Source organism: Barbatula barbatula, assembly GCF_947034865.1.
Source record: "Barbatula barbatula genome assembly, chromosome: 18".
Classification (NCBI taxonomy): Eukaryota; Metazoa; Chordata; class Actinopteri; order Cypriniformes; family Nemacheilidae; genus Barbatula; species Barbatula barbatula.
Window position 1 is genome coordinate 15082397 of NC_136781.1, and position 144179 is coordinate 15226575.

General features: G+C 40.8%; 6 protein-coding genes across 10 annotated transcripts; 1 reads left to right on the forward strand and 5 right to left on the reverse strand.

The window, feature by feature from the left end:
* Positions 1–21904: 21904 nt before the first annotated feature.
* ppargc1b (peroxisome proliferator-activated receptor gamma, coactivator 1 beta) lies at positions 21905–60689 on the forward strand. Its single transcript, XM_079479147.1, has 12 exons — positions 21905–22042; positions 49673–49858; positions 50010–50204; positions 53860–53982; positions 54969–55878; positions 56895–56940; positions 57276–57340; positions 57963–58473; positions 58569–58644; positions 58732–58850; positions 58944–59074; positions 60117–60689. Exons 1-12 carry the CDS (start codon positions 21962–21964, stop codon positions 60206–60208), a joined length of 2535 nt encoding a protein of 844 aa, XP_079335273.1. The 5' UTR covers positions 21905–21961; the 3' UTR covers positions 60209–60689.
* Positions 60690–63400: 2711 nt separating this feature from the next.
* pde6a (phosphodiesterase 6A, cGMP-specific, rod, alpha) lies at positions 63401–76924 on the reverse strand. 2 transcript variants are annotated; one of them, XM_079479145.1, is made up of 22 exons: positions 76366–76924; positions 73403–73555; positions 73139–73228; positions 72926–73066; positions 72422–72496; positions 72238–72302; positions 71874–71940; positions 71668–71715; positions 71349–71498; positions 70855–70998; positions 70670–70735; positions 70441–70587; positions 69821–69928; positions 69219–69328; positions 68931–69018; positions 68719–68819; positions 68292–68399; positions 68067–68130; positions 67519–67593; positions 67143–67226; positions 66251–66419; positions 63401–65790 (listed from the first exon to the last, which is right to left on the reverse strand). In XM_079479145.1, exons 1-22 carry the CDS (start codon positions 76840–76842, stop codon positions 65744–65746), a joined length of 2577 nt encoding a protein of 858 aa, XP_079335271.1. In that variant the 5' UTR covers positions 76843–76924; the 3' UTR covers positions 63401–65743. The 2 variants fall into 2 exon arrangements, with proteins under 2 accessions (XP_079335271.1, XP_079335272.1); XM_079479146.1 differs by having other exon boundaries at positions 65375–65781.
* Positions 76925–77084: 160 nt separating this feature from the next.
* On the reverse strand, positions 77085–80362 carry tmem216 (transmembrane protein 216). 2 transcript variants are annotated; one of them, XM_079479148.1, is made up of 5 exons: positions 80096–80317; positions 79767–79860; positions 79596–79688; positions 79193–79394; positions 77085–77763 (listed from the first exon to the last, which is right to left on the reverse strand). In XM_079479148.1, exons 1-5 carry the CDS (start codon positions 80159–80161, stop codon positions 77751–77753), a joined length of 468 nt encoding a protein of 155 aa, XP_079335274.1. In that variant the 5' UTR covers positions 80162–80317; the 3' UTR covers positions 77085–77750. The 2 variants fall into 2 exon arrangements, with proteins under 2 accessions (XP_079335274.1, XP_079335275.1); XM_079479149.1 differs by having other exon boundaries at positions 77093–77763; positions 80306–80362.
* Positions 80363–80364: 2 nt separating this feature from the next.
* Positions 80365–94792, reverse strand: matr3l1.1 (matrin 3-like 1.1). 2 transcript variants are annotated; one of them, XM_079479150.1, is made up of 22 exons: positions 94677–94792; positions 92255–93928; positions 90904–90965; positions 90567–90605; positions 90437–90486; positions 90099–90199; positions 89906–90016; positions 89683–89814; positions 86412–86528; positions 85984–86108; positions 84605–85877; positions 84364–84439; positions 84230–84264; positions 84010–84141; positions 82587–82726; positions 82240–82516; positions 82024–82155; positions 81815–81945; positions 81557–81638; positions 81367–81454; positions 80766–80887; positions 80365–80689 (listed from the first exon to the last, which is right to left on the reverse strand). In XM_079479150.1, the coding sequence occupies exons 2-22, from the start codon at positions 93866–93868 to the stop codon at positions 80660–80662; spliced, it is 4869 nt and encodes a 1622-aa protein (XP_079335276.1). In that variant the 5' UTR covers positions 93869–93928; positions 94677–94792; the 3' UTR covers positions 80365–80659. The 2 variants fall into 2 exon arrangements, with proteins under 2 accessions (XP_079335276.1, XP_079335277.1); XM_079479151.1 differs by lacking the exon at positions 94677–94792 and having other exon boundaries at positions 92255–93997.
* Positions 94793–97783: 2991 nt separating this feature from the next.
* Positions 97784–108644, reverse strand: matr3l1.2 (matrin 3-like 1.2). Of its 2 annotated transcripts, none has more exons than XM_079479153.1 (21): positions 108485–108644; positions 105922–106844; positions 105497–105558; positions 105168–105206; positions 104975–105078; positions 104835–104893; positions 104550–104666; positions 104282–104407; positions 103024–103185; positions 102821–102945; positions 102134–102677; positions 100351–100471; positions 100155–100174; positions 99848–99970; positions 99607–99735; positions 99392–99514; positions 99168–99298; positions 98773–99070; positions 98512–98665; positions 98154–98269; positions 97784–98072 (listed from the first exon to the last, which is right to left on the reverse strand). In XM_079479153.1, exons 2-21 carry the CDS (start codon positions 106687–106689, stop codon positions 98019–98021), a joined length of 3375 nt encoding a protein of 1124 aa, XP_079335279.1. In that variant the 5' UTR covers positions 106690–106844; positions 108485–108644; the 3' UTR covers positions 97784–98018. The 2 variants fall into 2 exon arrangements, with proteins under 2 accessions (XP_079335279.1, XP_079335278.1); XM_079479152.1 differs by having other exon boundaries at positions 102821–102948; positions 108485–108600.
* Positions 108645–109654: 1010 nt separating this feature from the next.
* LOC306907912 (protein NLRC3-like) lies at positions 109655–117632 on the reverse strand. The gene is made up of 7 exons (XM_079480422.1): positions 117488–117632; positions 114485–114604; positions 112492–114333; positions 111972–112142; positions 111700–111873; positions 111542–111588; positions 109655–111470 (listed from the first exon to the last, which is right to left on the reverse strand). The coding sequence occupies exons 2-7, from the start codon at positions 114580–114582 to the stop codon at positions 110923–110925; spliced, it is 2880 nt and encodes a 959-aa protein (XP_079336548.1). The 5' UTR covers positions 114583–114604; positions 117488–117632; the 3' UTR covers positions 109655–110922.
* Positions 117633–144179: the final 26547 nt, after the last annotated feature.

Here is a 144179-nt window from a genome sequence, read left to right on the forward strand (position 1 = left end):
TAGAATTCTCTTAGGGGACGTTTTCATGCTATATCGCATGAATGATGGGCTGTTATTGCCGCCTGGAGCTGTGGTTACGGCCTATAAGTCTGACCACTAGGGGGGCGGTTCATAGTGTTGCAGCTGCCATTGCACCAAAACAAATAAACATCCTTCTTTTCATGCGTCTCATCTGTATTAATCTGCCTGCAAATCAGAACAAGCTGCAAATGCTTTTCCGTAGCGGCTGTAATGAAAGGCTCCCCACACTAGCTGAGGCAAGCACGTCATAGGTGAAGGTTAGGATGTCCTCCACCTCCAGCCTCTGGAAAATGGAGATTTAAATTAGGCAGTCATTTTCTCAAAGGCTCCACGATATTAAACGGCAAAAAGGAAGAGGCAAAGAAATGAAAAATCTTGACTTGATATCCGTGAGCAGAACTCCGAGATGATTCCCTTCCCGGAAACACAGTATCAACGCTGCCCAGCAACTTCAGAAAAGTCATTTTATCAGCGTGAAATGACATCAAGTGACACTCGGCTTCGCTTCATTGTTATTGCTGTCAATATAGAAACAGAGGCACGAGGGGCACGCCGGTGTGAGGAAGTTCTGAATAGTTTTCATAAACTGAGAAGGGGTCATTGCAGTGCCCACAGCACCCTGACCTTTGTTCCTCGGTGGCCTGCTGCAGATTATGGCTGGCAAGGAAACTCGCTTAATCCTCCCTCACTTATGATCTGCGCAGTGCTGCGGATGCATGCAGAGGACCAGGTCTGCTTTGTCAGAGGTGAAGCATCCAATAAGAGTTTTAGGCGTATATTATAAGTATACGTACGTTATAGCTCATAAATATGCATTTACGTTGGCATCGTACTATACTACACTTTACTATGCTTATTATTTTTTTACACCAATTCAACACTAATTGTAAACAAATCGGTACTATTTTTAATTCTATACAAATCGGTTATTGAACTATAATGGTTATTTTGCAGATATGGGTGTACGACTGCAAAATAACAATACATGTATTTCAGAAACTGCACACTATTTAATATGCAAAATAAACATGCAGGGTCACGTGGCAATTTACATCATATTTATCGTATTATACATGAAGCAACGTGCCCGTATGACGTGGCCAAAGATATACAGCTATTGTGCATTTAAAACAACGGCTATTTTGAAGCAGCAATGGCGTAATGTCTAAATTTAACATAAGCGTCATTTAACATAGACTGCTGTGTGGGACGTCTGAAAGCCCGCTTCACATCACTCATCACATAAGCAGATGTGAAGTGGGCTTTCAGAAGCCTTGAATAGATTACATTTCTTGAACTCCTGTTGTTTGGGCCTTAAAGTAACAGATGGCAGTTCTCACCAGAACATCCTGCTGAAACTTTGTTTCTGATATTTTCCTAAAGATGCTTTGGCATTTGTATTAATGCTTTCACTATCGATCGTGACACCTTATCTGTTGAGAATTGTTTGAGAATGTGACAGAACTTTCTCACACAAAATCTAAACTTCCATTAAACTATATGAAGTGTGTAAGGTGGAGCTATGTTGATACGCTGATGCAATAAATGAATTTGTGCTGGGTTCCAAAAACCTTTCCTGGACGAAGCGTGACGGTCCTTACTGAGCAGAAGTTGCCAAATGTAAGGAATCATTTATATGACCTTCTGCTCAGAACCAGACTTTTATTTTGTCATTTTGAACACAGCACTAGTATTCATTCTAGACGATTGGGCGCACAGGCCTGGCCCGAAGTTAACTTCCGGTCTGTGAAAATTTCTTTTATATTTAATTCATATTAATTTTCATTTTTTTTATTCTTTTATCCAGCTACTATAATGATTTGTAGATTTTGTATATTAAAATAGTCTTGATTCAAAACAACACATTTTTTATCCTAACTTAAACGATGAAATAAATTATACTGTTAACATATATGAATACCTGGCAACCTGAATAATAGCACATCCGTTTGATCGGCACACATTTGAAGGTCTAACACCCCCTTGAGTACTGATACTGGTAAATGCCACGCTAATGTAAGAACACATCAACAATGAATAGGACCGTGTGCTTGAAATGTACTGACCAAGCATTGGGGTCTGTGTACTCGTGAACATTATGTTTCTGGTCTTGTTCGTGTCATAAATCATGTATGTTATAAAGAGCAGACCTAAAGACGTGACAAATGTTTAGATGCTCAGCTTCAGCCATACACTCCAGTTTTAGCAGAGACGCACTGGTGAGGAAGTGATGTTTTTTTCTGTTGTGCTCATCAGACCTGAGCTCTTAATCCCAGGAGATGGAGCTGCCCATCCCCAGGAGCTGAATAATGGATGCCCACTTCAGCGGTCCCACGAGCCACAGCTCATCACAGGCAGGGCAGGACTGTCTTTCCTCGCTTCTCGCCTCCATCGTCACAGGTCACAGCAAGGGAAAACTCTGCCGGTGCTACGAGGCACAGCAGTTATATGAATCCACCGCTGTCCTGCGGTTCTAATCGAATGCTTGATCTGTGAAACGCGCAGATGTCACGGTCGGATTAAAAATAGGAGCTATGATCAAAAATAGCTTTGAGTCAATGCCTTTGGCTTGTCATTCGGGAGGAATATCCAAACATCTTTAAAGATACAAGATATTTCCATATTTCCAAAGCTCCCTCCATCCTCTAATCTCATCAGCGAGCAGCCAGATGTTTATCCCGCCTAATTCATCCTCCCATCTGATGCTCGCTATAATCCCACGGAGCATATCCCGCCGTGACATCACACCGCGTCTCACGTCATGTGCCACTGTATGTGCAAGGAGAAAGCAAGGATGATTTTCATTTTGTCTCATGTGGCTCGTATCGTTGTTATGACAGCACAGCCTCCAGCGAGGGACCATTAGCTTGGTCGCCTGTAATTCCTAGAAGGGCCAGTTAATGTGTACATGTCTCATTTTTGGCCTCTCGGTCCTGCACGCCCTGGGGCTGGATTCACAAAACATTCCCACAAATTCTGCTTAGCTGGCATATTTTTGTCTTAAATTTTAATTTAAGAAAACATTTCGCACAGTTGAATATATAAGACTTATTTTCTTAAGAGTGATTTACAAAGCACCATATTCTTATGAATATTTCCTTAGAAAATATTTGAAAACTTCTTAAGAAGCAACATTCTTATGAACGTCCTATTATTTATCTTAAGAACAGTTTCATATTTTGTCTATAGAACATTTTTGTGATTCGGCCCCTGTTTATGCCCTCTTTGCCCTTCATGCTAAAGTCAACCAGGGAACTACGTGGTTAATCCAAAGCAAACTATTAACACAACAGTGAACGCTGTTATCTGGATAAAGGTGAACTCTGTAGCTGCCAGCAGAATCTGTAAATGATTATCTAGCGGATAAGACTGACCTCAGGATATTATGATCACATGCATAGAAAGTTTGCTATTCTCAATGTTAATTTACGCAGCCGCTTTGATGGAGCATTAATGTGAAACCGAGTGTCAGTTTTCTCTAGCAACCAAACTTTCTTAACCGAAACTCCAGCATTACTATTCAGCAGTGGCGTCTGGAGGGTTGATTTGTACAATATTTGCGATTAACGCCCCTGCAGGTTAGATTGTACCACCAACACATGTGGAGTATGGTACAAAATTCCCAAAACAATTCAGTTTTAATATAAATATTCGGCAAAATATTTTGACAAAATACAGTACATCAGCTGTGTTGTTGTACAGAGTCTCCTTAAATGCTTCGAAAAAGCCAAGCTACATCCTGAATAATGTTCGTGCAATTTTCCGACATCACTTTTGGGAGGGCAAAGACATCAATTTAAACCACGCTGGCATACATCAAGGCAAGAGTCAACCATATGATACAATTTATAAAACATAATAGTAATAAAGGTGGATTTTAATCAAAAGGTTAAACTTTGTTCTCAGGAGGACAAGAGTAGTTTAGTATTTAAGGCAAGCAGTCATATTGGACTTAGATTATTATTTATTTATTTATTATTGAGGATCATTTGTGCAACTGTATATATTTCACCAAAAATGACTCCTAATGCTATAAGGTGAACTGCCGAATACCCACTGGACAAAACTAATTTTGTTAATATAACTGTTTCAAAAACTTGATGCAATTATTTTTTGTAAATATACATCAACAACTGTGTGCAAAAAAAAGAAGGAAATTCAGAGGGCAATTCTGGCATTTGGAATGGTTGTTTTATTGTTTTTTTAGGGTCGGACATTTTTGCATTAATGTGACATACTCCAATGTGTAGTCAAGCATTAAATCCATCTAATACCCCAGGATTGATCACATGACACCACAGCTATGGGTAACCCATAGTTCCACTGGAATTCATGTATGGGGGACCTATAAACATTCACGCTTAGGTGCCCCATTTACGGCAATTCTCCCTACATCATTTTAACGATAAGCTGAAAATCCTTCCAAACACACAGCCAAACCCTTTTAATACAATGAATCTGTAGGAAACGCCCAATAATAAAGGATGTCTTCATGGTTTTGATAGCAATATACTACCCCACCCACATGCTGACACTTTACTCCTGTTTACATTTCAATTTTTCATTCCTTAAATGCACTATAGCACAGACACATCATGCGTCTTAATATTGTAATGCTTGATTTATTTAGATGTCAGTTTTGATTTGTAAAGGGTTTTATAATTCTGATAGACTGTTTATGAGCAGGTTGAACATGCTGCAGGTGTGAATGTACACTCCTCCTGATGGCTATTTCAGCTGACTGAATTGATGTGGTGACCTCTACGTGCGGGACCAGAACTGTGCTACTCAATAAAACATCAACATGTACTTATGAGAAATGCAGTATCGTTGAGGTAAATCAGGTAGTGTTGAGATTGGGGTTCGTGGATTTTATATATCGGTTTAAAAAAGGCCCCAAGCTTCTCTCTCTGTTAGTCATCAGCGGTTTGGCTGATCTTGGTCTCCTTGTGCTTTAGTGATTCAGTGTAGCCGTACCACCCACACACCACAAAAATACGCATTCCATACATGTATAATCACACGACAGAGGAGAGAGATTTGTCACTCCTTTATTTGTATTCTTTCTACACACTGCTGCATACCACGTTTTCCTTGATTTTCCAGTTTTGTAAGATTTGGAAATGAGTCACTGTGTCATTTAGGAGAAAGCAACGTATTGTCTGTGTGTATATATGCTGCAATGTGTGTACGTGTTGTACAGCTTCACAGTTTGTTCTCGGATTTGTTCACATCTTTGCGCCTATATTCATATTTTTATCAGGAAATTATGTTCTCCTTAAAGGTCCATTGTATGAAATTTAGTTGCATCTAGTGGTGAGATTGCGAATTGCGATCAATGGTTCCCTCCACCCCTTCCTTTTGAAGCACTGCCGCAGCTGACACAGAACTAAGATGTCATCACATTTAACTTTTTTGCCGAATGAGATAACGTATTTATGAAATGTGCTCTGTAGAGCAGTTTGTTAGTGGGTGCTACTGTACTCAAATGTGAGTGTGGACGTAAAAGTGGCATTTAAATGGGAGTGTTTTTTTGGTTTTACCCGCCGCATTAAAAACTGCCGACCAATGAGATTGAGCCTTTTGTTCATGTGTCTGGACCTGCTGAAGTTACAGTAAAACACGACTTGGTGGCATTCAAGCACGAAACGGTATTGCCGAGCGGTCTTGGGTCCTGGTGTTCTCGCTCTACGTCATCAATGACCGTCAAAGTCCGGTTCCAAGACGAAAGAACACAAGAACAGAGAACGCATGAAAGTAACCGGATGTGTTCTCGATATCAAGGATGCATCATATGCAGCCTTGCTCACCTACGGAATCAACTGGAAGTCCCAGAAGTCACTGCTCCACGTCCATCCAAGTTCGTTCTTCCGAGTCTGCCTCGTAAGACCAGTCTCCTCAAAAACACAAGTCCTTGCGTTCTTGGAATTGAGAACGACCATTGATACTAACCATGAAGAGGAAGTGAGCAAGAATAATTCTTGTTCCGTGTGAGAAGAATAAAGTTGTGCAGCAGCACCTTGTGTACCGGGGGGGTTCTGTTTTTCATTAAGCACCGTCTATGTCAGGGAGTGAATTTGCACGTTCACTCGGCATCGCCAGTGAACTTCTCGAAAAATTCTGGCAACGAGGGCGCGATTATCGACCCTCTGTGTACAAGTCTTAAGGTAATAAAATCATGATGTTTCATTATTTAAGGTGTTTATAAACCTAGTTATTTATATAATATTGCATATCTGTCAACAGATCCTCCCAAAAATTACACATTGGACCTTTAAAGTTCATTTCCATTGCTTCAGTGATTCTTGCAGCATGGTTGTACTTTAAATCAGGCTTCTGGTAAAGTTAGTGTATGTATAACTGCTCAAGCCACCAAAATTGCCCTCTGGTAAGTGTTCCCTCCTGATTTACAGGTGTGTGCCCTGCACTGTCTCTTGTGAGAAGCCTACAGCCAGGTGTTAGGTGACTGTGGTTGCCTGAGTTACACTGTGCCCCTTGCTGAGCAAGCTGGAAAATCAGAGAGCTAATGCAGGGACACTGTGTTCTGACTGCAACTGTTCCACAGGGAGAGCCGAGGAAAAGATGAAGATGCTTTCGCTCTCTTTTTTCTCTCTCTCTCTCTCTCTCTCTCTCTCTCTCTCTGTTACAGTCTTCTAAAATATATCTTTCACCCACAGCATGTCTGGCTCATCATCACTCCTGCTGTTTGGCTGTCTAGTCCAAGTATTAAATCCAGCAGGTTGAAATCTTAGAGGAGTGTTAACAACGGACTACCTTTGAGATTCTTTCTAGCAGCAGTGAGCCTAAAGTAGATGATTTTTCACATATGATCTCAATGGCAACATACCAAATATAATTTTTCCTCTGCATATGACACAAATTTGTTGTTTTTAAGCAAAATCACAGTGAATATGATCATTTTAATCCTGAAGGCAGCCTTCTTGTTTACATTTTTTATACTATATTACATCACGAAAATAGGCTCAGACGGTCGTTGGACTGAGCCGCACAGAAGTAGTGTTTCTGAATTGTTATTTTCGCGGTTGCTCAAAAGTTACAGCTTTTCAAAGTTGACCCAATGTATTGGAGGCTGTAACTCGGCCAATGTTTTATTCATTGATACGACACTGGTTACATGTCAAGTCAAAGTCAAGACAATTTTCATTGTTACAAAGCAGCTGTACAAGAAAACATTGACTATAAGCAAAACATAAGGTTATGCAAGTCAACTATTGTAGAGTCGCCACATCCCTTGTCTAGCTCTATCATCACAGCTTTTGTCAGGTCTGGGCAAGGACATTCTCCTGACCTTCCTTCACCTGAGCTCAGCGCGGAGAAACTGCTTTCTAATTTGAATAGTGCAGTACAATTCTAGATGATGTTGCTCCATTGCAGACTAAACATCATAAATCAACCCCTGAGCCATGGTTGAATAACAACACTCGGACAGTGAGACAGGACTGTTGAAGGGCCAGGAAGAAATGGAAAAAGGAGAAACTTCAGAGGTTCAGCCCTACATTGGTTTCAATCCTACTTGATAAATAGGAGATTCTCTGTTAATATTGCTAAATTTCTATCTTCTTCTGTACCTTTGAACTGTGGCATTCCTCAAGGTTCTACACTTGCCCCCATGTTATTTTCTCTATACATGCTCCCTCTGGGTACTATCTTTGACAAGTATGGTTTAAATTATCATTGTTATGCAGATGACTCACAAATATATATTGTTTTTACTTGTATAACCTTATATGTTTTGCTTGGTCAATATGTTGCTTGTACAGCTGCTTTGTTAACAATGAAAATTGTAAAACGCTCTATACAAATAAAGTTGATTTGACCTTTACTGTCTTTTATTTACAAATGTTGAAAGAATAATCCATGGTTTTATCATCACAAGGCTTGATTCTCTAGGTAACTCTCTCTATTTTGGGTTAGATATTAGTTAATCAATAAATCGCTTTGAAATGTTTCAGAATGCTGCTGCCCGAGGAGTTTGTAGACGGGAGCAAATCACCCCTATTCTTCAGTCACTTCACTGGCTACCTGTGCGTTATGATGTAGATTTAAAAGTCCTTTTATTCGTTTTTTAAGACGCTAAATGGTTTAGCACCCTAACATCCTTTTTGATCTGACAGTCCATCAACCTGCAAGAGCTCTTCTATGTCCGCCAATCTAAAGCTTCTAGTCACTCCTAGATCTAGGCTCAAGACTCGGGGAGACCGAGCATTCTCCATAGCTGCTCCAAGACTTTGGAACATTCTGCCTACGGAAATTAGAAAGGCCCCTACCTTGACTATTTTTAAATCCAGGTTAAAAACGTTTTTGTTTGATTTGCCTACAATACATTGTCTGGATGTTCTGTAATTTTATCTGTGACTTTGTTGTTGTGTTATTTTGTTAAGGGTTTTATTTTTTACAGCACATTGGTCGGTGGTCATGTTTAATTGTGCTTTACAAATAAATTGAAATAGAAAATTGATTTAGGTAATATAGTTTTTGAATATACTGTATTGGATGCTTTATTTTCACCTCAATGGGGCCTTGATTGTAAAAAATAAGCAAATAAATGTTTATGCATAGATTGAAAACAGAAGAACGAAATTCTTCGAATTAAAAAAAATATTAAAATATGATTCTGTAATAATGAACGTGCCTGGATTAGAAAGGTCACATGTTATGAGTCACATTTCAAATGTCATTGAGCAAAGGCACTCATGCTGTGTGAGTGAGCCAGTGTAGTTTTGATGTATTCCTTTCCTTTACGTTCTTCTGTGTATGCTCTCAGCACCACTAACATACACACATGTGTGTGCACAGTAAACATTCATCCAGCAGAGCAGCACCGTGTGTTCCCATCTAATACATCAGAGCCCTACTGAATCATTTAAGGCCTGAATCTCATCCACTGAAACCAAAGCCAAACCATAACACTCACTGAATCTCCTCCCCAAACGCCACTCACTCGCTCGCTCGCCCACCACTCTTTCTCTCTCTCTGAGTTTTGCGGTACAGTGATATAAGCAGGTTATTTGGAGAGCTGCGGAAGGGGGGCTGAGATTCACCTTTAAGAGTTGTATTTCCGTCATACCAGAGCGGGCACACGGATCCATTCCTCCTTTGTGACAGGCGGCTATTTCCAGACCAGATCACATGACATGACAATAGTCTGTTTAATAACAGCCAGACTGGAGCCGAACTTCATGCAATTGGATGTGTTAAAACTTTAAACAGAACCTGAAGCGTGAAATGTGTAGCTTGCCAAACGCCTGCTGCCTGTCTCGCACTGTTCTGGTTGTGTTAAATGCACTCTGTTTTCCACCTTTTGCATGCATGTGACCGTCCCCGCCTGGCCTGACTTCAGAGAGGTGCATGTGTTACATTAATGCACCGAGCTGCTCGCATTACCGGCGGTGTAGTGCTTCACCAGCTAATCTAATGGAGCAGCGTCTGTCGCTTACACCTGCTGCGTGCATGTGTGTACAGCTCCATGTGTTTTTCATGATCTCTCTTTGTTGTCTGTTCTTCTCGGTTCACAGAGAAACAGTTAACCGCCAGGCTTGCCTCATAGAGAGTGATTGACAGAATAAATAAACCTCCCGCATGCACCACGTGAGCTGAACAGATCATATCATAGTGTTGATCAGCATTTGAACCCGAGGGTCACCGTTGAGTCGCCCTCTGTATCCTCGCACCAGGATGAGAGGCCTTTAAAGACTGTGTATCAACCCAACACAAGCACAGCTGCTAACACCAGTACGGGTTGTTACACCTGCAAAGGGATAAAGATCATACAAGGTCTGTTTTCCACATCATCCATGTGTATATTTTAAACAAACAGCGTTGGATTTAACCTTTGCACGCCGTTATGATAACAAGTGAGAGTGGTGGTGGGCAGTTCAAGGGAAGGCGTGGCTTTGGATGGATAACGCTACGCTCTTGTTGTGAATTCCACCGCTCCATCTGTCCAAATATCCAGGAAAGTTTGCAGCTATGGTCACGTGGTTGATAGGAAATGTGCAGCTGTGATAAAATGAGTGAAAAATACCTCAAATCTTTCTTCTGCAGAACGAAGACATTTGGAGAAAACTGGTAACCATTCACCATTGGCCCCCATTGACTTCTATATGGATACAAAGCATCGTTTCGCAAAACATATTTTGTGTTCAACAAGAGTCAGGTTTTGAATGACGTGAGAGAATAAATGATGATAGATTTGGACCTTGTGTGAACTATACCTTTAACAGCCACATAGCAACCGATCCCCCCTCTCCTCCAACAGCTCCCCATGACATCTTACTGTCACATCATCGAGAAAAAACAGCGTTTTGAAATCCACCTGATTCACTTCAGTGAAAACGCATGAACAGTCGACTGAACGGCCTTGAAACGGCCTTGGTGTGTAATTAGATGGAAGCTTATCACCCCCTCCCTGCATGACCAAGCACAACCATTGATCTGTGGGCTGCTCCTCCATTGACATAAATTTGTGTCTTTCTCAGGACTTTTCCCTGAGGAGAAACGCAAGAGCCACTTCTCGTAAGCAAAGGGTTGTTCCACGTCGAGATCTCGATTCCTGCCACCAGAGAAACAGAACTGCCGCATGTGACTCAGGAAGCGGGCGGCACTCAGATGTAAATGGCACTTGGAGGTCACCCTGGCCGAGCAGCTGACTCTTCGTTATGGAGCGACACCCCTGGAATGTTGGGCCGTTCATGTGGAACTAACCTTCCACTTGTGGCAGTTGTCCTTGAGTTATGAGAGCGTGTTGAGCTAGGGTTGCTGACAGAGGCCCTTTTTCTGGTGCTGGAAGAAGGAGCCGACTAACCTTTGACCCGCCTCAGATTAGTAATGGACCAAAAGGCACCGACAGAACACAAGAGCTTTCTTGAACCTCAATTTGACATTTTCTGAACTGACAGAATTTGACAGATGTGATTAGCTGCTAGCATAAAAAATGCAAGTTCGCTTACGTTGATAACCAATTTCTCATTTGTATGTGAGCTTAGTTACAAACTATAAATGTTTTCTGTCTTTATCTGCTCGGGTGTCTATCAGCTGAAAAAGTTGTAAAAGCAGACAAACGTAAAGGTTTTCTTGGGAACCATGGTATATTTTCATGTGCTCTACTTCCTTCTGCACACAATAACCTGCACGCGCTGTACAAGTTTGCTTTTTGTAGTAATGTATGCAGTGTTTCCTCAACGGCTTACTAATCACCAGATTGATTTAGTTGGAACAGATAAGATAATTCATGCAAACATTACAAGTCACAGAGGTTAAACAGTGCCGAGAACTTGGCAGTCTTGAGGAACAAAAAACTTGGCCAAACTAACCAGGTCCTTGGATCCCCTGAGAAGTGTAATTCACAAATGACAACGCCATGCCAGTTACTCCAATATTAATTTAAATAACACAAGAAGAGGGACAAGGAGAGAATCAATCACATATCATCCGTTGGTATAGGACGTACGGTAAAAACTCTGTTCCAAAACTTGTCTCCCTACAGAATGCCAAGATGGTGGATAGCTTATTTTTTTTGCCCTGTGCAAGATGCTAAATTCATGTGACCAAATTCATTGAATTGAGATCAGTTACGGAAATACAGGTTTTAGAAACTATTGTAAATATGCCAAAAAGTATTAATTATAAAAGTATGTGCCTATGTTATCAATGGTGTAAAAATATACACATTTATACTATACTATTGTCATTTTATATGATATATATTAATAATAAAAATGTATTATCAACAGTTTGTTTTCTAAATTTCAGCTATCACACCATAGGAAAGATATTTGTCAAATACCACTGAAACGAACATGTTTTTCATGTTATTAAACACCTGACTTGTACCTTTGCAGTCTATTTCTCTAATTCGACTTTTATTTACCGTATTTAAAAAAAATAAACAATATATAGTTGTTATAGTAACATTAATACCATCAGAACTGTGTAGTGCATTCTGTGTATTCAGAGGAAATCTAAATAACGTTGACTATACAAAAATATCATCCAGTAATAGGGTTTATAGCAGTGCCGGGCCTTCCCTGTGCTTCCCTTGTTGGACGCTATCTAACATAGTCTAAGAATGTAACCAAAGTAAAAATATAAGTTGCATCAAACTGAATGAGAAATAACAAAGTGAAGACAGAACAGACAGCTGACATTTTGCTGTGTTTCAATATTCATTTCAGTTTCCCTTTGTCCTTGCAAAGCCTTGCAGATCTGGGACACCACAAACCATAAAAAAGTGAATATTTTGCAAACAGCCTGTTCGTGTCCTTACTGCCACACATGCTCTTTACCCTTTGCCTTCTTTCAAAAGGTATTTTATGCTTATTTTATCATTTCTAAGAAAGCGTAGTACGTCGAAATTTGACTGATAAGTATTCAATCATTCTGAAGATAAACTATCCGGCCCATCCTTTCTCAAAGGTTGTAAACCACAATGACTAGAGGTGAAGTAAACTGTGTGCTTCATGCACTGTAAATCTCAAAGCGCAGTAAAGTCTCAGACATTAAAACGTACAATTTTGACAATGGCATATATATCAGATTTTACTGTAACTGTGCCTGTGGCTGTGTCTAATTACCTGCTTTATATCAAATCTGCAGATATCGTGTTTTTATCGGACAAAAGGAACAAATGCACCACAGAAGAACGTTCCTGTCTTCTTTATTAATCTGCTGAAGAATACTGAGAGGAAGATGAATTCATCTACTTAAGTATCAGACAGCCATGTCTCCTCGCAGGGTAAAATCTTGCCTGAACTAGCTGAACTTCCTCCTCCACAGATGAATCACTGTTCACATCCTTCTCTGTTGTCAGATCTGCCGGCCTCATACTTCCCTCAGAAGGGAAATTCTCACTTCCCCTGTATTCCATACTTTTATGAAATACTCAGACCAGAAAGGCAGTTTTGCATTTTCGAGGCCTGTGCAAGCTTGGTTTTTACAGATTGTGAGGGCTTGGGGATTTCTTGGTGCATGGGTCATGTGCTTTATAATCTTTCTGTAATTGCAAAATCTGTCATCATAGCAGCAGATCATAAGTTATACTGCACACTATAAAAAACATAATTTTACACAATTTCCACAGGATTTTACTGTTTTAAAAACGGAAAAGACAGTAATTTAACAGGAACAAACTGTTATTTTACGATATATGTCTGTCTCTCCAGCTGATAGAAAATGTTCCTTCTTTAACAGATTTTTTTTACAGTGGGGGCAAAGCTGTGTTTTAATGGGAATGTGCAGAATAGTTTACCATACGGATATATTTATCCACCTCATTGAATCATTGATCCATAAACAATATACAAACTATAATCTTCTGTATTTACTTTTGTACATACAATTAAAATTCCTTTAAATTGGTCTATTATATTTATTTACTATTGCTATTCATTTTGGCTTTTCTGAGACTGTAAATTACATTTTTGTTACGTTACGTTATGTTATATTATTGTGGCGAGCAGGGCGGGACGAGAGATGCAAGACCGATGCACGCGCAGCTAACGCTAGTTATCACTCCAGTTATCATCGGCCTCGCGCCGTTCCCTCGCGGCTCTCGTCCCGCCATGCTCGCCACAGTTATGTTATGTTAAAAATAAGACTGCTTTTCTTGTCCAAGCCACCAATAAATAAATCATTTCATAAATTCATCAAAAGGCATCATGGGGTTGTCTTTTCCATGAAGGAAACATTCAACACTACCTTGAATTTGGCAAAAAAAATGTATATGAAGTTGTTTATCTTTTGATTTGAAAGAGCTTTGGTGTGATGTCTTAAAACAATGCTTCTATAAACAGCTCATTTGATCTTGGGACAGAGAAGTTTATCCAAATCAATGCATTTTTCTCTCAGTCTTATTAGGATCAGTCTTTTTCGTCATCCTAACTCCCACGATCCCCTCCTCTCTTATCCAATCTCATTATTCCACTGGCCAGGCCTCCAACCTCTTTGGCCAACTGGAGGAGAGTAAGATTTAGGGTCAGTGGATGTACCTTAACAGATGAGCAAGTGCACATTAATTATGTCGTGATGGCCGATGTCCTCTGGGCAGCATGAACTGATGGTTGAATCCACATCCCACCTCCTCCCCCTCACCCTGTGGAGCTGTGCTTAAATTAAGCAGACTCGGTAAGCTGGTGTCCTGGTCCACCTCCAACAACAGCTGTTTCAGAGAGAGACGGACAGTGAAAATGAAAGGCATTGACATTGCTTGGAGACGTCTTTCACCATATGGAGAACAGAAAATAGTGACCCACAATCGCAGCAATTTTGAAATGAAAAAATACACAGTTTTGTTACATTTGCTTCTGTGGAAATAAAAAGATATTTGAAGAATGTGGCAATATTTTATTCATTTCCTTACCTTTTTCTATAATATTATTCCAAAGCTGCTTAAGGCTAAATAAAACTTAATGCATAAAAGGGACCAGGAGCTCGAGGAGCAAAGACATTTATTCAAATTGTGATAATGTATCACGTCCTCACTATAGCTGGGTGCTGTCCATCAGTTTCACATGACGCTGTAAATAAGCACAGGACCACGTAAAAGCAGCTTCGCGAAATAGTCTTGGCTACCGGATCTGCGTTACGCCCGGACTGGACAAGGATGAGTTTGTGAATATTACAGAGATATGAATAGCTCTTTTTTTATGTTTTTATCAAATCTTATGTTGAAAGTCCAAATAAATGTGAACAATAAAAAATATGTAGGCTAAATATATACATTAGAATGTAAAAATAAAATATGCTATATTAATACTGGACGTAAGCTAAAAAGTTTGTTCATATTTACATAGTTTTGAGCAGAAATATATTTCTTTAGTTATACTCTCCGCCCACCTGGAAAATCACTTGGCCCACCTTTCATCTCATATCTAGAGCCGGTCCTACAGTAAACTCGTCCAAACTGTCAAATAACTTATATTCCCTATTAGGACGAATACTAGTATGAATGCAAAGTAATGTCGTTTATTTTTTCCTTTCAGCACACACAGCATGTTATGGTTTAACCTGTTATGCATGATATGATGTGTGTGGGAGGTGGACACTATACCCACTAAAGCTATTTGGGATTCTTATTTTGATTCTTATAAGTGTTTCCGTGCGCTGGAGGTTAAAAGCTTCGGCAGAGCTGATGCTTGGTTGAAACACTCAACAGCGTGTGGGCATGTGAACGGGATGCCTGAAAGCCATCTCATCCTGCTGCAGGATGAACGGCTTTGTTTTGGTTTTCAAGGATTATCCCAAAGCCAGTCACATGGCATGAATGGAAGACTAAATGAGACATGAAGTTGTAAATCACTTTCCAATAAACTCACCTAATGGCCTGATTCAAGTGCCAAACCTTCCTGTTTTATCATCGCAGCGAAAGAGGGAGTCGTGGCAATCCACAATTTACGCAATGAGAAAAAATGATCAGCGAAGCCTCTTACACAACAGAGTTATGAAAGAATCCATGATTTCCATCCTGATTCTGAGTACAATTCTAAGTCACCTTACAACCGAAAAGCTTCATGGTTGCAAATGTATTGTTGACCTTTTCCAGAGATGCTGCCGTCTGCATTTATATTTAGCTCCTATTTCCTGCTTGGTGAGCACAAGGTGGAGTAAAGTGAGTTAGAGCTGTTGTATAATCCCTGTATGACTAACCACCACCGCAACAAGCATCTTTCTTCGACTGCTTTTAAACACCATTCACCATCAGACAAATGGCATGGAGTGATTCAATTACCCACGGGTCCGGCACCAAGGGAGTGCGGTTCGGTGATAAGACGTAAGAGTTATCAGCGTCACTCGGCATGGTGTGGTAAAGGGGACGAGATGAGGAGAGGCTAGGGGTCAGTTTCTTGCATCAATCTGAAGTCATTCTGTCTGGCTCAAAGCAGTCGAGCATCGAGGTATAATCACTGAATTTTGTGAGGAATTCATTTACATAGTCCATTTGTGCTAAATGGGTTTGAAAGAGCCGGTCTGGCGGTGGATATGAGAAGATTGTGAGTGATGCGATCGCACTGCTCAGCAGGGAGTTTGGGAAATAGGTGAGAATGGCACGTGCAAAGAGAAACTGCTTAATGAATGTCTTGTGAATGTCACAACATGCTCATGAGTCATGATATCTCCAGATATGCCCATGAGCCTTCAAAAATGGCGTGAATGTAAAAAAATACAATTTCTTTCCCTTTTCTGTTTCGCCACCTTTTTTTCTCTTCCTAAGGTCTGGTGAACTCATATAATGTCCTTCAAAAAGCACATTATCACGTCTCAGTGGTTTATAGAGCGTACCCCACGTGTGCTTCAGTATGGACTGCCATGCAGCTCTTGTTGGGTGTGTGTATTTGTTAGTATGTTTATCCAAGAATGTGCAATTCAAGGTCCTCAATGAACGTGATCAATGTTTACGACTCTGATTGTTATGCGTTTTTCCAATAATTCTTCCAGTCTTTATCACTGAGTGTGACTGAGTTTGTGATACAGTGCTGTCGGAATTAGGGCCATTCGTCGCTCTAGGTGCCCTCGGCCATAAATCAACACGTCTCTGGGGAGGCGCAGTAACACAGCGCTGGGATGTATAGAGCGAGAATGGAGGAACACTAGGTTGCACGCTGCTTCCAATACTAATCTGGCCTACTTTGGGTGGACGGCATCTGGCTGTGCACTCAGCCTTTCAGCAGGTGGGCTATCAGCACACAGACTATAGCTCAACCTCTCCCATGCCCTGATAACACAAGATCCTCTACAAAACAAAGACCCAGCTGGGACCCAAATCAACGCTGTCTGGTGGGACTATTTCAAAACGAACGCTTCGGTGCAGTGAAGACGGTATTTGGTTGAGGGTCGAACCGGAACGACACCTGAACCAGGAAACACGTACAGTGATGTAAAGCTTATTAACATGCATTTCATGTGCGGGTAGTATCTGTACATTTTTAGCTGCGTGGCATTACATCTTGCATTGCAATGCATCTTCAGGGTGATTGAATAAGTCCCATTAAACTTACAGTACGTGAGCTAAATGGAAAACGACACTTGCATATTACACTAGGGGTTGCATTTATCAAACATTTTTTATCATTTACAGGATCCTTGAATTAGTTTCACCATTGACAGACATTAAATAAGGTATTGGGTCTGTAGTGTTTCATAGCAAATGATCCTAATATTATAAAAATAGAATAAAAAGTGCTTACAATGTGGCTTTAACTAAGGGATGATGTCTTTTATTACCCGGAATATAAATATTGCTGTGATCCGATCATAATGCATTCTTGTGCCATTCAATCATCAAAAACTCTTGTTAGGTCTAAAGGGGACCTCAGTTGTTTTGGATTAAAGCTTTGGGAGGAATCCTATTCCAGTAGCTTATATCCTTGGACAGCTAGGTCCTGTCTGGTACATATCATGCTCATTCAGTATAAAATGATAAGGTGGACCCAAGGGATGGCTTGGGTAGCGTGTGGTTAGCCCAACTGGCATCTTCTTTTGGCCTTTTGAAAGCATGATTCTGCCAGATCCTGATACACCATGATGGGCATCTTCTGCCGCTTTCTACCCTCCAGCTGTCCAACACTGTGACAGTCACACGTCAACAACTCTCAAAAGGCCAGCAGGCTTCACGAGATCAGCATCTCATGTCATTACAAAACAAAGTCAGATGTCAAAACATCACACACAGGAACTGTCTCCTTTTTTCCTATACGGCGAACCTGAAGATGGTGAGTGTAAACAGAGAACACAGAGGAAGCAGCTGTAAAGATAACTTGGTCACTACAAGTTTACTAAATGCATAATTTATACACACATTAGAATAGCACACAGAAGATGAGAACGTCAAACCGAGCTGCTGGGTTTGCGTGGATGGGTGTGTCTTTGACGGTTTTTTGTCGTTTTAGGGATGGAATGCCACACATGCAGCAGTGTACACACACGCTGGGATGACTCAAGCTCAGACACTCTCAAAGCACTGCACACGGCCCGCAGGTCACTCACCCAATAATGCCAGACAGAACACACGGCCATCCTTTGTCCAGAGCTGCCCCTTGTTTTGATATGGATTCGAATCATAAGAAATTCCAGAGAGTTCAGGTCAAAGATTAAAGTGATGGACGGACGAAAGAATTCGGGCTGATTTGAGCTTCTCGCTCAGAACTACGGTTTTTGTTTTCAGCTGCTTCCAGATGATTTAGGTGATTTTTTCAATCAATCGTTTGTTTGAAAAAACATATCATGTTTTAGAAAAGTTTGTTTGTGATTATGTGTGTTGGCTCAAGATCAATAAACCCAGATACTGCATCTTTTCAGTCAATATTTCAGAAGGATTTCTCGGCTTTGCAAAAATGTGTGTGCATACATATACACATACATGCATTCAAACATACATATACACATATACAGGTGTGTGTGTATATATAAATACACAAGCATGCGTGTAATGTTTATTTATATTTATTCAAATTATTTTACGTAAATGATTTATTTCAATATATAATTTAAACGTATCTTAATATTTGTTATATGTGCGGGTACATTTACACACACTCGTATATTATTCAAACACAAAAATATATATTTGTGTAATAGTTTTCCCAATTAATCGATTTGACAGCACTAATATAAGTATATTAATAATTTTGTTGTTAGGCAAAAGACTACACATTAGAAAAGTGTCTGTATTGTTATCCACACATCTACAGACAACTAGGTAGCATTTACTATATGTAACATTTATTATATGTACAGTATATGTAAACTAGATATCTAAGAATCATGATTAATGTACCCAATGTGTTGTCACATTCACCTTTGGTTACTTTTGTAAGATTGGGCACTTTCTTCCTTTTAACTTTCACTTGTGTAATCATCCTTGTCTTTTTATCTAACCAGCACGGCTTGTGTAAGCACTCTCACACACAGGTGGCGTCAATGGAAAAGAGAGTCATGTGATGGGCCGGCACGTGTTTGCTCTGGGAAGCCGATCTCTTACCTCAGCCTGGATTATCAACTCCCTCTACTATGCACAGAGACTGGAGGAGCGCCAACCAATCACAGCACGCTCTGCCTCGCATGCTTCACATATCTGTAGTGTCCCGGGTGTTTCCTCCAATCACGGCTCGGCTTTGTTTGAACTACAGTCGTGTAGTTCAGATTGCTGGTGACCGGTGGACCACATTGTGCCTTGCGAGTTCGACTTTACCCCTTCACCATACAATGAAGTCACATATTTCTGAAGTTAAATGGTCAGATAGTTTTGACGCTGGATCAGCTTGCTTGTTTGGGAGCTTAAACATTGATCGAGGTCTTTTAAAGGAAATGTTTAACAGAAAAAAATCTCAAATAAGACATTATTAAAATGATTAGGCATGTATAATTAGGCCATTATATACTGTACATACTGTAATAAATGTCGTCCATTCTTACACAAGTGTGCACTTTCACATGAGCTGTTTTGTTGTTGTTGGCAAACATTTATATTTGAACATACTGTATGTGGAACGCAGACACAGATGAATGAATGATTGATTTACTTAATAGATCTACAGAATAAATGACTCTATTGACAAGACTGAATAAACACTGCATTGTTTGTAGCCTACTCTCTCACACTGTGATGGTGCTTGAAGTCACAACATCATTCAGCAGGATGTCTGCTGTGACATGACTGACCAGCTGATGAACATCACACACACACACACACACACACACACACACACACACACACACACACACACACACACAAACAAACACACAAGCGTGTGTGTGCACAATGAGCTTCAGCACTTGTTAAATGGAAAACAAATATGCATACGCTACAACAGCTTCAAAAATGAAGAGACTTTCATGCTGTCAGCATGCTTTAGCTTTTAGAGGTTTACTTTTACTCAAAAACTCCCTGCAATGCAGTTTTTCTTTGTTGCATTCATGCAAACATTAATGATATGGTGCCTGAGGAGAGGTCAAGGCTAACATTAAGATGCAGTTAAACTGCAAGTACAAAACACTAAATAATGAAATCCTGATTTTCTGAAACATTAAATGAAGCGTGGGTCACTTCACCAACTTTTACAACTTGACAGAATCCTGTGGTTCTGTACGACAGTCTTCGTGACTTTGTTGTATCAGCTCTCAGAGCTGGTCTTGATGTTGTTTTTTAATGTCACGGGTTGAAACCCTCAAATAAATTTAATAGGTACTATTCCTGCAGCTGGGGACCCAGGAAAAACACTAAATGTACATGTTTTTTCCTCCTGACACCAATTTGCACTCTGTACTTCTGAAAATTGTGTCAAATAAAACGGTGCCCTGTTGATGTTTTCATGGGCTCAACGCATGCACCATGCTATCTCATTACAAAGTGTGAATAACGTGTGAAATGTATTTAGTGTTTGCCTTGGACAACTGGAGCTGAAGGCATGATGTTGTTGATCTCCATTCATCGGGGCATAACCAATGAAATGATATGACTGATGAAATGGACTCTTCTCTTGACTGATAACTCCAACACAGAAGAAACTTCTCAATGACAGCTGTCAGAGACACCAACCATACGCTAAAGTCTGTCAGATTACTCCAGCCGTGACCTTTCACACTATTGTGGAAGGTGAGAATGTAGGCTTAAAGATAAGCAGTCTGACAGACCCTTATAGAACCTGCCCCGAATGTCTCTTATCAGGTTTGTTATCATTCCTTTTTTTGTTGTTCTAAAAAACAACACAATCAATGTTTTGTTTGTGTCATGATAAGGTGATCACGCACCGGTCTTGTTTACATAAAAGGGCGATTGGCAGATGGATGTGAAGTTTCATTCACAAACCACACTGGATATTTGCTCTGCTGTTTTTAACATCTACGTCCAGTGTGTTTTAGCGAGGGTTATCATCAACTCACGCTCTGACCTCAAACATCATGCGTCTGGTCGATAGCTGGCTTGTCACAAAACAGTTCAATAAACTGATGAAGTCACAGGGTCATTTCTGATTTGATTGAGGAGTTGTAATATCATAGTCCTTCAAGGGAACTGCTGGTTTACATGCAAATCCGAAATCACATTTTGCTTCATAATATCTACGATACGATGCTTTGATGTTTCCCTTGCTCTTCGTTCTTGAGCAAGAAAGATTTGATAAACCTTGGGAGATGTGGATGTGATCTCAATTAATGTGTATCATGTGCCGATAAAGTACAGATAGTAAAATGTCCTAATATTGGAAGATTTATCGCAAGCATAAAATAAATATGATAATATCAAACATAAGTAACCATAACCACGTCGAAGGCCGAAAATTACGTTTATTTTGATAGCTCAGCATGCTAACCTGCGGAAAAAACAATAGACATTTTAATGGTTTTTATACCATTCTGAACCATTCCCTGTTTACCAATAAACATGAACAAAAGACCTTTATGTAGTATGCTTGGGGTCTTATTTCAGTAGGATTTAATGGCGTTCCATTGGTTCCAATCCACAATACAACCCACCAGCCATTGCCAGCAAAGACCCCAAAGACCACTATGCCTACCATTAATAAAACCAATACAATTGCCATTAAATCCACTTGAAGTTCAATTGAATTCTTTTTTATACGTGCATATGCATAAAGGTGTATATTGCGCAGCCTCCATTTTAACCATATAGGTGGCATGGACTGTATACGGAACAAGCATCACAGCCATGTTAATGAGTCACAGACGCTGTCATGTAGGTAACAAACAGGTTCAGTTGAGCTTAACATCAGTATATCCTGCACCTGTAGCTCTAATACCAGTCTTGTCCTCTCTGCGCCTTCAAATAATTAAACTTCCAGCGATATTATTTAACGTCACAATTGCATCGAGGTTCACACTGCCCTCGGTCGGTTAGAGATCCTCACTGCATGCGGGTGCGAGCAGTATAGCAGCGCTCTCTGGACCTCCTCGTCTCATTCTCTAGAAGATGGCGGACTGCGCTTCACTGTTAGATGAGGAGCTCTCTTCATTCGTCTTCAATTACTTGACTGAAAACTCCGGGAGCCAGGTGAGCCGCGCTCGGATTCCGTCGGTGCGGAACCGTGGCGCTTTTACCCCGACTTGATTTTTGCATGTTATGGTCTGTGGTGCGATATAATTCCATCGTTTTATCGACGCTGTCAGAGGTCTCAGCCGGCTTCTGGAGTCCCTGACGTCTGCGCTTCACGTGGAGTTAACAGGAAATAATGCATAAGTGCAGAAAGTCTTTTGCAGACGGATGTTCTTACTATTAAATCTGCTTTTAAACCCTGGAGATAAGAGGTCGGTTAATGCCTAACGCAAGTGTGTAAGAATGACTTAAATGCGTTCATTAGTTCATTACCTAAATTTGCCGAATGTGTGTGTGTGTGTGCGTGTGCGTGACACGTGGGTTCTCTGGTGAACTTGACTTTTTAGATAACTTGTGCATACTGATTTCTTCTGCATTTTGATGCGGAAGCTAGAAACGAATAACAATTATATCACGTATAATCACACGAATTGATCACATGGACGCTATTTGCGCTTATAAGTAAGTTCAGCTTGAAGTGTGCCTTGGTTCTTATTTTTTATATATAGTTTGCCGTGCATTGCCGCCCTTCTCACGTCGCTTGAGTTGAACAGTATAAAAGCTGTTAAAACAGCTATGTGCGCATAGATCGTGGTGTTAAGTTGAGCGACTATTATTTATGAAGGTCTGCGGTGTGTGTGGAGACCTGGACGTGTTTGCGTAACGTCAATCGAAGGACTTCGCTTTCGTAAGCGTGTGCGTGACTGCACGTTACAAAACAAAAATAGTTGATGCCTTACACAAGTCGAGTCAAGCGGCCGATATAAGTGCTATAATAGACGCCTTGAACGTTCAACTTCGGTATTTGCGATACACGTGAAACTTCTTAGAAAAACGTAGGGATGCTTTAGGGTGTCAGTTAAATGAGATATTCGGACGCGGGCGGGATGGAGAATGGGGACAGTGATGCGGCATTCGGGAAGAGTCTACGCGCATCGCGGGACGATGTTGAATGGTGATTTGAACACGTTACAGTAACGTTCGTGTGGCGCACACAAAGCCTACTGTACGGTGTGTCAACCGCGTCAGTGCCAAAACACGACGAGTCGTTCTTGGAAAGCTTAAAAACGTGCAAATGCCGTTTGACCGATGTCTTTGTATAAGCGCCGTCGGGTTATGGGGTCGAGCGCGCTGTGTCTGGCCAACGTAATAGTACTCCGTCCTCGTGACCGGAGTTACAGAACGCATACTGCAGTCATGTGCTCGCCGCCGTAAGACGTAGTACAATGAGCGGGAGGCGGAACCTGTGACGTGCGACGCGCGTCCGCGACGGGCGTGCATGTGACTGACTGACTGACTGACTGCCGCTGCGCAAAGTGGAGCAGTTCAGATCACGACTAATAATTCTCCATCCACCCCAGAGAGACTTCTTGCTTTTATGAGTTATGGATACTGAAAGTAGTGACTTAAAAGCGTGATACGCGTCGGTTACTGTACGAATAAGAGGCGTGTTTGTGTTTTTCTGCTACGTTGAATACTGTGTTTGGTTGCGTAGCCTGAGCCGATAACATTGTTTATTTGAAATTGATAAATAAATCAATCAAAAAACGTAGTTTTGAATAGTCTAACATCACGGTGCCCCTTTACCCCCCAACATCATTCTTATTTGTTGACATCTGCCTATTCCTTGAATGAAATCTGTTCATGTTCGACATGATATTGCACCAGTTCTCTGCGGTTGTCATGATGTGCATTGCTGCAGTGCTATGTGTTCAGCTTCCATGATACGGGCTGAGTCACCCAAGTTGACAGAGTCGGACTAATGTATTTACACCATGAAATGAGTCTTCCTCCCTCGGCCTCCCCTCATTTCCACTCATAATTTGATGCTTATTTGGAATCCTAAATTCACGGCTTTGACACGGTCTTCACAGAGAGTTCAGACAATTGACTCTGTGTCTGCTTGTTTACCGAAGGATTTTCTCTCTCATTTGCTTTATCGCTGTGAAGTTGAAACGCGAAATCAAATCAGTGTCAGCGAAGCGATGCTTGAGATGTTCCGATAGGAATTTGCTGGTCGGAACGCGGCTATCACGTTGGAAGAAATTGCACATTTTGGGGTCCATTCATTCGAAATCCACCGAGGGCGAGAGTATGAGATGCCGTAAAACATCAGCGAAATATGATTTGATTCGTTTTCAGAGAAAAGCTTTGCCAATAAATGTGGCTTCTAGATAGGCAGTTTATATTTTGTTGTCTTTCTCCAATTACTTTACAGTATGTAGTGCTGTTTCTTTTCTTGCTCGGGGCACGCTTGTGTTTATTACAAGGGCTGTTTCCTCTTCTGAAGCCCCAGAGGTGCATCATCTTGATCTCTTTGGGGGAATATGCTTTGTAACAGATCAATGTTTACTTCAACCAAAATGGATAGCCGGTGGAAAGATGGGCCTTGATAATTGTAATTTACCCATCATCACAACTGGAATCACAAGTTAAAAAAAACTATCATTGACGTGTGGAGTAATGGGGCCAAGGGTCAGATGTATGGAAAATTCTGTAAGAGAATTTCAGTAACAAGAGTCGTACATCTGTTGTAACATAAACTCTTCATCCATCGATCTATAATTGTTTCAGTGATGCATATGATTCTGCGTCTGTTCCTCATAGTTTTTTTATCATCACCTTGACTATGTTTTGGCTGGTGCTCTTTAAACAAGCAGTAAACCTTCGGCTGGTGTGCTGGAAAAGTTCTTTATAGCATCATCATTTTGCTGTTGTTTAATGTAATGATATTACTGTAAGTCTTTTTGACCCTGGCTAATAAAAACCTCTGTAGTCTGTGCCGTAAAGCTATATCTTAATCTTCAAATCTCACAGGCTCACATTACACAGGTTGGCAGGTTTGTGTTGTCTGAATTGAAGTTAGTCATTGTTATATATGCCTATTGACTAGTTTAATAGGGCAAACGAACCAGCATTTGCATCGGTCATCATTTGCAAAACCAGGCATTGTATATTTGCAAACTAAACAAATTTGCAGGTGTGTTATTCCAATATCAAATCATCCTCCACCTGCATTTGTGTAAAAATAAAAGCACGGAAGGCTTTTCAAGATGGATCCAGCCTCTAGGATGGCCACCAAGTGCATTATGGCATTTACAAAGCATGCAGTTTATTTTACATCAAACGTAATCTACTGTGAGACGTGTGATGCTCTGTTACATTTATTTATCATTGCTAACTTTATAATTAATTTATTTAGTTTTGATCAATAGTTACATGTGAAATTATAGATTATGTAACAATTGAAAGTCTCATACAGTATACTGGCTTGTTGTTCTTGTAAAACCTGAAATTGAATCCTTTGTTTAAGCTATTGCATCCAACATAACTATGAAATCTGATGATGAGAAATTGCCACGTTTTGAATGAGGAATTGAGCGTACTAGACCTGCCATAGCAACGTGACATCAGGGGAGGGCAAGCTCAGACTGGCAGAGACGCACAGTGGGTAAAAAGGAACATGTTGGCTAAAGCATCGTGAAAAAACATAAGACATGGGAGTAAACAGGTACTCGTCTTAATAAATACAGAAATCTAGAGGTTTAGCAAACAGCATGTACATTTGCAATAATATACGTATATCCTCGTTCATTTCGTTTCCTGTTTGTTCATTTGACTTTCCCAATGAAAGTATGATAATAAATGAGGGCTGATACTCATATGCACCTCACGACACCGTCACACAAAGGAATCAGCAGGATTGTGGAAACCCAAGAGACTAGCAGTTTATCTTTGGATCTGTGATTTACACTTTGAATTGTAGATTCATACAGGGACACATTTTTCAGAAGGGCGGTTTTAGTGGTGAATTCTTAAACTTTTACATTGGGCTTACGCTTTTCGTCTTGAATAAGATCTTCGTAAAATCTTCATATTCTAATTGACGGTTTTCGGTCATTTAAGTTCAGACGTTTTGTGCAGTGTCATGCTCTGCAACAACTATAAACAGACTTGTAAAAGCGAATGTCAACAGAATCCTGTCCGACGGGACTGTATGAAAGATCTAGAACCTCCCCCGGGCTATATGAATAAACATTGACATTACAGAACATTTCAAAACGATTTGAAATATAGCTAGCTGTAAAAAATGAAATCTCCAAGGCACCTGTGTTAAAAAGTTTAAAAAGCCTTTAATTCATCTGGCTAGATAACAAAAATAAGGAAGGTGTAGATCAACGCGTTTCGACTCACACAGCCATCTTCAGGATAGCTGTTAGGGCTGGGCAAAAAAGAAATCGAGTAATCGTTATTTAAAATGCGTTCGATTCTCAAAAGCTTTCAAAATTCTTTCATATTTCCGCAACCACTGAACATTCACTAACGTTAATGTTGTTGCAACTACTATCCACTAGATGTCACTTTGCTTTTTACAACGGGGCTGATGTTACAACAGGGAGCGTATTGTTCATTTTTTGTAGGGCTATGCAATTAATCGACAATTTATCCATTTATCAAGGATCTTCTCTTTTCTTGTAGTATAAATCCACAGCGCACACCTTTCCTTTACAGCGGTTCAGCAGTGACATTTCTTTTCAGTTAAATTCAGAGTTTAAAAGCCAAGTTTCTTTTATTTTCTATATTTTTTTTTAAAGGTTAATGAGTAATCGTGTTAAATATTCGGGATCTCAATATTGGCCAAAATAATCGCGATTTTGATAATCGAGAGGCCCTTATTTATTGCTTAATTAACATGGCGGATGCGGATTTAACATCACCTTCACAATATAAAAGGCAGCGGTTCATATGATTGCAGTCTTTCTTCAAAGCTAATTTTGTGAAATTTTGTTAGTTATACTGTATCTTAAATGTAAAAATTCCTGATTTTGTTGGATCAAGGCTCTATTTCAATATACCCAAGTGTGTAAAGTTTAATTTACAGGTTTGTTGCTCTTCATTTCATCTTTAAATTCAACATTGTAATCTGTAGTTTGCTGATCTTTTTTAGAAATGTATATAGGATTGTAATAAATGTATAATCATTGACTCGAATCGAGAGCTTGTGAATCGAATGGGAAACATCAGAATAGATACCCAGGCCTAATAGCTGTATTGTGAAAAATCTATTAATCTGGCCGAAGAGAGTAAGAGGTGACAAAGGGGAAACAAAGTCTGAGATTATTTCCTCGCATGACAGCGTTGAGATAACACAGTGTTCCTCCACAGAATGTTCTGGCTCAGGACAATAACTAAACCAGAAGAGGTTGTCCGTTCTCTACCTGTTCCTCCAGTAATTCGACATGCACCTGAATCCATCTCCTGACAAACTGTAGTTTCAGCATCTCTGTTGATGGTGTTTGGAAAAATACAGCATTACTAAATAAAAAAACCTTGATTTTCACCTGCATCTCCCTTAATCTCAACACAAACAAATACACACACATTTACTGCGACCTATTTAACAGCAAACCTACGCGTTGGCAAGCTTAACCATCTTGTGACTGTTACTCTGGATATTGTCAGTCTTGGGCAGTTTCAGCTGGATGCAGTAATAGTTGGCTCTGACTCTAGGACTCCATCGCCTTCACATTTTATTCACCTTTCCTCTCCATTCTTGCTCTATGCCACGTTGAATTGAACATGAACCGCCACAGTAATTGGTCTCGGCTCTTCCAATGTTTTGAAATCTAAAATACCTGAACCCACAGCATTCTGGTTTGTTTTGAAAGTGTCAGTTGTGTGTACAAAGACTAGGAAGTTTTGAAACACTAGCATTCCTTTTACTAGCGAAGACTTGCAAATGATAGGTTTGAAGACACACCCAAATAGGTGTTATATGTGATGAAATCTGGGAACGTGACCTTACAGCATCTATAACACATATTGAACAGTATGTACAACAATATTTAAAGCCCCCCCTCCCACTCACAAAAACTCATGATTTCAACTCGATAAAATCTTTCAGGGCTTTTTAAAATGTATTTAAAAAAATTAATTTCCATGCTTATTTTGAAATGATAAGTCATCTCGACCGTTGGGATCAACACTGATCTATACAATTGCTATTAACAACGTTAATATAATAAACGTAATGTTTAAAGAAACAAGCAAAAATACATAAGGAGAAAATAGAAAAACATTCTGAAAATGAAAAGAACGAACGAAATGTTGAAAATCATGTTATGTATTTGCTGCTAGCGTTTAGTAGGGATGTTACGATTGACTCACGATCAGGATTCTGATCTCACGATGCGATTTTGTTCACGATTGTTTTTACAGGCAAAAACCTTTTTTGAGGCAAATTAAAAATGAACAACTGCCCTTATTATTTCTCCAATGTTGCACATTGACATATTAAAATATATTATGTATTTCGAGATAAATATGTACATTTAAGAAATGTTGTAGGTGTAATGTACAAATGTTTTATTCCTGCCATGTCAAAGGTACACACATTTAAAACACAAGATTACTGTTATTTTCTGAGCAATGGCTCACTGTCTATCTGTAGGTTTGACAGTCTTTCTCGAACGTTGAGCTAAACTGTTCAAGACAAGCTCTGGATACAGTTGTTGTTCGCTGCCACAGGGCGAAATTTCAGCAATCGCTAGAGAAAATTCTGGCGTCAGTTTTATTCCATGTCAAACGCTTGAATTCTGCCCACTATACAGGATTCTTTTTTCTCACCCATTAGACGTTTCATGTACTCGCGCAGTACTCTCTGTGCTTTTCAGCATCTCCCCTGATGCGCCGCAGCTGTGTGTGACCCTATTTCTGGTCTCTCTGCCTGGACGAAAGCAGAAGTAATCTCAATAGGTTGCATTAGCATTTTCATTGCATTCATTTGAATATTTGCCTTTCCTGTCTGATACCACAGCGCCAGACTTGTGAGGAGATGGTTGGAGACCTCACGTTTAGAGAATTTGTGTCTACGACATATCAAACTCTTGTCACACAACTATACGGCCTGCAGGTATGAATCATGTTTTTGGATTACACCTTGTAAAGTTTACCTGCTCACACATTTATTCATCATGCATGTAGCGCAAGCCTCTTTTTTTAGCGCAAGTTTTCCCAGAGGCACAGACCGTTGTGAGGAGGAAAAACATTGCTGGAGGTTTATGGGAGGTTAACCTGCCTGTGATGGATTATTGATTTCTTTATACGTGTTTCTCTCAGGTTATTTCACCCAAGAAAAACACTTCACTGTCAGACGCTGGTTTTGTGACAGGTCTCTAGAAATGCTTTTTTTTTTTAGGTGTCCGTTTCAGGCAGAACGGTCCTGCAAACGTTCCATTCCTTGCATGCTCGCGCTTTTTATCAAATTACATACGTTTTAACTAGAGTTTCCGGATGAAGTTTCCTCCTTAAAACGGAAATCCGAGTTTTTAAATGCCCACAGAATCTGGCTTGTATGAACGTATTGAGATACAAGGGGCCAATCACATGATATTGGACAGTTTCCAGCTGGTGGTAGCCCATATAATCCTGCCTACTTAGGAGTCGAATCATGGAGGGGTTTTAGTGACGGTCTTTCATGTGAAGTGTACGCCTTTGTTTTGCTAGCGTCACAACAGAATTGTCTGTGGGTTTGGTGGCTGGACATAAAGTGACGGGAATGTTTTTGGGGGGCGTCTCTTACGGAAGGGTCATTAGGATGGGTGAAGCACACTAGAGTGTTTGTTTCTTCATGAGAGCGCAAGGTTGCACATTGACTGAATAAAGCTGGGATTGTTGTGGAACTGAAAAGTCGTTTTAGTCCGATATTGTCACATAGGCTCAACGTATCAAATGGGTGCCTACGCAATGCATCTTGACCCTTTTGCGTATTGTTAAAAAATCAATTTGCAGTTCTTTAAAGCCGCAGTTTGCAGCTTTTAGTGGTTAAAGATCAGCTATTCACATTGAATACATTCAAATTGGACCGCTGAATAGCATAATTATATGTGATGTAAACCCTCTTCTTGAACAAAAGATACGACTTTGAGGAAAGATTGTAGAATTGTTTGCATTGGTGCTTTATGTTGATGACATTATATAAAAATATAAGAGATGTCCTCGCATTTACAATTATAATGACCCACAGGCAGAAATAGTCGCTGGAAATAATGAACGCTAAAAAAGCCGCCCTGTTCTCCAAGTCTAGAGCTCTCGCACAAGTGCATCGCACACTTCCGGACACCCACTAATTCACACTGACAGAAAACCTAAAGATATAAACGCCCACACGCTTCCAGAAATACATCACCAGTTGTTCTTGAGAGCTTATTTGATTATTTTATCAAATATATGCGGGAGCGGGACCTTTGCATGGAGCATCCTCAGGTATCACAAAGCACTGGAGGTGATGTTTTGTTTTCATTACAATGTGTACGACACTAACATGTAACGCTCTATATGAGCATTTGATAATAGACATTCCCTTTTGCGGCATTAAACTTACATAGGTAGCAACAAATGGACATGCATGGTACACTTTCATCAGCGCAAGGTGCCGATAGTAGAAAGACTTGGTTGTAAGTACCACACAAGACGCACCCCATAGGTTTACCTCAGCCGGGTTGACCAGACCGTGGGTTCTGGGCAGGGGGTGATATACAGTACAGTAGAAGCTGGATGTGGTAATCTGCTGATGAGTGGGGTGATAGTAAAGAGGCCTTGGAGATGAATTAATTAGTGGCCATTTCTACTCGCAAGGCACAAAGTCCCACGCCGCTTTCACAACTCGCGCCGCTTTGCAACCGTTCTTATCTCTTATATGGACATGGGAAAGAGTCCATGTTGTTACTACATTTTCAAATGCTGTGAAATAAATGGCACGCGGGACCTTGTATTACAAAGAAACATGAGAATCTGCAAAATTACATTTTCTTGAATCACTCAGACCTTGACACTCGCTGGCACTGTAATTATCCAGAATGCACTGCTGTGCGCGCAGTACAAACAACAGCAGATTTAGTCTCTTGTGGGGAATTTACACGCAGAATGTCGGATCGGGTGAGAATAGATTCTTATAAAATGGACGGGATGGCCCTCACAGGCTTGTCGTATTATTTACTGCAAGCTTTAGGGGCGTCTGCAGCCGCCATCAGAAAACCAGATCCAGTTTGAACCCACCTGTCAGAGATTTACAGCAAAGCTCTTGAAAACACCACAGTTTCATGGTTATGAGCAGAGGGAGATGGAGAGGAGGACATTTCCCCTCCTCTCTCCCCAGGGTCGGGTTCTCTCAGGGCCAAATTGTCGCCGTTTTTCAGACTCGGCACGAAAAGGGACGTTGTCCCCGAAAGACGGTGCAGATGCATCAAACAGAGCAGGTGTATATACTTTTGTCGGCAGATTATATTTACATGTGTTTTGGTTCCCTATAGCAGGATGTAATCTGGCGTGTTTGATTTTGAAGGCGAGGATTGGGACAACAGAGCAGGGAATTGGTTGTTTGTGGAAACTCAAAAGACCATCCCCTTTGATCAGACAGCTGTGAAGTTCAAAGTGCCACCGCTCGTACAGACAAGCTCATGTGCTTTTGCACACGATGAGATAGCAGATGCATTGACAGAACATAAAGCTTATCAAAACAGAGTCTGTTTTCAAGCTCCACGACAGAAAATGTCTTATATTTTCAAAAGCAAAAGAAGATACTTTGGGAAATATCTTAGTGGTTTTGTGCCCATATAATGGAAGTCAATATATTTTGTGTACTGATGAAGAAAGAAACTCATAGAGGTTTGGAATGACATGAGGGTGAATAAATAATGAAAAAGAATTGGGGGGTGAACCGTATCTTTAAGGGGGTAAATATAAGTGCAATGCCTAACATTTTCTACCCCTGTGGACTGCAGGAGCTTAACCACTAACTTGTGAATATCTCTTAAAATTCTATTTTGATCAATTTTGTCTGACTTTCACCCATTTAACAAGTGAGCCAAATAGACGCGTGAATCCAAGTCGGATGAATATAAGTTTGCTTGTAATTGCATGAAAAGCATGCATTGCATTCTGTGCTAGCCTCTGTTTTGTTGTAAATGGTTCTCAGTAGGTGTCAGCCGAGGTGATGATTGGTTAGACAACCCCAAACCCCGCCCCCCAAGCATCTGTGGTGCCATGTGCTTTTCGGGGTAAGGAAAAGCACCAAACGTGGAAAATAAACAAATCCACGAAGGCACAAAAGAGTCCCCAAAACTGGAAGATTGACGGCAGCCGTGCTTCATTTCAAGCGTTATCGCTTAGACACAGATACAGCGAGCTGTAGCCAGGATTCATTGTTCATTGCTAGGATGGGAATCTTGGGGCTGTACCACAAGTCACAGGTGTGAATTTGTTGCACGTCGACTGCTGAGCGCACAGGGTCTCACGGCGAGCAGACCGAGGGCTGTAAGCGTGGGTCGTGTCGTGGGCAGGTGTTGATTTACCAGGTTGAGATGATGAGTGCAGTACTAGAAGAGGTGAGTAATGTCCTGGCGGCTCGGTGATGATGTGTCACGAAGGCATTCCTCAACTTGTGTTTGGCTCTCAAGGACATCTTTGCTGATTGTGCTGGCAGAAGCCCAGCTAGACGTTGGCAAGTGGCTGGGGGGCTTGTGTTTGAGGGCTTGTCATTCGAGCACACTTTCAATTGAAATTTATCCCACTGTGTGCGGCGGCTTGGATCTCAAATGACACAACATATGGTGAGTCGTATTTCTACCCAGCTAGCGTTTAAATAAAGTAACACTTCGTTTCGGTAAAATATCTTTATATTTTACACGTACTATACTACAGATACTGTGGCCGTCTATGTTTACGTATAGTAAACTGTTCGTATTGCATATTTTCTAGTTATAAAAGGTTAAAGCGAAGGTTCACGACAACGATTGTTCAACCAAAACTATTTCTGACGCAATAATCAGGATGCTTAATAATATTATGAATATAAATAAATATTTAAAATAGAATTAATTATGATGTTTTAAATAGATATCAGCCTTAAGATCATATCGGAAACTACTCGGAAGAGTTTTGGCGACAGATGCTAGGATGTCCAAAACGGCAGTTACAAGTCGCCGAGGATTAGCTAAGAGTCCTCTATTGTTTGAGTGACAGGATTGTGGGGTGGGGTGCGGGTCTGGGTGTAGCTTCTGTTTTGCGTGTCAAAAGCCTGGACCTTGACAGGTGTAAATAGAAGTTGTTCAGGAGGAGGGATTAACATCTGTTATGACCTCGTGGCATTCTCCAAACATGGCTGCGGATGGATTTATTGCAGAGTACTTTGCTTGATGCTGCTTATGTGTGCGTCTTGTTTTACTATCGGTGTTATCTGGATGGTCGACGTAAAATGCTTTTGAACTGATGATTTTGCAGTCGATACCTCCTGTGGTGGGACACTGTGCTCCATTGCATTTTGGCCCATCAATAAAATATTTATTATTATTGAATCATTTCAATAGTAATAATGAAAGCATGTTTTAGGTGTTACAAGTAGACATCTTTTGAATCAGTGGTCCATACAAGCTGTTTAATAAAAAAAATTGTTATTATTTACATAGCATCTAAATATAAATAAAAGGTTGATATTATAAAAATAATAATAATAATAATATGAATAAATAATAAATTCAAGTTATAATTGTATAATTATTTATGAAATAAATATGTATAAATAACTATTATTATTATTATTATTATTATTATTAAACAGCTTTTGACTATTGACTAAAAAACGTCTACAAGGTTACACCTAAAACATAGTTTTAACAACTTATCTGCATTTATCTATCATATGAGCTTCAAAGTAGACCTTGTTTAGTTGAAGCCACTGACTGTCTATTCCAGCGTTATTGCTTCCGAGTTTGAAGTTTGATATTGAGCAAAGGTCCCCCAAGATAAGTTGGATCAGGGTTAGAAAGTGAAAGCTCATTGAGTACTGAATGCAGGCCTTTTTCAGGAATATGTTGACAGGGCCGTCACTTAAGTGAATTACAGCTCAGAAACTGATGAAGTAATGGAGATGGCCGGTGGCTTTTTGAGGGATGGGGTCGTATGGCTGTAAAACGAACTGAAGAGGCAAGGGGATAGCACCAGGCCCCAGGTGTCCGCAAGAGCACTTTGTGTAATTAAATGGATCTGTAATGAAACGATAACCGTCCAGCATTACAACTGTGATGGGTCTCCAAACTAACACAAATTTGATCACAGTGTGGACTTTCACGCATGTCATATTTTTAGATTTGAGTCAATTATGAGCATGTAATCACAGAGTCATTATGTACATTATGAGTATAGGCGCCTCTAATGCACATTCTGGCCTTGAGCCGTTCTGGATATTCTTTTATTAAGTTTTCTTCTATTATGGCCTCTGAGCACTCCCCCATCCATTGCGCTGTTCAATTAACATAGTTTTGCGGATCTAACAATGTGTTAATACTCATTACGTGACTTCCAATGGAGTAATTGACAATCATGGAGTAGGAAATGAATGAATGGCATCGACGATGCTAAGAGAGTTGCATAGAGCGATGACGTTCTTTTGAGACCCTCGTGGTATGAATCTGGGCCGTGCAAGTGTAATACGCCTATGTGGATCGTGAATCATTTCTCAAGACACTTGCGGAAGGACAGGTAATGCGGATCTACCAGTGGGTCCTTGCACCAAAGCTTGCCCTTACCGTTTTTCATGTATCAGCATAATTGTAGGTGGTGATGTCCTGCGTTTGGCTGAGAGCCCTGATAGAGTGGAAATCTACAGTCACCTCAGGCGACAGCTGTCTGTTAAACAGATGCGCCGCAGGTAGCAGCTCACAGCCTGCCGCTCTGAAGCCAAAGAGAGCGAAGTGGATTTGAGATGCACTGAAAGAAGGCAAGAGAACGAAGCAGCGAGCTGTGAAAGAACAAACGTGATGCACCTTGTAATGGTGCCGACATGGTAGCGAGAGACGAGAGGGAAAAATGTCCGTAGAAAGCATCCAGATTTTGCTGTGGCCTAGTTGCTTCCTTATTTGCTGATGTGCTGCTTTATCCCTCAGCTCTATTTCCTTTTAGCATTTGCTCTTTCGCCAATTCCCCCTGCCCATCTCTCCCTCGCACCTCTGCCTCACACTGCCGCAGCTCCCTCTCCGGTCACGTGTACGTAGGTTGGATAAGGACACGCCAACTGACTTTAGCCTTTTAACTTGCTGAAGTGTTGGAATGGAGGTCCCTTGGCAGGGCGCAACGGCACTGACCATCAGAGGTGGGAATCAGCAGGGTCCTGGTCATATGATATATCGATATTACCTATTCTGTATTTAAGGAATATTCCACCCAAAAACGTGAGACATTGCAATACTTTGGATTTTTGCTACCTCTACTTTTACAGAGCACCAAAGCATAGATCATTTATCAACTCGGTCGGTCAGATGGTTGTTGAGGGACAGTTGAAATGTTCATACGCCCGCAGTCATTTCCTCCATCTGTGACTGTAAAACTGCTAGGAATTGGTACAAACCTCACTGAATAATGTTACACTTAGTCAGCGTGTACTCGGCAGTACTCAAATGACATGAAGTGTGATCTCCCACAGATATTTGAGTCTTTTTAGTGTGTTTTATAACCTTTGTTTTTCATATGACACCTTGTGAGGGCTTAATGTTTAAGCTTGAATGGCAAATGATTCAAATCGGATCAAATCAAAACATTTGAAGAATGGACATTCACCATTGTTCATGGTTCAAAAGTCACTAATTTGTTTGTTAATCTGTTACAAGGCTTGGCATCACCACACTTCAGTTTCCCAGCAACACATTAAGCACCAGAAGCTAAAGATGAAAATGAAACCAACAAATCCTCATCAAATTACTATGAGACAATAATAGGTCAAAGAGTCTTGGCACGTTGGACCATCCAACCTGAAAAGCTTCCGAGGAAGTTCAAAGCCAGTTTTTCTTTTACATTTTTGGCCCTTGAGTTCCTGCACCTTGACTCACCGATGTTAGATTTTCAAAGACGATAACAATTCTCTGTTCATTTTCTTATTGCTTATCACAAGAGAACAACGGGAAAGAAAGGTCAACGGATCACACAAATCTGAATTAAAGGTCTTTGTTTCCCTTTTCAGGAGATCAGCTGAGCATTACAGCTATTTACGGTGCTTTTTATGAGGCCCAAGTGGTACACAATACATAGAAGGTTGTGCTTATTGAAAAGACACATGCGGTCATTCGCTGCAGCAACAGTCTATATTATTAATGGCTATTGCTGGAGGAGGCGATCACTTAGTGTGATACTGCCATAGGTGGACTTTTAAAGGTGGGTTTTGCACTTTAAGTCAAGAATTGTTACCATAGGATTGTACTCTTTGCCGTGCGAATAGATTTTGGGAAGATCTGTTATCTTTGTTGTCCCATGGCGGACATCCTGATATTTGCACTTAAAAGGCCTGACCTTATCGAGAAAGAAGGCATGCTGAGACAAACACTGCGAGCTGGCAAGGGATACAAAGTACAAATCCAATGTGCTCCCAATCCCACCACAAACACTACTGTATGGATAGAGTTGCAATCCAGCAGTGTGGCTTTATAACGAATCCTTACAGCTCCTGGTAAACTAACAAACCTCTAAAGCATTTCACGCATGGCTCACAGACTCGAGAATTTTAAATGTGCACTCATTAACATATCGTGTTTACCCTACAGATTAGCGGCTCGTGATTTGAAACACACATTCAACAGTGACAGGAGGATCAGAATAAAAGTAGTAAGGATAACATGATCTGCACAATACCACACTGATAACCCAAGAAATGTGGAAAGGCAAAGGGTTGTCTTGGTGGGCTGTCAAAAGATGAATTAATAACAATTTGTCAAAGGGAAAAATGTATTCACTTGGTGTCATGGTTGAGCACACGTAGTGTAGTGCAAATGTAGCGAGGGCCCTCAGTTCGGGCAATAGTCTTGTCTTGGGATCGCCCAATGATTTATGGTATCAATACATTTATCGGTGGGACACACAAAGCAGTTTCTTCTAGGTCCCTGAAGGTGATTTTAAGAAATGGAGTTGAATTTTAGAATATTTGTGGCTTCCTAAAATGATTGGATTATGAATTGTTTTGTGCTTATTTGTTTACGGAATTGTCATTTAAAGGGGCTTAAAGGGACAGTTCACCCAAAAAGTGAACAATTATTTAATTTAATAATCACCCTCATGTTATTCCAAACCTGTATGACTTTGTTTGGCAGAACACGAAAGAAAGTATTTTGGGTCCCATTGACTCCTATTGTATGTCCACAAAACAACGGAGACATTTCACATTTTGAGTGTAAATGATGACAAATTTGTATTTTTTTGGGTGAGTTATCGCTTCAAATAACTGTAAAAGCAAACTTTGGCCACTGAATGATTCATTGGTGCTTGGTCCAAATAATAATTCAAAAATAGTTTGCCTTCATAATTATTCTTCATATAGTTTGCCTGTATTTCCTGATGTCATCAATCGATCCAATCTATTCCTAGCGGATGAAATAAAGCCCTACATCGTTTCCTTGTTGAATATTAGGTTTCATTGGAAACTGCATCAAGTTACGGAGGTAAAACGGATGGCAAATGATATTTAATGTTGAATGTCTGTAAGGTCATGGCTCTTTACAATATTTTGTAAAGAGATACGTCTTCTGTATCCCGCATACTGCATTATATAGGTTTGAATCCTCTGGGAAACCAATTAACCCCTTTGCCATTTCACCTCATAAGAACGCAGCTAAAGAAGATCATATACAGTCGATTCTTGCTGCAGCTCTCATGACCTTCAGTTTCCCCTTTCAAGAGTTGTGTCTAGCACAATTGTAAAAGGAACAATTTATCCAAAATGTAGCTCATGTTTGCAGGGTTGAAAGTAATGGGCTTCACTCGTTGTCATTGAATTACATTTACTGATATTAGATTTATTCAAGTTCATTTCATTAAATCAATGAGTTTAAGTAAATTACAAATGTTTTTTTTTGGCTGAAGTGCCGTATTCCTATAAGCTTGTCCTTGACATAACAGCTCCTTCACATTATTGAAATGGAAGAATCATCCCACCATAAAAAAAACCTTTAATGACCTTAAGACATTAAGATCCAAATGCTGCTTGTTGCAACAATTACCCGCAATGCAAAGAGCATCACAACCACTGCCAAGTAGTAAGTTCTTCTAAAAATAAAAAACAATGCACTGACGGTCAATATTCCACCTTAACCATTACTGTAACAAATGAATCATCAATAGCTGTTTTTCGATCCATGAACGACATGAAGCAAAGAGAAAGAGCATGCGAAGGCCAGGAGACGCCAGAATTAGCTTGCATTTCATGTCAGAACATCACATTCTTACAATCTCGGTCTGCGAATGAAGCAGTGGCTTAAAGATGGGGGCTGGCAGATGGCTTTGCCTTCTGTTTGAGCATTACGAATTCAGGTTGAGTCATCTTGAAAACTCACGTAGAAAGCCAGTGCAGAGATGTCCTGCGGACCACTCAAGATTTGCCCGAAGACCACATGCAGCAGTGCTGACTCAGAAAGTCACAAGAGAGTGTTTGAAGAGAAGGTTAAGCTAAAGATTGCCTCATTGGACGGAAAGAAAGAGGATGGATGCAGTTGACAGGGAGGTTTCTCTCATGGTGGTGGCACAATGTTATATGGTGTCTGTATTACTTGTGCTTGTATGTCTTTCAAAGTGGCATATTTTTTCATTTGAAGTAGAGGTTAGTGTAGATGAATGGAATAACAGCGTTGGACTATAGGCCGAGGTTTAAGCATTTACGTTCTTGAAGACATCGTAAGTTGTCTTGGGCTTAAATGAGGACAAAGGTCATACGGTTAATTCAAGAGAATATTTTCTTCTTTAGGAAGTTTCATCTTATTTTTAAACTGTTTTATATTATTTTATGATCACTTTTTAAGGTGAAAACTCTCAAAACTAAATTGAATGGTAAATACTGTTTTTTTTTAACTATTTACAACAGTATTAGTTCACACAGAAAATAAAATTGTCATCCTTTACTCAACCTGTATACATTTATTTGTTCTGTTGAACACAAAGATATTCAGAAGAATATTTGTAGCCAAACAATTCCAGGTCACCATTGACTACCATGGTACTAAAACTACTACTATGATAGTTAATGGAGCCCCAGATATTTCCGGTTTCCCACTTTCTTCAAAATGTTTTCTTTTGTGATCAACAGAATAAAGAAATGTATACAGGTCGGGAACAGCATGAGAGTGAGTAAAGGATGACAGAATTTTCATTTTGGTTGAACTAATGTACTCCTTAAAGCCAGTATTTACTAAAAATACTTAATTTATATATATAAAAAATGTCTAGTTTTAAGATACAATAGCAATGATTATTATGTCACTTTTGCATACACCATTTGTTTCTTAATTCAGTATACTTTTACCTAGATTTGAGTATTTCCTATTTGTTTCAAGAATTTCAATCCAATTTCAATCTATTTTATTCATAACATTTATATTTTTCGATAAGCACATATGTTTTTCTATGCTATATCACTTTCAAACAGTTGCGGGCACGACTTGAACAGCTGTGTCTGAGTTCTGTCCTTTCGACCGTTGGATGCGAGAAGCAAAGGTCACCTCGTTATTTTAGTCTATTCTTGGGTTTCAAAACAAACCCGTGCTTGCAGGACGACCCCAAAATAGAGATGGGAATATTTCTTACCTCTATTTCTTGGCCAGCATTTAAACACCAACGAGAGAAACTACAGGTCAAGATTAATGGTGGTAGCCATGACATTCTGCACGACAGTGTTTTTAACGTCATCGCTCCACCATTCCTTCTTATTCAGCTTGAACACCCATAATGCTTAGCATGACCGATGTTATGAACTCATGTTTATCTCTCTTTGCTTTTTTTCACCTCGCTGCATTTCAACATTCTCCTAAGGGACAGCTGGAAAGCAACCACAAGATCACTGCAGTAGAATGGCTTTTCCATATTTAGTCTTGTTGATGGTGCGGTCTAAAGGAGAATGGGTTGTACTCAATCGGAGGCAGAGCCTTGGTGCTGCTCACTATGAGCCATGGCTCTCTCCTTGACGCTGCATGCAGGGTTACGTGTACATGCTCTGAAATAGACACCGGCTGTCTATTTATAACCGCTGCATGGTAGCGGTCATCATGTCAAGGTACATGTTGTCTACATGCTTCTTTTGGGGAAGTCAGGCATGTGATGGTTTTCTGCAATTCAATATATGTATTGTTGTCGCGCACACTTCCAAAAAACATGAATAATTCATGGTTATTATCAGAACAGTTTAAATTCGTAGAGCACACATTAGCTTCTTTTCCACCCACGGGTTTAAGGGTGGTGTTACTGGTTGACCCATCTCACGACCTTTGCAACAGATCACATTGCTTCCATCATATGGCAAAACATCTCCCATGCCCTTACTGCAGTAAGAACACTGTGAGACACATGCAGTTGGCCGTATTCAGGAGTGAATCTCCAGGAATACAACTGAGATTAAAAAATGCATCACGGAGCATAGAACAAGGGCAGCGCCGTCGCAGGTAGCGTGCAGGGGAATGGTCCATCCAGACTTCTACTAATATCGCTAACATTGACCTCACGCTCAAGCAGAGTGAGCAAGAAAAGCATTTTGATTTAATTACAGCCATGCCCGTCTAAGAGCTCAGACACCGACTGCTCCGGTGAATTAGAAAGAAGCTGGGCTGATGCCATCATCCGCAGGCATCGTGATCCATCTGCGAGACCCTTAGTCTGAAAAGACTGCATCTCGGTCTCCCCGCGCTATTTTAACATGTGCATTTTAATTTCAGTTTGAATGATTCACATTGTACGAATTCCTATGAATTAGCCACCTCGTAAAATACTGCAGAGCTTTAACAAGGTATCGTAAGACCCCCCTGTTCTGTTCTGTTATGTTCAGTTATAGGGGGGTTACGATATGCAATACGGGGTATACGGTTGTATTACGGTATTTTGCATTAACATACATTTTTTTACTGAGATCTAAATAAAAGATTTATAATGGATCTAACAGATTTCCAAAACATTAACAAATTGTCAAACATAATTGAAATGTTTTAAAGAAATTACTACATTCAAAGTTTAAATGGAACGTTTATTTATTTATATGTATATTAATAGATCGAATAGATCTGTTACTGAAAAAAATAATTAAAAATTATGTAAGCAATTAAAAAGCTTAACCCTAAAGGAGAACTTCTTAAAGCAGTAAAAGCACAAAATATATTTTTTAAACATTATATATGTTGATGCAGGTCACATGTTGCGAGCGCAACCAATAATATTAAACAGCCGTCTTAAACATTCTTGAAACAATCGGCATCATTACATTACATCATTACATTTTTTTCTATTGCAATATGCAATGGAACGCCACGTCTTATGTTAACGCCAGGTCTGTTTGGGGTTATGTTAAACCTCAAAACGGGTATGCCAGTTTGGACAGGTTGTACATGCCCCCATGATCACGAAATTTTGTTGATATGTTGACATATGCAGAGTACCATTGTTTTCCTTTCGCATCTCGATCCAAGTCAGCTTAGAATTAGTGCTCAAGGTGCATAAGATACTTCTCTCTGGCTGTTTGAGTTACCTAAGATACCGCTGCTTGGTTTCTGCCTGGAAACAGTGCTGCATTGTCCTGCAACCTCCCTCACCAACAGTCGTGACTGCAGGTAAAATTACCTCAGTCTGAGGAGCAGCGGACCCCCGTTGGTGATAATAAAGGGGTTACGCACCTACACTATTGTGGCAAAGTCTCTGCATTGCGTTACACAGTCGTGCAGGAAAACGTGACACCGGGCAACAACCTTATACATGGCTTTGACATTGGAGAGGAGCGCTCTCATTGTGTCGGTGAAATGGATCCAGCCTAGAAGTGCTGACTACATTTCGGATCTTCTGATGAAATCTTAGTCCTCAGTTTTTATCAATGGCAGGCATGCATTGACTCCTAAAGCATAGCTTGGTATGTTTAGTACGTGCATCTGCGCTGGCTATGCTTTCATGTATGGCGTGGCATGCACATTGAACTGCGGGTGACCTTGGGTTTCACAGCAAATGAATGCCATTTATTTCAAGTGGAGGTTATGTTCCTATTAGTAACAGCAGTTAGGACAAGAATATTATATGCACTTACAGTTATGTTTAATGATATTACGTTACCTGAATTGCGACTGTTAGATATGTTCAGGCATGTGCTGCGGTAGGCACGTTTTAAACTTGACGTATGATATAAGACCCATTTTACAGCACGGCAGAAGGTCAGTTATTAATCCGTTGCGCTCCGAATTCTTTCACGGAGCTCACAGCAGCAACAAACAAGCATGATATTTTGGATCTAATTGTTTTTCTGAAATGTCAAAATCACATTTCGTTCCATGTTGCCTTGGCCTCTGTTTTTTCTGGCTTGCATAGATTTGAGGCAGGCTGGAGACAGATTCATTGCTCGGACGTTTGATGGACGTTGAAACAGCGCTGATCAGACACGATAAGAATAGTAAATTTCCGGAGTAGGAGAGTGGCTACAAATTACAGTAATAAGAGTTGCTGCGGTTTTCTATTAAGTGTTCCCCTTTTGTCGCCCACTGTCTCTGATGACTTTATGAAGGAACGGATCTTGGCAGCAGTTTGTCTTATTAGTTCTGACCAAAACACCTATTTTTAGGTCTGTGGGCTTGAATGAATTCGACAACATCGCCGATATTCATGCAATGATTTGTTTTGCATTTACCAACAGTGTACTATTTATTAAGTTTTTTTTACTTATGGATTACTCGAGCATGGTTTCTCTAGATGCTGAGTTCTTTTTCACAGGTAGATAGATGGTTTGCTGCGGCATTACCATATTAAATGTGTGAGAGTCTTGGGTGGTTTTTGATGCCTCTCTCAGCCGGTCTCAGGGGATCATATTAATTAGGAATGTTATGAATAATACCTTATCAATTATAAGTAATGTAGATCTGTCATTCAACGGATGTACATAACACCTGGGGCCCGCAAGTCGATTATAGCAAACAAGGGACGAAAGGCTGTCTGAATATATCTCTTAAGAACAATGACTAGTGTCAAGCTTTTTAGGAGGTAACACCAACTTTGTCAACTATGTCACACAAAATCTTTCTAAAGACTTCTTTTGCTGCCAGAAATCCCCCCAATACTTAATGAACCCTTGTGATGTTTGGCTTTTCCTACCGTTCCTTACTACACCTTCTAATCTTTTAAAGTACTTACTAACAAGTGACTATGGATTATCAAGTGATGTCAATTGAGAATAATTACGCTGAAGTCATTGCTTGAATAACACATGTGACGGACAGAACATGGAGACTGTCGTTTGGCTGCGGAGAACAAACAGGTTTATGAAAATGATTATCATAGATGATCTGAATTGCTTTTTTACTAGTTGCAACTTGCAGATATGGAAACATTTAAGCCTATTTTCCATTTCCCATGCGAATCTAAAGTCACAGTTTGAACCGGCAGTCCATCAAAGTCTTGTCTCTAAGCGCTGAATCCGCTTTCTTATCAGATCTCATTACCGTCCTACCTGGCTGAAGCAGGGTTGCGTTCGAGGGCACGAGCTCTCAGACATTCTGCATAATAGCGTCTCACTCAGACCTGGGCCGTTGTCCTTGGTTTGCACTTTATATCCGTCTCAGCCTAGAAGATGTAGACCGAGTTTGACGGCTAATCTGGAAACAGTTAAACCGGATTAAAATTGGGCTCAATGTTGCATTAAAGACAACGTACAATGCAAAACTAAATTTGTCTAAATCTTTATGTAGTCTACTGTAATTCTGAATGGAAATTTGGTTGACACCAAAATAAAAAATATCATTTATTAAACCTCATGTCATTCCAAACCTTTATGACTTTCTTTCTTCTGCAGAACACAAAAGGAGGAATTTTGAAGAACATTGGGATGCCATTGACTTCCATTGTATGGACACAAAACATTTCTCAAAATATCTTCTTTTGTGTTCGACATAAAGTCACATACAGGTTTTAAATGACAGACTTACACGTTTTGGTTGAACTTTGCCTTTAAATTGACTCATTACGCATTTTCGATTGCGTCAACAATTTTCAGTAGTTGCAATTGTGAAAATTGTATTTTGACCAGGAAGTCTGGGAGTATTTGGAAATGTACTACATGGGAATAGTTCGCAAATGTCTAAAGGATGAATGGGTTCAATAACCACTGATTGTAAAGACTGGTTTTGAGAGAGAAGAGTAAAGGTGACATGCTTCGGAGAGAGGCAGTTCATCTGCTTTGCCTGGAGTTGCAGACAGCAAATTCCAAGAAGATCCATAGAAACAAAGAAACATCTTGCCAGACCTGAAACCTTGCCAATGAGGCGTCATGAATCGACCATTTATTAGTCTTAACTGTTACGACGGGATCACTGTTCCAGTGTACACGAGTGGCCCAGATCTTCCTTTAACTGCCCTACTTTAAATGCCCTGCCTTTAATTAGAGTTTTTCTGTAAGGACATTGTCGGCGAACTCCTCTATAGACTCCATACGAAGAGCTTATTTAGTTTCAATTGGGGAGGATTGTGCCACCATTTTGGTTGAAATGCGGTCAGTAGGATTTTTGTTTGCTATGGTCTCGCATCTTTATTTAATTTGGCGTCATGTAAGCGGAGGGTCAAGGAAAATCGACAGGATTCAGAATGCTACTGACAAATGCACAAGGTCCGTCGCTTCGCATTGGCGCTACAATTTCCTTCCTGTTTGGAGCCGGCAAGCTACTACGCCTAAGCTTTTTATGGATTGAGTTGTGAGGGAATCCATTTAGCAGTATAGACAGGTCCTGTCTCAAAGGGCCGCGTGTGTGTCTGTCTTCTTTCAGGGGGAGGGAGGCTTATGAGAGAGGCACTAGTCCCATTTGAATTTGGCATGGGCAGCATTTAACGCCAGTCCCGTCACAAGCAGCTTGTGTAAGAGCCAGTCATGAGACTAAGGATAACAGCTATATATAACATATCTTAGATAGCTGTTGGCTCAAAGGGAACAGGGCACCCAGATAAGAGCCTATTAACTTGCGAGTACAAAGAATGAATGAGTAACCTGTACGTTTTACTATAAAGGAGATGAATTTAGGACTGAAACCTTCAAAAGTTGGTTCTGGAATGGGAATGGGTTCTGATGGTTGACTCATGGCTGCTAGACTCAACTAGTACACTAGTACCAAAAGACAGAACAAGAAGCCCTCTTTTTTTTGTTGGAAGTAAAAATGATATATACACAATAATATATCTTTAAATAATCAATATTTATTCCCAGTTTGTGTTGGTTTCGTGTAAATAATGTGCACTTCCACATAAAAAAATACTTTAGTACACCGTGGTACTGTAGTTGATTTTTGGTGTTTTTGAACATTACTAGAGTAAACAAGTGTAGACTAAGTACAGTTGGTTATAGTGTTAATTTTAGTCATTATACTATAGTAATTATACAGTATACATCATCATTTTTATAAAAATAATTGAATAATTTAGTTGCTGACAACCAAACATAGCATTTATTTCAGTTAAGTTTCATCACCGTACATTGCAAAGAGAAAAGCTTGCAATGATGCCATGTATCTTATCACCAAAGACTGTCTTTAATTTTTCTTTCATTTTTTAATTATTATGTATTTACAGCTGCTTTGCAACAAAACCACTGTATCAATAAAATTAAATTGAATAAACGTATTATTAGGGGTTTATTGGTAAGTGCATTCGTACCGAACAGTCACGGGCAACATTCCAAATATAGTCATCATTCCTATTGCATACTCCTTTGAAGGGCGGAGCCCTTGGAGTTTAGACTTTAGAGTGAACAGGGCACTTGCGTGCCATTATGTAGATGTTTGGAATGCACTTGGCAAGGGAAGCGACGTAATTTCCTCACTATCTTCAACTGGCATGTTCCCGTGAAAACGAAGTATTGTGTCCGTCAGCAGTTGTGTCGCTGATTTTATGGCATAACTTATGCATAAAACCTAACTGTGCGCGAATAAACAATACATTTTATATTTTGAAGGTTTTATATATATTAGTGTTTATATATTATATAGCATATTTTTAAAAGGAGTTAACCACGAAAAATCCCTCACGGTTGACATTTTATTCCGCGTTAACAGCATATTCCGTCATACCGCCCTGCCCTACCCCTTGTCATAATCGCAAACTTCCTTGAACTCGAACGCGCTCTGAAAGTTAGACGCAATGAGGAAATAACATGTTTGTATCTACCCATAAGGTGAACATGTAAATGGTGAGAATTTCAATGAATTGTATTAAATAAATGAACAAATTAAATCAATCTAAGTAAAACGAAGTATAAAATATATAATAAATATAGGACATTGTTAGCGTGAAATATATTGTTAACGTGAAATACAATTACGCATTCCATGAAATCGACAACGCTACATGAAAAATACTGAGTTTTTAATCCCTTAAACACACCAAAAACACAAGTTAATAATGTTTTTTATCATGTCATAGGAGTCCTTAAACACCTTTATTTAGCCTAAGCCACGCCCCACCTGCAGTACAGCTACAGCCCACTAAGTTACACCGGCCCATTTGGAAGCACTGTGGTGGATACTTAGCTTTATATTATATAAAATATCAATATAAGCTTTATCTTCTGTGGTGGTGCTTCATTTAGCACGCTAGGAGTCTTTAAAAAGCGCGTCAAGACTCACACATTATATTTTATTTCTGGTTTGACATCAAATTTTGTTTTGAACATCCCTAGTCCAGAGGCTTTCAGATGGGACATTGGCAAACTTAGATAGGTCACACTGTTCTTTGTTTTCCTCATGCTTTGTCCTTTAATTCTTCTTAAATGCATTTATAAAATTCTCCAGATACCCTGAAAAGATGCCAAGGGGCTGTCAATAGAATGCTGTCTGCGTAGCTGCGACCTTGTATGGTTTAGATCTCGGTGAAAGAATTCCAGCACCACATGACAAAACTCACCAGCTCTACCTGCAGTTTACATTACATCTGATGCAATTCACCAAATTTTTAAGTTTTTAAGCGTGATGTTTGCATGCCCTTGCTTGGACTCCATGCGTCAGGTATATACGCAGTGCCCCCTTTGCCTGATTTATATGTTTGATGACCTTTCTTGTTACGCCGAACAGCTTTTAAAATGGAGAATGAATCGAAAGGTCATTTTTGACTACACAGATCACAGATTAGTCTTTGATGCATCAGTCTTGAGTAGGTCAGCTAGGCTCATTAACTTCTGGGCTTTTAATATCCGCTGGATTTATCAAGGTTTGGTAGAGAATTCCAGCACCTGTCCACATCTTCTGCTTCTCTCTTCCGTGAAGCGTGTAAGGCTGATAAGAGGTCACGCATGCGGCTCAGGAACACCAGCAGCAGAGCGCCACAGTTTCGGATAGCATTCGGGCACGCATTACCGTCGCTGCACGCAAGCCACGCTGGTGACCGCAAACCTTCAGAGCTCAAGGAGCTTTTTATTGATTGATATTGAGACCCGCTGTAACACAGGAAAAGAGCAAGATAGAAAGAGACGAGTGGAGAGAAATGAAGGAGGGAAAAAGATTGATTAGCTGAGGTTCCCGTGCTCTTGGGGAGGGGTCTCTGGGAATGGAGATGACTCAGTATCATATGAGGGGGATGTGGAGAGAGCGCCGTGCGTGCGTGCATGTCGGATGCTGGGCGAGCACCTGCATCACATTTGCATAGATAGGCGCGTACACGTACATGCACGGAGCCTTCAGGGCATCCTAGCGGCCCCTTTCAAAGCCTGCGGGTAAAAGGATTTCCTGTAATTTTGCTTTTGTAGAGGCCTAAAGAGCAATAGTTAATTTATGACAAATGCCTCACGGAGACTGTTATGGAGCAAGTGGCACAATTGAATCATTACATTAATAACACTCCTTAGCGTTCTCACAATCACGAGAAACTAAATGGCCAAATAAAAAGCGAATTAAAATCATCACGAATAATAATAATCTCTTGAAAAATCACAGTGAATGCATTTTGAATGTGTGCAATACATCATCCGGCCCTAATGTTGCCTCATTTATCCAACACCAGGTTCAATCTGTAAAGAATTGTGCAACTATAGCTTAGTGAGCCACCGGATTAAAACGCCACAAATATAATAAGATTGGGTTCAAATGCGGCAGGGGTATACAGAGTATGTGACCTCATTTCATCTGAGCTCGGCAGCTGCTCATAGGTGCTTCTGATTCTCCCTTTGTAAGATATTTGATTGATTCACAGCATTACAATAGCATTTTGGCAAACAGACGTCAGTAGTTTTTGTACTCGCTTGACATGGCCTAGATCAAAGAAATAAAAGGAAGCGAATAAACCAAATCATCAGCCTTGTGAAACAGAGAGGGCTGATTTCGTGCAAGCAGTCATCAAAAATGCATCGCAGCGGCCCTCTTGAATATTCATGCATAGGCCTCCTGTAAACCGAGGTAGTGTCACACCTGCAGGTATCCTTTCCACAAACAGACAGACACGGGTGGGAACGGTTAGCGCAAAGCCCCATCGCTCAACATGGAGATATTAAGGCATCTGTATCGTTCGGGTCTACCCTTGGGGTTTAGACCACTTCCCTTCTCACAGTACTTATTGACACACACAGACACTTCGCTTTCTCACACATTGCAGGCATGTGCAAATCCACACATTTTCTAAATTGACTGATCTGTGAATTTCCCTAAACAACTGCTTGAATAATCTGTTTTAAGGAGAGTACTAATCTGTTTCCAACAGGGAGTGCAGGGAACGAATAGAAATGGTGCTTTAAAGAGTATCAATTTAAAAATATTTTTTTTTACATTTAAAACATAGCACACTGTGAACATGCTATTGAAATCCTGATCAAATTTTTTTTTACGATATTCAAAGTGTTTAAAATGAGACATTTCTGATTTTCAACATGTTAACGTTGTTATTACACTGTTATTACGTTGTTTTAACGTTAGCAGTACATGTCAAAGAGCAATGTTTACTCTTTCTCCTTGTAACCTGAATGAGAAGTTCAAGTTTAGTTGTCAGTTAACATATCGCGTCATCTGGGGGACATTTTGTAGTGCCGAATGACGTGCCTTGCGTCATTGGAATACTTTTGCTGACAAATAAACTCGCAACTCTCTGCCCCGGGTAACGTGGCACATCCAGAGGGGGAATAAACATCATTTATTTGCATATATTACTGACATCATAACAATTCAAAGCAGGATAAAAACAGCTAGTTAGGCTTTAAATATCAAAACATAAATTGTTGACATCAGTAATCGACTAGCCATTTGTCAGATGACTAGTTGACCACTGTGCATCATGCAAAACCTTATTTTCAGCACAGTGTAGCTCCTCCCAATAAACCATGGCTGTGGCTTTTTATTCAAGCATGTGAAACCAATGCAAAATCCAGGGCCAGATTTCTCTTGTCTTTTCACAACAGTCCATTAGTCGTAATGAAGTTGTGCTGAGGTTTGGTAATACTAACTCAGATGAATGTTACGAGCTCCAGGCCTCCTCAGTCGCAGACTCTGTATTGATTTCCCAGCGTTTCAAGCAAAGTGTCTGAAGCGGCCGGGTTCTCTGATGTAGAGTAGACCTTTGACCCTACTATTTTTTCTTTCTCAGTATGGGGAAGAGGAGGTCTCCTCAGACCGCCTGGATGCTGACTTCCCTGACTTTGACCTCTCGCAGCTGGACACTAGCGACTTTGACTCGGTGAACTGCCTCAGTGAGCTGCACTGGTGCAATGAGCACTCAGACCACTCCCCTGCCTCGGTACAGTACAGCACTGGGGACACAGAGCTATTCGAGGTGGGAACCATCATTTCTAAGCACTATGACAAATTGACAAACTGTCAAAGGAACAGTCCAATAGTTGAGTGAAAAATGATGACATTGTGCCTTGTTTCTCTTATGGATGATGCAGGTTTTAATCTGTTCTCTTCTGTTTCTGTCTCTCCAGGAAGAGAATGCAGCGCTGCTCGCTGCGCTCACAGACAGCCTGGATGGCATTGTAGAGGATGGGGTCGGGGGGCTGTCTGTGTTCCCTTCGCTGGGGGAAGACCCTGATGAGGGCGAGGAGGATGAAGACGACCTCCCAATCGACAGTGAGCCCCACACTGGCTCAATGAGCCCAGAGACAGAAGACCCGTCTCTAGTAAGAACCCTTCCTTCCTGTTTAAGGTGGATTTGGATGGGCCTCTGACTACCCCACAGCATGGGTATGATAGGCAACACAGGTCTGAATTTTTCTCATTTTGGGCTTTTCGATTCTCTTTAAGCAACCGCTCTAACAAGAATCCTCTTCACAGGCAGGGTTACGGAACGTGGCCACGGTTAATACGGACCTGAGGCTTCTTGGCTTCTGTCTAGTCTTATTTTTCCACACAGCCCATTGCCTTGTCTTCTTTTTTTTTCACCCTTACAAAAAAGTACAGTGGTATTCAGAGTGTACTTTAATGCATATAGTATCACGGTACTGTGTGAGTCCTCTAGTGAGGATGGTAAGGAATACTGCAAAACATGGTAATACAGTTGTACTTTTTTGTAAGGGCATACTTCCCAGGTTTCTAAATCCTTGAGCTCAATAGGTGACAAAATGGACTTCAGACCTACAGAGAGGACCCTGACTATATTTCTTATCTCGGTTTCTGGATTTATTCACCCTCATGTCAAGAAATTGGGGAATTATACTGGTTGCTTGTTTTTTCTAAGTTACAATGAAGTCGAGTGCACTGTTAAAAGTGACTTCTACGCCGTTCCCGGGTCTTCTGATGTAATACAGTAAGCTGAAGTGGACTCCATTATTTATTGATCATTTTCCCCTCCAGTGAGCTTTTAACTAGGTCATTTAGGCAAAGGTTTGAACTGGAGAACTGGATCAATCCAATTCGTGAGCAAATCATGAGGAGCCCACTTGCGAACCGGATTTACCGATTCATTGGAAAGAGGCAAATCAAAAGATTTGCTCACAAATTGCACATGTATTGAACTCCACACGGAGATGAAAGATTCGTTCTGTAACGTAAAGAGCAACCTGTAAATTCTCTCATCTTTTTTGTGTTTACTGTGAGAAGATAGAAATGCATGAGGGTGAGTAAATAATGACATCTTTCTTTAAGATACATTTCCTGGAACCAGATGCCTCTCAGTTCCTAAACCCCAGCAGTTTAATCTGTAAATGCTGTGAAGCCAGTTAATACAGTTATTACTCGTTGTACAGCTCTCTTTTTTCTCTTCTCATTTCCTTTGTTTTCTGTTTCCTGTAACCCTGCGAACAGTTGTTCAGGAGTCTGTTTTGTAATGTGTTTGATGATCCTGTTTGTCGTGTCCTTTGTGATTTTTACCACCGATACAGGCAGTACTTACGGAAACATCTGCCTTACGATCACTTGATACCTTTCATCATTCATATTGTTTAGGGTCTAAGTTTGACACAAAAAAACAGAATAACAAAATGGGGGACAAAATTATTCTGAAACTCAGGATAATCTGATTGGGATTAATGCTGCCTGTGTGTGGGAATTTCCCAATGGGCGCGAATGCAGCATTAAATCCGTACCATTGTGATACTAATGGCTGGAATACACTACAAGACTCTTAAAATCTGGACAGATTTGTTTTTTAAACTAGACATCATACATCATATACATTTGAAAGTTTCAGATAGAAACACAGTAATTTATCAAATCCGCAGGCTGGCACAGACTTTCTGCAACAAGTCCAGACTGAAAATCTGAGAAAAAGTCTTGTAGCGTATTGTAAGATTTAAGCAACAAAAAAAAATGTTTTAATATCATACATGTCAAGGTTTAAAGGAGGTTTAAGCAGTGTGTCTACACCACAAGTGCCACCAAACTAAACCGCAAACATGCTTTTCTTTTTCGCCCTAAACACTCCCCTGTCTTCCATTGGTTGGACAAACAGATAGTCCCGCCCCAATTCATGACATTGGGTTACCCAGTGTTGGTGTTCCAGGCTGTTCGGCAGCACTACCGTAACTACACAACTCTTTTCCCTATCCATACAAGTCTGAACAGATGCATTCCTGTGTTAGATGATTCATAACAATGAAATTCTGCCAGTATTCTTCCAGTACTGCTAGAGTTTAGTCTGGGTATAATGGGAACGTTTTACCCAAAATCTAAGAGCCCCCTCTGCTGGCAATGGCCGCAACTACTTCTCTTCCCCAAAATGAGGCCATTTTGTGTTCAAAACAAAAAGTGCATTCAGGCACCGGGAACGGGGAGAGAGCCGAGCACATGTTTTCATGCCGTACATGGCCAATGTATGCCAAAACGGTTTGGTACACAGAGGCTGAAACTCTCAGCGCCCCTTCAGTTTCCTCATTGGACACTGAGAGACATGGACAGAGCTGCCAAGTTGGCACATTAACAATCACTTAAGGGAATAAGAACACTGGGCCGTTTCTTATTTGGCTTTCTCCAGCGCGTTCGGTGCTGATCATTTAGGACTTGCAGACGTACATGTTTCTTACGTCCAAATAAGCGATCAGAGAGCAGCCTCTGAGTATTATGGGAGTTTGTGGAGATGTTTTATTGATGTATCAGGGTTATCTCTCATATATTGCTTCGGAAATTCTTTTTTCCTGTAACATTTATCAATTATTTATGTATGGTATTGATGTATGTGGCTATCAGAGCTTACTGTGTGTATGCGTTTTTGGAAAGATTTGATAAACAAATTTGAGTAATTTTCAGCTTGCAGTTGAAACATAATAAATTGTCTCTCTGTTCGATCTCATTCCCACATAAAAATATAATTTGCAGAATCTTTCTTTTTAAATCTCACCAGGTATACTACAGCATTTATTAGTTGTTCATATAGCTTCATTTCCCTGTATACTGTAGTGCACATTAAATGGATACTCGATAATGATAATTCTTTCATAAATTACTCAACTTAAAGTTGAGTCAAACCTGTATATATTTATTTGGTTGTTCACACATAAAGATATTTGTAAGAATGTTTGCAAGTAGGATTTCTGGGGCACCATTGACTATCATAGTAGAAAAAAAATCGCATTTTCTTTTGTTTCTTTATAGACTGTTTTATCCTATCAACATAAACTTTTTTACCGTGCATAACTTTACACATTCACTATCAATAAAGTGTGTGTAGTTTGTTTCTGATATCAATCAAAAGAAGCCGAGAAGAAACGTTACTTGGCTAAACTTGTCTCTCCAATATTTTGAACTTAGACTCCTATACCAAGCTCAGCCTCTAGATGAAAATGTACCATACGGTTTGTTTAAATGTGACAGAACTACAGGACCCATTCAATAAATTGTTTATTTAATAAAATGAACGTACTACAATATTCAACACAGTGTTTATTTAATACAATTATTATACAGTAAAATAATAATACAAATTGATATGAACATAAATTAAATTGAATTAAATAGAAATAAACCGTGGGATAGGCACGTGCGCGTCTGATGAAACGATTAAATTGTCTATACGCAAAAGAAATACTTTGAAGAATCAAGATTAACAAACAGATCTGGGGCACCTTTGACTCCCATTTCTGACCCCCGAAATCTCAGTTGCTAACATTCATCCACATCTAACAGAACAAAGAAATGTATACAGGTTTGGACCTACTTAAGGTTCAGTAATTCATGACAGAATTTTTTCTTTCCTATGGGTTCAAAAAACGACAAAAAGAAACTAGACTGTTGATTTTGTGCGACTAAAAGTCAAAACACATATTGCATCGGATTTGATTCATTCTTTGTGTTTAGTCTGTTTTAGACAACAAATTACAATCCCTCTCGTTCCCCCCACAGCTAAAAAAGCTCCTGCTGTCGCCCCCTAATGTGCATGTGGGCCTCGAGTCACACAAAGACGGCAGCGCGCATCGCCATGGCAGCAGGAGTCTGCACATCAAGCCTGTGAGGCCCGCGCTGAAGGTGAGACGCTCTACTCGCTTGAATTCCAACCATGCGATGCAAGTCATTCAGTGGTGGCGTATGCCCACCGCAATGCTAATGCCTAATTAGCTTACACCAGCCACACCGAGGATTTAAGCTTGAAGTTTCCTGCGGTTTATCGTTCACTCTGACACATCGCACTTCGGCTGCTGTCGAATTGGAGTCGAGCTCAGGCATCTGTCATACCAAAGCCACGGCCTCTTCCCGGCCTTAAGGGCAATGTTCACACAAAGCTTGAGATTACATAGAAGAACTAGCATTAGTGCCTCAGAAACCGAAAGAGTATCTCGCAACTAGGGTTGGCACATTTGTCACAGTAACCTTAGAGCACAGTAGATGCTGAAATAGAGCGGAGACGCAGGGCAGCTTCACATGGCTCACGTGTTCACTCTTTTCGTAAGGGTGTTACAAAAGATGGCTCTCCGCATTCCACGTAAATCACTGTCATGAGCAAATGCTTTGTGCTATTGAAAGTAGTTTCACGGCTTCATGTAACACAGGGCTAAAAGTGTTTGACCCACTCGGTTACTAGCGCTGGAATAAACATCAACGGTTATTTTGATATTGCTTGTTGTGGTGACTTGTGACATTGTAGATGACATCTCTTAAAGGGAAACATTCATAGTTTACTCACCGTATTGTCATTTCAAACCTGTATGACTTTCTTCTGCAGAACACAAACGGAGATATTTTAAAGAATGTTGGTAACCTAGAAAACGCTGGTACCCGTTGACTTCAAGTCAATGGTTCCAAAGTTTTTTTGTTGCAACATTCTTCAAAATATCTTCTTTTGTGTTCTACAGAAGAAAGTCATACAGGTTTGAAAGGACACGAGGGTGAGGAAATAATGAAAGAATTTTCATTTTCGGGTGAACTTTCACTTTAATAAAAATAATAAGCCAGTCAGTAATATGGACTTTGATTCACATTATGAATCTAAATGTGATTAAATATCTCCTCCACAGAAGGACAAGACAAGCACACAAGAGCGCAGGCTGCGACCGGCGAGACCCGCAGGGCGCCTATGCACCGAACTCCATCGTCACCTCACTACCGCACAGGAAGCCGAGGACACGCCTTCTGCCGATGAAGAGGACGAAGAAGAGGACAGCGACTCTGAAGAGGAAGAGGAGGAGTCTTCAAGCAGCGAGGGCGAGAGCGCAGTGTGCATCGAGCCGCCAAAGCCCCAGTTTTCCTCTGAAAAAGAGCTGCAATCCGTCGTGGAGCTCATCAAATACATGCACACGTACTGCGTGCCGACACGCAAGCAGGCCGGCTGGGATCGCAAAGAGCGCGAGGCATTGGCGCGTAAGGCCAGGTCTGAAAGCTCCCACGTTCCCCGCAGTCTCCCTCAGAACTGTCACAAGCCCGCCCCCCAAACCTCCAGCAGCAGGCCGAGAGTTCCCTTCACTCGACGCAGGGAAATCAAAGCCCACTCTCTCCTTAAAGAGCTTCTGGAAGCCGTCGAGCTGTCGTTTGATGTAAGCAAGCCGTACAGAATGCACAGCCCTCCTTATAGCCACTGCAGAGGGGCCGTGACGCAGCCCAACAATGAGGTTTTTTCTCCTCCTGCACGCCTGCACAAAGCTGAGACTAAAGACTGTGAGAGCTCACAGAAAGGCGCGAAGCGTCCCAAGAGCCCTGAGCCTGAGGTAGGCTCGTTCTCGGTCAGGCGCTCTCGACGCCTGGCTACCTTCCCCAGCAGGTTCGCTAAGAAGTTCCGTGTGAGCTGCGGCCGGTCGGAGCCCAGTGCAGGACAGTCCAATGAAGAGGAGAACAGGGTCAAACATCCTCCTATAGAAGATTTTTCCAAAAGCAGCCAGAAGATCAACTCTTCCAAGAGCCCCGCAACACATAATCCATGCTGCAGTGATGGTAAGACATGAGAATATTTTAAGAACCACAGGCATTTTTGTCTTGTTTTATATTACAAATATCTTTCATCAAATCAAAGTGAATCAAAGGTTTTGCACTTTTCAAATATTTTTAGCAATGAATGAAAACTAAGAAGAATAAATAAAATGTGTTTTTTAAGTTAATACTCACATATATATATATATATATATATATATATATATATATATAATCATTTAATCCAAACCTTTGGTATTAATAAATGGTTAAATAGTGTTTGTTTTATTGGAAATGAAATCAACATAAAATAATACATTTGCATGTTTTTTATTCATCATTTAAAAACATTCACTTAAAGACTCAAAGAAGAAGAACTATAGACATTGTTTTTATTTATAAGTCCAAACCACAACTATAAGGATAACAATACAGAGAAACAATTTTGTTGGGATCAAACCCAAAATTAAAAAAACAGCACTTTTAAAGATTAGCATTGTTGCTAAATATAAATATTTTTAATGTTGAATCAATTAGGTGACAAAAGTAAAAAAACACAAGATTATAAAATATATTGAAAACCTAGAATACATGATATTACTGTCATTTTTATATGTACGTTGACATCATTGCATTGATTTGCGGACCCCCAAATAAAAAATATAATTTTAAACTTCAAGCAAATTCTGTTATACAATGCTGGGACATGAACACTTCAGGTTACTGGTCAGATTTTCGCATAAAATCGACGATACATGCCACAAATTCTGTGGCCACCCTGGAGTCCCCCCTGTTTAAGATCCACTGGACTAAGCGAATTGAAAATACTTGTGTGTAAATTATTGGCGGTGAAGTAAATGTATACATTTGTTGTATAATTTATAATCTCTACATCAACTCAATTTCGATATCTTTATAGTTATCATTCTTGGTGTGAACAGACCTTAACCTGTATTGTAGCTTTGAGTGTTTATTTCTGACAGATTGTGTATTTGCTCATCCGCTGTTCAGATCTCTTAATGTTTTTTGTTCTTTTGCAGAGAAACGCGTGTGCCTCTGTCTGCCGCTGGCTTCCAAATCCAACGGGTGTGTGTTTCCATTCGCATCTAATCTTGTCTAGAACCCTGGAACACATCCAGGCCAAAGGTTTAAGACCACCGTTGGACTCTGTCCATCTACTATATTGCCTCTGGGAGGCTTGTAGAATCACTGTTTCAAACATGTCCCAAATCACTTTCTCTCACAGTAACACCAGTCTATAAATAGCCCTGTAATATAGTGTAAAGTTACGCAACCGTGATCAATTTAAATCTCCTCTATAGCAGAAGATCTTATTTAGGGCTGTATTGTTTTCCTCTTAATGTGATGTCTTATCATGTAAACGTTTAATATACTTACGCAATGCTTTGTCTTGTGAACAGGGACCCGCAGTACGCAAACAAGTCCTTCGAGCAGACTCTCTGCGTGGAGCTGTGCGGCACAGCAGGTAACATTACGCACTCAGTCGGTAGGATTTTATTAGCGTGCCGTGCCGTGCCTGGCATCGCGTGAGCTATTACAGCTCTATTCGACTCATGTTCTCGCACATGCTAACAGCTTGCCAGCATGTTGACTGGCTTCAGAATTGAGCTAATGCTGAAGTAAGTGAACGGCAAGGACTTTAGTTTGAATCCTGGGGCCTGTTAAAGTTTCACTGCAAATAATGAGTATTGTTTGATATGACGGATTACTGTTCTGGATGTACGTGGTCACTGCTTGTACAGAAGTCGCTGCTGTGATGTTGAGTGTTGCCAGGGTGTTGCTACGCTGTTGCTAGGGTGTCCACGGGCCTCATTTGTAAAATGCATCGTAGAAGCCGTCCTAAATGTGATCTTACTATAATTTCTAAAAGTGTGTACTTTCATAGAACAAACGTGCGCACTGATGACATGCGTACGCTCTCTTTAAATTCTGAAACTGCGCAGCTGAACAGTTTTAGATCTGCGTTCTAATAATGTCATGAACATATGAAAGCTCACCTGTCAATGTCCAAAAGCTTAAAGCACGAAATCTGGACATTCGAGGTTTCAAAAGGACAGAAACGATATATACTTGTGTGTGTTTTCCAGGCCTCACACCCCCCACCACACCCCCTCACAAACCAGTGGAGGACGAGCTCTTTAAACCAGACGGCAAGGCTGAGCTCACCACCAAGAGCTCGTGGCTGGCACGGGCGCATGTACGCAAGCTCCCAGAGCAGACAGAACTGTATGCCCAGCTGCGCCGGATGGGCCAGACGGGCGATGCAGACTGTATGGGCGACACGCAGCACACCTACGGGGACCACGACTACTGCCTGCTGGGACTGGGGGAGAGTCGCAAGAGAACAGCTGCAGCGTTCGGCTCCGACGCATCTCGCCGGGAGATACAAGGGAATGAGGAGATGAGCATGAAAAATGAGGCGGCGCGGGATGAGAGCCCCGACTGCCAGCAGTGGACGGAGAGCAAGGAAGAGTTACCCACGCCCAGTCCCGAGCAAACCAGCTCACCCTCTCCTGCCCGCTCACACACCCCAGAGATGGATGCACAGTCACCAGTGTCCTGCTCGCCCCCGTCCCCCGGCTGCAAACTCTCCTTCAGGTACCAAACTACCTTGTTCGCTCATAAAACACACTCATAACCTTTTTGTAATTTAATATCTGAATTCTGAACGTTTATACACAAAATGTTTTCAGCGATGAGAGCTCGGAGACGTGCCATGAAGCATCCGATAAAAGAAGCAAGTTACAGTGTGGGCAAGAGAATGATGTGGTAAGATCTCATGTCTGTTTATAATTCAATTGAAACATTGTAATAAAGGTGCTGTTAAGAAAGTATGGATATTTGTTCTGTTTCCAGAACAAGTGCCAAATGATCTACATTCACAACCTTCCGAGCAGCGTCACTCAGTCCATGCTTCGCAAGCGTTTCGAGGCCTTCGGTCACCCAGAGGACTGTAAAGTGGTCATCAAAAACGAGTGGGTTCAATATCCGTCCGCTCGCATGACATTATGACTTTCAGCATTGACCGGGAGGACGGAGAATTGATGCGTCTGTATGTTTGTGCGCAGGGAGCGTTGCGGAGTCATCACACTGAGGTCCTCACAGAACGGCCAGACCCCATGGCACAGGTGGGAGTCCCTGGGTCCGTGCGGGGGGAACGGCAGCCGGCGGTTCGGCAGGAAGCGTTACATAGATCTGGGTAAGAGAACAGAGAGCTTGCAATCTCTTTGATGATGTGTCTGCGTCAGATGTCTGGTGCTCTGGATTGAGTTACAGGACGTCAGAGAAAGGTGTCGTCTTATTTCCAAGCTAATAAACGGCCTGATTCGACTTCATTTGCATTTAAATAGAAAAAAAGAAACCTACTTGAAAACGCAGGGCGCAGGTTTAATTATAGTGTGCTGCAGTGCTTTGCTATTTGCTAAGCTATTGTGAAGTCTTTTTCAGACGATAGCAATGAAGAAACCGCACTTTGCTTGTTTGATGATTTGTTTTTTTAAACCAGACTCATTACCCAACCCTAACGTGCCGACTCAGTGTATATGTACCAAATTTTAGAGGTCGGCCTACGTGTAAGTCATAATGTATAGTAGTCATGTACCGGTATTTATTAATACAGTATAATGAATATGCACAGTATTTTTATCTTCAACACCTCAAAAACTTATTTTCCATCAACCGGTTCAATGTGTCCTGTACATAAGAGCCATTATATGACATGACTAGATAACCAAAAAAGAACTCAACAAAAATCCTGACACATATTTTGTTTCATTTGTGAAATGAAAATGACACCCATTACAATTATTTATCACATTAGTATAATTAAAGTAAAAACAAATATATATACAGTAAATATATAATATAATAAAATGTATTTCTATATAAAGATTTAATATAAATACAGTCAGATGAAACCCTGACAGAAGGATCAGCATTTGAAGGAACGACCTGCTGAATCCCCATTTTTCCACTGCTTACCAAATTAGTAAATAAATGGACATGAGATACGTTTTATTATTTGAGCGAAATGAAATCAGCAGCGGTTGTCAGGGACAATGGTGAAAGTTTTTGGCCATTAATAATTGACCAATGAGAATCAAGTATCCCAGAGAGGATCGTAGGTCACAGTCATAATGTGATGGGATAATACCCCATAGACTTCTATGTTGACAGATGTTTCTTATGCAAGTGTATGTTTTAAAACTAAAAACTAACCTACGAGTGTTTCATTTTTTTAGATGAGGCAGGTCCAGGACCAATAAAGAGCAAGTACGATGCACTGGACTTTGACGCTCTACTGAAGGAGGCCCAGAGAAGCCTGCATCGCTGACATGCCTTAGCACGCCTCCAGAGCCCCCGCCCTGTCCGAGACTCGACTCAGAACCTCAACCAAGGCGCCTCTTCATGTTTACATTTGAATGAAAGAAAATGGACCTTGTCACTTGTAACTGAGGATTGGAGGACACCGGGGCAGGATGACACAAACGAACACAAACAGCTTTGAAAACACGGACACAAGTGCTGCTTCTCGCGCGCGTCCGTGACCCCGTCAGCGAGCGGCCCGGGCTTCGTAGCACTCTTTTCCGTTTGTTGTCGTGACGTGCGTGTGTGCTTTATTTTGTTTTTACCCCCGTCACTCTTCATAGACCTGCAAGGTGCTTTTATCATTTCGTCGTATAAATATATAAACAATAACTGCTTTGTATTAGCAAACCTCTGTGGATGTTTAACTCTTTGTGCGTGCGTTACGATGAAAAGTGGATTTAAAAAACGGCAACAAAAAAATCCTTAACAGGTAGAGTTTACAAATCAAGAAGGAAAGAAAAATAGTCTTTTTGTAATTTTAGTGCTTCCTTGATTTCATCTATGCACTCAAACGAGGTAGTGTTTCTTTTATCCGCCCTCTGCCCTCCTCTGGTTTGGAAAGGGCTTTTTGCTGCTGGTCGCCAATGAGTCCAAATCCTGCGACTGTGGAAGGTGAAGTGTATCATTTTCCCCGGTTTAATCTACAGAGATCTTGTGTTCCTGTCGTTCCGGTAGAGCGTTGCGTTAGGAACGTGAAGGTCACGGGTTTGAATTCTCTATAAACGGCAGTTGCGGCGCCCTTTGCGAGTTTGCGTCATCTCTGCATTGACTTTTATGTCATTTTTTTATGTTCATTTTGCGTTTGGTATGAACACATCATTCGTGTTTTGTCTTGTTTTGCAGTATATATTTTTAAAACTTCTTAAATCCCATTTTGGTCAGAAGAAAGTTAGGTCTTGTTTCCTGACAAATAAATGGAGTTAAAATGAGTAAAAATATTTGCCAATGGGGTAAGACAACTCTCACTTCTTTATTAAGTACTCTATATAAATGTACTTTTCTTATCCTATTGCGAAAGGTTTTTACTTGTTTTTCAAATTTGTATATTTTCTTTTAGAAAATATCACTTTGCTTCTGAACTAAATCTTGATTTAAGATTTTGATTTTTTTTATATTTGTACTGGAAAAAAGGCAAAAACACTTACGAAATTAAGTACAAAGTTCTTTTCTTTCAGTGCACTCACCATAAAAGATGTTTGTCCAACCATTTTAAAACGTACGTACGTGTTTATGTTCTGTTTGGTGATGGTACTGGCGTAGAAATTGCACACTTCACCTTTAACTTTCCAGTTTGCACAAGCACATCTGTTAGATGTGTGCAACAGATCTGAAGGTCTGAAAACATCTGCTAAACGTCTTCTAGGTGTCTATATGACGTCCAACAGCAGACGTCTCCGAGACGTATTTGCACATGAGCAAACGATAAAAAAACGTCTAGCCCATGTATGTTTTTGCCTAAATCAAATCCAGTCGCGTCCAGAATCCGTCAAACCCTCTCTGAAAACAAATTCACACTACAGGTTTGACCGAAACAGTCGTAGCATTTCAAAGTACGGAATGTCCCCCTGCACAAATGCGATTGTAGACGTCCATCCGTTTGGTCTCATTGGCTAGACTCTCCCAGCAGCACAGCCCGGGACATCCAGATAATGGCTTTCAATTCTGGATGTTCATCCATCAAGTTCTCCCGTTTGCGGTTCTTGAGAGAAGGGTGGCGGTAAACTAGGAGGAAGATCTTCCCAGAGCTCAATCTCATTAGAGATACGGTCGTGTCTCTGCTTTGTTTACATGTCACTCTCTCATCCTCTTTCTCTCGAAGCTCAAAACACTCACTTTTGTAACTCTGTCCCGACAGGGGTAGATCTGCGGGTTTTTCTAGCTCTTTGTGGCTAATTCTATATTTGTCCTCGATGTCTGTTTTTTGAAGTCTAAACGTGTTCTTGTGTATAACTGCGTGTGTCGTCCGTGTCTTCTAGGAACGGGTTATTATATGCTGGGAGTTGAAGTCTGTTCTCTCCCACACTTGTCGCTTTTATTCTGCGGGTCGCCTCTTGAATCCTTGAACTCTGTTGTTATAGTACAGTCGTGTGTGTGCGCGCGTCTGCTGGCGTAAGGTGGGACGTCTGCCTCTTTATCCCTGCCTCTCCCCTTTATCCAATTGCCTCCTTTGAAACACGCCCCAAACCTGAATGTTTACATGATTGAATTCTCTTTTGACTTGACTAGAGCGCACGCTAAGTACTGAAGCCTTATTCAGTGTTAAAGTACCCTATCAGGACGTGCCTCTCGGCTTTCCCTCTTACAGTACGGAGTTACTTTCTGTATATTACAATCCTGGGAATTCTACAACGCCCAACAAGATCTGAATGAGTGTTTGCGCTTAGTCTGTATACTACTAAACAAGTGAGAGAATGTGCAGGTTTTACATGATTATATATAAATATATATAAAAAGAGAGGTATATAATGTGTATATTGCACTGTCTTGTGTAAACATGAGATTTATGGTTCTGTGCTGTACAGCGATGTGGTAAAATGGGGTTTAAAGGGGAGCTCTGATTGGTCAATGTTTGTCAAGAGCAGAGGTTAATGCGGCGCTAAGCAATACAGGGAAATCCAGAAGGGAATTTTCATTGATATGGCTTCATAAGTCAAACTAGGTTGTATAAAGTATATATGTTTTTTTTAATATGACTTTAATATGTTCGATCGTTTTATTTTTTATGCAATTGAGATGCAATACTGCTAATCTAAGAGAGCCTTTCTCAAAAACTGAAAGAATTTATTGATGAGATTGGTTGCTTTAAGGGTATCAGGGGAATTCATGAAGGATCCTGTACTGTATGTTGTCCATCGTGGTAGAGATGAAACGACTTGAATAATTCGCAAACTGATGTTTCGGATGGACTTTTTTATGAGAAAAATACCCAGACGGCCCAATCTCACAAGGAGAGCCTTAAACTTTAGGGGAAAACAAAGCTATCGATTCTGTCGGATCTCCTTTACAATCCAACGTGTTTTCTTTACTAAAGTAATTTAACTTTTTCAGTACAGCCATATTATAAAAGGTATATACATATATATATGATTATATATATATACACATATATATATATATTTGTGTGTTTGTGTAGATAAATATATAGATATAATTTGTTATAGACCATTTTATTCGGTGTTTCAGAACACTTCGTTTCAACTTACACTGTCAATCTAGAATGTACAGGTGATCCAAATAAAAAATATATATTGAAAAAAAACACCTTCCAAAGGGAACCTTCTTAAAATGCAATACATTTTTTTCCAGTCATTTCACTAATCGCTAGACAAGCTGACCAAAAAGTACATTTGATGTTTGGATACGGGAGAAGTGTGGTATCACATCAAATCCATTTCACGAATGTCACGATCGTTTGGCTTGGCCCTTAAATGTGTGTGTGTGTGTGTGTGTATGCGATTTCTCCTTTTTAAGTTCCTATTTTAATTCACTACATCGATCATCCTAAACATTTGTCGTTCGCAAAGTACGCTCTTGCAGGGTCGAAGAGAAGTTGCCCTCTGAATCCGATATTGTCTGCTTCATATATAATCATGTTTATCAAGATCAAACGTTTGTGTCAATTGGGTGCCAGAGCATTAGTTAACAATGATGTCATCACATCCACGTCGCATTTATTGCTGCTTCAAGACCTTGCGTTGAGTGAAAACTAAATCCAAGTCAAAGGGCATACGTTGCTTTTCTCATTGTTTTGTTGATTTTATTTTTCGTGATTATTTACATCTAATGACTATCCAGTTCACTTTGATTTTTCTTTTTTTTAAAGTAGTTTTTGGTAAATACTGCTAGTAAGATTTTATATTTTTACATATATTTGTTTTATTTTGAGTTTTTTTATTTATACTGTATGCCACTTAGTTTGGACGTCTTTTAAATGGTGTTGGTTTTTTTCGGTATTGTGTGGTTTCATATGTCTTTGAGAATGTGGAGACAAATGCATTTCAGTATTTTTGAATTGTTAAAAATCTAGTTTCCTAGATCAAATTATCTATATAGTGGAAATGATTTGATGTCATAAATTATATTTTAATTCATGTACATAGTTTTAAAAAAGCAGACAACGGCTTCCTTTTAAACTGAACATGTTTCTCTTCCGAGATTGTTTACATTATTAAACTGTAGAAACTGATCCTCATATACTGTAAAAACGTACATATATTCATTGTTTTGCCTTCAAAAAATAAAACCCACAATGAACAACGTTCTTTGCGATCTGTTCTTGTACTGAATTTCTCTGCATGCATCAAGCAGCACGCCAGACCGCAATAATAGCGGCCACAGAATTTCGGCCTATTCTTGGAACGCATGCTGAATAGCAAATCTGGGCATCTCAAAACCGAGGCTTTGAAAAACTCTGACGTTACGGATTGGACACACAGAATAGCTCAGCTGGAAGCTGTCTGAATGGTTGCTGCATTGGAATCGCAGCCAATAGCGAATGGCATTCTGTGTGGTATCCACGCAGCGTGCCTGCAATGTTTTTATAGCAAAGCTAATTGTGTTTTTTATTTGCTGAGGGTATGTAGCAGAACATGCTGAATGAAACCTCTCTTAATACATCGATGTAGCAGAAGGTTGCTGGCAATTTACCGCTCTACTGGTTTGTGATTCAGATGTCAGAACGATCATTCCCTACGGCATATCCATGTGTGTGTGGGATGCACATTTATCTGAGGTGTGTGTATCTGCCATCACGTCAGAGAGCTGTTTTTAGCTTTTGCAGCAGTTGCAGATTTATGGACTCCGCCTCTTTGCTGTGGGAATGAGGCAAATGTAACACAAGACGTGACATCATGGGTCTTGTTGACGTTGGCCGAGTGCGTCTGTGACATGACGTGAATCCTAGCGTTGAGCCCGCCCCCTTTTGCTGCCCTGCCAATCACATCTCAGCCTTCCTAGTCGATTACGCCAACACCCCTTGGGTGTTATCCAATGCTTTTGTAAGACGGTTATGTATGTCATGACAGCACGCACACACACACACAGAGAGAGAGAGAGAGAGGGTGTACTGCATCCTAGAGGCAGAATACAGATTTTGCACAGCAACAGTTACATGGCTTTAAAAAAGCAACCTGGCACAAAAAACTACTTCAATCTTTTATACATCACAATATATGACATAAATAGTACAAATGTAATGTGAATTTTTCAACAGTTATAGAAGCGGCACTCTTAAATACATTGTGTTATGAGAAAGCTCTATTCTGTTCAGGTTCCCGCAACTACCAAACCATGTCAATAATAAAGTGCATGAGAGCAAAACTACACAAAGCCCACCCTTCTGTCGATGATATTTCCTCAGCCGTGATGTCACCGTTTGGGGTCTTTGCAAAAGAACCATACTGGTTACCTAAAGGTTTGTATTTGCTAACAACTGAGGACAAACGTAATAAAAGTTGTCCAATCTACGGGAACATAGATGTCTTCCTGTATGGTCAGACAGTTAGGTGATAACACAGGTCTTGGACTGAGATGCCTGTGCTGCACTTCCTGCGAGGAACACAGGTCAGGTGAATATACACATTGTTTGCTGTAGGTTACAGCAAATAACAACAAATAAAACTTTGTTAAAGGATTTGAATTGGGGATTTCGCAATATGACAGTGTTGATAAGAACTGTGACATTAATAACCGTGAATTATAATAATGTATTATTAATACACATAATATGATAATATTGTAAATAATTCAGTGGTCGGTTGACTCCGTTTTGTCATTTCAAACCTGTAAATTTTTATTTCGAAGAATGTTGGTAACCAAACACTGGCGTAAACCATTGATTTGCATTGGTTTTGCGTCCATACAATGGAAGCGAGTGGGTTCTGTTACAAACATTCTTCAAAATATCTTCTTTTGTGTTCTGCAGATAAAGGCAAGTGTCAAATGTATCTGCCCCGAAAATCTCTAAATGTTTTTTCACGCTTCTGAGACAGTTTGAGTCACTATGTACCTTGTTTAGCAGCTAATGCGGCAGCTCCAGCTTCCTCTTTAGCCTTCTTGGCCTCGTCCAGCTTTGCAACCTTGGCTTCGTAAATTTCCTTCAGAGCGTTCCACTCCTTCCTGTTGTTGAGAAGACGGTCCAGCATGGGCGTGATCTCGACATGAAAGCGTGAGAACTCCTGCAAGAGGAAGGGCAGGTGTTATATCATCGTTCATTCACCCTCATGTTGTTAAAAACGTGGAAACGGCTCTTTCTCCTGTGGATCACAATTGAAGATATTTTGAGAAATGTGTCCTTTTGTTCATACAATAAAAGTCCAATGTTGCTTGGTTACCAACATTCTTCAAAATATCTCCTGTTGTGTTCTGACAAACATTCACACGGGTTTGGCATGACATGAGACTGAGAATTATTCATTTTTTGCCTGTTGCTTTTGCTCTTGAACGTGCCAGACGTGTTCATTTCAAAATGATAATTCTGTCATCATTTACTTCCTCCTCTCATTCTGAACCCATGTTTAAAGATACCCTCGATAATTAGAAATATAGCGCTGTATAATGCTTGCCAATGAGACGTTTGCCTAGATTGATCATTTTAGAATATCCAGCGAGCACATGAAGTCTGCCATTAGCCTGACAACTTGACAAATGAGTTTTGGTATTTGTAGTAGACCTGATAGCTTTGTGTTTCTCAGTACTTTCACGATCTCTTATTCCAGCAGGCTCAATACGACGCCAGCAGACACGCATCTGATCAAGATCAGCGCTGTGAATTTATGCTGATGATTTAGTATCGGTCTCCTGATGGAATCTCGGGTGGATCCCGCGAACATTTAGAAGAGCGGATCGATGTATAGTCCCATATGTAGTTTTGTGTACTCATCGAAATGGCAGAACCTCACCTTGTACACAAAAGCACAGACGAAATCAATAAAACCACACTGCAGTTTGGGAAGTTCATCCGCCTTGTTCCGGTCCATCATGGGCTGGAAGGGAAACAGAATGCACTTAACTGAGTATCACAACCAACACAAAGCCAATTCGATGGCGGGGCTGAAAAATTGTTGAGCTAAAGTGGAAAGTTTGAAGCTGACATTAAATTCCTACGATTTTACAATCACGGCTGAGTAATACTGGGAGTCTGGGAGCGGTCTGTTTGACTTGAGCGTTGCGACCGCTCTTTCTGAATCACTGCACCGCATAATAGGCAGTACATCACTACATGAGCCATGGGAACTTTCTCATTCTTTCTCCCCCCAACACCCCCTTTATTCTCACAATGGGCTGCTGCTCCAGGACTGTTCTCTCCAGGTCACCCTGCTCCCAGAATTCAGCAGCCACCGACAGCGCCACCTGGAGGACAGAGCACACACAGCAAACGTCATAACAAACCATTATCCATTCGGTCTTTATAGTCCATGAGATGCATTTGCAGATGCTAATATGAATTTGATGTGCGTTATTTTCCAAATCGTACATATTAACTGTGCATTAGAGATTTAATGATAAAAACGTGTCCGTTCTATAGCAGTCCTCACGCGGGCGGACATGGCATGTCCCACTGCGGCTATGAAATTCACCATCATCATCATTGTTCTCAGATCTACTTTCATGAATATAATAACAACATTACCAAGGCCATGTTCGTTCTGAATGTTAACACACAAGCTTTGAAGCATTATCATATGAATGGAGTATTGGTCTCATTACGCAGGCTGAAAGCCCAGATATTTCATTTCCTCGTGCAGTCACACCCTTGGCTGCCCTACATGTCTGAATTCTTCGCCGTAGTAGTGACTGTGCGTTATGCATTAGGAATATCTAACCTTGCTCTGTATCTCCCATGGCTTGGCGATGGCCGACAAATCACACGCAGTCATCATCATTGCCCTGCGGAAACCAAAGCCAAAACATCTCACTGTGAATTCATATTTTTGAACTTGAAATGGGCACAAGCTGTTACGTATCATTTTATTTTAGATGTGCATAAATCTGTCAATTGGACAAACAGATATTAGTTTTCGGAAAACTTCTTTTTTCGCAACGCTTACATGACAATCTCCTTCCGGGTTGTCTCGTACATCATGTATTTCGTCCAGTCATCCCAGCTCTCGTAGGTCTTCGACTGATCCACGATTTTTTGAAACATGGTTCTTTTTCTGCAGGGGCACATTGAAATATAGGTGTCACGACATACAAAGAAGAAGATATTTTGAAGAATGTTGGTAACCGAACAACGGCGATGCCCACTGACTTGTATGCAGACAAAACCAATGCAAGTCAATGGGGAATCGCCGTTGTTTGGTTACCAACGTTTTTCAAAATATCTTCATTTGTGTTGTGCAGAAGAACTAAAGTCGTGCGGGTTAGAAATGACAAAAGGTTGAGTAAATGATGACAGAACTTTCATTGTGGGGTGAACTATCGCTGTTCTTTTATTGAGTAAACAAAGCGAGACACAAACGATAAAGTTCTTACTTGAAATATAAGGCCAGGTCTGTTGCAATGATAGCTATGTCCATCAAATGGATGACATTTTCATGTTGTCTCCGGGTAAGATTTTGGTAGATATTCAAGGTCTTGGAAAGAACGTATTTATGCAAAAAAAAAAAAACAGATGGGTTCAAATTTGTGATGAAGACAGAAGGTGTAAAAAAGCTAAAAGATGTGCATTAAATTTGCAGCGTTACATCATCTCTAAGCAGAGTTTTTCCAAACTCCAGATGGTGCCTTTCGAGGATGGAGGAGCCGTGCAGCTTTGCCAGTGGATTGGCAGACCTGACAAAATCATCAAAGCACAGACGCACATTCACAAAAGCAAGAACGCATTTTAATAAGAGTAATACATCAACAAGAAGTGACAAAATCGAGATTCCAGAATGAAAATTCTCCCCTTAACGCTTTTTTTGGGTGAACTATCCCTTTAATTCTTCATAAGAGCAGCAGGACGATGGCACTTCATTAAAATGAGCACATACTTCATCTGGTAAAGGTTGTTCGTGCCGCGGTGATCAATATCATGACAGAGTCCAGCCGTCACCATGGCCATCGCCTCCAGGTCTGTATAATAGCGCTTCAGGTCACCTGTCTGAGTCAAGACAACACAGGTTTAAAACGATTTCAAGGCGGAGCCTGTATTAGACACACCCTCTTTGATGCTGACTTGTGAGGAGTCATTAGATTCAGTGAAGCGTGAGAGTAGTACGGACGGCTCATTAGCTCGCCGGCCTGCGTTTCTTGCAGCCCTCCATCCTGCTTGATTTACAGCCAGATCGTAGTTATTTCACATGGCTTCACCAGGAGCAGCTTAACACATGGTTGATTTATTACATGAGGCCGTCTGCCATTTCAGAGAATATGAATTGAAGGTGGGGCTATCTTTGAACATATGCCAAACCCGAACCACACACTCACCAGAGGGGAAAATTCATCAAATGTATGACCACTAGCCTAACATAACCGGTTTGTTTATTATTCCTCTCGCTTTGCAGGGTGACTATGAAGTCATTCAAAAGAATCGTATTGGCTTGTGTTGATGAATTTGTGTATTTGTAATGTTGTTCTGTGCAGGTTTTCTTACCATGAGAAGTGTGAACATGGTTTGGCCCACGTTGAAGCCGTGCCTCCAGTTGTGGTAGGTGATCTTTCTGTAACCTTTACTGACCGAGTACACGAATCGTACCAGGGTCTAGAGACAAATGTTTTAATGTCAAGCATCAGTCTTCGAAGCAGAGACTTGAGTAAACTGAACTAGAACTGAAAACAGAAACGTTAGAAATCGAAAGTATTCAAAAGGTGCAATCTGTAAGTTTTGCCTCTGCGTCGCCATCTGTGTGTGAAACATAAAATTGCAGGTTACTTTATGAGCCTATTGTGTCTTTATGCGTGTTGAACAAGAAAATTGACAAAATATGCCGACCTCTTAAATTATAAATCATTATTTTAAGTAGTTTTTAACATGGATTTTTCTTTTTAAAACAAAACGTTACAGCTTGCAGCTTTAACTAAAAAGCATCACACTGGACTGGAATGGCCACAACACATGCAAAACTAAAATGGTTTATTTATTTTCTCCAGAGCCGTGTACATTAATATACTACTGAAGTATTTCTAAATGCAACAAACATTGTACTTCTATATTGATGTACCATTAATAGTTTAAACGGGGCACAACTCAGTATGGCAGAATACCGCGCTCACCTCACGTGGAATATGAAACTTGTCCACCACCCCCAGCTCATAGTACATCTTGATGCCACATTTCACCAGGTCCAACTCAGAGAACTCGAAATCACAGAAGTGAAACTCTAAGATCTCAGACTGCTTTGAATCTGGCAACACGCCACCCTGCAGAAAACCACAGCATCAGGACACACAGCTATAACATGAAACATTAAACATTATATGGATTGTTTGGGTGTGTGTGTACCAGAATTTTCTCCAGGTCGCCCTCTTCACATTCATCGGGTTCTTTCCCGTACAGCTCACGTGTGTTCTGCACAGAGTTTCACTTTGTTGATGTGCAAAGATTCTTACATTTTTTTAACCATCAATCACAATGAACCGAATAGGACATCCTGCTATTACGCTTTGTGTCATTTTGCAGAAACCCACCAAGATATTCTGAATCTCATCTTTCCTGCACTTGACGTGGTACATGACCATATCCTGAAAGATGTCCTTGCGATTCTCCAGCTTGTTCATCTTGTCGTACGTGTCTGTATTCAGCACTGACCAGCCCAGAAACTGAGTGAGTGACTGAAAGAGATTCACATTAAGATTGACACGAAGCTACTTGAATCTGGAAAAAATAACCAGGGGACAAGGATATTAAAAACAGCTTCTCAGATCGACGTGATCGACGGAAAAAGCAAGTTCCCTCACTAACAGACTGTAGTTCTACATTAAAGTGAAGCTCAGTGAGTAATTTGGATCAGAATCCACCCAAACCTCAGCATTATACATCGAGAACATGTCATAGTTTCGGGAGTAAACACAGCACGGATGAAAAGTTCACAGATGAATAATGCAGAGCGTGTTGATCCATCCATTACCGTGTATTTATACAGCTATGAATCAGTACCGCTCCATATTCTGGCTTCAGATACCTCCATTAGCGTTTCATCCATTTCATCAAATGGCTTTCCATCTTTCCTATTATAGAATGTGGCCACGCCAACGATTTCCTCTTTCTTGTTCACGATAGGCAAGGAGAGCACATTCTTTATTGTCCATCCAGAATCATCTAGAGGTCCTTTCTGGAAGGATGAAAATAAACCTCAATCAAGATACATTTGGGCAAAATGTAATCGAGTTTAACGCAAAACTCGCAGTTTTGAAATCATGTTAACAATTCCAGTTTAAGATCTTCCTACACGTCTGCCCGTGAGCGTAGCTACGTTGAGACAGGAAAGTTGGTGAACTCACTTGAAAGTTAAAGAATTCATCTTCAGCGGCGTTCATGATATTACAGATCTGTAAAGAGCAGCAGAGTCACGCTCAGTGAGAAAACACATGGCCATTAAATACAGAGAATTACTATTATCATTGACTTGAACTTTATGAATTATAATGGCTTTCTGTTCGTCTGACAAGTGGCGGCAGTTGTGGAGAATGGGGGTCTAGTCTCTCACCAGGCCGTTCTCGGCGACGTAGGTAGGAAGTCCACTAACTAACGCCCAGTGGTCAGCCGGTGGAGAACTGGAACGACAAATGCAAATGTGTCTGACTGGAACAATGCAATCGCTTTGAATTCTTTTAATCGTGGATATCTGTGGAGACGGACAATGTTCTCACAATAAGAAAATCAGTATTGCTTAACATGTTTATAAGATGCAATGTGCACGTGTGGCCTCAGGAGACCATTAAGCTTAAATCTAATCATGCTTCAAGATGCTGAAAACTGACATCCATTTTAGCACACGCTGTTGGGCTTTAATTTAACGCCAAGTGGTGGTAAACATTCACATTTTGCATGCTATAAATGCATTGACTTACGGGATTACTTTAATGTCCTCCTTTCCGTGAAGGATGTAATCAATCACTTTGTAGAAATTCACTTCCTAAAGGAAAATGTATATTGTCACACAAAAGGATGTGATGGTTCTTTAATGGCTATTTTGCATCTCTGACGTGATTATTAATACCCATGATGATGAGTAGCATAAGAAGTGTCACTTACTCTGCCATCGGGGGTCTTTGGTCCAGTGTACGGAGGTACCTCTCCCATCAGCACGGGCCAAAGATCGAAAAACTCCTACAGGCAAAAGAATAAATGTGTGAGAATCTGGCCAGAGAATATTAGACGAAAATATGGAGATGAATATACATGCCAAAAGTGTTTTTAGAAAAATGACATAAAAAGAATTAGAGAGTTTGCAAACGTTGCAATAACATGGATCATCGGGATTGAACATGGACTCCCAAGTCAATTCAAGCGGAAATACGTTTAAAGACACAAAATGGATCACAAAATAACCCATTTTGAAATTCATATATACAGCGTTTCACTTAATCCTGAACTAATATTAGAATGACTCTATCATATATTATCAAATTTTACGTCATGCGAAACAGAAAAACTTCTACTGGTGGATTTTTGGACCCCACTATCCATTAAGCTTTCAGTTGTACAGCAATAGCAATTATGCAATATTCATATAACATAAAAATAATAAACAATCACTTTGGTTTTGGTCATGTCGAGGAGGCCCACGGAGTAGCGGTCACAGTTGAGGAACGCTCGCACGGTATAGAGGGCCTTGTGGAACTGTCTCTCAATGTCGGTCAGCTCCTCAAACACTTTGCTGGCAGACCAAAGCAACACCTTTAACACAAGATCATGACGTTTACGTTGGGAACCTGAAGAGAACTGTTTCCTCTCAATCGCACATCTCACCTGTCCTCTTCTGGTTTCACAGTTGTGCAGGTAGCTCAGGTGAAACACTCGCAGGACGAGATTGGCAAAGTTGAGATATTTCTTCAGCATCTACGAGATTATAAGTTCCTTTAATGTTTCATTCAAGTTCATTTCAAATGGTTTTATTATGCATTGCATACAATGTTCAGTTTGTCTGTCTATCCATCCGGGTTGGAATTATCAGGGTGATACTCGTTTCAGCATCCAGATCAAGACTACGCAGAGTTTTAGTGAAGTTCGTACCTCTTCGTCCTGAGCAGTGAAATGGGGGCCGTCCATCTTGTTGATGGCCATCATAACAGCCACCATGTCTTTGCCGTTCATGATGGGGGTTGCCAGCACATTCTTGGTTTGGTACTCTGTGAGATTGTCCACAAAGTCACTGAAGTGGCTGTCCTAAACAATAAAGCACATTTATTCATTGTGTACCTCACATAAAGTCGTCTTGGGTTTTTAGTATGTAGGGGTAATATAATATATATGCAGTAAGGCCAAAAATATTTGGACAGAAGCACGTATCAAAATGTAGGGTATTAGAGATACAGTTTTTTAATGGATATTGTCTTAGTGCACACTCTCAGTTTTATTTAAAGTGTATTCACATACAGATTAGCTGATGGCTTTAGGAATTACGGCTCTGTAATATGAAGCACCCCTCTTTTTCAAGGGCCCAAAAGCACTTGGACAGTTGAATCAAAAGCTGTTTTATTCACAAGCATTGGCTTTTCCTTAAATCATTTCTTCATAAATGAAGCATGCTTAAGGTCTGGAGTTGTTTCTACGTGTGGCATTCGGAAGCTTGCGCCGTGAAACCACATCATGGGGTTCAGGGAGAACTCCATGCAAGTGAAACAGACCATAGTTGCATTTCAAAACACAACAAATTCATCAGAAAGATGCCAGAAACATTAAGAGCGGTCAAATCAACAATTGAGCTCACCGTTGAGCTCAGCAACAAAAATATCCAGGGCGTCCATATGAGATAAGTGGTGGATGATGACATTATCCTCTCCATGATAAAGAAAAACATCTTCACAACGTCCTCCTTCATAGAGTGTGAAATGAAGAGTTTGGTTCCAGTTGGGTTTGTTTTGATTTAAAGGGGTCATATGGCGCAAATATGTGTTTGGTGTGTTATAAGTTGCTCGTGCATGTATTAGACACGTAAAATTGCACAAATTGAAGTGTCAGAACAAAAGATGCATTCTATCTAAATGCGAATGCTCACCCAGACATGCCTAAAACACCTCATGTGACCACATCCCCACAAATCTACGTCAGTTCGCGGTATGATTCGAATAAGACAACCCAAATGTGTACGTACGTATGGTGGGCGTACCTGTCAATACAATTGCTTTGGAACCTGATGTTCCAAATATGGTAAAAGGCATTTCTGTCACCCGCTTGCATTACGTCTGTGATTTTATGGTTGCGCACGGAAGACCCGTCAACTCCGAAAGAAAATACGAGGCAATTGAATAAATCCTCATATGATGTATCAGGCCACTTCATCCTCCCACTGAGTACTACATCGAGGGTGTCAACAATATTTCTCAGAGCTGTTTTATAAGGTTTTTGAGCGAAGTTTTTGACACTACCATTGTTTTCCACTGGCCTGATAATAATACAGAAGTCTTAACACAAAAAGGAAATCCGTCGCATCGTTTACTTAGTTAACATGGAAACACGCATGTTCTGCATTGACTTACTGTCAACTTTCTACAGTTTTTCCATAGCTTCAACTTCAATCTTGCATGTAAACATATAGATTTTGTAGAGTATGCTTGTACAAATTGTGTCGACATTTTGAACGCTCTCTCTCATTTTAATCAATAAATGTAACGTGTAGCTTGATACCATTTCTGAAGATGTCGACCAGATTTGTTATTTTTTACAAGTGTTTGAACAAAATAAAGCCAAGACGACCTTTAAAACAAAATGTTAAGCGCATATGCTTAAAATTTAACTTCTGGAGCAGTGTTTACATCTAGCAAAGCATTTTGTACAATTCTTAAATTACAAAGGTTTTCCTTCACCATGGGTGAATATGAGAATTTTACAATACATGGTGAAAGGTCAAAAATATTTTTCTCACAGGTCAATATCACACATTACAGGAATTGAATGTCAACTCAATTTTACGTATTGATTTTCGCTCGAATCTTCGACACAGAGCTTATTTCTCAGTATCTTGCATCTCATTTACACTGAATGGGGAATAAGAGCAGAGAGAAATGTGGAGTCAAGGTAAGCATAGCTATTCTGCTGACTTTGGGAACATGGCGTAAACCCCTGACCTTTAAATATAATCCAGGATCGCTCTAATTCAACTGAGATTAAAGGGTTTTATCGTTCCAGGCCCTGTAACACCAATGGAGAAGTGAAGCCACCTGTCCTAATCCTGCACTCGCCTTTCACGTCAATGCAATAAATGAATCACACACAGACACTATACAAGTTAATATTAATTTCTTATATTATTACTCTATACCCTCAGTTCTTGAGGGCATCACGTTGCAAATAAACCTATAATGCATATCATATTCCACTATATAAGAGTTCTGTGAATATTTCTGGTTACTCAGCAGTCTGGCAGACGGCTTAAACTGAGAGGATGCTGTCGCCACCTCCGGGGTTTGATAGAGACCTGTTTGGCAGTTCAGTCACATAACACCATTGTCAAAGATTGACAAAAGCATTTTTTCTTCTAACTGATTATAAGCACCACGGAGAAAAGTATTTTGCTGTCTGAGAGGCACCGAAGCACACCGTGTGCCAAAGGCCGGCGTTTCATTTGAAAGATGGTCAGCAATTTCTAATCAAAGCGAGAGGATTTCATGGTCATCTCTACAAAGCACATTGGCTCATACATTATCTGTCTGTGCAATGTCTACCGCACATTTATCAACTGAAGTTTATCACCCAAAACAGCAGCGGACCACTAATAATTGGTATGAAATCCCATCTTTCCAATCCGCGCACACGAAGAGCTTGTTTGACTATTGGCCATAATAAAAATCACTGCTCAACCAAAATGTACGCGGGGTACAAAGCAAAGGGTTCACATTCAGAATAATTATACATTAATGAACAATTTGATGTTTTTGCCAAATGATGATATTAAATTCTCAAAAACAAGCCTTGTACTGCCCTCTTCAGGCCATTGTGTGAGTGCAAAGCTTCCTGATCATGGTTCATAACCCTACCTGTGTGACATCAGGTACATTGACGGTCTTCTTAACAGTGGCCACATGTCCCACGATGCCCGTGTCCAGCGGGTACACAATCTCACTGTCTGGTTGCACCAGACACTCTTCCAGCGTGGCATCTTTATGGATGTTGAAAAGGCGCGTGGCCAGTTCAGCAATGCCGTTCCTCTGACGGTACATGAAGAGACTCATGCGGTCGGCCCGCATCATGAAGGAGAGATGGCGCATCAGGTTGAAGACCGCCCGCTCCATCTGCAAATTTTCTTGCATGTCCCGCACCATATCAAAAATGATTTCGCACTCCTCGACCGAGTTCAGGTCATGGTACGAGCTGATATCCACTTCGGTTTTCTTGGTGGTCGACAGAAGGTCAGAAATGACATTGGCCCGGAATCTGGAGTCGTAGTACTGCTTGGCAAATGTGGGGTTGCTGTCCAGAAACTTCTCGGCCACATCCTTGTCCACTGCAGCCATGTCAGGAAAATTTTACGCTTTGGAGTTTTCTATTTAACAGCTCGAAGCTCTCTGCTGTTGTGTGTACACAGCTGAGAAAGACGAGGGATTATTGGAGATTGTTTTAAAGAAGCCACATAATCCTGAGTCCAATTGTCATTGGGATTATGACATACACATGACAGCAGTCACATATTGATCCAGTATATCAAAACATTTGTCAACTAATGCAGTGTTCGTGCTGTATGAACGTACTGCGTTCAAGTTTCTTGAAGCTCCCAGCTGACCATTTATTGAACAAAAACAACTTTGTTTCATTTGACAATTTAATAACAATAATCATTAGATTTACATATATATACATTTACAATATTTGCTAAATAACAGGTTCTCGTCACAAACTAGACAGTTGCTTAACATATTTGTTTAGAAAAATACATACAGAATTTTTGAAACTGTAAAGGGATAGTTCAGCCCAAAAATATAAATTATTTCATGAATTATCCTAAAAGTGTTCCAGACATATAAAAATGTACGTTTGGTTAAACACAAAGCTATTTGGAAGAATGTTAGCAACTGAGATTTCTAGGGGAACATTGACCACCATTAAAATGGTTTTCTTAAACTCTTCTAATATTTTATTGATGTTTAAATCTACAAAAAAACATAAAATGATTCTTTCTACTATGGTTTTGGTTGCTAACATTCATCCAAATATCTTTCTTTGTGTTCAACCAACCCAAGGAATTTAAACAGGTTGAAACAACTTGAGGGTGAGTAATTCATGACAAAAACTATCCCTTTAAATCTCTGTGTGTGCATGTTTTGTAAGGCAAATCCTGACAGCTCTCAACCTGACCAACTCCATCTTGTTCTATTCAAAGTGTTTTTCGTCTTGACATCAGAGATTGTTAGAGCTTCCCAGAGACTCAAATATTTGCCCTAAAAGTTTGAAAAGACATTTTTTTTACAACCAGATGATTTACGGATTTATAAATAATACATGCAATAAATGTATACAAACATGAATAAGTGTTGGCAAAGACAGCTAATAAAAGGCTAGCTGACAAATAATCTGTACCATGTGTCCTATATTGTGACAGCAAATTTTTAGAAAATAAAAATGTTAAAAACATACGATTAGCAAAAGGCAGATTTGTTTTTCATTGTTAGTTTATTTTTATTTTTGCTATGTCACACAATAGGAAACGTGTAAGATTTGTCAACTACCCCAAATGAGCATGCCGGAAAAATAAAGCAATAGAGTTGCAATAAATAGAATCGTTTTGTTTTAGAAAGCATTGCTTTTTTAGACTTTATATCTTAAAGGTCCAATGTGTAATATTAAAGGCATAGTTCATTCAAAAATGAAAAATCTGTCATCATTTACTCGCCTCAGGTTGTTTCAAACCTGTATAAAATTTCTTTTTTCCAATGAACACGGAGAAATATATTTGGAAGAATGTTAGCAGTTCTCAGTTCTGGGACATCATCCCCTACCATAGGAGGAAAATAAAAATGGTACTTTTTGGTTCTGTTGAACACATAATGAGATCATTTGAAGGATTTAGGAAAACAGAGTTCTACCATTGAATTCTTCCTACTATGGCAGTCAATGATGTCCCGGAACTGAAAATGACTAACATTCCTCCATATATATTTCTGTGTTGATCGGAACCAAGTCATAATATTGTGGTATGAAATTAAATAAGGGTGAGCAGATGATGACAGAATGGGTGAACTTTCCCTTTAAGCAGAGTCTATTGACAGAAATGCAATATAATATACATAACTATGTGTTCAGAGGTGTGTAAAGACCTTACATAAAGCGTTGTTTTTATTATCTTAGAATGAGCTATTTCATCCACTAACACTATGTGCTTTCTACAGTAGCCCTAAACGGACAAACTGCTCGACAGAGTGTGTAAATGTGTTAACTCCTGCGGCGAAGAAGCAAAAACGTGACGACTTCTTAGTTCTGTGTCAGCTGCCGTAGAGCTCCGAAAGGGAGGGGCAAGCGTATGGAGCGCGCCGTTGGTTGCAATTCGCAACCTTATTGCTAGATGCTGCTAAAATCTCCACGCTGTTCCTTTAAGGTTTATATTGTATTATTTTACTTTACATTGGCCTTACAACGTTTATTCAAGTGTGCTATCAGTATATTATTTGAATAAGTCTACTTTTATGTACTTCTCTGAAATAGATGTGTACATAAAATATGTGTTACTTAAAAGCGGGCCCTCGGTGCAAAGTATTATCAAAATAATTCTACTACTACTAGCACTACAAAGCATAATTAAAATGTATATAATTGAACTTTCCATAAGTATACTTTTAAGCAAAACAAACAAACAAAGACTTAAACGGTTACCTTGAAAAAACTGAGATAGTCATCAGTCCCAGAACCAGCTCGAGACCATAAAAGCAGAGCAATACAGCATTAAGCACAAACTCCAGGCGTAACACAAAAGTCTGTAATATAAGGTAGTAGATGCTCAGAACTGCACAGGGCACCAGAACACAAACACTGATCAGGAGTGCCAGGGTGCGCTGACACAGGTTTCCCTTCCAGCCTGAAAGACACATGCCATTTACTTCATTTGGATCCACAGATAAAACACATTTGATGGATAACAAAAGGTTGGATATGAAATGAAACGATGATCTTGATGCAGGCTTGTGTGGTGTGGCATTTCTGTGAATGACCTTTTTGTTTCCAGACTATCAAAACGCAACGTTTCAAACAGCAAGACATAAGATCTTTGCACACTGACCATAGAAGAGTCGGAGGATCTCGAGGCCCAAGAAGAGAAGCAGGAGAACAACATCTAGTATGAGATTAGCTTGAGTGTAGGGCAGTAACACACCTACAAGAGTGACAGCAAACAGAGATCAACCCCACGTATGAAACGCACAAGACACTGAGAGCTTCTACTATCCGTCACCTTTGTAGACAAACGCAAGACACTCGGCTATGAAGAAAGCAGCGAAATACCAGCCGTTCAGATAGAAGAGGATCTGCAGTGATGTGGAAGACAACTGACACAATAGTTAAGAAATCCCGAACAATAATCACGGCCATGTTTAAGAGCTCAGTCACGAGGGATCTGTAAAGGATACGACCGGCTGTCTTCCTGGAAAAGAGTATGATAGAATGCGGGTTTAAAAGCGTGTTAACGTTATATTAGCTTCCGGTTCATAAGCCGGTGTTAAAATATACATTGCTTTTTAAAAGGCACCGAACATTATTAACGTATAATGCAATATAATATACATACAATTGTATTATAAAGCCATCGGTTTGAAGGACGACAGTAGCGTCGAAATGGCTGGGTAACATAGGCTTTATCTCCGTAACACAAGTTTGATCAAAATCAAACTTGTCATTGTTAAAACACTTGTTTTTCAAAGCACTTCAGTCGGTTTAATTACAAATCTAACTCCTTGATAACAATCTCGTAACGTTTAGGATCACATCCCTCACAGCATTGCGCTTACCGTAGGCGGCCATGTTGGATTGTCATGGAAACGGCGCGGCACCGCCGTCCAATCAAAACACGCAGCTTATTTACGTCCAATCAAAACACGCAGCTTATTTACAGGTGTTTTATTTCGAGCAAAATGCATCACTGTATATAAATGTAATAGAACACACTGTTGGACAGTACATGCATCATGACTACAAAACATTATTTCAAACATAAAATACATTTATGGAACAAACACACAACACATGTTTTCAGTTCCCCACTCATTCCGAATTAAAAAGGCAATGTACATTGCTTTGCAATTTAACTATAAGCAGCTCATTTTTTCCTCTTTTCTGAATCGGGCTGGTTTATGTTGAACCGTTTGACTCCATGCGTTCCTGTAAGAGATTAAGAAATGTTAGTTCCGCATTAAAGAGGAAAACCCCTCAGCAGATATGCAAGTATAATGCAAACCTTGAGCTTTTGATGGTGCGAGACAGTCCTACAATGTTCATTCTTGGCCTCTTCCTCACTGGCATAAATGGCGTTACACAAGCTGCAGCAGTAGCCCACCACAGGCCGAACAAACTCTGTGCCTGTTGGTATAAAGCCGCAGGTCAGTTGTACATCGTAAGCAAAAGAAAGTTAATAGTTGTCTTTTATTGACAACAGGTGAACGAGTATGTTATCTCATAGCTGTTACAATGTTATGTATTTTAACATGATTGGAATGGTATGCTAACATGTCCCACAACTGGGCTTTTTAAAGGGACAGTTCACTATAAAAAATATTTTTATTGTTTCCCCTCACTTATGTTAATTCATGGTAGACTGACTTATGTGCAGAACACAAAAGAAGATATTTTGAAGACCGTTGGCAAGCAAACGACACCGATCCCTATTGACTTCCATTGTATGAACACATTTCTCAAAATATCTTCTTTTGTGTTTCACAGAGGAAAGTGTCATATACAGGTAAACATGGGGTAAATAAATGACAGACTTTTTATTTTTGGGAGAATTATTCCTTTAATGCTTAGGCTTGTAAACGTTGTGTATATGAATACGCTCTTACCCACGGCAACATCTAGCAGCGAATCTTCAATTGTTTTTTCTGCTGTGTCAACCAGCTTCTCATCCACAGAGTTCACACATTCATTATCCTAAAACCAGTATAATATACAACAGTATTCAATAAATATGTTTTGCCAAATTGACAAACCCTAATATTCCAACAGCAAATCAATAGAGCAACAGATATTTACATTAAGGTTTGGTGTCTTGGATTCATTCTCCATATCAGCAGGTGTTTGTAGAGAACTGTTACTGGATCCATGTTGAAAATACCTAGGAACCAATACGAAGCAGCAAGAGGTAACATCTGAGGTTGATATACAGGAAACAACAACCAGACAAATGCTGCACCTCCCTCAATGCATTTTAACAATGTAACAAGTATTATTCTAAGTTTAGTTTCGATATAAATGAAAGTCCTAAAAGTGCATACAATTATTTACAAATACCTTTTATTTAAATGGCTGTGTCTCATTGAAACTTTAATCTTGGGATGTTTCCCAGCGATTGTAATTTCATTGTTGTTGGCTGCAGCTACAACATTGTGAGCATCAGATGCATGTTCCATTTCAACCAGTCCCTAAAATAAAACAGAGCCACCATATTTAGTGGATGAATCCACAGAATTGGTTCCAAATCTAAGTGTTAATATACGAACCATATGATCGGGGCGAAACAGCCAATGGTGTCTTACTTTTCCATACCGTTCTGCAATGCTTACAAAGTCTGCATCTGTGTATTCATCAGTGAATGGAAGGTTTCTGACTCTGAGAACTTTGCCATAATCTTCCTAAAGTAAAGGAATTAAGACACTGTGTTAGCTGAGCGGTCTTTTAGATGTTTGGTTCTGTTTGTCAAGATTAGTCGAAGTTACCTCCTCATCACTGGACGTTTCCATTATTGCGTCCAGGTTGGTTTCCTTTTGAGCTTCAGCAAATTCTTCAGAGGTCTGTGTCTCAGCGGGCATTCCTGATATCTCTTCACAGGCAGTCGATGAGTATGAGGCTTCCTCGGTCCTCTCTTCTACATCCATGGCTTCCTCGGTCCTCTCTTCTACATCCATGACTTCTTCGTTCTTCTCTTCCCCATGCACGACTTCTTCATTTTTCTCTTCACCTTCTGCTTTCTCAGAGTCAGATTCAACGCTTGCTCTGAAATAAAATAAATCGGATGCATCAGAATATTCAAGCGTATAAGAAATGCACGTTAAACTGAACTCACCTTTTTTTTATATGGGTGTATTTGGTTGAAACCGTCATTCTCAAGACTTTGCCACCAAGTTTAAAGCCCTGCCGTTTAGACTCGGCTTCCAGTTTAGAAGCATCAGAAGCATTCACCATCTCAATTAATGCCTTCTCCACCTGAAGATAAAGCAACATTACTATCTGTCATAGAGAAAGATCATACAAACAAATATTCACAGGTGATATGTTGAAAACGTTTCATAAATATTGCAATGACTTTCATGTGCTTTATATCTGGGCTGCGTTTCCCGATAACGTTGTCTCTTAGTGTGCTACGAAGACTCTAAAGGTATATATTAACTACAGGTATACCTTTTCTACACGTGTTTCCCAAACCATACCATAGGAGGTTACTTTCATACGTGCTACGTTAACAGGTGCTGTCCACAGCCTTGGTGCAGAATTAATAGATATCGATCGCTCGACTATACAGACTGCTTTTTGTGTATAGATCACACGTTTATTGTGCTTGCTCACTGGATGCTCAATTGCCGTGTTCACAGCACGAAGCATGTAGCTTTTGGCCGCGTTTATTAAAACATTATATTTTAATCAAAATTATGAATCACACTTACAATATCAAGAGGAATAATATAAACAAGTATGCCATAATTGTTCAGCCCTAAAATGTGGTATTTTGATATTGCAAATACATCCCTAAAAGGGAGTGAATGTGTGTTTTTTTGCTTTTTTGTAATTTAAATGTTTGCCATGAGATACCTTTGTACCTGTGTTTGGGAACACCTGGCTTATATTATCATAATACAGTGTATGTTGCTATAAAAAAAACCTGAATTTGAAATGAAAAACATCTGAATTTAGGGGCTGCTCCGTTAAGTTCATCTCGAGTTAGACCAACAAGATCTAAAAGCGGCTGAACTTGCTCCCGTGGCAGGCGACATTTTTGCAGAATAGTTTCTTTGGGTATGGCAGCCAGGGGACTAAAATGTTATTTTATGAAATAGTGCACATACACTAACTGGATCCGCGGACAGCGACGTATTTGACACAGCACAGCTTAAGGTATAACTTAAGAACGATGTAAGTTATCATTCTCAGGTAGTAATCCTGATCATTAAGATTGTCATCAGACCTGTTTGACAAACCTACAATGTGTCATGACTCTTGACTATGAAAGTATATAATTATCCAATTAATTTCTGTGAATCAGTTCAAACGGTTGTTTTTAACATTACGAAAAGGTTCTCACTTTTGTGAGTATTATTGAGTTAAGTGTTTGGCCATCTATTATTTTTACATATTGCATCTACTATTTACTGTAGTCTATTTTCTACAGCAACTTTCAAACTATTCGATGTTGTAATGATTCTTAAAAAGGTATAAAACACAGGACAGCATCACCTCAAAGGCTCCCTGACAAAGTATTAAGATCATTTTACCTTTCGATTGTTGCGAACGACACAACAGCCCGCCACTTCTCCCCACTTTTTGCCAATGTTCAGCAAATCATCTTCATTATATTTTTTAGCTGGAGGAAAACCTTTCACCTCAAGGACTCTGCCATACTCTTCCTATAAAAAGGTTTGCCAAGAGTAAAACCTCATACTTTTTATGAATCATTTATGAAGGACCATTTTCTTTCAGGAGAAACACACTAACCTCAGTGCTTGGAATAGAGATCTCCTCTGCATCATCTAAAAAAGCAAGAGAAATAATCAAAAGTACCCGGACACAAAAAAGAAAAAAAACATAATTATGTATGCAGTTATTGAATAGCATTATGTGATAAATACCTTTCGCTCTCATTTCCTCTTTAAATTCATCTAGGGTGAGACAACATTCCTGATTCACAGGTACATCTGACGCCTCCTAAACACAAACAAATTCACATTCTGTTTGACTTTTTAATTGTAGAATAATGCATATGAATTACATGCAATATGAACTATATATATTAAACCTGACAATTTTTATTTGAGCAAATGTATTCTGTATTCCTCACTTCAAACGTTAGTTAACACTTCTGGCGTTTACCTGTTCCATTGCCTCTGTATTGTCTTTTAGAAATTCTTTGTGTTGTTGAAGCTCTTCGGGTTCATTACATTCACTTGGTACATCTGAAACTTTCAGAGTTATGTGTTTTTGTACCTCTGAGCTATCTTGTAGTTCCTGCATTTCCCTAGACTCCATTGATCCATCTGCAATTTCCACAGTATCGTCTTTTGTTGCTTCTTGAAGCTCTTGGGCTTCCTTACACTCCAGTAATCCATCTGCAATTTCCACAGAATCGTCTTTTGTTGCTTCTTGGTTTTCTTGAAGCTCTGTGTCTTCTTTACACTCAGTAGATCCATCTATACTTTCCACAGTTTTGTCTTCTTGAAGCTCTTTGGCTTCTTTACACTCAGTAGATCCATCTGTACTTTCCACAGTTTTGTCTTCTTGAAGCTCCTTGGCTTCTTTACACTCCACTGACCCATCTGTTCCTTCTAAACTGTCCTCTTTTTTTATTTCTTTGTTTTCTTGAAGCTCTTTGGCTTCTTTACACTCCACTGACCCATCTGTTCCTTCTAAACTGTCCTCTTTTTTTATTTCTTTGTTTTCTTGAAGCTCTTTGGCTTCTTTACACTCCACTGACCCATCTGTACCCTCTACAGTTTCCTCTTTTGTTGTTTCTTGGTTTTCCTTAAGCTCTTTGGCATCCTTGCACTCAATTGATCCATCTGCAATTGTATCTTTTAAAACACTCTCTGTATTTGTCGTGACAACATCTGTAGCTATATCATCAGACTTTTTCACATCATGCATGTTTTCCAATTCATCCTGTTCATCCAGAGCCACTGAGGACACTTGATCCTCATCATCATCTTGATTATAATCTTGATCATCTTCCTGATCAATTTCAATGTACTCTTCATCTTCGGAGTTAAGCTCTTCACAATCATCTGCTATTACAGCCACACCTTCGAGATCACTGTCATCCAGCACGGTGTCAGATTGATCCATCTTGTCTTCGGTTTTCTCTTCTGCACTCTCGGCAGTTTGCTTGCTTTGGTCTTTGGAAGGTGATTTTCTGGAGCGGGATCTAGACGTGTTATTCCGTCCTGATTTCTCTTTAGATCTTTCTTTGGAGCGTCTACGTTCGCCCCGTTTCCTAGAGTCAGAACTCCTGCGGGACCTGGACGTCTCCACAGAGGATCTTCGTTTGGGACTGGGAGAGTCTCTTCGAGAACTGTGGGACCTTCTTTGTGGGCTTAAACTCCTCCTCCTCCTCTTGCCGCTCCTGGATACGGGTTCTTCTTTCTCGGGACTTAATCATGAAGAGAAATAATAAAACGTTAACCTTGAAAACAATTGTACATAACACACATACAAACATACGAGAAGAAAACACAAAATCAGTGAAACATATTTACCCAAGTTTCTGGTACTCCGCTGAGAAGCTAACATGGATGGTTTTTCCTTTTAATTTGAGTGTATTGGTGGAATAATGCTTCACCAATTTGCTGGCTTCTTGAGCACTGCCCATCTCTATATAACCCTGTAAAAACCCGGCAAAGTCTTAACACCACAAGAAGAAAACTTTTCAATTGGGGTGTCTTAATAAACTGGTGGTATTGACAATAACCGTGATATTAATGACTGTAATTACTGATAATACTAATATGTTAATATACACAAATGTTAATATACACAAATGTTAATATAATTAATAATTCAGGTCTAGTATCTAGTCGACACTTTAGAACAGAAGGTGGTGGTTTTACACATGTTTTGTATTAAGACACAATAATCGTGTCATAAAAATGTGACTTTTTTCCATAATTTAAATTGATTTGGCTACCCGGCTTGGCAAAAACAGGGAATGTTTTACTGCTCCAAAGCGCTTTGCAATGGCTGTCAACTCGGAGCTCACGCCTTCTCCAGCAGGTAATGGCATGAAGCTCACCACACAAGTCGTCTGTGAAATATGCAAAAATAATTTAGTCTCTCTTATTATGTACAACAATATAATGTCTTCTATAGACTGTTTCAGCGGCAACTAAATTTAACTTCCATTAGACCTCAACAAAGAATCAATAACTGTTGAGAAGTTTTAATTTAATTGACCATTATTCAAGGGATACTTCAGAGGCAAAATAAAATGTCTCCATGTTTTAGTCACCCTAAAGGCATCCGACTGAATATGACTTTGTTCACGAAGAATAATGCAGTCAGAGTTATACCACGTATGCTTTTTAGAATGGGAGTGAATGGGGGGCCATTTTTTAAAGCTCCAAAAAATGCATCCTTCAATCCAGGAACTGCTCGACATGGCTCTGTGGTCTTAAAGGTCTTCTTAAGCGAATCGATTAATTAGTTTAAGATAAATATCCATATTGAGAGCGCTATTAATGTTAATATTAACAAATGTATAGTATAATGCAATGAAAGTCGCTTTGCATAAAAGCATCTGACAAATGCATAAATGTAAATTTATGCATTTATGCAAAAAAAAAGAATGTCTAATTTCATTATCCCGCAGCTGTGCGTGATCCTGAGGTTGTTTTTTCAGGCAAATGACTCTGTGCGGGAGCTTTTGTCAAGGCATTTGGGCATTTTTCAATAATTTCATATTAGAATATTTGAGCTCATAAAAAGGAATATTAATTGTTTTTAATTAACTTAAGACAGAATTCTTTATGTTTTTACTTCATCACAATTATCTTTAAATATTCATAACGCATTAATATAACATTGTGTATAGATTTTTTAATGTTGAACAAATTAGCAGCGTTGGAAATACATAAAAACTACAGTTTAACCGGCAAGGGACCGTGTTATACAAAACGAAAATGCATAATCACAGTCTTTGATGTATTGTTAGCTTGTTTTACATGTTATTTGTGAGACAAAGAAGCATATACCCTGTAGACCTAAAGTTCCTTAGCCGGTTAACAGCAGACAACGGAGAAAACGTGCTGCTCTTCTAACTCCCGGTAACAAAACCGAGATCTCACAAGAATATCTGGCTATATGGTTTATAATGTTGATGATAAATAAAGTAAACTGGCTTGATCCGACTGTTAAGATCCTAAAAAATACCCCGCAACAAAGACGGAGACATGTTTATTACGTGACAGTCATCTGAGGAAGATATTTCCTGCTGATCAGCACCACTTATAAATATTGTTTTCTTTGTCGTTCATGGTCAGTGTCTGTCTTGTTTAACTTTGCATTTGCATCAATAAATATAGTAGTCCTATTTATTTCAACTAAGCTAACTAAGGAATCACAGCACATTTTAAAATAAACAAAAAAGCATCCGGCCAAATTCATTAACATTAGTTGCAGTGAAATGTACATTTTTATGTTCCACGTAGCGTAACTTATTAAAACACTTTTAGAGAAAGAATTTACAAAGAACAACCGCTCCATACAAGTTATGGTAATAAATGAATTATTGTTAATCATTTAATATTACATTGGTATTTTTATACCTAATGTAAGGAAGTAATGTTAATGAATTCTGTGGCTCAACAGTTTGAAATAGGGCTGGGCGATAAATCGATTTTACCGATTAACTCGAATTTGACATTTAAGGCGATTTTTTTTAATGAAAATCGGTTTTCTCTTTAACTTCTACGACCGACGCTCCCGAGTGTTCACACCAAACGCGAGTTGCTCTCTCGTCTAATTGGGACATGTATTTTGTTGAGAGGGTAGCGGCACACCCAGACACTGATCCACTTCAGTGGTGGAAGCGTCACGAACCAAACTTCCCAAGGCTCAGTAATCTGGCCAAAAAACACTTGTCTGTCCCTGCTACAAGTGCCCCATCAGAAAGGCTTTTCAGTGTGGGAGAGGGCATTGTTACATGTAACCGGGCATGCCTCAAGCCAGGGGTAGTAGACAGGCTTGTCTTCCTGGCTAAAAATGTGTAAATGAAGAATGTTGAAACTAAAGTAATGGATGTAGATGTTTCATTTTGTTTACAATTTCAGGGATTCAGGAAAACTGTTTAAAGTGTTGTTTGCACTTTATGAATACCACTGCTGTATGTATTTTTGTACAATCTAATTTTGTCATTTTTGCCACATTTATTTGACCAAAAAGGGACACACAATTAAATTATTTATTTATATTTTAAGTTATTTTGAAGGTGCATTGTGTCACTGTAAGTTTGAGGTTATTAGAAAACTGATAAGCTACATTTTCACTGTTTACAACGGCAGGGCCTGCCATCTCGTTTACAAGCATGTTTCAAGGCTTGTTTCCTGTTACACTTATGCCCCAATGGGAAATTTAGATTAAACTGCATAAAGGAAAATCAGAACAAAATAAAGAGTACATTTGTTTTGAGCAATTTCTTTGTCAGTTGTAGTTTGTTTTTAAATAGAAAAAAAGAAATAGAAAAAAAATCGAAAATCGGGAATAATTTTTTTTAAGCCATATCGCCCAGCCCTAGTTTGAAACATTTAAATATGGTGATGTGAGCCGGCATAACACGCGATCTGGGCATTCCATGTATAAACTTAAAATATTTAAACTAGCTTGCGATCTGAGTGAACAAAGATTTAGGAACACGTACAAAGGATTTTTTATATATTGTAAAATCATTACAGATGAAGTGAGGAAGCGTTAAATAAGACGTGACAACTCTAACGTTTTCTGTAACAGTAACTTAACCCTGTGCTGAAATTCTTGTGAAAAATAAGAATATTCGAATAGCATTTGTCATTTTTTAATAGTTATTGCGGATCGAATATTCTAACATTCATGCACATCGCTACTTTCGTCACCGCCATTTGAAAAAAAAGTGTGATACGTGGTAACTCCGACTGCATTCATCTTCAAGAAGAAAGTCATTCAGTTAGGATGCCTTGAGGGCATGTAAAACATTGGGAAATTGCCTCTGAAATTTCGCTTTAATTAATATACAATAAGATAATATAAATTAAATATAAAATAGTGTTATATTATCACCAAACAGACCAAAAGTTAATTTCTGGACAGTCATATGCATCATTTTCTTGTATTCTAATTTATTTTGCTTACGCTTCTACTGTTCATTCTAAAATGCAATTTTTGTATAGCTGTTTGCAACAAGAAAGCCATTTCAGAGCATCGTTCACCTGGATCATACTGAATGATGACAATGACGACAAGGAAAATTCTAGAAGCTTGCCCTTGACCTTCAAGGGGTTTTGAAGGAAATATTTCACTACATCGCCCGCCTGGTCTGTTGATCCCATCTCCACAAAAGCCTATGAATATTACGTATTTATTACTAGGTTTCATAATTTAGACATGAAACGCATTCAAATATTTGCAAAAACAAAGCATTGAAATCCATACCATCCTAGAAAACATGGTCAATTTGACAATCGCTCCAAACTGGCCAAGCAGTTGTTTCAGGTAAGGTTCATTCACTTCATCCACCTCGAACTTTACACACACCAATTTGCACTGTGTTTGAACATAGCAATGACCTTTAAATGTTAAATCATCTACGGCATAAATTCTTTTTAAATGACCAACAAAAACGTACCTTCTCATTCACTTCTTTTTTATTCAGGTCATTGCTGCTTTTACCGCCTGACAATATGCTTCTGCTGCTCGAGGAACCATTTTTACTGCTTGATGTTTCACCTTTAAGGAAAGAGTCAAAAATTCTAATATTACAGGAACATAAAATAGGATGCTCAGATATAATGCAGATATAGAAAGGAGTAAAGGCAGCAAGAGTCAACAATTTGCGTCCGGAATATTGGCACGTGAAAAAATGAATCCTTTGACAATTCAGAGACACCGTACAAACGAGCGCCCTTAACTACAAACCGCATACGAAAATTTCGGACTGTATGTGCGAAGACCTTAAGACTTTACCTCGCTCCTGTGTTGTTCTAGATTGTGGCTTCTCAGGATTTGACTCGTTCCTGAAACAATGTGCAAATTTTAACAACAAACTAATGAAAGCATGTTTTTAATAATATAACATACTGGGGACTGACACTACCTGCGAGCAGAATGGATCTTCTGATCCCATTCTGGATATCTAAAGGTAGGAAAACAGATAAGACAGCAGAAAATAAATTACCACATAGGAAACCAACATCCTGGTGCATCATGCAGATCTGCTTATTGGATGTTCACATGCACCTCATTATCACGAAGATCCATATTCGGCCTGAACTCAACCTGGTATTATTGTTCTTTTAATTACTACTCAGTGCATGCAGTTTCAAATAAAAGGTTTATAATCTGTATTAACCAAGTAAAAACTTGTTAACCCCCCATCCAACCATCAGACTATATGACCACACATAATGAAAATACAACTGAAGAGAACTCACCTTTCCACAAGACTGAGTTGACTATTAGCATGCTGAGGTCCGTTTATATGCACAGACCAGTCCTACAACAGAGGAAAGAGCCTAGTTTACAAAAATTCACTCAATATGTATCATTTACAGTACATATATTATCTACAAAGTTCATGTCTGTATTGTGAGAACAATTTATCTTTGCAATAGCATTTAAGACACACAAGACATATAGAAAAATGCTTCTCAATGTTGATTCCATCAAATGCGATTCAAGTTCTTTAAAAAAATCATCATTAATCTTCATCTTGTTCCAAACCCAGGCAACTTTTAATGTGGAACTCGAAGGTAACTAGAAGCTGTCAAGCTCCAAAAGTAACAGAACATCATACATTTTAAGTGAATCAAGACAACTTTACCAGTAAAACCAGTATATTACCAATGTGAAGATAGGATTGAAACACACTGACCGACGTAGTAACAACATTCTAATGCAGATGATGCATTTACTCGTTGTTTACAAAAGTCAAAGAAGTAGTTAACTCATTATGACTTTCAACTGAAATACTTAAGTTGGATCAAGAACTGCAGAAATGTAAAAGTTTGCCACAAAAACGATGACATTGTCGCAGCATATATTCTGATTTAGCAATACCCTGCCATGTATAAAATGTCAATAATGACATCACAGAGATCACCAATATTTGGGTATTGATGTGTATATGGTATCTTACCTGAAAGAAATGGAGCACTGTTGTGTGAACAGAACATTTGTGTATTTACCTGAGATACTAGGATTACTCCATGAAGGGTGCTTAAATACAAAAGAAATTCTACTGCTTTGTGTAAAAAACACTGCATAAACCACAGATATGATGCAATTAACTTACATTCATGCATTTGGCGGACGCTTTCATCCAAAGCAACTTGCATGATACTATACATTTCGTATTTGAGAATGTGCAATCCCTGGGTACGAACCCATGACCTTGACATTTAGGCGTGGCAAGCGTCATACTCTAGCTACAAGAAAGCTGAATTTAAACATACTATTTCTCTTACAAAGGCATCACTATATGTTTTTTTTTATTATACTTCTGTATAATTTTGTCATTTTTGAAACTTGACAGCCCCTGCATGGTCTCTGAATAACATTTTTTGCTTTGAAAACAAAGCAGTGTTTAAGTCATGCCAGTCTGGAACAACATGAGGCTAAGTAAAGAATGGGAGAATTTTGGTGTAACCAAAACCTTTGATGGGTTATATACAAGCCACTTTGACTTACCTGTATTGCCACTGTATGTTTATGTGTATTTTCACAAATAAAACTCTGGTAAAAAGCTGGTAATGCAGGATCTGTAAGAGCGAAAATGCTACTTACCTTGTTAGAGAGAACAGTGATCTCGCAGAGTACACAAGCATAGGGAAATACTGGTGGAGTTCTTCCATGGAAGTCTGACGCCTCCTTCCTGTTTGGCACCTTATGAGCCCCTGTCTTCTGGCGATGAGAGGCCTGACCAACATTTCTGCCAGAGAGGTGTGAAGGTTGACTGTTTCTGCTGGACTGCTGTGGGGGACGGCTGCCACCTCTGCTGGAAAGGTTGGAGAGTTGTCCAACAGTTCTGCTGAACAGGTTTGGGATCAGCGGTAATGGTTGCGCAACATTTTTGCTGGCCAGATACGACGGTTGCCCGACATTTTTGCTGGCCAGATACGACGGTTGCCCGACATTTTTGCTGGCCAGATACGATGGTTGCCCAACATTTTTGCTAGCCAGATACGACGGTTGCACAACATTTTTGCTGGCCGGAAATGACGGTTGCCCGACATTTTTGCCGGCCAGATACAATGGTTCCCCGACATCTCTGCTGGACGGGTACGACGGTCGCCCGACATCTCTGCTGGACAGGTACGATGGTTGCCCGACATCTCTGCTGGACAGGTACGATGGTTGCCCGACATCTTTGCTGGACAGGTACGATGGTTGCCCGACACCTTTGCCGGACAGGTATGACAGTTGCCCGACATCTTTGCCGGACAGGTACGCTGGTTGCCCGACATCTTTGCCGGACAGGTACGCTGGTTGCCCGACATCTTTGCCGGACAGGTACGATGGTTGCACAAAATCTTTGCTGGACACATACGACGGTTGCCCGAAATCTTTGCTGGACACATAAGATGGTTTCCCGACATCTCTGCTGGACAAGTGTGAGGACTGCCCGTCATCTCTGCTGGACAGCTGTGACGGTCGCCCGACATCTCTGCTGGACAGTTGTGATGGTCGCCCGACATCTCTGCTGGACAAATATGCGGGTTGACTGTTGTCTCTGCTGTAGTTAGAGTAAGACTGTGACACAGCTGCCATTTTCTGCCTTGCAGGTTCTAGATCATACGCCGCTTTATCAAAATAAGTGTCTTTGTCTTTTAGATGGTTGTATTCAACCACATAATTTGACTCAGAATTTGTGTATGTTTGTGCTGAAGAGCTAGCTGGTTGGACATTTCCCCACCGGTCATCCAAGGTCTGAGCTTGCTCTCGATGATGGGAATATGACGGACAGACAGGTAAATCTAAGGAATACTCAACCGGCTCAGTGTATCTCCTATCCTCCCAGGAGCGACTTGATGAACCGTGTTGAAGTGTGCTGGACCTAGATGAAGACATGTTGGCAGTTTTCTTCTTTTTAATCTCGCCGAGAAGCTCTGGAAGTTTCTCAGCAGAGATGAGATGCTCTGGGAGCTCAGCAAGAGTTTTAAGGTCTCCAGCATCTAATCCACAGCTTTGCAGAAAGGACAAAGCCTTACCAGGTGGAATAGAAGACAACTCTTCTGAGGTAAGAGACAGTGCAGAGTAAATCTGCTCTGGAGATGTGGTGCCGGTTCTTGACCTGTAAGCACCAGACTCTCTGTGATACATATGTTGAGAGTCCGGGTACCCATCGTGACTTGTAGTGAAATCATCTTGCGGCTTTCGGTATGGATTATTATAAGACATGTCCCAAGTGGCCAGGCAACGCCAAGAATGGCAGCTCGTGCAGTATTGGTGGATCTTCACCTGTTAATAAAAGATGGAATGTAACGAGAATGTGTGTTCTCCTTGATTGATATTTATAACAATGATGAGATCAGCTTCGGGATGGAGCAGGTCAACTTGCTCAAGTCTGTCACCCTGATCACGCTTACCTTGAGATGAGAAATCAAACATTCACACTTTTCAGATGTGTTGTGAGGTCTGTGGGTGTGTCTTACGTAACTTTGGAAAAACAGCTGTAGCAAGCCAGTAACAGGGCAACTAGCAGGTTGGTTGTGCTGGAGCCATCTCCATAAATTGCTATACCGTTATTTACTTCATTTTTATGCACATTTATGTTAATAAGGTTCTGCAAATGGTCACCATTTTAGATAGAACTTAACATCTGAAGGTACAAATACTTTATTTGGTTATCCGACTGCGTTTATAATTCTAGTGAAATTTAATATGTCAGACAACATAGCATTTAGCACACCCCATGATGCTAAAACTGCTTGACATTTCGAATCACATCCATTACGAAAATTCACTATGGTTATTTTAACTTATCCTATACACGTTGTATTATTTTTTCCGAGGTTGAAGAGAAATAAATGGTTCGCAGGTAATATTTAGAATGAATGGTTCATCGGTGCGTTTGGCCATAAGGCTAACGTTAAAGGCCCCTGCTGACGCAGTTCGCGGTAATTTGACGATAATTTAAGGTATCGCCGAAGTATAAATGATATACAAAGTCATTAAAAAGTTGATTTTCTTTACTCATACGACTCACCTATAGAATCTGAAGTAAAAGACCGGATCAACGAAGCTTTGCAAAGCGGCCGCTCAGTCGTAAGACGGTTTTCTTCCCTTTTTCGACCGGAATAGCGATATTTCAAAATAAGAGCCAATTCGTGTTGGGTCATCTTCATTTGTGGTGGCAAGTGCTGTCCCTCTACTTTACGACACGTGAATTTAACTTTAAATACCAATAAAATATCAACTGTCAGCATGTCTTTATTCTGTAGGATAAACAATTTCTGCACTATTAATAGTTGCGTTTTTGTTTTTTAAATACATATTTAATTGAGTGTGAGAGATTGCATTTGTAACAAAATTTGTAACAATGTTCCTGCCTTACCTCAGAGGTATCATGGCATGTTATTGCAACAATATTTTTTTAACGCAAACATTATCAACTGTGTTAAATTGTTTTAAAAATGACATATTTTGTAACATCTAAGAAAACAGCTGTGTCCCCCAAATGTTTTTCTGTGGCGTTACAACAACGGATGTCGCCCCTTTAAGAAAAGGTGGAAATCTACTTGGACTACTTCCGGTGTACAATCATTGCAGGTGCTGGTTGATCTGAGGGGTACTTGGTGAGTACGTTGTCTTATACATTTTCTTAAAGTTTGCTTAATTTCTGTGTCGCAGTGTATAAGAGTCTGTGGCGCTATGTTGATAACTTGCAGATTTTACATATTTAATCAACATTGTGTTACATAGGCCTACATACTTATTAATTTGTCCAAAATGTCCCATGATCTTGAAATCATCATAAGTCTGGATTTAGGCTCATTTGTCTGTGGTGTCACTGTATTTCCTGGAAACACAACCTATTCTATATTGTGCTATTATGACAAAATGTTATTAAAGGTCCAGTCAGTAATATCTATGTATGCAATAGGCTAGTCAACCCATTTAGATCAATTTTTTAAATGATTTTCGTAAGGAACTGTATTTTTAAGAGACAATTTAGGAATGGAAAAAAGAACCGTATATCTGTGTATTCTTTCTTTCTATAAAGATATTTTTCTCTTTCTTTATAAGTTCCCATCACAGCTTTTACAATCCTGTTTCGTCTCATTTTGAAGTATTCCTTGAAAATCTGATTCATGAATACTGGTCATAGTCATAATCACTCAAGTGCAAGTAAAGTGATGTGTTACTGGAATGTTCAAGGTCATCTGTCAGATATTTTTCCAGACAAAGTGTGAATATACTGGCCAGAAAAGGAAAACAGAATGTTAATGTGAGTGCATGTTTTTATTCATACAGATTTCAGATCTAAGATTATCTTTAATTTTCACCAAAAATCGCCAGTGATTGCTGTTGATATTGACAGAGGAAATTGATAAGTCATAAGATTCAAAGTTCACCTGTGAAAGCACAATAGTTAAACACCTTGTCCTACTATTTTTTACTGTAGTGAATAGCCATTTCCATTCAAAATGACATCATGTTTCACTAAATTTGAATGTGAAATGAACTCTCATTTGACAAAGGCTGTAGAGCCATCTGCTGTAGTGTGGCGTGCAGAATTACACCTGTCACAGTGATTCATCAGGAACCGACGACCATTCTTATTCTGTTTTTGTAACATTTTTGTCTCAAAATGAACACAAGTAATAGTTTAAACAAAGATGCCGTACTAAAAACTAGGCATAGTCCTGGATTAAACTAATCCCTGTCTGGGATACCGCCGCTATAGGAAGCAATATTCTCAGAGACCGTTTTAGATAAAGGTATCAAACCAACTGTAACAGAGTGTAATGAATTTAAATAGGTACAGTGTGTTTAACATATCAAAAATAAGAAATCAGTAGTCTGTATATAAAAATATCTGTTTAATGATAAAAAACGAGCCTTGTGCATCATATGGAATCATTCTCTGAATATGTTACAGTTGGTTTGATACCTTTATCTCAAATGCTGTTGTCGTTTGATGGATTTATGTAATTACGTACATTAAAAGTTGTACAATTATAATAAATACATGATATTGGTATGAAACCGAATGTCTAATGAATGTCCAACGTCAAACTAACTTTACCATTGCGGACATCGTGGAGTCGCCAGGTTACTTCCGTTTACACTGAAAACTTCATGCACATCCACATATGAAATCATTATGCATGCTAACTAAAGCATGTCATTTTATTAGTTTGTATAAGTGTGGGTTATATTTTATGTGTGCGAGTGTTTTTGCACGCATCAAGTTTATATGTATGCGCGAAAAAGTGTACATTCATGCATTACTCATAAGTATTGTATTGGTATGGATTTCACATTAGTGCACACATGTTTTTAATATGTTTGCCTGAACATCCAATACGATATGTATATGTGAGCAATGTATATGTGTGTATGCACGCTTTTATATATGTATTTATAAGCGCAGTTTGATTTAAACCCTATACGGTGCCTCATACAACTTTGATGAACCTTTTTTTAACCACTTCAAATGTTCACTACTGTATATTGCATTTCTATCAATAGATCATCCCAAATATTGCACAGTGGATCTTCAAGCTTAAATTTCTATGGACATAGTATATTAAACACATTTTATAGATAGATTTTAATTCAAATAAAAGAATGACGCTGTTACAAATGTAACTTACTACTAAACGCAAAAAGTATATATAAATGAAAAGATGGTTTCATTGAATTCAAATTGTTATAATAAAACATAGACACGTTTCAATGTTGGCTAATAAAATTGTACATAAATATTGCATTTGCTCTTTTTTTAAAGGCCACTTAGTGCGGCTGTAGATCCATATATAATCAATTAAAAAGCTATGGTAATAATAATATATACATTAATCACTGTTTAACAAATTCATTTAGTTTGCAGCAATTATATACAGATGATCTTTATGACCAGATAACATGGTTTATCCTTGTTATAAATCAAGTTCTGTAACAGTCTCCTGATTAACAACATGAAGATCCTTTAAAAATCTTATTTTTGTTGAAATGCTCATCAAATAAATACTTTTATTTACATCTTGGCTGCACCTACAAAAGTTCTCGAAGATTAGTTTTTCAATGAATATGCTTTTCACATACTAATAAAGAAACACAAATGAGTAAAACAGTCAACAAACAGTCTGAGGAATGTTTTGTTTAATAAGAGGAAAAACAAAGAGACAGCAAGAGCAATTAGGGCATGACATGTCAAACTACACTTTTACAATGCATTTTATTTCGCTGATGAATGACAATTACATAAGCAATTCCTCAGTCTAACTATTATTTAAGAAAAAAAAAACATTTGATACACTGTTTAAACATTAGAAATGATCATAGCATAAAAAACATAGCGGTAATATCAAGCGGCAAGGGTTCACTTCTTTCCTCCATTAGTCTGTGCTTTGGCTTTCTCCTTTTCCAAATATTTCTAGTAAGACAAAAACACTTGTTTAATATATCATTGATTTACAATACAAAGGAAATAAATACAAAGGAAATTTTAAGTCACCTTAAGTTTATCGTAGTGTGTTTGACTGCAGCAGTGAACCTTCTTAGCCGTTTCCTCATTAGAGTAAAACAAGAAGCAGACTCTGCAGTAGTATCCCATCTTTACAAACTCCACACCTAAAACATTCAGAGTAAAACAAGTTATTAGCAACGTCATCTGTCAAGACGTCGCTGTGCTAGGTAACAATTTGTTAAAAGAAAATTTCCATCAATCAGAAAAATGTTTTGAGTTTAATTTGAGGTGCTTGTAGCAAACCACGTGCAGAACTGATTTTGACAAGGATATGCACCAAAATAATGCCACAAATTTCAAGTTACGCAAAACTCCTAATTGTCTAGCAAAAGCTATGCCATCTTACCAACTGGGACGTTAGGATCATGTGGCCCAAGAGTTGCAAGGCTAGTTTCCAGCTTTTTTTCAGGTGCTGCACATGTATTGGCTTTTTCATCAGTTTCCAAACTCTTCTCAGACACAACAACAGGGGGCGTGACAACAGCCTCCTCTTTAGTTTCCTGTTGAAATGAAAGCACTGGATAAAGCTAGTGTAATATCTTGGCGACTAGAAAATTAAAGGAAAACATTTTTTAACTTTTCTGAACAACTAAATACAACCACTCACAGGTTCAGTTTCCATTTTCTGGACCTCTGGTGTCTCACTGCTTTGTTGTTCCTCTGGTTCTTTTTCCAACTCTGGAGCAGTTACCAGAGAAACACTTTGACTTTCCTTCAAGTCCTGCTTCTTTACCTCCTCAGGTTTATCAGTGTCAGGCTTTTCCACTTTAACCCTTTTAGGAGAAGGTTCTTCATCTTGCTTGCTGGTAGTTTTGGTAGAGCTGCTGGTCTGAACCTCAGCTTCTTCAGGACGTTCCCTCTTGGATGGGCGTTTCTCCTCAGACTCTGGGCTTGGAGGCCTGTGTCTGCAAAGATATTTCATATTAGAAGATTATAATTTCCCAGCCAATCAAAAAAATGATTGGGAAAATCCCTTTCTTAAGAGGATGATCTGAAACGGACCCATGTTTGAGTTGCTTATATTTCCTGCTGACATAGACAAGCAGACGTTTGCCTTCAAATTTAGGTTGATTTTCCCTGTAGGCCACTGCCATTTTCTCAGCATCTTCCCCTCTTTCCATCTCAATGAAGCACTGAGTAAACAAAAATGCATAAGATGAAATAAACGTGTTTATATATATATATTAGTATACAGAAACAATTTCTAATCGTAGAAGATGTGTTACCTCATTGCGTAATCGATTCAGAAAGTATCTTCTGATTTTTCCAAATGGTTCAGCGATTTTTAGAATTGCTGCATCGGATGCTTTGAATTGTGGAATGTTACCAATATAGATGACTCTGCCACTCTAAAAGTTTCACACAAGCATGCGTTATATTTCTTATTCCTTTAAGATGAAAGGATTTTCAAAGGCAAGTTAATAGGCTCGCTCAGTTTTACCTGGATGGTCGGATAACTCTGTGAATGGTAAACCTTAACTGGTTTTCCACACACAGATGGCATGACATTCCCACTGTAGAAACCAGCCATTGCTCTTGCCTCCTGTTCATTGGCGAGTTGAAGAAAGGCCTTTAAGAACATATGTGAGAAAATAAACATGAGTGAATAATTGCCATGTGTGACTATGCATAGAGTTTGTGTTTATAACTACACAACAGCTGATGTGTTTAAGAGCTCTTGCCTCCGGCCTCACGTCCAGCACCAGATGCCGCACCACTGTCCCAAACGGCTTTGCTAGAGCTAGAATTTCATCAAGATAACCAAAGCCACGCTTAAAGCCAACAACATTGACAACTCTCAATCCCTGCGTTTAAAAAAAAACACAATAACAAAGGGTTAATGGTAAAAACATGCAACAAAGTGTAATGTAATGCATTTCTAGTTGTTCTAAGGATGTAAACATTTCTTTGTTTGAATAAACAAAATAATTTTGAAAGAATGCCCTCAAATCTTTAAAGAAACCAGATGTGATAAAATGAGAAACTCACCCCATCGTCCTTGGCGTTTCCTAAGAAAATACAAGAGAAAAAAGGGTAAATACACGAACAACATACACTTCTCTTAAGGCAGTTTTTATCACTAAACTAACATCAATTTTTTTTTTTAATGGCCAAAATGTTATTAATGCATTTGTTTATTGTTCTTAAGCTCTAAAGGCTTGGCGCCAAAAGTTTAAGTAGTTACCTGAAGGGTTTTTAACTCTAGACTTTGAGTCTTGTCTCTCGGAGTCCTCCTCCTCAGCTAACTCATCCAGAGTAACAAACTCATCCAGGTTCTCAGGAAAGTCAATTTCACCATGACTCTCCTAAAATAGAAGATCAATACATACACTCAATACATCTGCAGTTCCAAACAAATAAACATGAAGATAATAAACATGATTCAGATCATCAAACTAATTTAAATATTAGTCAAAGATAAGTAAACACAAAATGCAGTTTTTAAATTAAAGTTTTATTATTGAGGGAAAACTAAATCCACTACATGGACCTGTGTGAAAAAGTGTTTGCCCCTAAACCGAATAACTGGTTGGCCCACCCTTTAGCAGCAACAACTGCAGTCAAGCATTTTACGATAGCTTGCAATGAGAATTAAGATTTGTTGTAATTCAGCCAAATTGGAGGGTTTCCGAGCATGAACCGCCTTTTTAAGGACATGCCACAGCATCTAAATAGGATTCAGGTCCGGACTTTGACTAGGCCATTCAAGTCTTCATTATGTTTTTCTTCAGCCATTCAGAGGTGGACTTGCTGGTGTGTTTTGGATTATTGTCCTGCTGCAGAGCCCAAGTTCACTTCAGTTTGAGGTCACGACCAGATGGCTTGCTGTGATAAATGGAACCATGAATTCTGCTGTCTACCAAAACAATCCTGAAGCAGCAAACCAGCCCATCACCATATTTGACTGTTGGTATGATGTTCTTATTCTGAAATGCAGTGTTACTTTTACGTCAGACGTGATGGGACACACACCTCTCCAAAAATGTCAACTTTTGTCTGAGTATTTTCCCTTAAGATCATCAAGATTGAGACCAGCCTTTATGTTCCTTTTGCTCAGCAATGATTTCGTCTTGGAACTCTGCCATGCAGACCATTTTTGCCCAGTCTCTTTGTTATGGTCATGAACACTGACCTTAACTGAGGCAAGTGAGGCCTGCAGTTCTTTTGATGTTGTTGTTGGGTCTTTTGTGACCTATCTAGGGGAAATTTTGCAGCCGGCCACTCCTGGGAAGGTTCTCCACTGTTCCATGTTTTCGCCATTTGTGGACAATGGCTCTCACTGTGGTTCGCTGGAGTCCCAAAGCTTTAGAAATGGCTTTTTAACCTTTTCCAGACTGATAGATCTCAATTACTTTCATTCTCATTTGTTTCCGAATTACTTTGGATCTCGGCACGATGTCTGGCTTTTGAGGATCTTTTGATCCACTTCACTTTGTCAGGCAGGTCCTATTTAAGTGATTTCTTTTTTACGAACAGGTGTGGCAGTAATCAGGCCTGGACATTGCTAGAGAAACTGAACTCAGGTGTGATAAACCACAGTTAAGTTATGTTTTAACAAGGGGGCAAACACTTTTTCAAACAGGTCTTCGTAGTTTTGGATTTAGTTTTCCCTTAATAATAAAAACTGCATGTTGTTTTAACTTACAAAAAAATATTTGTCAAAGATAATACGTGATCTGACAAACATGCAAAAAATACAAAAATCAGGAAGGGGGCCAACACTTTCACACCACTGTATTTACAAGCCTTTAGGTCATTCCAAACATGACTACCCTTTGTTTTCACCTTTCAATTACAGAATTTTGAGACCATGGGCTGTTAAAATGACTAAAGAGGACCTGGTAAGTAGTCCAGTGTGACTCGGTGCTACATTTCAAATTTTCTTCAAGCATTATTTAAATATAAGGAATTGCTATAGGATTTAAAATATTTCTAAGGAAGAGAGGAAGATGTGCAAAAGTTCCTGCCTGATTGGCATCGTCGTCTTCAAGATCGTCTTCCTCTGCTTGTTCGTCATTCTGTTCCTCAGATTCCTTAGGAAGCTCATCTGCATTCTCTTCTTCCTGCTCGGCCTCAGACAGTGCAGTTTCCTCCGTCGGAGCCTCCTCCTGTTTCTCCTCAGTGTTTTCCTGGTCCTCCAGAATGTCTGCATCATCTGCGCCTTGCTTTTCTTCAGAGTCTTCTTGCTCTACGTTGGTATCAGGGTCTGGTGATCGTTTATTGGTTTCTTCTGGCTTACCGGATAGGATGGCATCGTCAGGCTCTTCATCGAAAGCCTCTTCATCTCCGTCACGTGCTTCCATAACATCTGCTTCTTCATCTCCTGACCCATCTCCCTGGACCTCAAGTTCACCTTCCTGCTTTGATTCCTCTTCTTTTTCAGGTGAAGTTTCTTTGGCTTTCGAACTAGAGGACCTCTGGCTTTTTGACGAGGGTTTGTCACCAGATCTGCTGGTGCTGGTCCTGCGGGTGGGCTCCTCCCCCCCTTGCCCACCCCTGCCTTGTGGGATCCTAGAATATCATGCATATCACTTAAGGTTTATTTCATTTGTATAACATTTGTTTATTTTTGACACTCACTGTTATTGTATTCATTTAATTTTTTGTACAGGTCTTTTAATTAGACTAAATGGGTAGGAAAGAAGGATGTCTACCTTAGGGTCTTGTATTTTGTGGAGATGTTCAGCCTGATGGATCTTCTGTTGATAGTCAATGGATGGAGAGTGTAGTACTTTACCAGCATTTCAGCATCTTCTGGATTGCTCATTTGAACAAATGCCTGCTTAAAAAAAATTTTATTGTACAGAGTGCATTTTTTGACACACATATGCTGGAACATTCTTTATATGAAACTCACCTCATCATTCAGGAACAGATGTTTCTCAACGATACCAAATCGACGAGCGATAGTGAGAAGCTCCATTTTCTTCTCATTCCCTTGCGGCAAATTGGAGAAAAACACCACCGGACTATCTGGTATCTTTGCAGGTCTTGTGTCTCTGTCTGGTTTTCCAGATTTCTGCAATGGTTAAACAAAGACTGCCTTAAACATGCACTTTGTCCTTGTTGAGACCATTTGACCAGACAAATGTTCCTTTCATAAAATTACACCACCAAACATGAGCTGTATCTCGTTTCGGAATGCTGCGTCCTCCCGAGGTCTCATTTGAAAGTGAAAGTGACCTATTTGTCAGTTATGGAGAACCATACCTGAAATTTGCCCTCTGCATTTAACCCATCCAGAGAGTAGTGAACACACGCACAGCAAGTGGTGAACACACATACACCCGGAGCAGTGGGCAGCTATCACTGCAGCGCCCGGGGAGCAAGTAGGGGTAAAGTGCCTTGCTCAAGGGCACCTCAGTCGTTTTCCTGCCGGCCCTGAGGATCGAACTGGCAACCTTCTGGTCACGAGTCCGACTCTCTAACCATTATGCGACCTACTTTCACAAGAATTCGGAGGACACATAAGGTGTATCCTTAGTTCCTAGAGATAACCCACAGTTCTTTGCAGCAGCCAATGTCTTAAATAATCGTGTTTTGAATAAACAGCAGCAGCTGCACATTCAATCAAATATGTTGTGTTTAAATGTGAACAGTTTATAATTTTGTTAGGAAAATGTAAATGTATATACCGCATCCTTTAGAGGACAAAACCTCTGGAGGACACCACGACGCAGCCTTATGAAACGAGACACAGCTATAGTTCCAGGAAATGCTTATGGAGCTCTTTCGATCAAGGTTTTTCAAGCCTTCTCAGGTTTTTTCATGATAATAAACTATAGTTATAATGATGTTTTTACAGGTGTTGCTCTTTCAAATTTACGATATATGTGATTGAAACAGGCAGAACTTCCTACTGATTAAAGAGCTGTGCTACCCGGACAAGCTGCTCAAACACAATCGAAAACCGTTGCGATCGCACTAGATGGACCGATTTATGCAATATAAATAGCGATTAATCGTGCAGCCCTAAACTTTTACTTGTTTCTATAGTCAAGACACTTGTCTTCATAAACAAATCCAACATGACCACAATATTCAGCCAGTGCAAGAACACACTACTGAATGCACCTTCAAATTTTCAATTACTAAATCCTTTCATGCCATCTTACCTCAATGACCAGCAGTTCCTTTGACAAATAAATCTGTATCTCTTTCCCATGCAAAATGGCAGGTTTACGCTGGTAATAATTAGCCATGGCCAAAGCTTCTTCATGGGTCTGCATCTCCAGGAAAGCCTTAAGAAAAATAACAGCTAATGATATTGCATCAATGAACTTGCGCAGTCCTATTATAAATATAAAAATTATATTGTTTGAAATCAAAACTATAAACCAACTTCAAATCTGAAATGATGGTTTCTACCTAATGGCAGATTACCTTGTTCTTTAATACAAGATGCTCTCGGATGGTGCCAAAGGGTTTCGCCAAAGCAAATAGGCTGTTTGAGGACAATGGTTTTCTTTCATACTTTGCCACGACCACCCTACTTCTTATCTGTAATACAATCAAATGACATGAGTGCACTGTATTGTTCATACATCAAAGCATATGGTAACCAAACAGCAACTTTACAAATCAACCACACTTCAAAGGGTGAAAGATTGATATATCAGTTCGACAGATTAAAATGAAAGCGACTCACTCAACTGGAATAATTATTACCTTGGGTGCTGTCGAATATGACGTTGTTTTACTTGTCATTCCCACAGCGGTATTAGAACCTAAACACAGTTGCTTTACGTTAGCCAGTGTGTCATATCTACAATATCTCTATAAAAACACTGCTGCTGCGTTTTTATTACCCCAGTTGGAGCTCATCCCTGTTCTCTGTAGTCCAACACCAACTGGCGCTGCTCCCAGCAACCCATCAGAACGGTTCTTTGTGTTGAGCGAAATGGACGTTGACCTGAGAGAAAGTCATTGTTTAACGTTCTCTTCAAAATTTAGGATGTCTCTGCATGAGTCACAAAAGTAATGTTTTAATGAAGTACATACACGCGACTAGAGGGCATGTGGGGATCCCAGTCTGGGTACCTACAGAAAAAAACACACCAAACACCAAATTCAATTGTTGAGATCTTCATGTGCTATAAATGTATATTGTAGTGTGTGTTCCACTGGGTCTACACCAGACGCGACCAGAGCCACTGCATACAGTATGGACGAATGTGAAAATATAATGTTATTGTCTTTTGTGTTGCACCGCGTCTGTGTAGACATATTACTTTCAATGAAACAATCACATGGCTTTGAACGACCTGTGGTAGTTGTGTCAACTTAAGGTGCTTTCTTGTCTCGTTTGGAGCTTAACAGCCTTCACTTACATTTGCAGGAGGAGTCTGCGATTTTCAGAATGACGAATGCCAGTTGTGTGCTGAGTCCATTCCTTCACAAATACAGGAAAAGGATAAAATGAATATCCTGAAATATTATGGTCTAATCCCACTGTAAATTTGTTAGAATCAAACAATTTATATAGTGCTATGGGCCCAGGTTGTCAAAAAATGCCCAAGACAATGTACAGAAAAGAAACTGGTGTATATTTTTAAATAAAGCCAAACATTAAAAGCAAGATTCAGCAGTAACATTTAACAAGAGTGTATAATATAGTCAGCCAATGTGTTCTTCAATGAGAATTTCTCAAATTGAATACAGTAAGAGGAGCAGATTTCTTTCCCATCATGTGATGGTGTCTGCCCAGGGAAAGGAAGTGTGTGTGTGCAAGAGGACAGCGGCTAAAAGTACTCACCATGGTAGAGTGCACATCAAAATCACAAAGGGCGCACACATGGGGAAACATGAGGGGCATGACTCCCAAGAAATCCTGTACTTTGCCCTGAGACGGGGTGCCAATTCTTCTCTGCATGAACATGTCGTCAGATGCTGATGTTGTGGACATGCCAAGCCCACGATAGGAATCACTGGAAAGCTCAGAATATTGGCGGTCTTTGCTGCCACTGCTGCCGTAATCTAACATGTCGTACCCTCGACCAGACGAGTCTCGCATGGAACTATAACCGAATTCGCCCTGCGAACGGCTTTGAGACTGCCCACCAGAACGCTCCATTCTTCCACCCTGCATATCACTCCAATCTTCTCTCTCTCCTCTGTACGAAGTCTCAGAAGAGCGGATCGACAGATCGCTAGGCATGCGGCGACCGGTTTCCATTTTGCGGTTCTTAAGTTGCATGATAAGATGAGGTAAGGTCTCCACGCTGATGTTCTCCTCTGGAACTTGTGCCAGTGCATCTAAATCAGTCGGTGAGAGACCTAGGCTGGCAAAGAGTTTCATGGTATTGCTAATGTGGCTGCCCGATCGTCGAGACAGCTGGGAGTCGTGGTCTTTTCCCTCGCCGCCGATCAAACCAGCCATACTGCTGTGTGACTGGGAAGAGGACCCGTAGTGATCGGTGTGTGTCTCACCCATACTAAAGTTCAGAGTCTCGGCAGCAGCCAGAAGCCCGCGGCCAACAGCAAAGCCTTTCTGAGCACCATCGCTGGTCAGCTTTTGGGACATGGCTTAGAAATGATACAATCTCAGATGAGTGGGAATTAAGAGAAACAAAGTGAATCAAAAATGTCCGCAGAAAGACAATCCGTCTGGAATACAAGTCTGGATCTCAAAGAGACTTCTCTTGAGGGATAAGATTGGTCCTCCTGAATGAAACGGGTCTGCAGAAACACAATGGAGCAATGATTTCTAGAAGGCTCACGAAAATGGTTAGCAGTGGTAGAGGAAAGCAAGACAGTAATGTCCATAACTGACACAATGTAGGTTATAAAGGTCAAATATCATTAAAATGCAACAGAGGTACAAATGGACAGTTTGGTGACCAATTACACCATTAAATGAAGACTCAAAAGTTCCAGCAATACGAGTAACAAGTATTTTTCTATGGAAGGTACAATAGGAAAAAGAATTTGAATCAAATTTAGATCCTTAAACGTGGCCGGGAAAGAGAGGGAATGTAATGCAAATTCTTGGCCAAGAAGAAACCAAGGACAAATGGCACTAATGCTAAAAACGGCACATCCAGGAATGGAAACAAATCTGATGGAGAACAGATAAAGCTACTCTGTTATGGACTCAACCATACCATTTCCAAAAAAATCAAATGCTCCCAAAAATATGTTTTGTATTAAGATGTTATGATAGCAGCAAGCTGCAATAGCTGGACTATAAGCAAAACACAACAGGGTGCAAAGAGAGATTATCTGAACAGAACAAATTTGGATGAAATAGACTTGCATCTTCTCGCAAAGAAGTGAAAATGTACATGCAAATAAATGTATCATGATTCGTAATGGTGGGGGTCATTTTAAATGAGACTTTAGAAGTTGGACAAAAACAAATAAAATGACATTGTCTCAAAAATACATCTTGTATGTCTGTTTAGTATTAGCAAAAACATCATAGTGTAGGCGGAGCACACACATATAATTAAAAGAAAACGGAAAATACTTTTCATTTAAAAAGTTATTTTTTCTAATGGTTAACTGTACGCTGTGCGAATTCCAGATTAGGACCTAATTTAAAAATTAATGTCACACCAGAACCATTTCAAATGAATTAATTAGAAAAATGTATTTTTATGTGTGTATTTTGGTTTACTTTTTCACGAAGTCAACGTTCGTGAATAAAAAGTAAATGGACACGTTAAACATCAACCAGTCGACCTTGAATGGCTTTGCTTTACAAATATTACTGTACTGATATCTCGTGCACTGATAGCTCGATTGAGAACACAGTTCATAGTTTACCTTAATCTGTTCTTTATGCAACTTTACTACAAACATATAATCTGTCAATCTGCGCACAGAACACAACAATGTCCCTAAAACATTCAGTTTCGGTTTTATTGAAGGTAAAACAGAACATATATGCAGCGATCGGCCTTCGACAGCCTGTATACTACACTGAATATCTAACGTTACCGGCATTTTATGATGTAAACACATGCACGTAACTAAGTAATTACCTTGAAGTCAAAAATCTATCGGGGATTAAACTCGGACGTGGCGCCACGACGTTCCACGTATAACGTTAACACGTAAACTGATAACTAGTTTTGTCCTAAATTACACAAATATTTACTAACATCCTAAAGATTAAGATGAAAGAATGTAACCATGCTAACCACGAGCTGCAGCGATAAGTGAAAGAAAGACACGCCAGCCGCAGGCGTGACCAGGCCGAACCAAACCTTTGCAAACGAACCTAATGAATGTGATTTCATGTAACGTTACTCTGCAATTCATTAAGGACGCGATGTGATATCCTGCGATCTTCGACCGGATCGGGTTTTACTTACATTTTCGTTCTTTGTGCGTTTCGTCTTCTGCACTGCGCGATGTTAATCACCAGCAGCTACGGGCACGGCAACAAACGCACCAGCGCGAGACCGAACACGACCAGGAATTCTTCTCTTACTTCCGGTAGTTGTTTCAAAATAAAAGCTTTAAAATTCCTCCGTTTGCATGCTGCTAACAACGATAATAACAGCAGTTGAATTAATGAATTAATTTATGTACATATTCCAACTGTGTCAAATCTTTAATTCTGCTTCATCGTGTTTTTATTCCACATTAGTGGAATAAATGTTTTGTTGCAAAATGAAACAAAATGTCTCAACACAAACACCACGACCTATAATAATACAATTCTCCCAGATTACTGTAAAATAATGAATAATTACCTCTTTTACTAGGTAGCATCTATATCGGATGTTTTTCTGCCTGACTTTTGTTAAGTTACTAAGTGCAGACAATGACTAAAGATTTTTAGGAATTATTTGTTTGTCATTGTCTCAAATAACTTCTCATCCTGCAACAGCACCAAAAATGACTCTGGCATGTGTTGTGTCGGTTTATTGATTGTCATAAACTCATCCGCTAGCACTGTAGCCTCACAGTAAGAATGTCTCTGGTTCAAGCCCTGGCTGGGAGAATCCATCTGTCTTTCTACTTGTCTGTAGGTCTCTATGAATGGATCTCTCTATTTATGTGTCTCTGTATCTGTCTTTTGATGTATTGGTTTGTCAATCTGTCTTTCTACCTACTTCAGTCCTTTTGTTTAACTATGGCCCGGTTTCACAGACAAGGCTCAAGACTAGTCCCAGACTAAAATGAATGTTCGAGCTGTCAAAAGAAAAAAAACGTGCCCTGAAATATAAGTGCTATTGTCACATCAGTAAAAACAATTTCCAAGGCATTTTTATAAAAGCTACTTAAATATCCTAATTTAACTAAGGCCTAGTGCTGGTTTAAGCTAAGCCTAGTCAGTGAAACCAAGCCTGTGTCTGCCGGTCATTCCAATGACTTCTATTTTGTCTGTCTATCTATCACACCCTCAGTCCCATTTCTAAAAAATGCAGAAGGACAGCCAGGTAGCGCTTCGGGTGGTATTCAAAGCTAAGCCTATCCCATTCTGCAATATGTCACTTTTGCCTGGATCTTGCAAGAAAAGAAGCAGGAAACGTTTTGATAAAAGCTATATAATTTGGTGGTAAGAATGTAAAGTGTTTCACATTTTATTGGTGCAAATTCCAGAGACAGGTTATGTGTTTTGTAAAACGTTTGCAACTGCGTTTTTTTCAAAACAATTAGAAACATTAATTAAACATTCACATTGACTTAGTGTGTAAGGTTAGAAGTACTACATCATGCACACTTGAGATTTATACGCCCATTAGAACACTTGAGCCAACTACAGGAATTGCATCTTGTAAGCAGTCATGCTCAAAGACTGCAAGTGTGGTTATTTGGACAAAGGCAATAAAGGTTTGCTGTTTGACATTTTGATTTTGTTTAAAATCGTAGTTTATACACAGTCTATGCAAAATCTCTTGTTTTAGATACAGGCCAATTTGTGAAAACATTTTTGCACTGAATTTGTGCCCCGTTTCGTGTAATGATGACATAACGAACATGGGTAACAACCATTAGAAAATCGTTTTCTAAGTCTAAAAACTGACAAGATCTGGCAAACTAGGCTCAAGTAGACAAATTATATTTGACAGTCTTTACCTTTTAATCCTTGTAAACCTTCCAGACAAAATCAGTGTTTAAATGAAGTATGCAGTAATATAAAATGCTGTAAAGATGTCTAATATCAGTAATTTTGGGAGACTTTATTTATCAAACACTTTCAGATTTTCAACTTTAAAGACAGTTTATGAACATTTATGGACAGCTACATTACACAATCACTTCAATGGTCATGTGTTGGGCTGCTGTTCCTCGGAGATGGCTGCCCTGTGCTGATGTACCCTTATCCTATACACAAGCCTATTGTGTGTATTATACAAGGTGCTTTCAAACTTGATGCCACAAATACAATGATTCTTTTGTGATGGACCCTCTGCCTATAATATATATTCATCTTTATGTTTAAGAAACATGTCTTAGATTATGTGGTATTACAAAGACATCATATTTATTCCAATCTCAAAGAATTGGCTACACTTAATGTTTGCTGCATTAACTCAAAAAGATAAACCTTTAAAAATTTTTAACATTGGTACACAGTAAAGTTTGTTTAATGACAGCCTTGCAAACCCAAAAGTGAGACTGTAGTGAACACTAGAAGATACAAGACAAAACAGTTTGCACAGATACTATCAAGTATCCATGCAGCAGGAAGAAAGTAAATATTTACAAATGAAAGTAATAATGTTCAGACGACTTTGCATTGACGTTTTGTTAGAAACTTTCTTGGGAACCCCTTAGAACCTTGTTACATTTCTTTCTCTCACTCACATTGTGTGTGTGTGTCACACAGAGACAGTGAGGAGTTAAAAACTCCAAATCCTGCATGGAGAGGTTCAGTAAAGGTTGTTTTGAATGTGTGTAAGTGTGTGAGTGTGTGTTCATCAGACACGCTGTAGAAGGACAGTGTGCCGGCCGAGCAGTCCACATAAACTCCTATTCTTTTACAGTGATGTGGTGGGACAGTCATCTTGGTTATATTATTATTGTGCATTGCACTTAATTCAATATTAGTGCAATACAGACTCCATGATTTTCCATTGAAGCCAAACATTCCGTCATCACACACTACCCTGGTGATGCTTTTATACGACACTGATACACTAACCCATGATCCGCTCCATTCAGCCTCCCAGTAACAGCGTCCGGTCAGAATCTCTCGACAAAGAACCTGATTTATATAATCGCCAAATCTGTCTGGATGATCAGGACACGGCTGAAGCTCATACTCGCGTGTGATCTTTCTGTTCTTCTCAGACAATACGAGGCAAGCGCTTGCCGTGTTTGGATCCAGCGTGAGATCACAGAACCCTGAATACAAGAAGAGACATTTCAAACACAACAAAATCACCAAATCAATCTCTGAATGCGTGTAGACTTACACTTGCGTGGTCCAGCTCGAATTCTGAACTTTCCACCATGATCCACACTGCAGACACACACAAACATGATGTTACAATTAATACACAAAACTCCTATGGATAAAAGGGTGTCTGAATACAAGTAAAAACACATTATGTCTGTTTTAAAGTTGTCATACTTGAGTTTGTTGAGTGCGTAGTTTGGATCATTGAGTTTATCAAAGAGGAGCTGACATCCCGTGAGTCCTGGATGATTGTAGCTCAGATCCAGCTCTCTTATGTGTGATGGGTTTGAACTCAGAGCTGAAGCCAAATAACAGCAACCTTCCTCGGTCACCATACAACCTGATAACCTACAAACACACATCAACAGGTCAACATACTCCTTAAAACTCACAAAGACAATATAAGAAGAATGCTAAAATGTTACGTCAGTAGAGAAGATGAATACCTCAGTGTGTGTAGCTGACAGTTGGGACTCTTGAGAGCATCTGAGATCAGCTTCACTCCTGAATCCTTCAGATCATTGTTACTCAGGTCCAGCTCTCTCAGAGAGTTTGATGATTGTAGATATGAAGACAAACTTTCACAACACTCTGCCGACAGATTCGAGTTCTGTAGACTTTGTACAGGAAAAACACAAACAAAACATTTACAAGAAACCTTCACCGTCACCGCTGCAATAGACAACACCATACATGCAAACAAATGTGATATTCGTCTGATAGAACTAGCTGTATGAAAAAGGTATAAGCGGATCCTTTGATCAATATGGACATTTCCAATATTTAATATACTGTTGCACTCTTCGGGTCTTTACTCTCATCATAATATCACAAAGCATTTGTGGAAATAAACCTGTTTGGGGTCACGTCTCTTACTTCCTCTGGACTCGCTCAGTTACACATCTCTGATACTACACTTTGCAGTATTACTTTATTCTGCGTGATTTCTTACAAGTAAAGACTCACATAGCTCTTCTGCAGTTGATGACAGCTGGTACGAGTCGTCTTCTACTCTCCTGTGTTGTGTTGTATTTCCTCAGATCCAACTCATCCATCACCTCGTCTGACATCTGAAGCATGTAGGCTATTGCTGAACAGTGAGCGGCAGAGAGTTTCTTTTCTGATCTCACAAACTCCTCAATCTCTCTGTTCAGACTCTGACACCTCACTTCAAACACACAAAGCAATAGATCGATGGATCTGTCAGTCGAGAGAACATCTCCACCCTTGATTTGATCTAAAACGTACTGTGTGATTGTGTTGATGGTCTTTGAGCTGTTGCCAGTGCGAGTGCGTGTCAGTAGATCCTTTAAGAGTCTCTGACTGGACTCCAGTGAGATGCCCAGCAGAAATCGGAGGAAAAGATCAAGATGTCCAGTTTTACTCTCGAGAGCTTTATCTACTGCTGAATCCAACAGCTGATACAGAGAGATGTCCTCAAACATGTAGTCACAATAGTCATAATTCTTGTTCAGGATCAACCGCAGTGGTTCTGTGTTCTTTATTACATGGCAGTGAAACGCATAGAATGCAGCCAGAAACTCCTGAAAGCTTGGATGCTTGAAGCAGTACATTTTCCTTCTATGAATGACAGATTCCACAAAGATCTCAGAGCAAATCCCAGAATGCAATGAGACGTCCGTGATCCCACATTCTCTCAGCTCATCCTCACTGAACATCACGTTACCCTTTATCAGCTGTTTGAAAGCCACTTCAGATAGTTTCACAATCAGTTGGATCTCTGAATCTCTCTTTGGATCATACTTCTGATTCTTTGCATTGATGTGCATCAGCAGGAAGTGGATGTACATTTCAGTCAGAGTTAAAGGAATTTCTACTTTCTCATCATCTTGTTTCAGGATGTTTTGAAGCACGGTGGATGAGATCCAGCAGAAGACCGGTGTGTGACACATATGGTGGAGGCTTCTCTCTCTTTTAATCCGCGATATGATTCTGCTGGCTTGATGCTGGTCGCTGACTCTCTTCCTGAAATATTCCTCCTTCTGAGCGTCACTAAATCCCAGAATTTCCGTCACACGCGTGATATATTTAGAAGGGAACTGATCGGCTGCTGCTGGTCTGGAGGTGATCCAGATGAGAGCAGAAGGAAGCAGATCTCCTCTCATGAGGTTTGACATCAACACTTGCACCGATGACGTCTCGGTCACATCAGAAACTTTCTGCCGGTCTGAAAACATCATTCTGCTTTCATCCAGACCATCAAAGATGAACACAACTTTACGCTCCTCATAAATCTGTGGGTCTAGATCTTGAAGTTCAGGATGAAAGTCCAGCAGAAGTTTGTGAAGACTGTAGTGATCCCCTCGAATCAAGTTCAGCTCCCGAAACGGAAGCACAAACATGAATTCTATATCATGATTGGCTGTTCCCTCAGCCCAATCCAGAACAAACTTCTGCACAGAGACCGTTTTACCAAGTCCAGCGATGCCTTTAGTAAGGACAGTCTTGATTCTCTCGGTTGGATGTGGTTCAGGTAGGGCTTTAAAGATGTCATTGCAGTTGATTAGAATGTCTTGCAAGCGTTGAGGTCTTCTGGGCGCTTTCTTTACCTTGTGTTCTTCACTTTCTCCCTCTATGATGTACAGCTGTGTGTCAATTCTGTTCAGCAGGGTTTGATTCTCTTGTCGATTGATCCTCTCAAATAAACGCTCATACTTTCTCTTCATGCTGGTTTTGTGTTCGTCTTTGACTCTCTGCAGAACATTCAAAGATGCATGAGGCATGAATCTGTTGCTCTTACTAGACACCATGCTGGATTCTGAATGAGCTCCTCTCTGACGCTTTGATCTAGAAATAATGACAGCAAATAAAAACTTAAGTAAAGCTTGACACAGATGATCATTATGTGTTCCATGATAAAGTATAACAGCAAACACCTTGGAAATGTCATATCCTAGTTTTACTTGAGCAGATAGAGAAACAACACGTTCATACTCACAGAGGTTCAGATGTTGCTGGTCCGACACCATGTGAATGAGACATGTATCTGTTTCTCTTCACAGACGCAGCTCTGGCTTTTGCAGATGCTGAAGACATTTTCTTACTTAAAATCAGATACCTATCATTAAAGTAAACAACAGGAACAGAAATATAACAAACTGAATAATAAAAACTAATGAATTGAAAGAAACGTTCATATATGAACAAATAGAGGACAAACACAACATAAACATTTATCTCACACACGCACACGCACATTTCTCTCTCTCTCTCTCTCTCTCTCTCTCTCTCTCTCTCTCTCTCTCTCTCTCTCTCTCTCTCTCTCTCTCTCTCTCTCTCTCTCTCTCTCTCTCTCTCTCTCTCTCTCGCACTCTCTCTCTCTCTCTCTCGCACTCTCTCTCTCTCGCACTCTCTCTCGCACTCTCTCTCTCTCTCGCACTCTCTCTCTCTCTCGCACTCTCTCTCTCGCACGCACTCTCTCTCTCGCACGCACTCTCTCTCTCGCACGCACTCTCTCTCTCGCACGCACTCTCTCTCTCGCACGCACTCTCTCTCTCGCACGCACTCTCTCGCACGCACTCTTTCGCACGCACTCTTTAGCACGCACTCTCGCTCGCACGCACACACACACACACTCTCTCTCTCGCACGCACTCTCTCGCACATGCACTCTCTCTCTCGCACGCACTCTCTCTCGCACGCACTCTCTCTCTCTCTCGCACTCTCTCTCTCTCGCACTCTCTCTCTCTCTCTCTCTCTCGCACTCTCTCTCTCTCGCACTCTCTCTCGCACTCTCTCTCTCTCTCGCACTCTCTCTCTCTCTCGCACTCTCTCTCTCGCACGCACTCTCTCTCTCGCACGCACTCTCTCTCTCGCACGCACTCTCTCTCTCGCACGCACTCTCTCTCTCGCACGCACTCTCTCGCACGCACTCTTTCGCACGCACTCTTTAGCACGCACTCTCGCTCGCACGCACACACACACACACTCTCTCTCTCGCACGCACTCTCTCGCACATGCACTCTCTCTCTCGCACGCACTCTCTCTCGCACGCACTCTCTCGCACGCACTCTCTCTCGCACGCACACACACACACACACTCTCTCTCTCTCGCACGCACTCTCTCGCACATGCACTCTCTCTCTCGCACGCACTCTCTCGCACGCACTCTCTCGCACGCACTCTTTCACACACACTCTCTCACACACTCTCTCTCGCACGCACTCTCTCTCGCACGCACTCTCTCTCGCACGCACACACACACACTCTCTCTCTCTCTCTCGCACGCACTCTCTCGCACATGCACTCTCTCTCTCGAACACGCACACACACACACACTCTCTCTCTCGAACACACACACTCTCTCACGCACACACACACTCTCTCTCAAACACGCACACACACTCTTTCTCTCTCGCGCACAATCTCTCTCTCGAACACGCGCGCACACACACACTCTCTCTCTCTCTCTTTCTCTCTCGCACACGCGCACTCTCTCTCTCTCGAACACGCACGCACACTCTTTCTCTCTTTCTCGCGCACACTATCTCTCTCGCACACGCACACACTCTCTCTCTCTCGAACACGCACGCACGCTCTCTCAAACGCGCACACTCTCGCTCTCTCTCGAACGCGCACACTCTCTCTCTCTCGCACACACTCTCTCTCTCGCACACACTCTCTCTCTCTCTCTCACACACACACGCTCTCTCTCTCTCTCTCGCTCTCGAACACACGCTCTCTCTCTCTCTCTCGCACAAACACACACTCTCTCTCTCTATCTCTCGCACACACACACTCTCTCTCTCGCACACACTCACTCACTCTCTCGCGCACGCACTCTCTGTCTCTCTCGCACACACACTCTCTCGCACACACACACACACACTCTCTCTCTCGCGCACACACACACTCTCTCTCGAACACGCACACACTCTCTCTCTCGCACACACTCTCTCTCTCTCTCTCACACACACGCTCTCTCTCTCTCTCTCGCTCTCGAACACACAGTCTCTCTCTCTCTCTCGCACAAACACACACTCTCTCTCTCTATCTCTCGCACACACACACACACACTCTCTCTCTCGCACACACTCACTCACTCTCTCGCGCACGCACTCTCTCTCTCTCTCGCACACACACTCTCTCGCACACACACACACACACACTCTCTCTCTCGCGCACACACACACTCTCTCTCGCACACGCACGCACACTCTCTCTCGCGCACGCACACTCTCTCGAACGCGCACACACACTCTCTCTCGAACACGCACACACACTCACACTCTCTCTCGCACACACACACTCTCGCGCGCGCGCGCGCACACACACACACACACACTCTCGAACACGCGCACACACTCTTGCATACGCACACACACACACTCTCGCATACGCACGCACACGCTCTCTCGCACGCACACACTCTCGCGCGCGCACACACTCACACACACTCTCTCGCATACGCACGCGCACACACTCTTGCATACGCACACACACACACTCTCGCATACGCACGCACACTCTCTCTCGCACGCACACACTCTCGCGCGCGCACACACTCACACACACTCTCTCGCATACGCACGCGCACACTCTCTCGCATACGCACGCACACACTCTCTCGCATACGCACTCACACTCTCTCTCGCACACACACACTCTCTCTCTCTCGAACACGCGCACACACTCTCTCGCATACGCACGCACACACTCTCTCGCATACGCACGCACACTCTCTCTCGCACACGCACGCACACTCTCTCTCGCACACGCACACTCTCTCTCACGCACACTCTCTCGCTCTCACTCACATTACACATTATACTAATAAAGGAAGAAGGATTCTTTTATATTTCTTCCTTGTCAAAAATCTAAACGCTAAAACGTCCTGACCTCTAGAAGTGACGTAGCAGACGTTGTTTCTAACGTTACACAGAACACGTATGACTATTTAGTGTGATAAACACACGCTGTTATCATAAATAGCTTAATCTTACCGTAAGAATGATTGTTCGTGAACAAAATCCTTCCAATTTAAACTCGCCAAATAAAAAAACAACTCGCGGCAACGTTTTAAAGCAGCCACGCGGATTCTTCTTCTTCTTCGGTTTTATGGCGGATGGCACCAACGTAAAGGAGCACTATCGCCACCTACTGTGTTGGAGTATTTCCCAGCGTTTGGGAGCGAAAATAATTAATAAAAATAACTTTCTTTATATATATTTATTAAATTATCTTAATTAAATCCGTTCTTTTATTATACAGAAATAAACTTTCTACTCCATTAGTTAACACAACTTTCAGTTTGAATTCTTCTATTCCTCTCTTTTTAAACTCATTCTTCATTATTTCCCGCTCATTGTTATACTTCTGACAAACACAAATAACATGCTCTAGTCCACAGTGCTCACATAATCCTGTTGGATGTTTATTTATTATTTTGAAAGTTTTATTAAGTTTCAGCCACGAGGATTCTTCTTCTTCTGCTGTTGATAGCCCAGTTTTTAGGTGCATTACCGCCACCAACTGGAACTGGAAGAAACTGGATGCATCGATGAGAAATCATCACTCGACGTTAAAAAGTCTGCCTCTTAAAAAAACGTATTTTCTACTGACCATGATGAATTTTGTTTATGCTTTATTTTGCCTTGTATAAGTATAGACATGTACAACAGTTTCTGGTTCATTACATTTATTGCACTTCCTTGTAGGATGCTTAATCCTGTATGTCCTATTCGAATTCTAGCTTATTCTTATTAAAGTGTCAACAAACGTATTGGAACTTCCGGACATTATAAGAAAAAAAAGACTAGTGTCACAAGCAATTACAGCTGTTCAATAACAGTGTTATTTGAATACACCTTATCTCACCAGAACTAGTGACCAATGGAGTTTTGCGGAAAAATTGCCAAAACAATATTTCCAAATCTATTTCACATTGCACTGCCTAACAATATGCTTTTTTGGCAATGTATGCGCTCATGACATTTAAGTCACTGTATTCTGCTCAATGGGAATCCTTCGAGTTGTTGAAATCTGTAATTTGTTTTATTTTGATGAACACAGAGACATGAAAGAGTGCTTGTAACCAAACAGTTCTTGGGCCCCATTGAGTACCATAGCAGGAAAAATTACTTTTGACATTGTCATTTTTTCTACTTCGGTATTTAATGGGGTCTAAGAACTGTTGGTTACAAGCATTCGTTCAAATATCTTTCTCTTTGTTCAACAAAAGAAATAAATGTATACAGATTTGGAACAACTTGAGAGTGAGTAACTCGTGACATCATTTTCATTTTTGGGTGAACTATCCCTTTAAACGAAGAAGTAAAGTTTGAAGTGAACAGCAGAGGACAGTGTAAGACTTTTTATCCCGTCACAAGCAAGTACACAACAGATGTTATTTACATTAGCAGAGTATTATATCAACTTTATATTGTTTACTTTGTTTATTATCTCTGCATATTTTCTTAATTCGCTTAAAGTTAGTTTTTTATAATGGATTAATACATTTTAGAAAACTGTGCTCCATGGCTCGGATCAGGGGCTTGAATATGGATTATGCAGAGTATGCGGTGCACATGGGCACAGTAGGCCCCTGATGTGGAAAATAACAGCAAAATAGTACATAAACAAAGCAAAGGAATAGGCAGTGTCTTAATATTTCACACTATTAACTGTATAATCATTCTCACAAGTTCTTTATCCATTATGTGGATTATCATTTACAGCTATGCACACTGCTATTTACCCATCTGGAGAACTCGATGTGGCCTTGAGTGTGTACAAAATAAATATTCAGTCAGAATTCAAATTAGTTCAGTTTACTTTAAAAAAAAAACTTTGGAAACCGATTGCACTTATTTTTTCAAGCCGAACTTAAAGGAACAATTTAAGTTTCGTTAGTGATCAGCTATGATTAAGTATAACAAACCTTTTCTGAGTAATTTAACTACAAAATATCAAGTAAGTAGGCTATAATATTTCGATTAAAATTCGAGTACTCTTGATACAGATTTACTGTTCCATTTTAAGCTACAACAACTTCAAGTATGTGCCATCGGTTTCCCAAGTTTGTTCAATAGTGAACATGTTTTTTAGAATACCACTAAACAAGACGACACTCAACACATGTCTGATGTTATCGACTGTTTATGTTTTAATAAACAGCTTGTAAGGAACGTCACAATAACTGGAAAATGTAGACACAATGCTTCTGTCTAAACAGATCTCTTATGCCTCAGTAGCACTGAAATAATTACAATGTACAGCACTGTACAGAATAAAATTGGCGTTTGACATGTAGACATTTAGCTTTTACTGAAATATAGACATTTGCCTGTAGAAAGGTACAGTTATAACTAGTAAAACAACTGAGCCGTCTGTAACCAGATGTCAAACCAGTGCTCACTTAAAATGAGTGCAGTTACAAAGTAAGCCTGAAATGCAGACATCTATATGATAACATTATAAGTAAAAAATATGCCAAAATATTAACAGGCACAAAGGCATTCAAGACAAAGTTTAGCTTAAATTAGTTTCTTACCTCCCAACAACAGAAATACCCTCTGGGAATGTTTTCCCTTATTGTCTTTGTGTAGTCTAAATTTAGAGCACAGATTAAAGTAAAGAGGAGACATACAGCATGTGGCAAACTCATCCACGACTATTCTTCCCTCCAGAATGATTGCCCTTGATGCATTAACATTGAGAACATGTGGAGTTTGGGCAGACGTTTCTTCAGGTGAAACCTTCCACTGAAGTCCAAAACATTAAAAAAACAGAAACGCGTGAGTTTTTCTCTACCTTAAGACACCTTAAAGCTTTGGGCAAGCAAGAAGCATAATGACTTTAAATCACAACTGCAAAAGACAGATGATAAAATAGTGAAAGAGTTACAAAACATTTAAAGGGATAGTTCACTCAAACAAGAAAATTCTGTCATCATTTACTTGTTTCAACCTATATAAATGTAAAGCACAAAAACTACCACGGTGTCAAATCAGAATTGTTTTTCAAGTCAAGAGACAAATATATCAAAATACATCCCCCAGGACGGCCGCGAAGTACTGTGAGGCGCACATATGTCAGATGATTATGCAAAAGAAAAAAACAGACAGAGAATATTCATATTCAAACGAAGACTCAAAAGATGACAACAGTCAACCTAAAAAAATACCTTTGAATCAACCCGACACAAACTTTCATCCGAACGTTTTCCCCTGATTTCCTCTTTTTTTCGGAATAATTTAATGAGTGTGGATCTGAGTCAGATTTGTCCAGGTATGCGATTGAATTCTGCAAAGATCTACGCTGAAAACACAAAGTTGTTGTTTACATGAAAATATAAAAGAAAACAAACGTGGCTTTCAGTAAAATGTGCTGGCCACTTCTTCAAGATCTCACAAACAGAATGAAGGATTTCCTTTCTCATCAGGGCAAATGTGCTGTCTTCATAATGAACGTAGAAATAATACAGTATTAGACTTCCAGCTCCTCATAGCACATGTTTCAAGGCATCAAGTAACTAGAAAAACAAGTCAAACACAATCACACACAAAACAATAATAAAACACAATCTTGTAATTCAGCAGTAGAGTTAGGGTTAGGGTTAGGGGACTTCTTGACAATGTTAAACGTGCTGTCTTCTCATGCTTAACATGGTCAACTTGTCAAAAAACTAGTTAACCGCACGCGGTGAGTGAAACTTAGCCATGCGCATTAGTTCCGCCCTCAACACAGGTCGCATGTTTTTGGAAATAATCATACAGCTGTATTTGTCTTTAATAATTGTGATCAAACTAAAGACTCTGCGGATATTTGAAGGGTGCGAAACTATATTTTGTAAGTACTCAAGATAAACATGAGATATACACAAATTCTCTGAGTTAGGGCCGCTTTAATGTGACAAAGAAATGGCCTCAGACAATCAATGGGAAGGGACTATTTTTATCAGAAGGCAGAATAATTTGCAGTGAATGCAAACTACATCATTCATAAGAGCGCAAATGCTCAACGTAATAAGCACTCTGGGGTTAAAAGAGAATATGTTTCATTTTTTATGCGATTTTGCATAAAATAGTAGTTGACCCAAAAATGCTGAATGAAATTTTGCCATCATTTATTCATCCTCTGTTACAAACTTACATACATTTCTTTGTTGCACTGAACACAAATGAAAATATTTTGTATTAAAGTCATTTGGGTCACCTTTCATCTTCATTTGTGTTCAGTACAAAAACGAAATGTATAGGGCAGGAGAAGAAAATACATTTTCACTGTATAACATTTTTACCGTTCAAGATATGATATCGTCATATCCTACACCCCTACTTCAAAGTTAGAAATGAGAATGCATTCTAATAATCCATTTTGTGATGACAAATAACTGCAATCATTTCGATTAAGATGTGCTGGCACATGTTTGTACAGCCCTCACTGAATTTAGAAAAGTCATGTACAGCATTACAACGACTGAGTACTAAAGTGAATAAAATCAAGCATTTTGTAAAGTAACGGCAGGCATCCTGGCTGCTGATAACTAAACTAAAAACACCTCAAGTACTTTGACACGTGAGGACCAAAAAAAGTTTAGACATGTCTTAACATGTTCATAAATACAAAAAACAATCAATAAAAATTAAATAATTAGAAGCTATTACCTTGAATTGGCGAAGATCACAATCCTCAGTACATGTGCTTCAGCAAACTGGTGCCAGTAATACTGTAATTTCTTCAGAAATGATTTACAGTGTACAAGCACTATTTAAGTGAGGTAAGCTATTTGATTTGACCGTTTAACTGCGGAGGCATAATAAGCTTCTCATTTGAGCCTATACATGAAACGAATGGTATGAAATGTAAGTGATGCCACACTAGCTCCAAAAGTACAGCAGTAGAAATGTTGTTTATACTGCTGTCAGATCTGTTCAGCAGCACAGAGAGGACTGACACCTGCATCATCCCTACACCACGCCTGAGGGGTATTGCACAAAAGTAGAATTTAGAAAGAAATGGCGCGGCTTGACCAAGCTTAATCAGTGCATACTGGCTTAGTCCGTTGTACGTTTGCTGTGCCAGGATGAGAACGCGGAGCTCGGTCAAGCCAGGTGTAGATAGTTGGGATAGACCATGGGATCGATCTCAGAATCAGTGATGCAAAAATGGTCTTTTGAATATGGCAGAGGGAAGGCACATCTGCAGCAGAGTGCACTTCTGCCAATGATGATGAGACTGAGTCGCTGGACTCCAGAAGGCTTGAGGTATCATGTCAATTTTGTGGAAATAGACAATTTTTGTAGTCCATAATGGATAAGTCAGAAATGTGGTGCTAATAGAAAATATCATATTTGTAACAGGATCCAGACATCGTGCAGCCGGATAAGCCGCCTGGTAATAAGTAAGTATTGTGTAGCGACAATGAGTCTTGGGGAAGGATTAACTCAAATGGATTGAATATTCATTGATTTATGAATATAATCTGCTGGTCGTTCATATTAAATATCAATTTTCCCGATAAGGAAAAATGTTTAATTTAGTACAAGTAACCTCTTATAGAATTGTTTAAGTTATATGATTATTTCGTTTGTCCTGCAAACTATGGTCATAACTTCTCATTCAATTCTCAATAAGGGATTACTGCCTTACGAACGTCTAAAATAGTCTTAATTTTCTGATCAGGACAAATTAATACTTCCTAGGTTCGTACTGTTTATATCACTGAAATAGTAATACACTAAAGCGTAGGTAACGTTAATATCTTAGTTTCATTGACTTCGAGCATGGGGTGCAAATAACACATTCCGTTCACATGTACTTTTTGGGATTTTAATAAACACAACTAGAGAGTATAACACTACGGTTTCACACAGAGTAAATATGCACAGACATATACGTATAATAAAACAAAACAATTAAGGCACAAAAAGAAAGGGTAACAGGAAAGAGAGAGAAAAGAGAGAGACACAACGTTTCACTCCGTTCCTTACAAGAGACCTCAAACAGCTCAAATTATCCCGAAAGGGAGCAATAAGACGACCTTTAAATGCAGTTTGATTGAAATAGGAAGATACTTGCTTTGTGCTGCTTTGTGTTACTTCGTGCGTGTGCGTGTATCGCGGCGTTCAGCAGTACTTTCCGGGGCCTGTGGGGTGTGGCTCCAGGCTGCGTCCAACAAGGTTGCGGTTGCTAAGCGATGGAAGTCCGTTCTTGCTCGCGGTTATACCGAACTTAGTCAAACTTAGATGACCAAATAAAAGAAGTTATCAACGAAACGAAAGTTACAGGAAAGCAGCGAAAACTTCTTGCAGAAAGGTTTGGTCGGAGGTCTCCGGAGATGTTCTTGGAAGTTGGCGTTGTTCCTCTTTTGGCGAAATGCCACGACTAACGTTGGGCATCTGATTTTATAGATAAGATCGGCTATACCTCTCTTGTACGATGGCCCAATCGGATATAAGAGATCGAGGCGGGAAGAATTCTCTTTGTTTCGCGGACTCCCTCCTCCTGGCTAATCTAATGGGGGTAGCGAAAAAGGGCATTCATTCTTTGATAGCTGGTACTTCCGTACCATTGCATCGTGTGGTAATCTCTAAACGAAATTCGATATATTCACATTTTTGTGGTTACAGAGGTATCAAACACTATGATTCTGTGCCTCAGGAATGCATAGATGTACAATTATTACAGTTACCGGCCTACAGGGTTCGTTGAACATACAATTAACGTCATGGCTGTTTTATGTATAGCATTTGAAAACATTGAATCATACACATATACATTTAATACAGTTTCCGCTAGTTGTTATCAATGAAGTCCTTATATCGTGAATTCTTTGGTGTGTGCGTAACTGCAGTCCGCGTGTGTTTGGGGGGTCATGTGTGTGCGCAGTGCGGAGATCATCTGACCTCGCCATTTGGAGGCAATAAAAGTCACGCGGATCTCCTGGAGGGCAATAAACTGACTAATTACTCTGTTCTGCCGCAGACAGGGTGGCGTCTTCAGGGTATGCTGGTGTGAACAACAGGGCTGTGTTTAGCTTGATCTGACAACGTGCCTGCCAGATGGCCTACCATCCTCATTAGTGTTACAGTCCCCCTTTTTGTTCGCTGATGTCCTGGGGACATTATCGGACAACCCCCTCCCACAATGATTGGATGGTAGGTGAGTCGGGCGGTCGGGCAGCAGGTGGTTGTTACACCTGAGGAGCCAGCTCGATGAGATTCGCATCTGCTTCGGGGGTGGTATCCTCCCTCCGAGGTTTCCATCGGAGACCCCCAGACACGGCCGTTGTGAGCTTGGCGGTGGAGATTCTTATGTCGTTGTATTTCCTGTACAGGACAAAAGCTAGGCCCAGGGTTAGGGCGTTGCCGAAGATCATTGAGATACATAGCGCAGTGTCAGCTGCGGTCCAGGTTTGGACAACAGGCGAGGGGTTCAGGATCGGCATTCGAGACACTGCTTGGAGGGCTGTGTCGAGGGGAGCAATGTCAATGAGTTGAGGCCCCCCTTTCTCAATCCACAGTTCTAATTCCGGAGCGAGGGTGAAATTGTAGTCTTTGAAAAAGGCAGGGATTTCTATTTCTGACTGATACTCTTCACTCGGAAGGTGGTACAGAGCCAAATCGTCCAGGTGGAGGATGGCCCCTCGCGGGACCTGGACCCACATGCTTTGGTCCAGCAGGTTGATACGGGTCGCAGTGTCGTGCTGGTCATAAATCAGCATAGCGGTACGCACTGGAGTGTTGACGAGCCACCTGTCACCTACGATTTCTGCTTGCGTCTCGGTGACTTGGGTACGAGGCGTGGCGTCGGTAGGGCAGCGGGTATCACTGATCATAGGTTGCAGACCGCAGATTCCCTCGGTGTTGTCTCTGAGGAAAGGTTTGCTTGGGCAGAGATGATGAATGTCTTTAGTCAGGGTGCACATGTGCAGGTTCGGGGCTAGGTACAGCTGTGTATCGCTGTCATGGTACGCGACCACCTGGGGAGTGCGCACCTTGAGGTGAGTGTTACCTTTCCAAAAACCCACGTTGATAATGTCTTTGAGTCGGTAGATTCGGCTTGACTCGATGATGGGTAGGTTAAGGAGGAAACCCATCTCCTTCTGCTCGGGGTCCACGTAAAGGGGAATGGCGCTTCCCAGAGAGTAGGCCAGGTGTAGTTGCAGAGGGTCTGTGGGTCCGTTGATAGCGGATGCCAGCACGTTTTGTACGAGGCTTAGGGGTATCAGGTATGGTGGGATTCTACCCATGGCTAAGCTATCAATGGAGGAGCTTACTTCCCGTAGCATGTCAGTCATTAAGGCGGTGACCAGCTGAGTTTGGGCAAAGTCATTCTGGAAGACAGTGACCAGCTGTTTCATGGAGTTCATGGTCTGGTTCAACAGGACACTGTGGGTGTTCAGAATTACCACCGTCCCTCTCAACGTCTTGCCGATGGTTTGTAAAGCTGCACTCTGTGTGGTGAGTTGCTCTTTAAGTTGTGGAAGCTCGGTTTGGATTTCGGCCATATGTCGCTTCACCGTGGCGATATTTACCGCGTTGATACTGGACATGCCAATGTTGAACAGAGTTCCGACGGCGGCGGCGGCTCCGAGCAATGCTCCAAGGAACCGTTTGGAGCGGCGGTTGTGTCCACCTAACTCAGCTTGGGTGACGGTCATCTTCTCTAGTTGGCTGAGCATGTGCTTGACATCGGCCTCTGCGTGGAGGAGAGATTCCTCTGTCCAGTGAGCACCCGCCCAGCTGTACTGGGCCATTGCGCGGGGGTAGTGTGCTCTGTAGACGTTGCGGGGATCGAGTCGGACGTACACCTTCTGGGTGTGTGTTCGACAATTTGTGATCAGGAGTCCGGGTTGCTCTCTTAATACGATGCCCGAGGCCGGACCTGGTGTGATGATGTCTGGTGGCGGCTGGCCTCGGAGTGTCTGGAGGCACAGGAGCATGATCCACAGTCGCATCCTGTTACAGGCAAGAGAGAGAGGGGTAGGGATGAGAAGGGGAAAAAGAGAGAGAAAGGTCAGCGGGGTTTGTCCCAGGTGGATGGGACAGTCTTTTCGTTTCGGAGACGGCGGTTGAGTTTAGCTTGCATTGGCCCCTAACTGTCTTTCTCTGTTAATGGCCACATGTCTCTTAATCTGGTTCCGGTGAACCCATTTGAGAACTGGTTCTCTCTGTCCCCGGTTTAACTGGATCTGGTACGCGACTGGAGAGAGTTTGTTCATAATCTCATGAGGGCCCGTCCAGTGGGCCAGAAATTTCTTTGACAGCCGTCGGGGGCCTGTCACAGGTGGCGGGTTGAAGCTGTAATACAAGACTTTGTCGCCCACCTCCAATTCCTGGTGTGAGGCTTTACGGTCGTAATATGCTTTCTGACCTTCAGCACTCTTTTGCAGGTGTTGCTGGGCAAACGCAAAAGTTGTTTTTAAGTGTCTATGGAGCTCATCGAGGTACTGGAACGTGGTGTACGCTGTGACAAGGTTGGAGTCTCCAGGTTGGTACAGCAGGTGAAGTGGCAGAGTCATCTGCCGCCCAGTCATGAGTTCAAAAGGGGACACCCGCGTCGATTCCTGCGGGGTGGCTCTGAGGGCCATCAGAACGAGGGGGAGTTTAATATCCCAGTCTTTCTGGTTAGCAGACACATACTTTTTCAGCATGGCGACCACCGTTCGATTCGATCTCTCGACCTGTCCGGAAGAGATGGGGTGGTGGCTGATGTGCAGTTTAGCCTGTATCCCTAGACATTTCCAGATCTGTTGCATGATCTCGGCAGTGAAGTGGGTGCCTCTGTCCGAGTTGACTCTCAGTGGCAATCCGAACCGCGAGAAGATGTGGTTCATCAGGAGGTATGCCGTGGTCTGGGCAGTGTCGTTGGGTGCTGGCAGACACTCTACCCACTTGGTAAACTGGCACACTACCGTGAGAAAGTACTTGTTGCCTCTCGTTGATCTGGGCAGGGGTCCCACCCAATCGATTTGTAGATCTGACCATGGAAAAGTTGTTCCTCGGCGTTGCAGTGGTGCTCTGTGGTTCGGGTTCGCTGGTTGAAACTGGCAGCAAACCAGACACTCTCTGACATATTCTGCCACATCTTGCTGCATCCCGGGCCAGTATGCCACCTGTTTCAGTGTGTCATACGTGGCTCTGGTGCCATGGTGTCCAGCACATGGTGTGTCGTGGGCGTACATTAACATTACCCCCCTGTGCGACCGAGGTATCACAAGCCGTGGTGAAGTGCTGTCATCGGGTGCAAACCACAGAATGTCGTCTCGTATTCGCAGCATGTGTCTGGAATTATGTAGATGTCTGAGGCCCGAGTCATCAGCGAGCTCAGTGTCCGTGATAGGGTGGTTGGAGGGGTCAGAGAGGTGGTCAAGAATTGTCTTTATTGCAGTGTCAGAGGCTTGCATGTCCGCAATGTCGTTGTTGGAAATCTGCGGAGTTAGCGATAGCGGCTGCGGGGCGGCCATCGTGGTCGGTGCCGGTCGCTTGCTGCGGGTTAGCACTGCAACGTCAGGGCCGGGTGTGGGGTTTGGGGGTTCCCACGTGTCGCCGTGTAGTGCGCCCGTTTTGGCGAGGGCGTCAGTTTGGTCATTCAAATCTTTGTCTAGACCTGGTAACCTTGAGTGTCCTTTCACTTTCTTCCAGTACACAATGAGGTCGTGTGTCTCTGTGATGTTGTCACATTCCTGGAACAGGTGTTGGTGTTTGACTGGCTTGTTGTTAGCAGTCTTGAAACCATTCTGTTTCCAGCTTTGAAGGTGGCACACGAAACTGAGTCTGGCATAGTTAGAGTCTGAGCAGATGAGCAGTTCTCTGATGTCATGGGCTGATGCGATCTGTAGGGCTATGAGAATGGCTGCTATCTCTGCATATTGCGATGACTGTGGTCCCAACTTGAAGTGTTGTGGTGGGCACGGCTGGTTGTTCACCCACAGAACACCTGCACCTGCTTTGAGTATGCCGTCGTGGTTGTAGGAGCATCCATCGACGTAGGCCGTGGGCATGCCTTGGCACGCATTCGGTTCAAAGTATCTGTGACAGGTGAGTTGTTGTTGTTGTTGGGGTTCTTGTACATCAGCAGCAGCAGCAGGCATGTTATCAGAGCAGTTTTGGCATGCCGCCAGGCCATCGCCCAGCGCAGACTTGTGATTCTGTGCATATCTTGCCTCAACGTTGCGCCCCTGGAGAGCCATTAACCACGTGGCTATCCGTGAATTAGTGACCACGCCATCTCTGATGCGTTGGCTGTTGAGGAACATTACGGGCTGGTGGCGAGTCTCTATGATAACTTTTTGTGCCCCGATGTAGTTGGAGAATCGCTGAATGGCCCACACTGTGCAGAACAGAGCTTTTTCACAGTCTGAGAACTTGCACTCTGGAGGGAGAAGTGTCTTACTGGCATAGGCCACCACCTTCTTGTCCTGGTCGTGTCGTTGATATAGGCCAGCGCTGAGACATTGGTCGGAAAACCCGGCTTCCAGGTAGAATTCCTGTTGTGGATCGGGGTAAGCAAGGCATGGAGCTGTGCATAAATGTCTTTTTAGCGCCGTCATGGCGTGTTCCTGAGCGTCTGACCAGACGAAAGGGCAGTCTTTCTTCAGCAAGGCTGTTAGTGGTCTAGCAATGTCTGAGTAATTTTCTATGAACTGTCGGGAGTAATTACATACCCCTAGAAAGCTGCGCAGCTCAGAGACGTTAGTGGGAGGCTTTATGTTTTGAATGGCATGAATACGGTTTGACTGTGGTTCAATGCCTTGGGATCCGATGAGCAGGCCCACGTAGTTGACCTTGGTCCGGCACCACTGTCCTTTGTGGAGGGCGATCTTGGCGCCTGCGGCGGATAGTTGGTTCAAAACATAGTCTATCTCTTTCAGGTGGTCGGCCACCGTTGTGCTCTTCATGAGAACGTCGTCGACATAGATAAGGTTGCCTCTTACTCTGGCGTCTGGGCAGGCTTTGTTCAGGAAGATGTTAAACTCAGCTGGTGAGTTGGCATAGCCGAACGGGCACCTGTTGAAGGTGAATTGTCGGTTGCCGAATGTGAATGCTAGCTTGTGTTGGTCTTCTGGATGCACAGGAATGGTCCAGAATCCAGAGGCCACATCAAGTGTAGAGAAGATTGTGGCTCCCCTGATTCGGGGTATTTCTTGTTCTAGCTGGGTCATTGGCCATCTTGACAGTGGCACCTGCTTGTTCAGTTTTCGGTAATCGATGGTAGGACGCCACTTGCCGTTAGGTTTGAGGACTGGCCAGATGGGGGCGGAGTAGGTGCTGTTGCATGGCCGAATGACACCTTTCTCAAGCATAGATTCGATGATCTCCTGCACTGGTTCGTGTGAGGCGATTGGAATCTTGTACTGCTTGACGAACGTGGGAGGCGCATCCGGGGGCGTTGGAATGCGCACCGTGTGGAGGTTGGTGAGACCGCAGTCTAAAGAGTCTTTGGCAAAGGATTCTTTGAACTTATAAAGGACTTGTCTGAGTCTTTGGCGGTCTGTCTCACTCTGGAGTGCGTTAGCTTCTTGTAGAATTTGCCGCACTTGAGACTCGAAACCTGGGTACGGTTCCTCTGTCTGTGTGTCATCAGACAGGTTGGTATTGAGGGGTGTTGCAGGTGCATCAGTCTCACTGACAGGATGATGAGAGACTGTGTATATGGCGAGATGACTGTCTTCGGTCAGCTCCGTCCTGCACACCTGGTCTTTGGTTACAGGCATGACAGAGGTGATGGTGATGCATTTGAAGGGTGCAGTGAACAGTGTGTCGTCTGTACTCCCTTCGGGTATCAGTGCAGGTGGAATGGGCCCAATGATGGGTAATACAAGTTCAAAATCATGAAAATCATGGCTCACTAGCCATCCCAGCCGGAAGGCCTTGGGAATATTGATGTCGGTTGCAGTGCAGTTGTTGAACAGGATGTAGACTACACGAGATGATACCTCAGTGAGGGGTGTGGCTTCAAGTGTGAGTCCGAATTCCACACATTCAGGTGAGGGTTGGAAGAAACCCAGCGTGTGGTTCAAGGTTTGACCACATCTTATGTTGAGCCGGACAGCGACCCCTTTGGTGTATGCTGGTATCACCGTTCCCTGTTCGTTGACAAGTGTGCAAACTTCCGGGATGGTCTGTCCTGACATGAGGTTGTCATGACTGATGGAAACGTGTGGCTGTAAAGTAAACGGGGCCCATACCACTTCATTCAACATGTCCACATGAGCCTTGAGGCGAATTAAAATGTCTGCTCCAATGTACAGATCGTGGGGCGGGTCCGGCAGGACCAGAAAATAATGGGTAAGGCACCGTTGATTCCATGTCAGGTGCAGCGCACAGATTCCTCGGGCAGATACCATAGAGGAGGGGTGCGAGTTCAAAGGGAAACGGGTGCGCTTGCTGGCATAAGGAGGGTGGGGTGCATTTTTACTGAGTGCATTGAACAGTGAGAGACTAATGGCTGAGTTATCGGCCCATAGTGCTAGAATAATGTTCGTTGTGGTGATATCATTCAGCTGTAGGTCGTTCATGACCTTGGGGCAGAAGTTATCATTGTCTTTGGTGAGCTGAAATGTGCAGAGTAGCGAACTTGAACCTGGCTTTGGGGCTGAGGCTGGGTTCTCACAGTGTGCTGCAGGAGTTCCCGTGACCTTTGTGACCTGGCAGTCTGGCTCTGTGGGAATTTCTGTGACCTCTGTGACTTGACAATCTTGCTCAGACGACGTATGCGTCTGGAAGGGAAGAGGTTCGCGCACTTGAGCCCAAAATTTCAGCTGTTTTAAATCCAGTAAGGGTTCAAAACGGTCCAGCAGGTCTTTGCCGATGAGGAATGGATAAGTGTTCATAGGGGAAACATAGATGGGGTGAATGAGGCTCATAGGTCCAATTGTCAGGTGAATGGGAGCTACGTGTTTGAGCTGGATGTCGTTTTGGCTATACGACTGCACGTTTAGCTTACACGTGTGAAGGTTAAGGGTGCGATTCTGTCTCTGTGCTTCAAATTTGAGTTTGTTAAACAGTTGAGCAGATATCAACGTGAGGTCGGAGCCGGTGTCAACGAGGGCCTCGAGCTTCAGTCCCCTTTCCACGGTGATGGTTAGATAGAGTTTTCGAGCCATTCCCTTCTCGATCAGGTTTCCCAAGAGTTTTGGTGTTGGGGCCTGTGTGTTGATCGGTAAGCCGTCGGGATATGTCTCGGGTGTTTCATTGTGAGTGTAGATAACCAAAACAGCACTTTCTGGTACCTTGGGGTGACGAATGATGCTGCCTTGGTCAGGAGACGTTGCCGTCAGCTCTAGTGAGTGCGTGCTGCTGACGTGTGGGGATGCAACAGGTAGTTCAATATTCCGTGGATGTGAAACAGTGTTAAGAGTGCTTGGTGCAGTTTCCGGAAAGTTGGGAAGGTTGGTTTCAGGCATCAGGTTCAGTCATGCTGTGTCCGGTTCATCCTTCTTGTCTTCCTTGCGAGGGTTCTTTTGGAGAAACTCTTTCAGGGCCTTGAGGAGCTCTGCAGCTTCAGAAGCGGCTGCAGTGTCTTTGTTAGATACGGGCTCAGGTCTGAGCTTACCGGTATCACGTCGTGAGTGGCCCCTTCGCCGGCCTTCTGGGCTTGGTGATCTTGGAGATTCTGTTCGGATCCTTCTGGGTTGCTGGCTGGCTTCCCAGGCGCTCACCCCCTTTTGGTTGTAGAAGGGGCGAGGCTGGTCCCAGGATCTTTCAGAGCGATCGTTCTGGTGCCTCGGACGGCCCCCACCACGACCACGCTGTCCTCTGCTGGCTGGGAGTGGTTTAGACTCTCCGTTGGCGGGTCTGTAACTGTGGTTCTGTTGGGCGCCCTCTAGAGCTAGCTCTGGACGATGCTCAGAGACAGGGCAAATGGTCGGGTGTTTTACAGTCTTTTCAGAAATGGTTTTCTGTTTGAGGTAAGCTTTGTGAGCTAAATCTCTTAACTGCTGGGTATTCATGCTGCGCGGGCACGCCAACACTCCCAGGTGGTGACTTATCGTGGAGTGAAGGTTTCGAAGGAACAGAGTTCTGAAATTGACGTCTTCCTCCATGCCTGGTTCATTGCGTGCCCCAAAGTAAGCACGTCGCAGTCGGTTATAAAAGTTCTGTGGTGTTTCAAGTCGACCTTGCCTGAGGTCCACGGCCGCGATGAGACCCTGGTCTGACTCAGGGTCAGAGTACTCACGAATTAGAGCTTGTCGTAGCTGCCTGTAGTCCGCTTTGACAGTTTCTGGTTGGCGATCTAGGAAGCTGCGTACCTCACGATTAGACGTGATTCTGAGTAGGTACAATCTGTCCCAGTTGTTCGCGTTAGCGACAGTTTGCAGGTGAAAGTCTATGTCTTTTAAATATGCGTGGACGTCGTGTCCTCCTGCAGGATCAGGGCTGAAGGTGGGAACGTTCCTGGCCAGCTTGTCAAGCCCTTTTGAGGCTACGTGGCTGTTGACTCTGGCTTCCTGGGAGGGCTCCCCTTCCTCTGCTGCTGACGGGAATTCGTGGAGACTAGCAGGTGACATTTTAAACAGTGGGTTGTCACCCCCCTTCGTAGCTCTTGGTTCTTGGCTAAAAGGTGCAGAATAGTTGGTCAGGGGAAACTCTGTGTTGTGTGTTTCCCCCTGCCGATCACGTTGCAGTTTATATGAATGTCTCAGTTCTCTGCGCACCGTGTCAAGTTCATCTTGGAGCTCGTGTCTTTGCTGGACAAGCTCATTGATCTCGGCTTGCGCTGACTGCAAATGTTTTTCATAAGCTTTGGTTTTAGCGTCTCTTTCTTTTAGTTCTGTGTTGGCTCTCTCCAGGAGGGATTCGCCACGCCGAAGCTTTTCGTTGAGGTCTTTCCTGGCGTCTTTCTCTGTCTTTTCTCTGTGGGCGGCGTCCAGACGGAGATCCTCCAGGGTCTTTTGAAGTCTTTCTACTTCCTTTTCCTGTTCTGTGTCCATTTCATCTTCTCTCTGGGCCTCCTTGGCTTGAAGCTTTAGCGTTGCGGCTTCCCGTTCCAGATCGGTGTAGCTCTTTTCGCTTAGCCGTGCCTGAGCGATGAGGTTGTGGGCGAGGCTTCCGAGGATCTTGACCAGGTCTTTGTGAGCGTAGCTCTGCGTTGGATCATGCGCCATCAGCTTGTCTAGCTCGGTGTCCAATTGCTCCTGGCTCAGCTGCTCCAGGTCCCCTCGACCAGTGTCCGTTATCGCTTCCAGCCAGATCGCTAGACGATCCCACGGGACAGCGGGACTGGATGACCGGGACATGCTGGCTCACTGTGGACGAGAGAAACACAACACACACACAAAGAGGCCAATGCAAGCTTGATCTATGGCTAACGAACTATCGCACGGCTATGCCGTTGATAGGAATTTTGGCTAACTGATGTAGACAGTTAGGCAGTTAGACAAATTAGACAATTTAGGCAATCAGGCGGGCGGTAGCCCTGTGGGTCACGTGGTGACCCGCTGCTTGGTCGTCACTTAATTACTTAGGTCTCCTTGGGGTCTCTTGGTGAACTGAAAGAAACACAATTACGACAGTCCGAACAGTGAAGATTGGCAAGAGCACAGTTATAACAGAACACAAAATTAATCAGGTCTGTCACGAGATGAAAAATCAGTGTGAAGGCTGGGAGTGTTAGAAAAAGGAGAAATTTGGAGGGCTAAACCTACTACCTGTCGTAACAGTCTCTGATAGGGCCTACAGCACGTTTGTCTGTCGGGGTAGGGGACCTAAGCAGAGGGTGTGGCTTTAGGGAGGAAAGGCTGGTCAAAACTTTTGGATATACCTGAGGGAATACCTGACGTTTGGCCTATAGTCTATACTCTATCACCTTTCTTGTGAGTCCTGCAATAAATACACAAAGAGGGTAAACAGGTGAAAGTCTAAAATCAATTAGGGCTTTCTGGCTTACTGGATTGAGTAATTTATGGTGGTAGGCATAAGGGAAGTGACAAATTAGATATACAACTCAATTGGGAGTAGGTAAAACGAAACACAAACAAAAACAAAAGTTTGTATCAACTAATGATAAAACAAAGGGAACTTTGATAACTGTTAGTACTTATCAAAAAGGGGACCTAACCTCAATGGGGGGAGAGAGAGAGAAAGAAGGAGAGAAAAAAAAAAACAATTTAATTAAATAAATAAAAAATTAGAGAAAATAATTAACAAAAATAAAATTGTCAAAATAATGTTCTTATTAATTAATTCTTTTCACAAGGCCCACTTAATTCAACTTAAATTTAACGCAAGTTAAATTGAATTTGAATAAGCATGACAGGGGAATGTGAAAGAAACAAAAGAAAAAAAATAATAATAATAATAATGATATCCTCGAGCGATAGAATAATTCAAATTAATTTCAAAACACGTTTGAAACCAAATTTAAATAAGTCTGTAAGGACACAATAAGGAGAATAAGTCAGAAATGATATATCAGAGCAATCAACGATAAGTTTTAGGGATCATCAATAGCTATAGCATTGTCTGAAAAAGGGAAGAAAAAAAAAAGTTTAATGCACTTCACCCAGCATTGAGAGAGGTCAAAGGATAGAGAATCGGGAAGCTGATTTAGCAGGTTACGACCACACGGTGGCGTACTTCCCTCCAAGTGGACTGTCTGTAACTTTAACCTAATTTTAATCTAAGCTAGAGAAAAATATTTTTCCTTTTAAACTTCAAATTCAAATAAGTGTGTTCGATCAGCGAGACAGGGGACTTGGTTATTGCCTATATGCTAGTACGATTGTATAAATAAAAATGTTCAAAACTATAATCAGTAAACAATTTACCTGCTCTACTTATTTTGTTTAAGGCACAATTAATAGCGGGGAGTGGCACTCTCCGAAATTATCCCCGAGATGACGCTGTTGCGTTCGCGGGGGAAGGTATGGCGGCGTGTCTAATTTTAGAGTCGCCCTCTGGTGTCTAGCAAGCGGCGTTGCAACACCTTCTCGTGATTTTGGAACAAAAATCAATTTTTTGCAAAAATCACAATTCTTTTCAGACCACGTGAGTCTCTTCGTGCTGTATGGGCACGGAACGCAATGTGGTGGGTACAGGAATTTTCTTCTGTCTATCACACATTTAAAAGAGCTCCCATAGACATTAACTAGCTGACCGTTTTTTCAGCTTTCGAGTCCAATGTTTTAGGTTTCACAAATGAGTAGCAAATTCACCGCTTAACCAGGAGTTTATCGTTTATCTCAACGATATCGTAGGAGGCCTCTTATTGAAATAAAGGAATCTCGCTTTATTCCAATCCTCCGCGTGAACAAAGAGACTCGTTTGAATCAACGCGGGTCAAACAATATTAAGAATGTGCTGTTCAGAGATTTCGTTATCCCCGGGACATTTAATATCGTAACATAGTTCTAGTCAATACTTTCATTAATATCGTCTAGTTATTCGACAGTTTACCGTTTATCTTAACGATATAATCTTAGGCTCTTATTAGGCCTATTATTGAAATAAAGGAAACTCGCTTAATTTCAATCTTCCACGTGAACAACAGCGACTCGTTTGAATCAACGCGGGTAACACAATATTAAAAATGTGCTGTTCAGAGATTTCGTTATCCCCGGGACATTTAATATTGCAACATACGTGTAAGTTAATCTATACTTTCATTAATATAGGCTTACATATCAATACATTATTCGATGGCAGCATACGTGTAAGTTAATCTATACTTTCATTAATATAGGCTTACATATCAATACATTATTCGATGGCAACATACGTGTAAGTTAATCTATACTTTCATTAATATAGGCTTACATATCAATACATTATTCGATGGCAACATACGTGTAAGTTAATCTATACTTTCATTAATATAGGCTTACATATCAATACATTATTCGATGGCAACATACGTGTAAGTTAATCTATACTTTCATTAATATAGGCTTACATATCAATACATTATTCGATGGCAACATACGTGTAAGTTAATCTATACTTTCATTAATATAGGCTTACGTATCCATACATTATTCGACATGTGCTGTTCAGAGATTTCGTTATCCCTGCAGGACATTTAATATTCCAACATACGTGTAAGTTATTCTATACTTTCATTAATATAGGCTTACATACCGGTACATTTGTTCAATATGCTTGAACCGTTCACTTTAGTGAGTTCGCTTTGCGCGATTGGTCTCACAATTCGAAAACGCGCGTGCGTGTTATCAATACCCAAAAATACACATGCATCTGAATATGAATATTGCTCACATACACAAACGTTTGAAACTTGCCTAAGGATTCTCCACCATTAATATGTAGCGACAATGAGTCTTGGGGAAGGATTAACTCAAATGGATTGAATATTCATTGATTTATGAATATAATCTGCTGGTCGTTCATATTAAATATCAATTTTCCCGATAAGGAAAAATGTTTAATTTAGTACAAGTAACCTCTTATAGAATTGTTTAAGTTATATGATTATTTCGTTTGTCCTGCAAACTATGGTCATAACTTCTCATTCAATTCTCAATAAGGGATTACTGCCTTACGAACGTCTAAAATAGTCTTAATTTTCTGATCAGGACAAATTAATACTTCCTAGGTTCGTACTGTTTATATCACTGAAATAGTAATACACTAAAGCGTAGGTAACGTTAATATCTTAGTTTCATTGACTTCGAGCATGGGGTGCAAATAACACATTCCGTTCACATGTACTTTTTGGGATTTTAATAAACACAACTAGAGAGTATAACACTACGGTTTCACACAGAGTAAATATGCACAGACATATACGTATAATAAAACAAAACAATTAAGGCACAAAAAGAAAGGGTAACAGGAAAGAGAGAGAAAAGAGAGAGACACAACGTTTCACTCCGTTCCTTACAAGAGACCTCAAACAGCTCAAATTATCCCGAAAGGGAGCAATAAGACGACCTTTAAATGCAGTTTGATTGAAATAGGAAGATACTTGCTTTGTGCTGCTTTGTGTTACTTCGTGCGTGTGCGTGTATCGCGGCGTTCAGCAGTACTTTCCGGGGCCTGTGGGGTGTGGCTCCAGGCTGCGTCCAACAAGGTTGCGGTTGCTAAGCGATGGAAGTCCGTTCTTGCTCGCGGTTATACCGAACTTAGTCAAACTTAGATGACCAAATAAAAGAAGTTATCAACGAAACGAAAGTTACAGGAAAGCAGCGAAAACTTCTTGCAGAAAGGTTTGGTCGGAGGTCTCCGGAGATGTTCTTGGAAGTTGGCGTTGTTCCTCTTTTGGCGAAATGCCACGACTAACGTTGGGCATCTGATTTTATAGATAAGATCGGCTATACCTCTCTTGTACGATGGCCCAATCGGATATAAGAGATCGAGGCGGGAAGAATTCTCTTTGTTTCGCGGACTCCCTCCTCCTGGCTAATCTAATGGGGGTAGCGAAAAAGGGCATTCATTCTTTGATAGCTGGTACTTCCGTACCATTGCATCGTGTGGTAATCTCTAAACGAAATTCGATATATTCACATTTTTGTGGTTACAGAGGTATCAAACACTATGATTCTGTGCCTCAGGAATGCATAGATGTACAATTATTACAGTTACCGGCCTACAGGGTTCGTTGAACATACAATTAACGTCATGGCTGTTTTATGTATAGCATTTGAAAACATTGAATCATACACATATACATTTAATACAGTTTCCGCTAGTTGTTATCAATGAAGTCCTTATATCGTGAATTCTTTGGTGTGTGCGTAACTGCAGTCCGCGTGTGTTTGGGGGGTCATGTGTGTGCGCAGTGCGGAGATCATCTGACCTCGCCATTTGGAGGCAATAAAAGTCACGCGGATCTCCTGGAGGGCAATAAACTGACTAATTACTCTGTTCTGCCGCAGACAGGGTGGCGTCTTCAGGGTATGCTGGTGTGAACAACAGGGCTGTGTTTAGCTTGATCTGACAACGTGCCTGCCAGATGGCCTACCATCCTCATTAGTGTTACATTGTCTAAAGTAAATCTACAATATCTCTGCACAACGCATCTTCAGAGACAGATAGAGCTGGCAGAAGTCAAGATTGAAGTAAAGATTACAAAGCTGCAGGACATGGAACTTGACATGGATATAAAACGCAAGACACTGAGGAAACTGGACTTGGAAATCCATAAACAAGAAAGAATTTAGTTCACATTGTCTTTAACACAATGTATTCATTTACATTTGTACTTAGACTATCAATTCCTATATGTAATAATAATTGTTTAATATTTGCCCTGTGTTTCTCTCTACTTTATCTTAAATGTGTGATTCTCAGAGATAACAACGGTGCGTGTCTGTGCGTCCATCTGTGTGTGCATTTGTGTGTGTCAAGCTGTGTGTGTTTGAATCAGTGTGTGTGTCTGTCTTCTGTGTTTCACCTTCTTTTGTTTTTACTTATAACCTTTGTCACAGAGACATCCTGAGTTCTTCAAATAACACATGGAGGACGTAAAATGCCATATAAATATTTAATCCAATTCTCCCAAGCCAGTGAAGGCCAAGGTGCTCACAGGTGCCAAAGCATCACAAAAATAAAAGTTCAATAAACAAACATCAATCAATCAATCAATCAATCAATCAATCAATCAATTAATAACCTTGCATCAGGTCTAATCCCTCAATCAGAGTACTTAGCAGTTACTGCATTCACTACCACTAGTCTTAGCCCTCTGGAACACTCCTGCAGGTGAGAATTTATACACCTGGGTACAACTATTTTTCAGTAATAATCACATGGGGAAGTAACAACTATGAACAGGTGATAAATATCCCGAAAAGTTATTACCCGATCAAGTAACCCCATTTCCCCTGCATACTGGTTTAAATAACAGTCCACACTTCAGTCAGTAAACTTCACCAATAATTAAGTTAACATGAAGGACTTCAAACAATTCCCCCTCCTTTCCCACAATACTTGGTTTCTCCCACTACCCATGATGCAACCCAGGGCAGGTATAAAAATAATGAGAAAAGTCCATTCCAATCTTTTACTTCACTCAAGATGACCGCCGCCATGCCTGCTGACGTCAGGTGATAGTTAACAGTTTGGGATAACTTAATGTCCTCTGAGTTTGTGCTCAGGTGGCCAGTCTGAGACACAACAGTTTAACTGTAGAAAACATATGTGTGGTTAATCCATCTCTCCTGTCGCTGATCCCTCAAGGTAAATCAAGAGTTAAAAAAACCAAGTATGTGTTCATGTGTTTTGTGGAAGGGCTAACAATGGGTCACAGAGAACAGAGGGTAGCTCTGTGACACTTCTTCCTCCTTCTGCAGACGACCACTGTCGTCCCCAGTGTCAAAGCTCCGCACTTCCATGAGCCGGGTCGGAGAACTCATTTTAGAATTGACTTCCTCTAGGATACGAGACAAAAAGTCAGCCACCTTGTTCTTGGCTCCCGGGCAGTACTTCACAGTGAACTGGTAGGGCTGGAGAGAAAGGGACCATCTCGTAATCCGGGCATTAGAGTCTTTCATACGCTCCAACCATTGCAGAGCTCGATGGTCAGTTTCTAACACAAAAGGTCTCCCCAACAGGTAGTACCGAAGTGAATCCGTGGCCCATTTAATGGCCAAGCACTCCTGTTCCACTGTCGAGTAACGGGTTTCCCGAGGGAAGAGTTTACGACTCAAGAATGCCACTGATCTGTGATCTGCATCCACTTCCTGTAGTAACACCGCCCCCAGTCCGACTCCAGAGGCATCCGTCTGCAGGATGAATGGTTTTCTGGAAATCTGGGCTAAGCAGAACAGAGTCTCTGCATACTGCCTCTCGTAAGTCCTGGAAAGCTCTCTCACCCTGCTCCGTCCAGACCACCTTTTTGGGTGCTGTGGCTTTAGTAAGATCTGTAAGCACAAAGGCCCTGGCAGAAAAGTTAGGAATAAACCTGCGATACCACCCCAACAAGCCCAGAAACGATCTCACCTGTTTCTTAATTGTTGGGGGTTGGTAACTTCGGGTGGCCTCTATCTTCTCCTGCTGCGGCCAATGACTCCACCTCCAATAACAAATCCCAAGTAGCTGATCTCTCTCTTGGCTATTGTACACTTCCTTGAGTTGATCGTAAGACCGGCTGCCTTAATTCTCCCCAAGACTTGCCGCAGATGTTGACAGTGTTCTTCCCAGGTCTCACTGAAGATGACCACATCATCCAGATATGCTGCCGCAAACTCCCTAGTGCCTTGCAGGATCTGGTCCATTAACCGCTGGAAAGTCGCGGGTGCCCCCTGAAGGCCAAATGGCATAACCCTGAAATGGAATAGGCCAAAGGGGGTTTTAAAGGCTGTCAGTTCCTTGGCTCTGGTAGTTAAAGGGACCTGCCAGTACCCCTTGCATAAATCCACAGTGGATAGATATTTGGCTCTGCCCAGTCTTTCCACCAATTCATCAATTCTTGGCATTGGATAAGGGTCTACCTTAGACACGCTGTTCAGTTGTCTGAAGTCAATGCAAAATCTAAGGGTTCCATCCTTTTTAGGGACTAGAACAATGGGGCTACACCGCTCACTAAAGGATGGTTCAATTACACCCATGGAGAGCATAATATCTAGTTCATCTTTAAGCACGGTTACCAGACGTTCAGGGATCCGATAACTCTTCTGGCGGGCGGGGGTTGCTTCCCTAAGAATGACATCATGTAGCACCAGATTTGTATACCCAGGTTTCTGCTGAAACAGCCTGGGATCCAACAGCTGCTTTACCTTCCTCTTCCTCCTCCACCACCCGAACAAACAGTTGTACAGCCCCGGTCTCCTTCCTGGGATGGAACTCCTTCAACAAATTAATATGGAAATTTAGTTTTTTCTTACCCCGCTCTGTCATTGAGATCTCGTAGGTGACTCTACCCGTTTTCCGCAACACCTCATAGGGTCCATGCCATTTAGCTAGCAACTTGTTCTCATTGGTGGGTAGAAGCAACAGCACTTTTTGGCCAGGTTCAAATGATCTCTCTTGTGCCCTCTTCTCATACCACCCTTTCTGAGTTTGCTGGGATTTCTTTATGTTCTCCTGGGCCAGTGATGTCATCTCTTCAAGACGCTCCCTCATTTGGACTACGTATAGGACCACACTACACTTGCCATCTTTGGGTCCCTTCCACTGCTCTTTAAGCAAGTCCAGAGGTCCTCTAACCTGCCGGCCAAATAACAGTTCAAATGGGGAGAAACCGGTGGAAGCTTGCGGCACCTCGCGGTAAGCAAACAACAGATAGGGAAACGAACTTACGCAGCATGCTTTTAAGTGTTTGGTTGAATCGTTCAACCAAACCGTCAGTCTGGGGGTGGTAAGGAGTGGTCTTAATGGCCCTAATTCCCAACAGTTGGTACACTTGCTTTAACAGCAAGGACATAAAATTAGTACCCTGATCTGTCAAAATTTCGTGAGGAATCCCCACCCTGGAGAACAGCTGTACAAGATAGTTAGCTACCTGTCTAGCTTTGATGTTTCTAAGGAGGAAGGCTTCTGGATATTTAGTGGAATAAATCACAGATTACTAAAATATACCGATTCCCATTTTTACTTCTTTCCAGGGGCCCCACTATATCCATTCCCAGGCGACTAAAGGGCGTGTCAATGACTGGCAATGGTAACAAATGTGCAGGTGCAACTCTCCTTCCCGACGTCATCTGACACTCGGTACAAGTACGAATGAACTCTGTTATATCCGTATATATTCTGGGCCAACTGAACCGACTGCCAACCCTTGCTAACGTCTTATGCTTGCCTAAGTGTCCTGACCACGGAACAGAGAGGCCCAAAGTGATAACTGTATGGCGCATTGCTTCTGGAACTACCAGTGCCTGAACCTCCAATTCTCCCAAGCCAGTAAAGGGCAAGGTGCTCACAGGTGCCAAAGCATCACAAAAATAAAAAAATTGAAAGTAACAACTTCAATAAACATCAATCAATCAATCAATTAAGCAATGATTTTAATGAATGTCCAGTGCATTTAGTATTGGTTGAATATTTAATGTTGAAGTGCAACTAGAATTTGGGAAGATAATTGCTACAAATGCCAAATAAAAAGCATGTACACACGAAAGAGTGACATACATTAACCTTTATTGAAGGACATGCTATTTTAAAAAAAAGAAACTGAAATAACTTGCTATAAATTTTTCTCTGACCAGTCTACCATTTCTGTTATCTGGTAAGATGGCATCATTGTCCCATTCAATATCCAAGGCAACTCTGGGAGTCCTTTCTTTTCTTAGACTGGCAATGTTACGTAGATCTGTGCAGGCAGACTTAGATAAAAACGCATTTGCAACGTCACAGTCATTTCTTGTGCTCTCTACAAATAAGACATGAATTCATCAAACCTCTGACCGCAATATGAAATAGCACTCTTCAAAATCACAGTAATATAACATTAGGCATGCGATGAATGACAGTTACGTTATATATATTATTATAATTAATATATATCATAAATGAAAGAGATGCAACGCGTTTACAGAACACAATGGAGTGACTGTATTCATTTCTAGTAGGATTGACTGCGGATAAACTTTAGCCAGGTTGTCAGGCTAGCTGCAAAGAATACATCTCCATAGCAACTCATTTGAGCTTTATTTAGCCTGCTTTCATGCAACTCAGTCAGGGCGAAATTCATCCAGGACAACTGGAAATTCCCAGCTTAATCCCTTATGTTGGTTTTGCGCAATACCCCACCGTTATACTTCTCCTCTCTCCAGAGCTGCAGCTGGGAAATACAGGCCTTGTTTATCAGTCAATTCTGCTTGTGTTTACGTGATTGCATGAATGTGTGTGCTATTTACCTCTGTACTTAAGATTTAAGACATTTTTCTTAAGACGATTTTGCAAAACAGTAGCTGCAAAGAACAACGATGTTATTCGGTGACTGCACTATGCATCAAGCCTGGTGAGATGACAGCTTCTGTAATATTCAGAATATTGATTAATCAATATTGTTTTTCAATAAACAATTCTTTAAAAAAATCTTAAAACGTGGTTCTTGCAAATCATGAATGTTCGGTTGGATTCCTTGATCTGCCTTGATCCGTATCAGACTGGAGTCTTGCTCGTGTAAACAAATACAAAATAAATACTGTATATCACATTAGAAATCACCACGAGTAAATCATCAAAAACCCTTCCCAGGAGAAGCCCATTTCATGGATTACTTACCATTCTGGCCATATTTTGGAATAAGATTTAGATGTCTTTCTCACTCACGAAAACCAGCACATGTGAAATATGCACTTTTTTTTCTTCCTCTAAAAAGATGTGCTGTTCGAACTAATGTAATTCACAGACTATCCCTAAAAACAAACATCTGACGCATCAAGCAGGCATCCCATTAAAGACAAAAGCACGAAATAAGGAAAAACGACATTGTGACAGATTCGCTCTCACAGCATTTTAGGTCAAAGTTATAAATCTCTGAGAGGATAACAATACCCTATTTAGTTTCCACCCCCTATGTGTCATGAAAGCTGCAAATGAATGAATAGACCAAAACACGTCAAACTAAACTCACACGAGTAGTTATTTGAAGGTCATTTGAGTCCAGAACAAAGGGCACACGGCATGTGGTTTGTTTAAAACAAGACTAACAGCATTAATCTGACATTCTCTTGTAAATCGATCTCATCGCGGGGCTTCTCCGTATACTTCGCACACTTTTCCGACTCTTCAGACGCTCATTTAAGACTTGGGCATCATGCCTAAATTTCTCTCTACGTTTAAA

Coding starts and splice junctions, on each gene's coding strand:
- LOC306907912 (XM_079480422.1), bottom strand. CDS start 114,582: ATGTCTTCAGCATCTGCAAAAGCCAGAGCTGCGTCTGTGAAGAGAAAC. Junction 111,874..111,971: donor TGTCAGCTACACACACTGAG/GTATTCATCTTC, acceptor GTGTGTTTGTAG/GTTATCAGGTTGTATGGTGA. Junction 111,589..111,699: donor TACGCACTCAACAAACTCAA/GTATGACAACTT, acceptor GTGTGTCTGCAG/TGTGGATCATGGTGGAAAGT.
- pde6a (XM_079479145.1), bottom strand. CDS start 76,842: ATGGCTGCAGTGGACAAGGATGTGGCCGAGAAGTTTCTGGACAGCAAC. Junction 69,329..69,820: donor CCATGTTCACACTTCTCATG/GTAAGAAAACCT, acceptor GTCTTGACTCAG/ACAGGTGACCTGAAGCGCTA. Junction 69,019..69,218: donor AACAACCTTTACCAGATGAA/GTATGTGCTCAT, acceptor TGATTTTGTCAG/GTCTGCCAATCCACTGGCAA.
- tmem216 (XM_079479148.1), bottom strand. CDS start 80,161: ATGTTACCCAGCCATTTCGACGCTACTGTCGTCCTTCAAACCGATGGC. Junction 79,861..80,095: donor GCTTTATAATACAATTGTAT/GTATATTATATT, acceptor CTATTGTGTCAG/TTGTCTTCCACATCACTGCA. Junction 79,395..79,595: donor GATCCTCCGACTCTTCTATG/GTCAGTGTGCAA, acceptor TGTGTCTTTCAG/GCTGGAAGGGAAACCTGTGT.
- ppargc1b (XM_079479147.1), top strand. CDS start 21,962: ATGGCGGACTGCGCTTCACTGTTAGATGAGGAGCTCTCTTCATTCGTC. Junction 49,859..50,009: donor GGGACACAGAGCTATTCGAG/GTGGGAACCATC, acceptor CTGTCTCTCCAG/GAAGAGAATGCAGCGCTGCT. Junction 58,474..58,568: donor GGCTGCAAACTCTCCTTCAG/GTACCAAACTAC, acceptor AAATGTTTTCAG/CGATGAGAGCTCGGAGACGT.
- matr3l1.2 (XM_079479152.1), bottom strand. CDS start 106,689: ATGTCCCAAAAGCTGACCAGCGATGGTGCTCAGAAAGGCTTTGCTGTT. Junction 102,949..103,023: donor ATCTGTTCCTGAATGATGAG/GTGAGTTTCATA, acceptor ATTTTTTTTAAG/CAGGCATTTGTTCAAATGAG. Junction 99,971..100,154: donor GAAACGCCAAGGACGATGGG/GTGAGTTTCTCA, acceptor TTTTAAACGCAG/GGATTGAGAGTTGTCAATGT.
- matr3l1.1 (XM_079479150.1), bottom strand. CDS start 93,868: ATGTCTTATAATAATCCATACCGAAAGCCGCAAGATGATTTCACTACA. Junction 84,265..84,363: donor AGAGGAAATGAGAGCGAAAG/GTATTTATCACA, acceptor TTGCTTTTTTAG/ATGATGCAGAGGAGATCTCT. Junction 84,142..84,229: donor TCTCTATTCCAAGCACTGAG/GTTAGTGTGTTT, acceptor ACCTTTTTATAG/GAAGAGTATGGCAGAGTCCT.